This window comes from Anser brachyrhynchus, assembly GCF_964034855.1.
Source record: "Anser brachyrhynchus genome assembly, chromosome: 9".
In the NCBI taxonomy this organism is placed as follows: Eukaryota; Metazoa; Chordata; class Aves; order Anseriformes; family Anatidae; genus Anser; species Anser brachyrhynchus.
This window is the reverse complement of record NC_137703.1, coordinates 19,449,892-19,594,070: the sequence shown is the minus strand read 5'-3', so window position 1 is coordinate 19,594,070 and position 144,179 is coordinate 19,449,892. Positions and strand designations below refer to the sequence as shown.

The following is a 144,179-nucleotide window of genomic DNA, read 5'->3' as shown; positions in this document are numbered from 1 at the left end:
AATCCAGGATTTCTTGCTAGATACCAAAATATTTTGCATGCACTAAAGAATACAAATCAAATTCCATTATATAAAGAGGTATCTTTAATATTAAGTAATATTATGAAATTAATGTTAATTAATTAATAGTGAAATACCTTTAATGTCCTACAGCATTTCATCTTCAGATATGTTCTTTAGTGACATGTATGCAGAACACCAACTTTTGTGCTATGACTAAGATTATACCACAATGTTTTCCTAGTCTTTACTGATCTGTGACTCAAGCCAGAAGATGCTATCTTTATTTAATAGTCTTCACCATAATTTTCTTTCATAAAAATCTCAAGTCATTTTGGGGATCAATGTAAACATTTAACAAACACCACATCCTGTCAGCTGTTGAAGAAACATCTCTTTTTGTTTGCTTGAACCTGCCGCCTTCTATTACCATGTAATTCCTCCTAATTCTTGTACTGCAAGAAACATCACACAGTCATTCCCTATTTTCTCCATGCCACTCAGATTTTCTTTACCCCAAGCATCTTGCTAAGACAAGTGTTTTAACAGAATCAGAGTCACTAGGCTGATTCCAGTGTTTCAACTTGAATGCTTTATTCCTAGAGGCTTTTGTTTAAAGCACCAGAAGACCACAGTGCTCCCATTTCAATCCAAAACATTGAAACACTCCATGGAAACACATGTAAGAGCACCTCTTACAGTCTAATACATGTACACAGCTCTGGAAAACCAAACGGAAATATGAGTTAGGGCTGCAGTCTACATTTATGCTACTGTGAAAGATGGGAAGGAATTGCTTAGTGTGATCTATGTAACATTTTGATTTTTTAATAAGCATGAGCTGGCTGAACGGCAAATACCCTATAACAAGAAAGTGCATTAGATTCCTAAAGAGTCTCTTATGAGACTGAGTCATAGAGGGTCACTGTCTACTAGCATGGCGTGAATGATGTGCTCCAGTCGATACATCCACTTTCATCAATGCCAACCATTTGATTGACTCCACTATATTAAATGTGCTAAGTGGACAGTAAAGCATAAGAGTTCTTCAGTACTACATAAAACTTTCCTAGCATGTATCATATTGTATTGTATTGTTTCTTGGACAGTCTCATCTGTAACCACATAAAAGATTCATGGCCATTCATTCTCTATTAGTAAAACATTTCATCTTGGTATAGTACCTATATGCTACTCTGTTTGTATTTTAAGAAAATTTTCAACCTCAAAGCAAATGTTTATTTTAGTAATTTACTCCTGTCTGGCAAAAATGCATACAACAGTAGAATCCCTTCAATACCCTGTAGTTTATTACCAAGACCCACACTCTTCTCTATATTAGCAGTTAATAAGAAGTATCCACACAGAACACTTAAGCAGAACAGCTTTTCAGTTCTTTGCCAGTCCTTTCAACAGGACTGCTAGAAGATTAAGTTTCTACACCATAGAGGCAGGATGAAATTCCCTCTTTCAAGAGCCATGTTCTTATTAAAGGAGGGAAGGAAAGAAGGAAGAAAAAAGCCTGTGGTTATTGACTCAACAGTAATTTACATAACTGGAGACCATTTATCTCATTGTGCCAATTAGTACAACACTGTTCTAATGCTGAGACAATTAAAAGGTCAATATTGTGATAAGAGCATTTCAAATTTAAAATACTTTATTTAAATGTTCAACTAATTGAGAGTTCAAGATTGGAGCAGAAGCATGAGCAGTCAGCTATGGGGGCACAATCATTATAGAGTAGCTAACATTTAGAACTTGTTGTGCCTGTGCAGAAATACGTACAGCATGATTATCAGCAGTAGGTGCAGTTCTTAAAAATGCTTTTCTCTACATTGTGGAATCACTTTAACAGCTTTTGTGCAACAGTTTCACTTCCTTTCTTTCCCCCCTCTCTCCCCCCTCCCCCCCCCACCCCCAAATCAGCTACACAAAGCCACACTACAGAAGTGCAGCGATAAAATACAAGAAAAGGAGAGAGGTAATGCAAGATTGTACTAGAATTTAAAATGAAAAGTCCCTCTCTCTCCTGATGTTCCCACCCAATTTTTCTCAATTGCGATTCAGTGCCCTTATTGTAAAAAGGAGATGCTTAAAATGCTATGCAGGGCTTGTTAGGGTTCAGAGCCAATGCATATAGGACGAGCTTACTGAAATTTAACATTAAATCAAGTGCAACAAGACTCACAGCAGTTCATTGCTCCCCTTCTCTAATTTTAAATAAGCATGATTGAATTTATCTTTTCTTACCAAGACGCCGATGCTTACTATCCATAACCATTACAACTTCCAACGCTTCTCTCCAGCTGGGCATGTTAAGGGCAAGCAGAAGTTAACACATTTCAGTAATACTTCTGTGAAGTGACTGTGATCTTCCACTCATCCTGTCAAGAAAGACACTGCCATTCTTGATGCTGACATTTCCAAGTTTATTTTTGGAGAGGAAAAGGGAAGAAAAGCACCTTTATATATATGTTACAGTAACACAGCTAGTATTCAAACACTACCAAGCAGCTCCTGGAGACACCCATATTCAGGCACAACTACGTAACTCACTGCAATGTATTCAGTCCTCTCCACTGTATTGATGATACCCATGTTCATTAGAGACACTTAATTACTCAGGACAATCCTTAAGGGACAGCTGTGGTGTAAAATACCACTAGCTAGAAAGCTAGTCATCACTAGTCCTCTGTTCCAACACATATGTTCCATTATTTTAGATATAAACACAGAGACTTCCTCAGCTTCTAAAAGCTACTCACAGATTATTCTGAAAGAATTCTGCAAGATTAACTGATAAGTTTTAGACCTATTATACCTAAGAAATAGCAGAAAGCACAAAACACACTTTCACAACACTGCAGCAGTAGCACATCATACCAACTCTGCGAAGAGCGGCTTCAACCAATCTCAGACACGGGGGCCGACAGGAGCTAGACAAACAAGATCTGTAAACTAGATTTCACACTGTCCTAAATGATGCAAAAACACATGACTCATTCCCTATCAATCAAAACAGAAAATAAGAAGAACAGCAGAGTTCTCTAGGAAAATAGTCTCCAAACTGTGTGGTTCCAGTTCTTGAATAACCATCAAAAAAAAAAAAAAAAGTTATCCTTGTCAACTTTTGGGCAAAGCAAAGCAAGGGAAATGTCTCCCAAAAACACACATACAGGATTATTTCACAGAAAGTTTTTCTGCAACACAAGTATGATCCGTTATCATGTATTTTTCTCACACAGCAAGTTTGCCTCATAAACATCAGAAGCATCTCATTACACAACATTCCATTTCTGTTTCCAGCTCCCAACATGGTGGTAGATATTTTTTACTGTATTTCCAACTGTATTTTGGTGACTAAAGAAAGACAAATATGCTTAACCTGCTGAAGGTCACTCAAAAACCCCGCCAGGTGCTTAACTATTAGTTGAGGTTAACAGGCAATAAATACCTATTTGTTTGAAAATCATGTGGCCTTTTTAGGACAACCTTGTTCCCTCTTCAGCCACAAAAATGCTTTGAATATCTGGCCCAGTGTCATGCAGCACTTCCCACGCCTGTTTGTGTAACTTCAGGAACAGCAGCTAACTGCCTTTTCATACACTTATTCCCCCAAAGTAAGTGAATGGTTTTCAGTTAAAAAACAAAAACAAACAAACCAACAAAAAACAGTTGTTAGGGTTAGGCATTCTCTCACCAGACATGAAAGACTTGAAGGAGGAATGCCTAAATCTTTGTGGAGGCAAATGAAAAGTATGTCCTGAACTGGAACAAGTCCCCCACTTCATAATGAAGAAAAAAGCCCCACCACAACAAAATAATTAATAGCAAAATAAAATTTTATCATTCTTTAGAATAGCTTTCAGTGACAGAGCTGACCAAAGGTTCTCTACAGTTCTCCTCTGAAGGATAAAGGCTCAAGACACTGAATTATGTGCCTAACAAGGAGGGATTATAACATGAGACAGCTGTTACTTAGAAGCAGCCTTTAGCAAGGTTCCTTCATATTCCTTTCCTTTCTGGTAGAAGTGCTCTCTTTTTAGAAGATTCAACCATGTAACACTGTAGCCATGGGCCATTTCAGGACTTATTTGCTGATATTTTATCTCTTTGCAGTGAAAGTACTTGCTGAAATAATAACTTTTTTTTTTTTTTTCCATTCTTTTTTTCCTTGAAAGGGCATCAAAACTACCTATAATTGCGCTGAGGTTGTCAAAAGTAGATATCTGCATGTTCATGTTTAATGCAAATGCTTTCACTTGTTGTAATTAGATACCTAAATTCAATGTACTGTCCACATCACAAATGCGCTTGAATGGGATTCTGCAAGGTACTGAGCTCTCTACCTTGATATAAAACACAATGCTACCTACTGATCGAAAGAAAAAAAGTTACGTAGATGTGTTAGCTAGACAAAAGGTAGATTGCTCAGCAGCCTGCATGGTCAGACAGTAATGAAAAATGTATCAATGGTGGGAAGAAGAACAGTTTTGGACAGCTTTTGTTAAATCTGAACTTTCAAAGCATCCTATTACAGACTCCATTTAGTGAGTGTTTGTTTAACTGACACCATATAAAAGGTTGTAACAATGGTATGTTTTCTTTGAAACTGCAGATATCTCTGAGTGCCACGCAGTAATATAACCTTTACTCACATGAGTGAAGGATATGTTGTTGAAAAGAGATAGCAAATCAGCTTTCAAAGGCAATGAGCATATTCCAGTAGAATGGTAGGCATAAAGCAATTTACAACTGCCCATTAGTGGGGCCTTCCAACCACTTTGTACTTTGCCACCATCTCCGTTACAGCACAGTGCTATTTGAATCCTTGGCACTGCTGGCTGAAGATGAAGTTATATAATTAGTAACAAGGAGGAAAGGGGATTTTTTTCCTCCTTTCAAGCTGAATATTGTTATAACAGGCATTTGGTTTTCTACCTTTAAATGCCCCCCTTAATTATTTGCAATGTAGTAGCAGAGTTAAGATAGCAGAGTTAATTCACGCAGCAGCCCTGTCCCCCACAATGTTCACCCTTTGATTGGGAACTGATGGAGCAAAATCCCCTGACAACCAATACACTCCTTTCCTTGGCAGGGTTGTCTTTTGCTAGCAACAAAAGCAATTATAAACATCTTTTGACAGATATATAGCTTACCACAAAGTCCTTTATGTACACTTAGCAAGTTACAAAAACCTAACCAGATATACATTTTTACAAGTAACACATTTAATTTTAACAAAGGACTTTGTTCTCTCATAGCTGTGAAGAGAGACTCCTCAGAAGGAGTGTAACAGTCCTGAGGAAATACTTCTCAGCTCACGCTCTTTTATTTCTGTGTTGCCGTCACAGCGGCCAAAACTTGACACTTCACTTACTCCACTTTCACACATTCTGCATCTATGATCGTAAAAAAAGACATACTTGTTCCCGTAGTGGCACTTCTTTGATCAAATCTCAGTTCATCTGGAAATTCCCATTAGGTATAGAACAAGAGTGAAGCCAAACAACTAATAACGATAGCTACAAATACAGTCTGAAAGGGGCAAGCGGATCAAATCTTTAAAGACTGGGAAGAGGTTAAAAAAGGTTTAACCTCTTTAAAGTTTTCCTCTTCTTTAAAGAGGGAGATATGGTTATTCTGTCTTTTTCACTCATCTTCCTAAATCTATCTTTTTGGCAACATTCTAGGCAAGCTGTTGTACTTATTGTATAATGAATGTCAGATAAAAATAAACTGTTATGTCCATCAATAAGGACTCTCTTTTTCTTTCTTTCTTTTTCTTTCTTTCTTTCTTTCTTTCTTTCTTTTGCTTTCTCTCTTTCCTTCCTTCCTTCCTTCCTTCCTTCCTTCCTTCCTTCCTTCCTTCCTTCCTTCCTTCCTTCCTTCCTTCCTTCCTTCCTTCCTTCCTCCTTTCTTTTTCTTTCTTTCTTTCTTTCTATAAAATTTCTTCTAAAATACACATTTTAAGAAAGTTTATTTTCATTTGTATTATATTGTACATGAAATGTACTTGGTAGTTTTCACTTAAAATCTGAAACCTCCATATTTATTAATTCCCTGTTTCAATGTAGACATCCAGTGGCAATGTCAATAACTAGTTAGATACAAATGAACCTTACCCCTGCTTCACATGCTTGTACACGTATATGCACCCAGTTCCTGGAACTACATGGCATCACTGCTATTACAGCGCTGTCACATCGGATGTCTGGTACAAATCTTAACTTCAGCAATGTATCCTGAGTTATATTCTGTGGCTTACCGTCAATGATCTTTAGTTGCTTATACACATGCTTACATATCCATTTGCAGTGTCAAGTTGCATTTTAGTATCAAGGAATATATGGATTCATTTAATTACATCAGACAATATTTGGATTTTTCAAATTACATTTTTTTTTGCATATGACTATAAATTTCCATCTTAAATGCTATTTCTATTAAATATCTGCAAACATATAGATGGAAAGTCATCACAAGGACAGGCAGACATCTAAACACCTCTGCTACTACAGGGGATTATCTTCAAATAAATTCCAGGATTCATCAGGGAATTAAACACTGGTTTCATTTCTTGAGCAGGGTATGTTAGAATGAAGCCAGAGCCTTTGGCACCACAGCAAGAGTGCTACTGTGGAGCTAGAGATGCAGGCAGAAAAGAGTAACTACACAGCACTGTGAAAAAAAGAAAAAAAAAAAAAAAAAAAAGAGCTTTACAACACAGAATATCCCTTAATCAACAGGAAAAATAAAATCATGCCAAAGTTCTCAAAGAGATGCAACAACACAGGATCAAAACATTGAGTTCCCTAGAAGAGAATTTGCCTTCAGGGTTACTGGGCTAGAATATTTTTTTTCTAGCTGAAGTTTTAAAACTGATTTATGGCAATGATCTTTCAGAAAACATTTAGGAAACAGGTACACTCAGCTACCTAGTAATTTTTTTTTTAGGACTAGTATAACAGTTCTGTAAATGCCCTATTCTGGTAGCACCACAATGAAAGAAAACAAACTGGAAGAATTTTATTGTGTATTTTTATCAATATACCTGGGCCTAATTTACAGTCTTTCTGGGACAGTGCTTTTATGTCCTGATGATTATGACAAGAATGGTTTTAATCTTTTTTTAAATGGCTACAGTGAATTCTAAATTGTATATTAATTACAGCAGATGATATGGCTTTATCTGTTCATCTAGATTCTAGAACTTTAAGCAAAATGGGATTACATACTACAAATCTTTCCATCATCAAATTATACCACTTAGGAGATCCGTGAGAACTTGATGTCTAAGGTATTTGAAAGTACGCTTTTAAAGTGTTCTCCAGATGAGGCAAAAGAACTATTTCTGTTTGGTAAAATGGATTCTTTAAAATGTTATTCTAATGGATGAGACCCTGCATTAAAATGAACGTGATAAAGGAGATGCACATTTTCTTAGCTAAATTATGCTTGTCATAGAAGCATCAAAGAAAAATAAAACACACTGCTTTCTATAGATTTCTTTAATTCAAAAACTATCAATCAGTATTCCAGTTCAATGTCTGAGTAATACAACCTTTTTCTGATGATGATAAGAAGTGGCAGTTGCAATTACAAAACTTTGCCATGGAATAAATACAATTAAGTTATAGATTACAGTTACAGATATTAATGCATAGCTCATGCATGGAATTCAGATCTTGAAGAAATCTTTGGAGAGAAGATTTAAGCAGCCTTAATGTCAATGACAAAGCACTTAAACTGGGCTCAGGTTTTCAATCAACATTATAGTCAGCCCAGAAAGAAGTATGCTTTAATGGATAAAATAAAGGATTGTACTCTACAACTTGCTCTAACTAGTGGTTTATTTCATGACCTTGACAAAACCTAAGTTTTTCCAATTTTTCAGAAGTTAAATTTTTACCCGCTTCCTTGAAATCTATGGGTAGACAGCACAGAAAAACTCCCAAGCAGAATTAAGTAAATAATAAATTCAGTGTTGTCAATTTATTTTAAAAATCAAGGTCAGTTTTATAATTAGCTATTATGTATCTTCAATATACTTTTTCAAAATACAAATCACTTCTATTAAAGTAAGTTTTCAATCCAGTAGCATCCACTAGATGATTTCTTCCTAAAATAAAACTTAGTGACAAGTTCACGAGTACATTATGAAGTCTCTAATACTGAGCCAAAGCCCTCAGTAAGAGAGAAGGAAGGCTTCTAATTAATAAAGAGCATAATACCTGTATTTTAAACAAACAAGATCAGATGAAGTAGAAGAGAAGAGACTGAATGAAGACAATCATTGATCAAAAAACAGAAAAAAATATCCAATGTCAGAAAGCCTATTATTTTATTTCTAGAAGATTGATTAGAAACAGATTTCTGTGTTTCTTTGTTTAAAATGAATCTAGACACTGATGAAACATACCAAAATGTCATAATTTCAAGCTATGTGCATGTCCTCACCCTACCAGAGCATTTGCAACCAGTCATTATTGTTTTGTCAACAGATGTCAGACATGTTCCTCTACTGAGATGCGAATGCTGTTCCTCCTACCTTTTTTTTGGTGTCAACAACCCTTTTGTTGCTTCAGATTTCTGCTTTGGCATGATCAGCTAAGAATTTACATTAAATAATAAGTGTTTAGTCAACAATCATATGTGCAACTGGTCAAACTTCCTAATCTTCTCTGTAGGGTCCACACCTGAACAGACAAGCAAACTTAGAAGTAGAAACCAAGACTCTAATTAAGCCTGAGAAGGTGAGGCACGCTTGATTATACCTGGTTGTATCAAACCTGGCAAGAAAGCTTGTGAGCTAGGATTATCCAAGGTAGTTTAGTGCCCTTTGATATTGGGCGACAGCAACCATTAATAACTGGGCAACCCGTTGCTGTTTGCTGAGCTCATTTTGCATATGATGCCTTTAATTTGGTCCTCTTCTGCTGTACTTCTCTCTCCAACTGCTCCTGCCATTTCTTAGTAAATTTTCTGCCCCATAGCTCATGCCTGTCGTAATCCAGCTGAATCCCCAAGGCCTGCTAGGCATTTTGCATACTGACAAGAAGTGGATTGCCTCCCTCCAAGTTACTTTTAGTTGTCATAATGTGACCACTCGTGTTTGTGCTAAAGAGAGCCCCAAGCCTGGTGAGATAGCACCTCTGACAGTTTTTGCAGTAGCAGCCATCACTGAATACATTTCAAGCAATTAATTTTCATAAAAATGAAAATAAACATGAGTCCACATGTGTTAACAAGTTTAAAATAATAATAGGTGTCTATGACCATGCTCCTTCTGTCTGAATCTTTCAGGGGAATTCAATTGCTGAGAACAACTTTAGCAGCTTGCCATATTTCTACGTGCTAAAGAGCAACCAAATAACCATAGGCAAAAGTCCCTGCTGGTAAGCATGTGGAGCGTGGGGCCTGATCAGTGGAGTATGAGGCATTCTTTCTCCTGTGATACATATACATATTAGATAGTTTTAAAGGAAAATGAAAGTGAGTAAGGACAAAGTGGAAAACATACTACTGTCTCTTCGAAACGACATGCCCAGAAGTTGACAGAAAAAAAATCTGTTTTACCAGTAGCCTCTGTTCCTTCCACAGTTCTCTTAAAAGTGTCTTGCTGCATAAGCTTTCTCAAGGACAGTGCACCACAAGCTCTTTCAGCTAGCAAGAGGGCTGAACACTTTCAGACACCCTTATAGGATTTTTCATCCGGGCAGGAACTGGATACCATGAGAGGAACTGGAGGCAAGTGTTTGAAGTGTCTTTCATGACTGCTGACTCATTCCACAGAAACAAGGCTTGGGCCTCACATCTCAGTCCTGTCAGTTCAGGCTTTTTTATGAGATGTTCTTTTTCAAACTGCCGCTAATCAATATTGATTTGTAGGACAAAGGCAAGAAAAGCCATCTTCATTTCTTCACACACAACTAAAGACTGTCAAAGTTACTCAGGCTTTAACAATGTACAGTCTTCTGTCTTTTCATTACATTGTTTTATTTCCAAGGTCTTATTATTTGGCCATAAAACTTTTCCCTGGTTGAAACCTGACACACAAGCTGTGAGCCCAGAGCCTTTGTTTTTCACATACATATGGGAAAACATGAAAAAATACACCTAATTCCTCCCTTTCCCAAGATTCTGTACATGCCATACATGGCATGCCAACTGAGTTTACTGGTGATCTTGCCAGGAATGGGTGCTGACAACATGATTATCATGACAAGGAAAAGAAGACACTTTTTCTTCATTTCCGTAAATGCATACTCATGACATAGGAATGAAATGTTGTTTTGCTATTTGTGAGTTTTTCTCTATGTATGTGCTGCATAAACAATAAACACAGAGCAAATAGAATAATTCTTAAGATTTGAAGTTGATAATATGTCAGAATTTTAAAGCTAAAATGCAACGAGAGGCAGGCCAGTATAACTGGCAAGGCACAGTCGCAAAAGAACACTGTCAATACAGTGGGTCAGTGATCTGCAGACTTAAAATTATCCACACGGGGCTTTTATAAATTTGTGTTAACAACATCTGCACTGTCTATTAGCTCCGTATGATTTAGGCAGGCATTTAAATGTGGTAGAAGTTTTATTGCCTATCAAGATATTGATTCGTAAACTAAAAATTCTCTTTGTGGATCTTAACACAATGCTCTTTAAAAGCTCATGAAGCATCACAGAACTCTGTCAAGTCAATAATTCATGTTTTATTAATTCCCAACTTAGATGTTTCCTTGATTGGTTAAATTTAGTGTCTGTAAGCCAGTTGCTTATTTACCTGAAAGGCTCACAAGAGCTATTTCCATTCCGTTGAATAAACCTGTGCTTAGAGAGGTCCTAACAGGGAGTTTACAAAATACACACATAGAAAAAAAAAGTTATTTAAAAATAAAATAGTAAGGGATGGACACAAACAAAGCAGAATTGTGAAAACCTGTACAATTATATGTATATGCTATTAATTAATTAAGGCCTTATATGTACAGGATGATCTTATCTCATAATTTGTGTTCTCTGAATGGGGCTAGCTTTGCATATCTACAGTAATGGAACCATCTATTTCTTTAGTAGCTCATAATATATGTTAATTATTGATAATCACATCACATGATACAGTTTCAGTCACTTCCGCATCTTATCAAAATGACTGTTATACAGAAAGCAAACTACCTCAGAGCTAAAATCAATAAGCATATAAAAACTGTCACCGTGAGCTTCTAGCATATGCTCTGATTTTAGAAGGTGAATGTACACATTCAGTTTGATTCATTCCTTCTTATACATCCACCGCTAGGCATTTGGAGATATACTGAGTAGCTGCTTATAAATTGATCATCCCTGTAGTGCACTGAAGGAGGGAATAACTTCCAGTTGGAAAAACAGTGTGATAACGCTCTTAGAGATTATTATGCGTGTGCACAAGGCAACTGAAGTGATGTTGCTTATACAGCTGATTTTGAGTGTTTGTGAGTGGCTGACTTGGGAGTAATAACATTTTCTTTTCCTTGTTTTAAAAGAATCTTTCACTATCTACATAAAATGCATAAATAATGGGACTGTATTTATGCATATTGATGTAATGTGTAGACTAAGAAAGAAAGTACACAGAGACAGGTAAAGTCAAGCCTATTGCACAAATATTACATAATATCATGGTAGAACAATGCTTAAGAACAGAGCATTTCAAATTTGACTTTCTGCATAGCATCATTCATAGTGTTTCATCTCAAAATTCTTACAATGGAAGCAAATACATATGTGTTCAGCCCAGTAACTTGAGCTTGAAATGAGGCATATGTTTTAGAAAGTAACCTTCTGCACTGATCTCAAACAGTGATTAGTTTACCAATTTCCATTGGCAAACTGGTCTGTAGACAAACTATATGGTTACGAATGCAGATATCGTCCTATGCGCATTCATGCAGGAATTCTTCAGCTTTCAATCACTTCAGTTTCCTAACCCTCTGTCTGATTGAAAGCCCTCTTAATATCTTCTGTAAGTAGGGATCAAGATACTTCTCCCTCTCTTAAACAAGCTCTTTAAGTATCACTCAAAGGTATTTTAAGCACTGAACTCCCAGCAACTCTTAACTTTTACAGTTTTTCTTTTTTAACCTCTGTACAAATTTTCAGCCTCTGTGGAGTCCTAAAGTGCCTTCTGTGGAGAATTACATTTTAACAAAGTAAAAGCATACAGAAGACATTGTAAGAACAGTAACTTTTGAATTTCCTTATTTCTGGGTTGGAGTTCTAGATCTTTATATTTTTCTAGCAAAAGTTTTAATAATATCCCTGTTAAAAAATAAGTAAATAAAAAAGAGAGAAGAAAGAGAGAAGAAAAAGCAGGGAGCACTGGACTCCTGATCACTTCAATTGTTCCATTTGTACAGCTGTCTATAAGTTACCTTGATTAATTAAAGCCAAAGAATTTAAAGCCTTAGCTCATATTAAGTTGCTTTTAGTGCTTACTTTAATCTCCTATAAAGTTCTACTGCACGTTCAAAGTCTCTGTTCAGACACATTCTGAAAGTGCTTATTTGCACAACTTACATCTGTGCTTTTCCCCACAATAATGTAGTGCTGCTGGATGAAAAATACCTTCCTAACACAAACTGCTATGTTTCAGAGTAATTAAAAGCAATTAATAGGGTAGGATTGAGACTAATTATGATTTACTTTGATTTATTGTACATTTGCTAAACTTGCTGCAGAGTAGCCAATGATTTTGTTAAATCAAAGTTGGTGTAAGCACAGCTCTTGGTATATAAATATTTGAAAATCAAAGGAAAGCAAATATATTTTCAACAGAAATACTTCCTTTTCTGTCCTATCTTGCATTTTTTACACTTTCAAGACTTCCACCAATTTTAAATGGGAGTTCTGGGTCTGTCAGCTCTGTAAGGTTGGTTCTTCACAGGGAAATGTCACACCTAGAAGGAACTGAAAAAAAGAATTCACCTTGGGAACTTTAACTGTGCTGTACAATTTGCCACTGTGTTCAATATATCTTGAAGGTATCCCACAATAGCTAGTAGTTCTTTACAAAGGTCACTGTAAAATCATATCCTGTATTACTACGTATTTCAGAAGTGATCCTTGTCTGCCAGCTGTTCAACTGAACTTTGTTAATGAAGGCGAAGTTTTCTAGGGTTATCACTCTGACCCTTAAACTGTATTATTTAGAAAACCATAAAAAAAAAAAAAAAAAAAAGATATGAGAAGGTTTATAAAACGCTCTCCTAACAGGTCCTGTTTCCAGCTTCACCTTTTCATCTGAAGTTGGTTTTAAGCTCTTGCCACCATGCCTGCTGATTACAATGGGACGTGGGAAATGGAATCCAATGAAAACTTTGAAGGCTACATGGTTGCTTTAGGTAAAATAAAAAATATTAACTATATAGATATATAGATAAAATGCTTTTGTTATATGTAAAATCTTTCTAAAAATTAATGGAAAAAAATTTATTTCTGTATTGTGCCTTGTGGCATAAGGGTTTCTGTCAATCACATTGAAAATGAAGTAATTGAAATGTACTTGCAATTATAGTGATCTGTAATTTTCAGAGAAAATTTGTAGCCAAAGATATCACTCTGTATTTAGATATTTTATTTTCATGCTTACAGTGGACAGCCCTCACGGGCCCAGTTGTGCCTACGCACTTCTCATTCCCAGCTGTTGTCTCATTGTTTTCTATCTAATGGTCATTGATATATATCTTCTGTTGAGCATTTGATCTTCATCTTGCTCTGACTTTTTACAGTAGCAGATGCCACTCTAAGAGTTATAATGATAAAAAAGATTTTTCAAGTCAAAGTACATTGTACTTTTCATCCAAAGTCAAGATCAGATTTGTGGCTTCCTTGAGCTTTGTCCAAAAGTTTTTGATTCAAGTTACTGGAGAGCTAGAGAACTTGTTTGCTCAGATGCAAAAATAGCTACTTATGTAGATTATAAAAACAATTCAGTGGTTCAAAATCAGTAATATACTGTGTAGCCATCTTCCACAAGTTAAGATAATGTATTTGTTAGGAAGAACAGTCTAATACACCAGGTAATCAGGTAATGATATCTAAATCCAACAATCCTAAATGCCTACACTAGTGATTGACTTGGGGATAAATACCAGAAAATGCTTGACTGAGATGAAAAAAATGATGCTTTAGCTGAATTTTTACTAGTTTTAGTCCCATCAAAGAGTCCGTGTCTTAATTTATTTATCTGTTTAGACGGACAGAGAAGAAATACATGAAAACTCATAAAAATAAACTCTCATGATTTACCAACAGCTACTGAAAGTATTTATTATTTCCTCAAAGCTTCAGCTTATATAAGAAAGAAAGGCAGGTTTCCCTATTCTGAGTTTTTAGCTTTTATATTTACAGAGAAAATCCTGATGACTTCAGGAAAGTCTGTAAGTACTATACACAAACACCTTAGAGGTATATTTATATATATATATATATAACTATATAACTATATATATATAAATAATAATAGTTAAGATAATATCATGAATTTCAGGAGAAAGATACACACTAATTGATGTCATATGAGAGAGCTGGGATTTGACAGTTACTTGTAAAGATATGCATCTTAACAGCATCCTTAAAACCATTTCAGTCAGTGGATAAATTATCACTTTGTTGTTATTAAATAAAATAAAATAAATTATTAAATTAAATAAAAAGTGTATTTTTTATCCCCTTCTGATCTTGTATTTCCCAATGGAAACGGGAAGAAAAATGGGTGGATTCAGCCTACAATGGAGTCTGGACTACAGACATCTGATACTGAGAAGGCTGCTTAAAAAAAGAAGTAACAGTTCACAAGAATAAAAGCACTTGACCCACTCAGTAGCCTAAGATAAAGGAGAAATAATGTGTTAGAATAAGGAATGCAATATAGATTTATTCTTCCTGGGAAATACTTTGATTCATTACCTACCCTGGGCACACTCTAATGGAGACGTACTCACTGAACTTTCTGACATTTTCAAACTACTTTCCCAATAACAACATCAGCAACTGGTTGGGATGAAGGAGTTGTTTGCACTAGTACATCATGATTTTTTGTGCATACATGCATATATGAGTTATACATCACAGTAGTGACAAACTGCCACTAAATTAGTGGGGAAAAAATTAAAAAAAGAAAAAAGAAAAAAGAAAAAAATAAATAAAAAATAAAGATCCATATGACTATAGGTTATTTGCAGACTACATTCTTCATTAACTTGTGATCGGTGAAAGGAAATGAATTGGAAAAGGTGAAAAGATATTCTTCTGCTGTGTTTCTCCCAAATTTGCCTGTGGTTGATATTTAAGTATTAAAATCCTCAGGTTCAAAGCACTCTGAGGCATTTTTTTTTAAATTCATCCATCGTTATAATTAATAAATATGTATTTCTATACTTCAATTAAAGAATAGTTTTGCCCTTTAAGCCAGAAACTTTGGTTTTATCGTAAACATGTTACAAAGTATTTTAATCTGCTATAATAGAACAATATATCATCTTTATTGCTTGTATTGTTCAACATGCAGTTATGAAAACCATGCTTTAATAAAACCTCCCAATTTTTCTCCAGGAGCTACAAGACTAATATATTAGTCAGAAATAGCATTTCTTTAGAAGTCTAGACAGTTTTTTTCCTCAGAGAGACCTAAATTTTATGTTACCTGGTTATAAATCAGACCTAGAGATACTTTTAATCCAACATAGTAGATAAAATATACCCAAGAAGTCTTGAATATAAATACTGAACAAGAACATTATTCCCCATGTTAAAAAATTCTCCTCAAGCCAATGCTCTCACTCAACTCGATTAGTACTTCACAAGTAGTATAATGAATCTACCAAAACAGAAAGGACTCCATTAGTATGTGGCATTGCTGAGTTGACAATGATTAATTCATATGCAAAACTACTAAAGGATGGCTAAAAAGCCACAACCATTTTTCAATCTCTTGCAGAAACATGTGAGATTATTTAATTTGCATATAGCACCTTATTAAGATTCATTGCCAGCTGTTCAGAAATATTTATTGCAGCTGGCAATGCAGCTGGCAATAGGTGGATTGTCTGGGGCAAACTGTCATGATGGTAATATATATTCTCCTTTCGATAACTTTCAATGTATTCAGTTGCAAGCAGTTGTTTACATTATGACGTTAGCCTTCATCATGAACAAAATAAGGATGTTAAGGAGATGAGCACTGCATAAAATGCAGACAGAACATTAAAGATGAATTGCCAAATGCTGTAGTTTGATACTTTTTCAATTTTTTACTTTGAATCATTATTCCTTTAACATCTAACTACAATTTATTTCTGTCTCTGCTTTTTAACTATAATAGATATCAGTTATGGGATTGTTTCTCTTTCATTCATTAGTAAAACTTCTGCAATTTTTTAATTAATTAATTAACTTCTTGTATACTCCCACATATTATAGGTTCCACTTAAGAGTAACATGGCAAAATCACATTGATTATATAGTCATTTTAACATGCTTATTTTCTGAAAAGAAATATTATTCTGAGGACCTCGTGTTGGGAGTGGCCAACATTTGTAACCCTGCAGGACGCATATCAGTATCTTCATATGCCTAAGAGCTACTTGATTTATACTGCACGCTTGGAAGAGGGAAAGGCTCTCAGGCACAGCATGATAATAGCACTCCTGGCATCCCACGGCTTCATGCATGAGTGAGGCCAAAAAAGAAATGTAGGTCTTGTTATTTCACTTCCAAAAAAATCTGGAGATTCAGATAATTTAAGAAGCCAGCACGTATTAACTGCTGGTTGCATGTTGTAGCTCTGCTCATTATATTCCCACAGATACCCACTTAATAAGAAAATGCACAATTGGTGGAAGCTTTTCAAGTTGAAAGCCTTGCAAACACAAGTTGTTATTTTTAAAAGTTCTTTTTCTCTGTGAAATATTGCAGGTAAAGAGGTTATTTGAGAAATTAATTTATCATTAAGTAAAGTGTCATTTTTATGATGTGTAAATGTAAACGATGACTGGTGACTTTTTTATTTTTAGTAACAAATGTTGGAATTTTGTGTGATACTCTCTTTTCTGTTTTTTTGGCAGATATTGATTTTGCAACTCGTAAGGTTGCAAAACACCTGAAACAAACAAAGGAGATTATTCAAGATGGAGACAACTTTAAAACAAAAACAATCAGTACTCTCAGAAACTACGAACTGAACTACACTGTGGGAGTGGAGTTTGAAGAACATACCAAAGGACTCGATAACCGAGTGGTTAAGGTATAAATGTAGCATCTGATTCATCTTTACACCACAATCAGCACCAGCAGTTCCAAAAAACAGCTGAATAAATGATAAAATTAATTGCCAGAACTTTACAGACATTAGTGGATTTTTATAAAGCACAAATAATTTGCATTTTGAGACAGTTTTCTTTCCTGCTACAAGCATTTATAATAAATACAAATTAGGATGCATACTCAGATACATGAGGACAATCATTAATAAAATATTTTTCTGATGGGGGATTTTTTCAGCTTTTCTATGATATGCCTTAATTTAGAAAGTAACAAAAGCAGTTTATTATTACCTATGTAACTTCCTTAAAGAAATTCTAAATTTATCATTTTGATTTTAGGATACTCTCTGTGTCAATATAAATTTTCAGCTCTGAATGGCTAGGTTCATATTGGACTTGTAGTCTGAGCCTGCTCAACCTCAGTTGGACAGTTTAACAGTTGGACACTGTTTAAAATCAGGTGCACTCAGCTATTAAATTTAGGTTAGTTTGGGAAAGGGACAAGAAGAAAACGTGAGCCAAGTTACCCTTGGTACAGGTGCAAATGCAGGCCTGCAGGCAGTGACAGGCAAGAAGGCCTTGCAATGCATGCTTTGATCTTTCAAGGATTGGAGGAGTAACCCAAGCTCAGAGTTCCTGTGGGAAACTATGGGCATACCTTCAGACACCTTTCAGTGAGCTGTGTGGACAAGGAATGTTTGGATCAAGGACCTTATTGTGTGTTAGCACATCCCCATCTGCTACAGCAGAATCAGCTAGTAAGTCTTGTGAGGCATTCAAACCAGTCCATGTCAGGGAAGTCAGTAAGGAAAACAGATATGACTGTCAGTTAAATTCACTTATTGAATTCAGCTCCATGCTTCTGTTTAATTTCTGTTCTCACACCTAAAATACTTAAGCAAGATTTTTGAAGGTAGAAAGGGTGATAGATCTTAAATTTCCATTGACTGTCCCCTTCAGGGTTTTGAAAATCTCCTTGCACCACCTGCCTGTCTTGGCCATCATTCACTGAATTTACCCCTATCAACTCTTCTGACAATTACCACATCTTCCACTCAGCAATCAGCTCTCCTGTTCTTCTCCAGGCTGTCTTCTGCACCATTACCACTATTATCTTCCCAATAAACACAGTTTCAGACCTTGTTGCCAAACTCTCAGTAGCTCAGATCAAAACTCACCGCCAACAAGGCCCATCTTGCTTTGGCAATTGCCACAGGAAAGCGGCAGCATAAATAACATGTTCATGTTTGAACTCACACAATCCTTCACTGGAGCGGCACAGATTTAACAGAGTGCATTGCTTATTCACTGTGGATCGCTTTTCATTCTTAAATCAGTTTTGTGCAGTGTAATTCCTATGACTTCTATGACTTCTTCCAAATTATTTCTCGGTCACAGCACTGCAAGCCATCAAATAATAAGACCCATTTTCCAGTATCAAATATCCCTATGTCTATTTTTTTCCTATCACTTTCTCCAGTGAGCACTGGGTGGGACATACTCCTGTGATGGGGTTTGTGCTTTAAACCTTTGCCCCCACAACTCTTTAGATCAGTTGAAGGCACTACTAAGGATCTAAGGAATCATCAGTTACACCAGTCCTTAAATCCTTAAATCTTTGCCACTGTCAAAGCCATTTTCTCTCTGTCTGGGCAAAATCACTTCACTTGCAGACTTACTGATTTCCTCTTCATTACCAATTATTTGGAAGGAAGGAAGCACAGCTTGTACAGTTGTTACCCTACCTGGTTTAATCACTTTTGTCTAATATTCTTTTCTGAACAAATTATATTATTTGTTTCCTAACAAGAGGAGGAGGAAAGAGGAAACACATCATGCCGTTGATCTCTGGACTGCTCTAAAATAATTTTCTGGTCATTTTATTAACAAAACAATGCCTCAAACACACTGAAGTTAGATAAAGGTAATAAAACTGCTAGACAACATGTAAATATAAAGAGGGCATAGATAATTTAAAGACCGTGTAGCTTAAAAATACTGTAAGTATGAAAGAAGTTAACTGAAATGGAATGAGTTTTGTCTTGTTATTAATAGAAAGCTCCCTCATAAGCGAAATAAATCAACCAGCACTGAACCAGAATATGAATTAAGCTCCCAATACTCTTGGAGATTTTTAATAACTGAACGTCCACTGACTGCAACTGGTCTGATGAGGATTTGCCTATGATACATGGTTAAATGTCTCCCTAATTTACAATGGTTCAAATCTAGAGCAATTCAAAGGAAGTTCCTCTGAATTTACTGTAGCATATCTAAGTAGAGAATTCATCCTGTAAAGAGAACTTTTCATTGCAGATATGATCCTCCTGCTCCTGGACAAGAATCAGTGTATCCAATACCCTATTAGTGACAGACTCTGAATCACACAGAACCACTGAATGGTTAAGGATGGAAGGGACTTCCTGAGGTCACGTAGTCCAACCCATCCACTCCAGCAGGGTCAGCCGGGGCACATAGCTCAGTGCTGGGGCCAGTCAGGAATTGACTGCCTCTACAGATGGAGACTCCAGAAACTCCCTGTGCAACCCCTGCCAATGTTTGACCACCCGCATGGTTAAAAAGCAATCTCTTGTGTTCAGATGGGATTTCATGTCTTTTAATTTGTGTCCGTTGTCTCTTATCCTGTCAGTGAGAACTACTGAGAAGAGTCTGGCTCCCTCATCTTCATTCTCTTCCATTAGGTATTTACACACGTTGATGAGATTCCACTCTGAGCTGTCTCTTCTCAAGGCTGAACACTCCCAGATCTCTCAGCCTCTCTTCTTACAAAAGATGTTCCAGAACGATTCCCCCATAGGGGAAATAATCCCCCATAAAGGAAATAAGACACCCCCATAAAGGAATAATCAAAAGATGAATTAACCGCATAGTGCTCCTAGAATTTTTGGATACCAGAACTTCCAGTGAGTATTTTCCCAATAGCTGGAATTTGTTCTGATAGATAGCACGAGCATTAACAAGATCCTTTAGGTCAAATAAGCCTTTGTATGGGATAGTATATTTGAGGAAGCTACTGTTGACCTCTTTGAAGGGAGAAATTCAAGTATGACCTCTATAACGCAGAGCAAGAAGTAGTTTAAACTTTTTTCACTGTAGGTCTAAATCCTTCAACTTCATGTTGCCCACAAAGTTGCAGCAATCTTATGAATCTGTACACTTTGGCAAATCACATTCTCCAGATTCTTGTGGAGACTAGGGGACTAGTCTCCGAAACTACTGACCTCCTGTTTTATTTATTTATCATCTCTGAGCACTAATACTGTTATGTCTTTCTGACCACATATGAGCTTGTTCAACAGCTGAGCGGTGCTGTGCCATCCACATGCACAGTTAGAATGGAGGTTAAGTCACACAGTCGCTCCTGCATCTATCACTGTTCCACCTGGAGCTCACATCCAGACCCCTGTCCTTCACCTTCGATGCACCAGTGACTCAACTAAAATTCCTCTGTAAAAGTTTCTTTCTCTCTTTGGCTCATGATATCTCCGTTTAAAGCCCTCTTGTGAAAGTGCAGGAAAGATGATATAAAGTAAATAAATGTATTGTACAAGATTATATTAACATATACTTCCTCTTGTTATTTTATGCAGAGCTATAAGAAGTGCTAGCGCAGCACTATCTGGTATAAACCCGCAGATCTTCACTCATGAAACCTTATGATCTTTTTATTAGTGACTTTAAACAGCAAGAAAAAAAAATCACTTTCATAAAGAAAAAAAAAAAGCTCAGCAATTCACTAGGTGATATGAATGCTACCTTAGTGTATGTGAAGAAATACATGGAAATTCACTACAAAATACTGTAAAAGCTTGACATCGAAACAGTGATGTCATCTTGAAAGCATTCAGGGTTTTGGGTGACTGGTTGATTTATGTTTTCTTAGGAGGAAAATGGGGAACGGTGGGAAGAAACTGTAATTGTTTCTTCTCATTGTTTGATTGGATGAACTTATTTTCATGTATTTGTAAGTTTCTTGTTAACATATCTCAGCTAATTACTTGATTCATGCAGACACTAGTGACCTGGGATGGTGACAAACTGGTATGTGTTCAGAAAGGTGAAAAGAAAAACCGAGGCTGGAAGCACTGGATTGAAGGAGACCAGTTGCATCTGGTAAGGGCTGATATACAGACACATAGCGCAGAACAGACTGCAACAAAGTTCAGTTGTTCAATTTCAAAGGTTTTGTTACTTATTCTAGTTAGAAAGGTCTTTATTTAGACAGCTCTGATCTCTGAACTCTAAGGAAATCCCCCCTCTGCTACATCTCAGGAATGCTCAATTTCTTTCCAACTGCTCCCAATTAAGACAAAATCCTGCAGTGCCTTTTTTGCTCCAGTCCGCTGCCCTCTGGCTATTAACCCTTCTTGTTACATTGCACCTCTAACGTCTTCTCATTCTCCTTTAATCACTGGCAAAAAAGGAAAAAAAAGGAAAAAAAAAAAAGGAAAATGAAAAGAAAAGAAAAAAAGGTATAGGTAAAAGATAGCAAGAAAAATGTTACTTTTGTCCTGAAAGAATGAAAGAAGTACTATGCAGGAACTATGCAGTGATCCAGATCAGAAATCACTCTCTGGATACTCAAGAGGATCCTGCAAGCAACCTACATTGCAATTATCTTGTGTTAGTACAATAAAAAGATAAAACATTCAGACATCTGAGATGGTAAACTGGGGCCCAAAGACAAACACAGTGAGCCCCAGAGAGGCCAGAAGGGCCATGCAGGAAATGAGCAGTCACTGGAGTATGGAAAGATTTCAAAATAACAGAGAATATAAATAATATGATTCCAGAGTTTCTTGGGAGAACAATCAAGAAATGGGCAAGACAATGTTGGATGGTGCAGTAGGTGGGTGCAGAAAGATTATGGAAAAGCATGTATTAATTTCTATCTCATTATATGCATCTAGATATCTACGCCTTGACAAGTTTACGCTGCAGGTAGTTGGTATGGCTAGACACATTGCCTGAAGTCTGTATGCTTGAAAGGTCGAGGCAATGAATTATAAAAACCATCTGTCACCTAACTGAAAGTCAACTGTCCAGAGCACTTTTTCAAACCTATTTCAATACATATTCACATATTCAAAAGCTGACCTAACAAAGATGCTACATGCTGGCTCCAGCATTCAGCCTAAGACTGGGGGAAGCAGAGAGACCAAGCAGATTCTCACAAGAGTCTTCAGAAACTCCATGGCAGGTCAGGGCCACTTCTGGTCAAAAGGCCAGCTTCAGTTCACCTTCGAGTCGTATCTGGTACAGTCAGAAGACTAACCCAGCTGAGTGCATTGCAATGTGCAGGTGTGCGCACCGTGTGCCACACTTCAAGAGATCAGCTGCAATACTGGGCAAAAATCCTGTATTGATCTGGCCACTGAAATACAGCTGGGCATATCTCTGAAGCAAATGTCCCCATCCTTTTGAAGTATCCTCCTTTTTTCTGTTTGTTTGGTTTAAATTTCCCTGTTTCAGTACTTCTCATGAAATATGAGGTAACGTGAAATATAAACTATTACAGTATGTTGTTTTAATAATTGAACATGAAAAAGCCTTGCATTAAAGAGCAATTTTTATGCATTTTTCAAGTTCATTCTTTGTAGAGCTCAATTCACATGTCAAAATCTAATTACTGCAATGTGTGGTGCATGCCTCCTGATTGGTCACATACAATTCACTATTCTTCCTTGTGTTCTCTTTTTCATAAGCATATCTTTGTAATGCAGTGGCACGGTTGTAGTAATTTCTGGGGAGAGCTGCTGGGTACGCAACTTGTAACACTATATTCTTACCAATTGTTTTAATACTGCAGGAATTGACATGTGAAGACCAGGTATGCCATCAGATATTTAAGAAGAAAAAATAAAACTGACCAGGAAACGAACAAAGATCTTCATCACACTATTGTGCTCTTATGTTTTGTTTAAAAAACAAGCAAACAAACCAGATTTGCAATAATTCTTTGACATTGCTGTTTGAATGCATTTTTGTGCATGTTTAAGGAGAGAAGCACTTTTTATGGAAATAACATCAAACTCTTATAAACATTATTTTTCTTTTTTTTTTTTTCTTTTTCTTTTTTCTTTGTTTATCAGTCTGGAGTTAAATAAAACTAATTGTCTTTCAAATAATGCTTTTCTACAATCCCTGTGATTCTTTCCAGAGGAACATCCTTTGGCAACAAGGCTGAAAATTAACAGTCACAATGATCTCAACTACGGTATATCCCTCCACAGTGTTGTAATATCATAATATATTTGGATGATTGAGTAAAATTGGACATTCATTGGATTGTTTTTATTTAATTTAGTCCTGGATCTCTAAGTCCACAGTTTCAGGCAACAGGATGATGCACTGAACAAGACACACAGCCTTCCACATAAAGGTTATTCATATTAATTTGGCCCAGATCTATGGCTGCTAGACCTCATAAATGTCTCATGGCCAACGTGAAATGTGATCTGGTCCTAACAGATCATTGACACGGTGCTGACCTCCAGTTAGAACTGGGATCCTACTAATAATCCCAGTGAAGAAGTCAGCTGTTTGAAGCACACTCCCTTTTCAAGAGTTGCTCCATGAAGTTAATACTAAGGTGTACATATGGCTGTCAGAGGAAGACTGCAGAGTTTACATGGACTGCATGAGGAGTATCCAGCATACTGCAGTCTTTACCTTGTAGCTAGCTTTTAAAGACTAAAAAGAAAAGTCATTTCCATGCAACTCTCTTCAGTTTTATTTGGGGTTTTTCAAAAGACTTCATGCTCTTTGCTATAGGCAAGTTTAAATTAACCATGGATGGTGAGAACTACTTCAGTAGATGGAAACTAAAATTATTCAACAAAATGTGTATGCATGATACACAGAACTGAAGAAGGGTTCGTATGCCCCAAGCTCATCTGTTTTTTCCAACTGTATCTATCATTTGCAAAGTCCAAAGCTGATTAATTCCTCACTAATACTTACATGGCCATGTGCATATGTGTAAATGTGTATGCAGAGACATTTTTATGAACTAGACTTTGCTTCTCCTGAAATAAATTTGATACCAACCTGGTATCAAACTTGTTGTACACTTCCATTGAGCATTGCTCTAATGGTAGTTTACAGTGCAGAAGCTGCACTTGGAGTTAGTAAATTCCTTCTTCTTTTTCTTTTTTTCTTTTTTTCCTCATTCAGCCTTAACCTGGACTTTCCGATAGAAATAGACTTGATTCCTACTTCTAAGTCTCTACTAGTTACTAGGCTTAGGAGGACTGCAGTTAGTTAAGCATTCAAAATGTTACCACAACTAAGTAATCACCACCAAAAAAAAACATGCGCATGTTGTAATCAGTGATATTACTCACATTTGGTTCTAACCAGGAGAAAGACTGCACAGTGCAGGGTTTCGTAACTTCATGCAAATCACAAAACAAAGGAAAATTTCTCATATATTATGAAGAATTGTCATAAACATAGAAATGCTGAGTTTGAAGATGGAAAATGAGCATTCTTCATTCATTATGGCATTTACAAGTTCTGTCTAGTGGATATGGATGGGAAGTAAATGAAGTAGGCAACTGGGCACTTGAGTAGACTTTGAATAGGGAGAAAACTGCATCTGACCTTATTCTTTCACAAACTTAGAGAACGAAAATTCTAGGCTTTTTAACAGGGAGAGGGAAAATGTTAAAGGTGGTTTATGCTCCAAAACAAAATTTTCTTCCTGAACATACTGATATGCAAGACCTACAGCATTCTTTAGAAATGTACACAGAACTAGAGACAGAGGAAATATTCATTACATTGCATTATAGTTACTTCCAAAGTTACACTCAATTGCATCTTATTTGCGATGTTAGGTTGGTCTCTAAGCTGTACAAAGTCCCTTATCTCCTTGTCAGCAGATTAAATACTTGCACTGAAAGAACAGACCTCGCTGGTAAATCACAGAATGCTCATTCACATTTTTTTAGCCCTCTGGCATGCAGTACTGTCTCAGCTGTTTTGAAGGATTACCATTTGCATTGATTCTTCTCTTCATACTGAATATTACTCAAATGTAGCTAACAGGAAGGGAATTTACCAGGGGCCTTCTGATCCAGAGAGCAGAAAAGCCTGTATTATAACAAAAGCACTTCCTAGTGAGTACTGCACTGTGCAGAGTCAATACCATTGCTTGTCACTGGACTCTTCAAATGACAACGAAACAGGTGTGTGTAGGAAATGTTTATGATGAGATTTCTAAAAATTCTCTGCATCAAGCCAGTTTTGGTCCCTCAAAGCCAACTGGTTAAAAGACAGTGCTGCTGTAGGATAATGTTGTAAATGCTCCCACCGGTAATGCTCTGTGGTTACTCTGCAAGATGCTATCTTTCTGTTAAGCTCTGAAACTTCATGTAGGTAGCATGTGCACAGAATGGCTTTCAAGTTTTCCATGAATAAACTACCCACTCTGCTGATTTGCTGCATATGAAATATATCTATTCCACTGCCATCTGTCAAAAAGTCTGAGGTTTCTAAATCAGCATTACTTTAACATCTGACAAAGACAAATAGAATTAAAAAAAAAAAAAGTAATTACATTTGTTTGTGTTCTTTTTAACCAGGCGTACGTATTTTGCTTTAGTGGGGAAAGATTAATAGAAAGGATGGAAGCATTCAGATTTATTCTGAAGATTTTTTTCCACTAGAGCACATTCTTTTCAGGTTTAATTCCTGATTGATTGGAAGGGCAGAGGTTGCAGATATTTTAATTTCAGCTTGCTGATTACACATGTTATGCAGATGGTGAAGATTAGAAGAAATCATTTTGTCTATCTGATCAGTTGTGTTTTTTTTTTCAAAATTTGCTCATCTCTTTCCACATGTGCAGGGAAAAAGAACTGTAACAACTGAAGAATAAGTATGTTTTTCCTGGAGGTACACTAAAACTAGAGATTGCTTAAATTTGCAGCGTGACCAGACTGAGGCAGTGTTCTTCCAAGACACTTTCCAACGCAGTTGTTCTAAAACCCAGCTGAATACCTAAATACATCTTTTCAACAAACTGATTGAAAAATATTTTTTACTCCACTTAGAACATATTCTAGCTTGATCAGAGAAAGTCTATTGAGCTTTAGTCACAAAAGCAGGTAAAGTCTTTGTAAAATTCAGTTGGTGTGACAACTGAGCCAAGCATATACTCTCGCATATAAAATATAATTTTATATTTTCTGTATGTTTTTCCTAACTAAATTTCAACTTTTGAAATAGCTATATGGGCATCAAACTGTAGATTGGAGTGTCATTTCACCAGGAGTTCTACTTGAGTCAGAGCACTTCTGTAGAGTCATTCATTCCTTTCAGTCAGATCAGGTCCTGAAATCAGGTCATGCACATCTACCGATAATACAGACTATAGAGACTCTGAAGCTGCAGGATTTAATGCATTTGGAGTTCAAAGTATCAGTGTCACAAAAATGTGCATTACCATTCACTGTCAATGGTATCTGCTTCAAAGATTCTATAGGGAAAGACTGCAATAAACTTCATGGAGATTTTAGGAGCAAGGTTTTTAAACCAAACATTTCTCTTTACACTAAGATGCTCAAAGCACACAACAGAAAATATTAGCATGTTTCATATGGGATTTTTTTCTGTTATGCTATATTTTTTCTATCCAAAAATATTTGAGATCTGACATTTATATAGATATATACCATGCTGTATTTTTCTAAATATATTACCAGCAACTTGATCTAAATTTGACTCTCATTTGCTAAACATTTTTGAGAAGCCAATATCAGTAAACTAGTCAGGAATAACACCTGGAAGATAAGCTTTACTGGGTAGGGGATTAAGGCAGAATTGAATGACTCCCTTTCTGAAAAAACAGCCTTGGTTCTCTAAAAACACAGATTGCTGTTTGCTACTAATGGGTGCCTTGAGTAGCATTACAGCAAATTGCTTTCCTTGATGGCATAAACTGAATACACAGCAAACATGAACACTTAGTTAAAATGTTAGCACATCAAAAGTCACTAAAGGAAAATAAGTGTTTTCCAGAGAAGGGCTTTGTATGATCATAATTGAACTATTTCTGTTTTAGAGAACTTGTGCCATTTAAAATGGGAAGCAGAACCAGATTTTCCACTGCCATGATAACTGCATAGTCATTCTGCAGCCGTGAAAAATGAATGTAACTGCAACCAAATCACAATGGTAGGAATACATTAACTGTTGGCCACCAGGCCGCAGGATCCAGTGTGGTCCCCAAGGAATGTCTGGACAGCTCCAGTCCTTGTCCCAGTTTGGAATCCTAGATACAACACCCAATTACAGCATCAGGCTTATCAACCTGCTGCAGTGACGTCTTCCTACCTGACTCACCTTGATTAGCTTGTGTTATACTGAAACATCCCTGCACTACGAAATTCCACAGGGGCACTACAGAATTACAAGAAGGTAATGTATATCAGTAAATGATGTTATAACTGGCTGAAATTTTTGAATGGAACAAGTTAACTCAAAGGAATTGCAGAACATATTTTAGTAGAGTAGTTTAGCCCTCTGTAATGCTCTACTTGCACAACACGAAGTAAGTGCAAGGCAATGAAGATTCAGATGGCCTTGAGTTCAGACTTGGCCATGCTTCATAAACTGTTTTCGTTTTGTTTTGTTTTGTTTTTCCCATAAGGAAAAAATCTGTTTATTCTGTTGATACAGATTAGGTTTCTTTTTGATCCAAAGCCATAAAAAAACAAACAACAACAGCAAAAAAAAACCAACAAAAAACTGTTCAGTTTACTCTAGATCTCAATATAGACAAACCATAAACTAGACTGTGCATGAATACATTATAATAGCTTCACGTATGTGTCATTATTTACAAAGTATCTGACAGAACTCTGCAGCTGTCCCAGTGCAAGAAATTAATATAAAAGGAGACATAGAACACATAAGGAATATGTTTCAGCTGGAAAGCAGAACACGTTTTGACACCTTGGAATTGGGATTAAAAAAAGGTCCAAATAATCCACTTCTCACTGCAAATTTGTTTGTTAATACAAGTGGACACTGATTAAAATTCTTTTGTAGTATAAATCACTATTGCTGTACTAGATGTAACAACAGTGCCACAACTTACTGAAGAATCTGGTATTCTGCAGCCATGTATTTGTACAGATTCACTCAGAGCAGTCACTTTCACCTTAATCAGCTTACAAACTAAAAGACTTTCTTAAATATTAGACCAATGCTAGAGCACTTGGGCTGCATGTTTTAGTTGTTTTAGTTGTTATCTGGATTTGACTTGGACTAAAGAACAAAATATGGAAATTTTTCAATCAATTGGTCTCAGATTGTTAGAAGATTGCAACTCACCCTTCTTCCCCTGACCACAGGTTTTGGTAATGAAAACCATTACTGCTTCTACCCTTTCCTGACAGCTGCATCAACTGCAATTCATCTCTACTGACCAAAGGCAAAAATGTAGCCTGGTGTTTTTATCACATTTTTTTCTTTTTCTTTTTTTTTTTTTCCCCTCCCACATTAAGAAGATGCCAAAGAACATCTTTAGGTAGGAGAAGATTCAATCTGTGAACTTCTGTACCTAGTTCAATGCCGGTTCATATTAACTGGCAGTTTTAATCACAGAGAGAATGAAAACAAAACCAAAAGCAAACAAACAAAAAGCCCCTTGTTTTATGTAGCTCTCCTGAATGTAAGATTACATTTAGCCACCTCCAGTATAGTGAAATAAGCAGCAAAGTATAGTATGCCTGTCCTAATGCTTGCTATAGGAAAGTTTTCTTAAATACTTATTACTAACAGGCTCCATGGTCCTTCAGAGGCTATTAAGTCAATGGTTTGTGAAGCCACAGAAAAATCTGAAGTATCCACTCTGAAGACAAATGTTTTAATTCAGTGATTTTTTTGCACACTTAGGACTAAGTTATGAGGGGTGAAAACTCTGTATTGTGTCCTCTACATCTTTCATGGTCAACGCCTCATGTAACTGTCCATTTCTGATTACAAAGCAGAAAGCGTTACAAGCTTTGGAGTTGGTTGTTCCTACACGTTCTGTTCAAAGCACTTAAAGATTTACTATCTTCCAAGGAAACCACATAGGGTAATTTAATAAATAACAATGCTTTTAGAAAGGTAATAAGGGAGAGTTATAAAACATGTTTTAATAATAGAGGAGAAATTAATTAGTGTTGGTTTTGTGTTTTGGTTTATTTTTAAATGAGCCATACACTGAGTTTTTTTCTATACTATCTTGTTCAGCATAGAAATTTCTCAAAAGACTGGCTTACACTACAAGGGCTTATTGCCAGATATTTCCTCTTATCACTAAAGGTATACATACAAATCTGATGTAAGCTAGTAAAGTCCAGTTTTTGTCTTGTCCAAACCAAATCTAGTTTCCCAAAAGAGAATTCTCTCAGCCAACACTCAGGCACCAATAAAAACACCACTGATAAAACAACCCTGGCAGCTACAAGCTCCCAGCTTCTATTTGCAGTCAGAGCCAGTCTTCCAAGTCCCATCTCTGAGAAGCTCCTCACACATCTCCATCGCTCAGTTCTTTTACATTTAACATAAAAATATTCCTCAGTTACCATGAAATGGTTTACATATAAAAATCAGATAATATTTTTGTCAAAGTCGATATTTAAATAATTTAAAATTTCCAAATTATCACAGATTAGAACAGGTCTGTATGTTGTAATTGCTACAGGTGGATATCTCTTGCAGATACAAAGTCATCTAATGAGGCTGGATTTTATCAGCAAAATGGTTTAATAGCAGTGTCATATCATACAAGATCTGGTAGAGGAAGTTGGTTTTTTTGGTTTTGTTTGTTTGTTTGTTTGTTTTTGTTTTGTTTTGTTTTAAGAATGGCCCAATGCAGCCCTTTCACACACACCAAATATATCATAAAGTAAATAGTTCCCAATGGTCAGCTTCATGCCAGTAACTGCTTCCCTGCAGATGTCTACACTGAAATACAAAGAGGCAATTCCCTGCCTTTCATTCAATGGGAGGCTGTTGTGATTTTCCTTAGGCAAGAAACTGCCAGGCAGAAGCATGCACACAGTTTACTGTCGTCAACTGTCCCATGGTAATTTTTCCTACTACAGTAACTTGTTTGTGTACCACAGACTTTGGACCTGACGGTAATTAGTGCAGAGACTGATGAATGAGGAACAGGAGCTACAACACTTGCCTTGCCACAGTGACTGATCTGTGATCAAACAAGATTTCAGTCACTCTCTAGGCTGGTCCACACAGGAATTATTTATGGGTATAAATATGTCAATACCAGGATGAGTGATATTTTTTTTTTTTACAAAAGTATGAGTACTCATCAAAAAATGGATACAGTTATGCCTGTATTAAAATGTGTTACAGATCTATAGCTTATTCCCTCCCTGCCCTCCTGGGAAGGGAAAAAAAAAAAAAAAAGCTGAACCAAATGAAGCACATTTATACAGGCAATTATTTTTTAGCCTTTTTTTTTTTTTGTCCAACACAAGCAATTATTTAAATTAAAACTTACTTACAACATTATTTTTAATTAATAATTATTATTGTTATTATTACAAATAATTATTTACTCGAGCAATTATTTAAATTAAAAGCAATTAAATATTCCACTAAAATGGAATAAGAAAATCCGATGACAAACAAATAAACACAATACTGGATTTAAAAGCAGCAGTGAACACTATATTCAAATAATTTTATGTAATTCAGTAAAACGCCTTAAAGACTAACATTTAAAAATAAGCGACCATCTTAAGCGTTCTTCCCCAGCAGGATTTACTAAAGAAGCAGTTTCAGGAGCCCAGGAGCAGGCAGCAGGCGGGAGAGAAGTGCGCGATGAGCAGGATGCAGGCGCCACCTCGTGGCTCATCGCTCCTGAGCACGCAGCTAAGGGGGCAGCCTGCGGGTTGTGGGCTGAGCACAGGGCTGAGCACCTGTCAGGGCAGGTATTCACCTAACCCACAGAAAGATACTTCAGGGAGCTAAAATGAATTTGTCAAAAAATGAACAGTTTCTAAAAAGTTTCTGGGTTTTGTTACCTAAGTCTACTCACTACAGAATCAGACATGCATCACTGCCACAGGGTAAAAGAAATAGTAAGATTAAGCTGCAAGATGAATCATTCCTTACAGTAATAAACTGTCTGGAAACGAACTCAAGAATTTGAAAGTATTTAATTGTTAGCCTTCCCAACAAGACAATGCTTATAAGACTAATAGAAAGAAAAATCATTCCGAAAATTAAAGCAGGCATCGTATGGTTATCTTTTGCCTGCTAGAAGACGTCACATAAAAGCAGTTTACCAATTTAATGATTAAAATTATCTACATTACTTTTAAATTCTCACTTTTAACAAGAGTTTTGTATTACTGCATGTTTTTTACTATATGGCATATTCAAGATAATTTATAACAAGAACAACACAAGAGGGTTTGTGATTGGATTGCTATATGGATATTTAAGATCCAATTCATTTCACTTACTCCATGTCAGTGAATTTCTTGATACTAAAGGTTAAAAAGGGACATGTTTTCAACATACCATGAACATAAAGAAATGTCTTATTACACTCAAAATGGAAGGACTGCATTGAACCTCCATTCTTCAAAATGTTCATTCAAATGTATGTATCATCTAACTCCTGGTGTTAATAAGCATCTTGCCTTACCCCGACTACATACACCCTAGGATGTTGCATAAACCCATGATGACTTAAAAAACAAAACAAAACAAAAAAACTCTGGTTATCCTAGCAACTGTTGCTGCCAACATAGAGAAAAATTCCTGGGACTTCTGCAGGAAAGGAACAGAATCTGTGAAACAGCTCAGCTGAACTCATTTAATAATTTTTAGTAAACCTTTCCAACTGGCATTCAAGGTCCTTCTTAAGCCTAAAGCTTAATCAGTCATCTTTCACACACCTACCAATCCTTCTGCCTGTTTAGACCTAGATTTCTCATTGATATCAAGGCTAGTGGCTTTGACTGCTAACCAAATTGCAGAACAATGCTTGAGACAACAGGTTTTAAAGGTAGATTGAACCACTACTTTTTTTTTTTACAAAGACCAAAAAAGTTATTTACAGAAAATCAAATGCAGGCTTTCCTATCACCTTGAGCCGCTCACAGTGTTGCCCACCTTTGATGTGAATAATATACTTTGTTTCCTCCATTAGCTCAATTATCAGCTTACCTTCAAACGTTTCTACTAGCTGTGGAGCAAAGCTGAGGCAAAAGCAATCAGTATGAAAACCATCTTTCAACAGCAGATGAGGCAAAGCCATGACTGGGCATGGGAAGCATTGAGTCACAGGTTTTTGCTCAGCATTAGAGCAAACAAAAGTGACATAAGGAGAGAATTAAAAGCCTAAACTTTCTTAGCCTGAACTAAGACTTTATATTGATCCTCACTCCTCAACAGATTATATACCTCATCTTTGCAAGTGAATTTGTCCAGAAGATCTGAAGCCTGGGAATCCCACACACCAGGTTCCTTTTATGTAATGTATTGCCAAAGGACTGAAAAAGAGATGGCAAAAGCTAAAAGCATGAATTGATACAGTCTGACTTAAAAACCCTGGACATGAATGGTTGTGATAGCTTGCACTCCTCAGAGTAGATGAAGAGGGTACGTAGCACAGACTGCTGTTATTGAAGTACATACATGGCTGTATCTCTGTCCATGGAGAAGTTTAACAATTCATGTTCTACCACAAATGGGAAAACAAAAGAAACAGAGCTTGTGTTGGACTTATATATATAACTACATTTTTACATTTGCCTCCGGCAATATGTTATTTATGTGCGATTATTATAAAAGAGTGAGGATAAAATCTAATACAGCTTTCATCACTGCCTGCTGTCATACATAAATAACTTGTTACTGCACTTTTGTGAAGAAAAAAACTTCCAATGCAAAGACATACATTCAGTGCTACAGAAATGCTATGAAGCTCTGTGATTGCTGACTGTTTGAATTACAATGCAAACTGAGAAAACGTCTAACTAGGCAGCTCAATCCATAAAGATGGAGAGGTCTTAACACTTCTTGAAATAAATAAATAAATAAATCCATATTACAACTAATGGGAAAAAATATATATAAAAAAAAAAAAACAACCTTCCCAAACTGTTGACAGAGCCACTTTTCATTTGGCAGGTATATCTTAAGAGTATGGCTGGGGATGGTGGTCGCATTCTGGGTTTCTAAAAGCTTCTCCCGACACTCTGTGTAAATCAGCCTCACCTGAAAACAAAACCTAGTAGCAGGGTTTGAGTTTCATGTGCCTAGCCCACCACAAGCCAGATCTGCATTTGAGCCTGTGATGAAACACCAGCTATCAAGAGGTAAAACAAAAGACTGTAGTAGAGCATTAGGCCACATGGGATGAGTGCTGAGGCAATAGGATCTCAGCAGTGAGAATGACAGTTACTCTTTAACCTCAATTTCCTTCCCTTTGCTTGTTGAGAAAATACAGAGCTGAAAGACTTCTTGCTGTCTTTTTTTTTTATTTCTTGCTGTCCACAGTCCCTTCAAAGTGGTTTGACATCATTACCAGTCCTTTGAAGTAGATAATAAAGTAGGATATTTAAGACATTAATACAGTCTGGTTCATTTTAGCCAAATAAAAATGTGGTCTGAGAGTTTGATTTTGTATCATCATGTACATTGCACACCCAGATGTTACATCAGGGACTGAGACCTTATCTCTGTGACTGGAAAACACAAAACTGCCTGATGTGGAGAAAGCAAAAAACTTGGTTCATTCAAAGGCTGAAGTCGATTACCAAAATGTCCATAGTGCTGTTCTTAAATTTTCTTTTATTCACGCTTTATATCTGCATAAGATACAACTCTGCGTCAATCTTGTCTAGCATTAATAGAAAGCAAATGTGATATTTTCCACTTTCCAGAGGGCTGCTGCAACAGATCATTCTGATGACTGGTAATATCATTCAATAAATATTCTGTGCAACCTTATGGAAAACCCTATGCTGAAACATCTCCTGAGCACATTCCATCTCTGTGGTCACCAGTCATAAAGTAATACTATATAACAGCAATTAAAAGTGAGGACAAATTGGTATTTTTGTCCTGAATTCATGAATATCACTTAAATTTTAAAGTAGGCTGAAGTAGGCTGAAATTTTTAAGTAGCTATTGGACTGATACTCCTCCAAGGAGAAAATTTTGTCATTGTTTTAGATTATGTTATCTCAAGACTATATTCAGGGCAAGCTAAACTGCTCACTGAATCAGATCTTTGAAACAGTTTGACAAATAGGTATAAAGAACAGCAGTGAAAATGGAATACGTTTATCTGAAGCCTCAAAACTCAATAGAAGAACATTAATACCAACATTCAGCTATAGTGGAAGGCATTGTGAATCTGATAAAAAAAAAAAAAAAGAAATGATATGCTCTAAACTTGGAATACCCAGGAGGATATATACTGCTGCAGTCTGCTTCTGTGATTTCAAGGCCTGCCCTTTTGCCACTGATTTTAATGGAAGTGGAATCATGCCAAAATTGTGACTATGGCCTCCACAATATAAAATGTGAAGAAGCAAGTGTTAATAAATCAGAAGCACTAGCGGGTCAATCAAGATCATTCCCGCTAAGTGATTACATAAATGACATAGAGATAGCATTTATCTAATGAATCAAATGCACTCAAAGAAGCTGTAGCACAAAAGGGTAGGCACTTGTGTCTGTATATTATGTACCAGGGTTCCGTTTACTCTCAGTTACAACCTATATTTCTGTCAGTGTTCCTTGTTTACGGACATCTCTCTCCACATTATTACCATGTGAGTAGCTTTGCCATCACTATTAATTCTTTACATTATATTTTCTGTTTAAATTCAGTCTGCTTAAATTCTGCCTAAATATCAGATGCTGCTAAAAATATTGATGATTATCCTGTTGCTGACTTAAGGAAGATGTCATTTTGAGCTCCCTTAATACCTTTTAAAAATGACTGAATGTTTCTACTGAAACCTGAAAATACACCTGGCATAAGTGCCTTGTTCAGATGAAGATATCCAATACAAAAAAAAATCTAAACTCACATGGCTGAACTTTGGCAGAATTGTAAATTGAAAAGGCAGGCCTGTAATGAAAGTGTCAGGTGATATTAATTTAGGAGACTTCAGACACAAAACTTCCAATCCCTTCTTTACATACTGCAATATCTATTTTCTTTGCATACACCGCATACATTGTTGCATTTGAAATAACTATTTTTTGAAACTACCAGTTTATGCACCATAAGGCTGCTACTGAGAGGCAGCAGGTTTTGGAAAGGATAATTTTTTTCTAACATGAACACTACACTCATGACAGTTCTGCTAAAGTTCTGATTTCTTTACAGTATTTTAATTCCTCATTACCTTAGTGAATGTACTAATCTGACGTCTGTACATGAGACAGGATTGCATACACCGGTAGCGTGTTTCCAAGAGCGAGAAGAGACACAGGCTGGACACGTTAGACTAAAAGAGACAAACTCATTCCACAATGATGTAGCCTTGACCTGCAACAAACTGAAGCAGTATAGTTTCTGGGAAGCTTTTAATTCAGATTTACAGTGGACTTTGTCTCACAGCTCTGCCACCTACATGTTAATAACACCATTTCTTTAAACCCACTGTGTTCCATCAGTCTTTACTATCTTCCCAGTTAAGGCTGCAATGAGTTTTACTTCAGCTCACTGCACTGCAACTATTAACTCCTGGCAATGAACGGGATTTCACATTTATTTTGTATATGAAATAGACACTTTAAAATACGATGGAGTTGCTCTAAATATATAAAAGATATATTCGAAAAGAAAGGATCTAGTCAGAATAATACAGTGATGTAGGTTACAAAATAACTCACAGAATACTTAGAGAATTACTAAATGATCCATCAAGAATACCTCAAGATAACAGAATTAGTCAAGTTGAGGCATGCCAGAAAACTGAGTTGCAAAGTGAAAGGCAGTGATTCTGGGAGATGCTAAACAACCCCACGGAGAAAATAAGCAACGGTTGAAATCTGGAGAAACAGAGGAGAATTTATATAACAATGGTGGTGTCCTGGGGCAGAACAATCAAGGCAAAGAAATACCAAACCCTCCTCTGGACAGAGCCGCCACCTGTGACAAGTATCAGCATGCGCTCTATTCATTAAGCCAGATTTGGATCTCGCTACGAACACCTGTTAAATTTTCACCTGAATACGAATTTCCAAGCATATAAAATGAGCCACATGGCTCTGTTTCCAGACCTCTAGTCTTTTTCTGAGAGAAAAAGAAAGTGGACTGGTGTTTTATTGTTAGCCTTCCCCCTTCTTATGTTAAAAAACATTTGGTACGCTGAGGATAAAGGATAGGTGTTTGTGATCAGTATTCCAAAATACTTTGATCTTTTTCTTTGGAAGTTCAATAATGCAACATTTTATATCTTAAAATAGTCTATCCTGTTCCCAGAAAACTTTTTTATTTATTTATTTAGTTTTTAACCATAGAAATTCAACACTTGCCAATAATTTCATAGCCAAAAGGATGTAAACTGAAATATCTGAAAAGTGAGGTTGAACAGACTGGGTATGCTGAGCAGCAAGAGCCCTCTAAGGAAGAAATTACCAGTAGGCTAAGACAATACCATAGCTGCTTCCTTCTTACGACAGCTGTATCTCTTGGTGCAATTCCATTATAGCTGCAGTGTTTTTAACTAAATCATCTATAATAAAATTGGGGAAAATTCCACTGTTACAGAACCCCAGCACATTTTTTTTTTAATTTTACAGAATTTAATGTGTCAGAATGCAATTGCTTCAACTACCAGCACTTAGCTGGCTGTACTAGAGAAAATATCTTTTCTTTAAATATGAAAAACCAACCAAACAAAAAAACAACAAAACAAACAAACAAAAACCTTTTTAATGCTTTGTGCTGAGACTGTCAAGAAATTTCAAAGTAGTTTTGCAAATACAGAATGTGCCCTGCAATGCCATCTTACCGGTTCCTTTATTACACACTTCATTACCCACACATATCCGCACTTACAGAAATGTTCTTTGTGCTTCTAACAAGAAGACAGTTGTAGAATGGCACTAGACACTGCATTGTAAATATTCCTGTACAGCTTTATTCTGGTTTCTTAAGGAAGCAAGGCCTATTATTGCACCCTACAGATCTGTAACAATTTCATCATCTGCCATACATCATTCCTCCTCCTCTTCCCTGACCGTGGTCCTAAAGATGCCAAATAGCCACAAAAATAACGGCAGACAGAAAAACCCAAGTTTGTGCCCTTCCTCCAAGATAAAGAAAATGCTGAACTATTTTTTTTCAGGCCTGGGAGGAAACAGCCAAGTGCCCAGTACACGTTTGTGTTGCTCCAAGTAAACTGCAGCATTATTGCATAGCCAAGCAGGCAGAGCTATGAAAGGGGCAACAAGGAACTTCAGAAGGGGGCAATATGCACAAGAAGCAAAATTTTCTCTGTTCTGTTACTCTGGAAGAAAATATTTAGCTTTTTTTTTTTTTTTCCATCAAGAATCCCTCTCAGTAAATTGGCAATCAAAATAGCTGTTGGCTTGCATAAAAGAACACAACGAAGAGATTTGGGGTTTATTTAATGTCTTTGCATTGAACATCTTTCTAAAGATACCCTACGGTTCCAGCTACATTGTATAGATTGTATACATTGTATATATTGAAATAGTGCTTCCTACCGGATATATAGCAAAGAATACGAAAGGAAAACACATCCATGATAGTATTTTCTCTGTATACCCATTTAATTTCCAGCAATTTGTGGGTAATTTTCTTCTTGATTCAGAAGTGGTACCCTTGTGTCTAAAAGCTGTGAGAGATATTTCTTATTCTTAATATACCAAATTATTTGTTTGTTTGGGTTTTATTTCATTGCTTCTCTCCTGCTGCAAGGTCAGCCCTGGCTTATACCCCATGTCTCTTTTCTGCACTTTGCTTTTTATGTTATTACAATTTCCCTGGGGATGCTAACAGCAAACTAATTTCTTCCTTTCCCTGCTGTTGTTTTCTTGACTAACTAGCTCTTCATCTTTCACATATTTTCCTTGTTATCTTTGATTCCCCTGTAATACCTATATCTCTATTTGGGCAGGACCTCGTTGAGTTTTTCGGGGAAAAATACACAATGTGTTGTTCATCCCCCACTACCTGCATTCTCTAATAGGGGTATCTTTACCCTGCCTTTCTTCTCTCAGTGTTCCAACTTGTTTCAAACACCTCAGCTGTATAAAAATCATGAATTAGATTCACATACCTCAAATTTTACTCAAATCATTACATTTAAGCAAGCTTATCCAGATTCTGCATCCTGAAGTTCTGTGCTCATAGGTTTTAAGCATTATTTCGCAATCATTAGTATAACAAAACTAAAGTGAAAAGAAAGCCTTAGATGAAAGCTGAAAGTCTAAACTCACCCATAATAGTTGACAACATTGTGTCCCTCTTTTTGCTTCAGGCATTTCCTTTTTCACTTTTTTTTCATTAGGCTTGTATTTTTCTAATTTTAAGTATCTGTCTGTCTTTGCTCTCTTGGAGTGAAAGTAACAAGAGTTGAAGCAATCTTTCTGTCATCCTTTTGTTTGTTTACGTCCTTCAAACTGTAAACACTCCAGGGCAATGTAATCCTTCTTACTGTTTTGTTACATTGGGGCTCCTAATTGCCAGGTGAACACATATCAAAAGAAGTATTTTCTTTATCCGAATCCCAATAAATATAAATATCCTTCGTGCTACTTCTCTCCTTTATGGAATTAAATTTGGGGTTGCAATTTTTAATTAAAGTTGGGACTTTTTTTCTGGCAGCAATGCCAGGAGTTTTCTCAACGGTGATTGCTTGTGTTTTGATGCTTCCTGAAATCTCACATTCACCATGGTGTTTCTATTAAACTTTCGTAGACTGCTCAAAATGAGTCAACAAGGTGTCCTGGTGGCCAAAAGGGACAGCTGTATCCTGGGGTGCATTAAGCGCAGCACAGCTGATTGAAAGAAGTGCTTGTCCCAACATATCCAGCACTGGTGCAGCCTCACCTTGAGTAGTATGCAGTTTTGAGCTCCACAATATAAAAGGATATAAAAATGCTAAATAGGATGTTTCCAAAGGAGGCCAACAAAGGTGGTGAAACTTATGAGAAGCTGAGGACACTTGGTTTGTCCAGCTCAGATATAACTGGGGGGAGGCCTCATGGCGGCCTGCAGCTCCCTCACGAGGAGAGCGGAGGGGTAGGCGCTGAGCTCTGCTCTCGGGGAACGGCATGGGGCTGGGACAGGGGAGGGTCAGGCTGGGTGTCAGGGGAAGGTTCTGCACCGAGGGGTGGTTAGGCACTGAACAGGCTTCCCAGGGCAGTGGTCACGGCACCGAGCTGCCAGAGTTCAAGAAGCATTTGACAAGGCTCTCGAACACAGGTTCTGATTTTTGGGTAGTTCTGTGTGGAGATGGGGGTTGGATTTGTGTCCTTGTGGGTCCATTCTGACCTGGGATATTCTATGGTTCTGTGATTCACGTGGAGCTTGCATTACCCGTAGCATTAGCAGACAAAAAAAGATTATGAAGAGGGGAGATGTGTCCCACAGTTGCTCACACCCACAAGCTATGTGGGACCGACCAGGACCCGTCGTTCAGATCTCCAAAGAAGAATGGGCTCCTCTTGGGCGCCCGGTGGTGAGCCTGACAGGGCCCCAGCTCCTCTGGCCAAGGCTGCCGTTACGTGCCCGGAGAGCCCACAGAGAGCAGGCGGCGGGGACCTGAGGGATCTTCGCCACCCCTCGCAGCTGGGCAGAGCCCGGCAGCTTCCCCGCACAGTCATCTAAGCCTGAGGTCCCGGGGCACACCGAAGGGCGTCGCTGGGGGCGGTGAGGAACCCGTCCCAGCTCCTGCACGGCCGTGCCAGCAGCCCCCGTCACCGCCGTTACGGCCGTTACAGCCTTACAGCCGTTATAGCCGTTACCGCCGCCCTGAGGTGACAGTGCGCGCGCTCCCTCCCCCGGCTGACTACAACTCCCAGCGTGCCCCGCGACGCCCAGCCGACGCGTCCCCGACTACACGTCCCGACACCGCCCGCGATCCTCCGACCTGCTCTCGCGAGACCCGGGGCGGGCGGCGCTCAGTTCTCGCGAGAGCGCCGGGCCCGGAAGCTCCACGTCGGAGGGCTCGGGGCCGATCGGGCCGGGGCCGGGGCCGGGACTCGTCGGGCGTCGGCGGTGCCGCGCGGGGCCATGGTGAGGCCGCGGCGGGGTCGCGGGGACCGGGGGGAGGCGGGAGGCGGGAAGGGAGAGAGGGAGGGAGGGAGGCCTGAGGGTGCCTTGGGGCTCCCAGGCCGCCGCCGCCGCCTCCCCGTCAGTTAGGCGGCGGCGGCGGCGGCGGCGGGGACGTGGCGGTCTCGCCCTGCGCCCGGAGCTTTGGGTGCGGGCCGGCGGGACGCGCGGGGACCCAGCGCTGCGCAGCCGCTGGGGCAGCCGTGTTGGGGCAGCCCTGGCCTGCTCCTGGCTGCCCGGAGCCTGGAGCGGTGCAGCAGCAGAAATCACCCGCGGTTCTGTGCCCTGGGTGTCCCGTCCGTGGGGTGCAGGCGCTGCACGAGAGCTGCGTGCCTTGTTCTCAGCGTCCGACCTGAGCGGTTTGCTCTAATTAGGGCTGGTTCGCTACTCTGCTGCCACACACACGCAGCACCCTGTGGTCACAGATTACCCCCTCAGTTCTCCGGGATAAAAGGCTGTTCAGCAGCATTAAGAAAACCCAACGGCCTCTTAGTGTCTGAACAAATCTGTAATGCCTGAAACGTTTCAGAAAATCACGCTGTGGTACTTCTTGTCTCTGAAATACCCAGGCTTTAGGTTGCCAGTGATGAAAGCAGAGAGTCAAAGCCTGCTTTGTAATGGAAACAGCTAAACTCTTCCCTCCTCCCAGTTTTTACAACATTGTGTTCCAGTCTAAGACTTAGTGTTGGAATTGTGAATGGAAATAAATTTGTAATGCACAGGTGTTTTCTGTTGTGACAACTGTCGTCTTTACCTGATTTTTTAAAGTGAAATAAAAGGATTCATTTTCTGTTGTTTCACTTTACTTCAGTAGTTCAGGCACCAGGGAAGTGTGCGTGGAGATGGGTACCACATCTTTTCCTCTGTCTGTGCTGGAGATGGTATTTATAAATATAAGCATATAAATATCGTTAATTTCACTGAAGTAGATTAAACAAGCCTGCTGCAATTGGTAGAGATGTGCTGTTACCAGAAATTCCTACACACACACGCACAAAAAAGCAGATGAATAGAAAAGAGTAGTCTTCTGTCTGCCTGAAGAGCAGAATTGACTCCATTTATTTCAAGGTTTAATTTCAGGTTTCCTTCCTCCATCGTTTCCTTAGGCAATTGTATGTTGAATAATTTACCATTCTCATTTTTTTTTTTCATCTCTAGCCTCTCCGACTTGATATCAAGCGAAAGCTAACAGCCCGGTCTGACCGGGTGAAAAGCGTAGACTTGCATCCCACAGAGCCATGGATGTTGGCTAGCCTTTACAATGGCAGCGTCTGCGTTTGGAACCATGAAACACAGGTGATGACTTTGGTTTTCATTTACTATGATTTTTTTGTAACTGACAGGTATATTAATTCTGTTTCAACACCGTACATACAAGAAAAATCTTAAATACTGCTACTGGGTGACTGTACTCTTCCCCGACTTATACACAAAAGTCCTTTTAATAATGGATAAATAATATCTTGAGCAGCAGCAGTAATGACACTTCATTTCCTACGTATTTATTTTTAAGAATGAATCCTTTGTGGATTCCTTGCAAACTAATGCCTTTTCCTTCTGAGAGATTAGAGGATTCTCTCTTGTACTTGACATCTGTATTTTTGAAGATTGAAGAATTAGACCTTTGCTTCTCTGTCAAGTATAGTTGAAATTGGGCAGCAGCTTTAAAAATTATTTGGGAGGAGAGGGAGGTGTCTGGGAAGAAGGGAGGGAAGACATAAAGGTGAACAAACAGGCAAGTATCTTCTTTCTTGAACCAGGTATCCTGCTTTAAAAAAAGTGTGGATGTAGTGTTGCAAGATTCTTTGGAGTATTTTGAATGACAACGTTTTGGACAGTATTAAGAAAAGCTGATTTCAAAACTGTTATTTTCTCCAGTGCTGTAAAAATATTTATTTTTTTTTTTATTTTTAGACCCTGGTGAAGACTTTTGAAGTATGTGACCTGCCAGTGAGAGCTGCCAAATTTGTGGCGAGGAAGAACTGGGTTGTTACAGGAGCTGTAAGCTGTCATCTTCTTGTGATTTCCATATGCAGTACTAGGTTCTCTAATTTCGTTTTCATGCCATTCCTTTTTATATCACCTAAAAATGTGATTTGATACGAGTTTGCAGAAGACAGAGGAATGCTTTACTACAGTTCCCCAAGAACTTTCTCCTTTAAATAAACTTAGAAACTTAAACTTTTCATTTCAAAGTAAAGTAACCTAGTATTGTGGCTAGTGCAAGGTAGGTCTGGATTCAACGTTTACTGTCAACTGGAGTGTGTCCAGCACCCGATTTCAACTACACTAGTAGTGCTGCTTTAGCTAAGCTGAAACTAATGATTTTTGAAGGTAAAATGACTTAAAAGTTGCTTTCTACTTTTGTTCCCGGCTATATTCAAAGCACAATTTTTTAAGTTTTGTTCACCTCTGGAAAAATACTCAGGTTTTATTCAGTGAGTCTGCTTTGAGAGGAATTGTTTTATTCTAATCTTGCTCACATTTTATTCTTGATGGAGTGAACGTTGATCAGTTCTTAATCTGGTGTCCAAATTATTGCTGAATTATTATTATAGCAAATTAGAGTAGAAGATATGTATAAAAACATGAACAGTGTGTTAATGCAGTAACTTCTTGCTGAAGGGCTCTGCTATCTGTCTATGAATCAGCTTTCAGATTAGACATTAAAAAGTTGTACATGGAAAGTATGGGTAATCCGTTGAAAAGTCAGATTTCTCTCAATGTTTTTTTTTTTTTAATTTAAACTGATATCTAATGCCTTAAATTTTTTGTCACGTGTTTTTTCTTTCTAGTCTAGTCATTCTACTGTCTAAAGCTGCCACGACATATTTAGTTCAAGTGATTGTAAGTCAGGGCTGTTTCCCCAGAAGTAGAACACTACTTCTCTGCCAGCACAAGAGTTCAGACAGATGCATGGGAACTGGATTAGGAACTGATGAAATTTAAAATCTATTTTTATCAGTTTAATTTCACCTGGATCAATTCCTCAATCTGATTCACTGTGCAGCTGTATCAGCCTTACATTTCACAAGGGAGGCTACAGTGCAGTGGCAAGGAAGTGATGAGGAAAAAGCAAGACAGCTGCTTTTAGCAACTGGACCAAGTCTTTATCAGCATGGATATGAAAATGTGACGTGAGCCCTTGCATATTGTTTGTGTTGCATATGCATTGTGCTGAGTGCCTTGTTTCAAAGGAGCTCCTGTTTTTTTTCTGCCATTCTGTAGGTTTTCTGTAGGTGTTTCTTAAACAGGCGTGTGTGTGAAAGAGGAGAAGGGTAGAAAAGAAAATACTTTGGATAAAGGAAGTAATATAGAATTTATCAAAACGCCAGTTTCGTTTACTCAAGATCTTGTATGTCACAGTCACTAGTGAAAGTTCTACAGTATGCCTTATTCCTTGTCAGACAGTTCTTCAGAATTTTTTTTATAAAAGGGTTTGGGAATATTGCTTTTAGGAATACTGAATCTGAAAAATCAAGATTTTTTTTTATATTTTTTGACCCACCCCTGCCATTCAAATGAAAAGCAAGTTTTCAAATCACTTTTCCATTTGTTTTAGTGTTACAGTTTATTTCCTCCTGGCCCAACAACATTAACATTATTGTAAAGTTGATGTTGGAGAACCTTGCTTTTAATTTTCATATTTGTGTTGATTTTCAAAGCATTTTTCCACTTTGCTTAATTTTAAATCAAAAGACCATTTAAAATACCTCTTTTTAAAATGAAATCTTAATTGAAGTTTTCTTTATTGGAAGTGCCTTGGAATAGAATTGGGTAACTTACAGACTTCTGAACAAAATTTTAATTTGTCTTGTGAAATAGGTATAGAAAAATTTTCTTAAACTTATTGTTATTAGAGACTTTTTAATAGCGGAGTGTTTCGTCTAGCTACCTTGCATTGAATAGGAAGTGTATTATACAAAGAGCCCTGTTTTAATTGTTGCTTTTCATCTCTTTCAAAGGATGACATGCAAATTAGAGTTTTTAATTACAACACCTTGGAAAGGGTTCACATGTTTGAAGCGCACTCAGATTACATTCGTTGTATTGCTGTGCATCCCACACAACCTTTCATACTGACAAGCAGTGGTAAGACTTCTTTGGTATATTTTGATATTTTTTTAATCATCTGTTTTGAGGCTTCTGTTCTATGCCTAGTAAGGAATTGCACATTTTTTCCAGTTTCTGATGAAACAGGAATCCTTGAACAAGTAGCCAACACATCAGTTTTTATTTCTTTGCCAGATATATTCAAGTTATTTTTTTCTAATGGAATATCTTCTACTTACAATTTCAAATATTACAGCTTATGTTCTTTTCAGAGGAGACCTAATAACCTTGTTGCTGAATAACTGCACAATGTAAAGTTTGTGTACCCGCTAATTATCTGCTATTTGAGAGTTTGCCACACTTAAGTTCCATTTTTTAAAAAATATTTGTATAACAGCTTGGGGTATGTTTTCAGTTGGCAATCTGAATTGAAGCAACAGGTAACTTACATCTGTTTTCCCAACGTACATCAGAGTTCTGTTATTTGAGACAATCTATTTTACTTCAGAATGAAAAACAGTATTCCAGCAAATCTTGCCAAGAACATGTACTACATCGTGGTCCTTAGTCCTTTCCACTCCTGGAAATCTTACTAATGCAGTCAGAGCTCTACAGAGTCAGAGAATACAAAGAGTGTTTTGTGTCAGAAGCACTGTAGTTATTTCTTTGTATTTTGCTGTTGAAACTAACATACCTACACTTGAAGTAAAGATACCAGAAAGCCAGGTTGGTCGCTTCTGCTTCCTTTTCCTTAATGATCATCACAGTTGATGCTGCAGAAGGCAGCACAGGTCCAATTCTTCAATGTGATCTGAAAAGAAACGGTATATATAGATGAGCTGGGCAGACTCCTTTTTTAGTTTTATAACCATTTTACCAGAGAATCTTTTAGATGAACCTGTATTCCCTTTTATTTACAGATTTAAAAATATTTATCTTGAGTATTAGCAGTACCTCCTTTCAAGGAGAAGGGATGAATGAACTTCAGAATATGTTAAACTAACTGAAGCTTTTTTTTTTTTAGATGACATGCTTATTAAACTCTGGGACTGGGATAAAAAATGGTCTTGTTCTCAGGTGTTTGAAGGACACACACATTATGTCATGCAGATTGTCATAAACCCGAAAGACAATAATCAGTTTGCCAGTGCCTCCTTGGATAGGACAATCAAGGTAAAGAATTATTTTGGTTTTTTCACTCATTCGTTATCAGACAGAGCACACAATAATACAATCGGACAGTGGGGTTAGAATCCTTAAAAGCAGGTGCAATAATAGATTTTTTTGCTTGTACAAAGACCTGTACATTGATCGAGTTACTATGCATGTACTAAGTCACTCAGTAAATTTACAAGATTACCTGTCACCTGTAATCACTGAAATATGGTTCTCTAAACTATATTATCAGTATAAAATTTATATATAAACAATCAATAATAAATATACATAAATTATCAGCATATTGGCTGTAAAAATGCCGATTTTGATTTCATACATCTTCAGATGCTGAGATTAGATGTGTATAAATGTTGATGTGATAGTCGTGGGAAAATATCAATGTAGCTACAACTTGATTTGATTCATTTTGAGCCCTCATTTAGAATGAGATTTGTCATTTAATGTAACTGGAAAAAAATAAAATTGGGCGCAAATGTGGAGCTATTGTATGCACAAAAATTAGATTGCTTTTTCTTGGTCTTCTAGTTGGTTTCATAAACAGATATTTCTGCCTGTGAACATTGTCTTATTTGGTTGTATGTCCTAAAAGAAAACGCTGAAAGAAACCAATTCTATTGCTTTGAGGTGCGAGGCCAAAGTCTGCAACTCAGCATGTTTTTTCTGTTTATTTTCTTGGGGATTGGTAGTTTGATAAGCAGTTGTTCATCTTCTTCGCCTAAGAGCAACAACCGTATCTTTGGAATTCTAAATTCCAAACATTAGAATACGTATTCTGTTTGCAAAGTTGACGAGAGAACCTTGATGAGAAAAGATCAATAAATCCATGTGGTTGTGTTTTGTTTTATTTTTTGTCTCTCTGGGAAGGTGTGGCAGCTTGGTTCTTCTTCACCCAATTTTACTCTGGAAGGCCATGAGAAAGGGGTGAACTGCATCGACTATTACAGTGGAGGAGACAAGCCGTATCTCATCTCAGGTGCAGATGACCGGTTGGTTAAGATTTGGGACTACCAGGTATGTGTTCAGCTTTCCATGAACTCTTGTACAGACTTTGCCATAGCAAAATCACGAATGAAGAAATAGGGAAGTGGACTTAAAAACATCAGCACGTTTTTCTCGTCCTTCCTTGGAAAGAAGGAATTGGGGGCAGTATTTCATGGTACCTTTTCCAGATCTTGTTAACCCTTTAGAAAATATGCTGTGAATTCTTCAAATTAACTTAGAGATTATTTTAAATAAATTTTGACATTATGGTGTTGTAATTAGTGTTAGCTTTGTTCCCCTCCCACTCTTTTTGTATGCACACGTGCTTGTATTGACAGTTCACAGGGATCATCAAGTGAGTCATTGCATTATTGCCTCATTCGAATGCTCTGCAGGAAAGAAACAGATTGAATCCAGGGACAATTGCTGGAACCTAGAGCTCATAAGTACTTCTGTGTACAAATGCATAAATGGCCAGAAGGGCAAGGTAAAAATCGTGAGATAGGAATCTCAGGTTGTTGAAGTGTAGTGTCCTAGAGTAAATCCAAGCTCAGAAGTTAAAGCAAGCAATGTTGATTAAACTACACATTGTAGTAATGACTGTTAGCTAACCATGCTCAAAATTTTGCCACCCTGTACAGCTGTATACATTATGTAGGCTACTCCTCGTTGCCTGGAGCAGAGTAGACTTTTCTTTCACAAGTGTGAGTGAACATCCTTAACACAGATGGATCTTTCTTCATCTGTAATTAAATTCAGATACACATTTTGCTCTGATTAAGTGAACTCAGATCTTTCTTGCTTTGATCTATTGTGCTACTGAGCTCTGAGAAAGTGCATTTTTTTAAGAAGAAACCCATCTAAAAATAGAGAGAAACAACAATGTCAAGGGAAATAAATATTTTCTTTTGGAGAAGAGAAATTAACTCAGCATGATCATAGTTTTGTAATATATGTCTAATGCTGGTGCTTTACCATCTTGGAAATGTTACTGGAAGAAATGCAGAAAAAATGTTTTCAGGGAGATTTCGAATGTTTTTCTTTAACAAATGAATGTTTAAGTGTAGCAACGTGTTTATTATCTGTACCTGTCATTGTGACTTTTTGCAGAATAAAACATGCGTACAGACACTGGAAGGACATGCTCAGAATGTGTCATGTGTCAGCTTCCATCCTGAGTTGCCTATCATAATCACAGGCTCGGAAGACGGTAATTGGGTATTTCCTGGTATATAAAGGAAAGGGGAAGAACTTGTGGGAAACTTTTCTTGTGGTGTGCTACACATCTCCTGCCCTTGGGTTGAGAGAAGAGATAAAATACATGTATTTCTTTATTTTTTCTCTAGGAACTGTACGTATTTGGCATTCAAGCACCTACCGGCTGGAAAGTACACTCAACTATGGTATGGAGAGAGTGTGGTGTGTGGCCAGTTTAAGAGGATCCAATAATGTGGCTTTGGGCTATGATGAAGGCAGCATTATTGTTAAGGTACCATTAATTTTTCGAAATGAGTAATGATGATTCATCAATGTCCTAGGTACAGATAAACTTATTTTCTGATTCTTTGATAATAGCTAAAAATATTAAACATAGCGTTTTAATTGGCATTTTTAGATAGAGACAGGGTATTTCACTAGATATGTTGAACTGAAAAGAAAATAAAAATTCTATTTTATCCATCTGCTAAGTTGTTATCCTACACTTCCTAGCTTGGTCGTGAAGAACCTGCCATGTCCATGGATGCAAATGGAAAAATTATTTGGGCTAAACATTCAGAAGTGCAACAGGCTAACTTGAAAGCTATGGGAGATGCTGAAATTAAAGATGGAGAAAGATTGCCGCTGGCTGTAAAGGATATGGGGAGCTGTGAAATCTATCCTCAAACAATTCAGCACAACCCTAATGGACGGTAATTAATTTTAGGAGAAAAATAACTTAAACGTTTCTGACTTCTCCTTTCATTATTTTTTTCTTTTATACTGGAAAACTTTGCATGTGCCTTGGTCAAAGATGAGAGCATAAGGAGATCAGGTTTCTCAGAGCCAGGACTCGGAAAATCAGAGTAGTAGATGGCCCTCACCTGTAAGAGCTCACAGCTTAAGTAGTGAAGTTGGACATTGTAGACAGGAGAAGGAATATTTAAAAAAAAAAAAAGGCAGTAGTAGGAAACTATGTTGTTCTATCACTTTTTTGAATTGCTTTTTGTTAACAGATAAAGGGATACAAGGTAAGAACAGCAGCAAAGTGGAGACCAGAAGCAAGAAATGATAGCAAGTAGCTAGCAACATGAAGCAGGGAAATCCAGCTGTGATATTTTGGAATATACAAAGCTTTTTTTCTGTCTGCATTTGTAGTGATTATATTATCACATATCATCATTAGTTAAGAGACTTAACACCTTTTCAGATAATTTGTGTGCTTCATCTATTGAACCAAACACATCTCTGACAACTTACATCTTTCTCTTGCTCTAGGTTTGTAGTAGTGTGTGGTGATGGTGAATATATCATTTACACAGCGATGGCTTTGAGAAACAAGAGTTTTGGTTCTGCCCAGGAGTTTGTATGGGCACACGATTCTTCAGAGTAAGTGTTCGAAATTTTTCCTTTGTATTAACTTAAATTTATTGCTGCTAGGTTTCAATCGGTGCACACAATAAGTTGAGCTGGAGACCAAAAAACAGTTTGATTAATGAACTCTTAATATCTGTACTACTTAAAGGTTTTCTGTTTGTCATACTCCAGTAACTCTTGAAAATAAAATGCAAGGTGTTTTTTTTTGTAGCAGCTTATTTTAGTAGTTTGCTACTTTAACAGGCGAATAATTTTTTTTTTACAATGCAATCTCTAGATACGCAATCAGGGAGAGCAACAGTGTTGTAAAGATATTTAAAAATTTCAAAGAGAAGAAATCATTCAAACCTGATTTTGGAGCAGAAGGTGGGTATTTACTTTCAGAATACACGTTAATGCTTTTTTTTTTTTTTTTGCACAATGCAGATTTGTTTCACCTCTGTTTTCTTGCAGGTATCTATGGTGGCTTCCTGTTGGGGGTCAGATCTGTTAATGGATTGGCATTCTATGACTGGGAGAACACAGAATTGGTTCGCAGAATTGAAATTCAGCCCAAACACGTATGTTATGAGAGGGAACTGAAGATATTTCCATGTCCATGTTTACTGAGTTTTGACTGGACTACTGATTTTCTTTAAAGAAGCCAAGCTGTTAATCATAAAAATTTCTTAAGTTTATCTCTGTCTTGTAGCAAAAGGGAAAAAAAAATCCTATATATGTGTTGATTTATCAGTTTCTAAAGCTGCTATGAGAGTTTGTACAAATTAAAGTTTGTACTTTTTCCCTTCTTAACTTGGGGGTCTCTAAAATAGTGCCATTATTGATTCTGATTTCTGATTTGAATACAGATTTTCTGGTCCGACTCAGGTGAACTTGTCTGCATTGCTACGGAAGAGTCATTCTTCATCCTGAAGTATCTGTCAGAAAAAGTTGCAGCAGCCCAAGAAACACATGAAGGAGTCACTGAAGATGGAATTGAAGATGCTTTTGAGGTACCTCCATTTAAAAATTTAATGTGACTGAGATTAGAGATTGCTGAAGCAACTCTTTCCTGAAGATCACTGTTAAATCATTTTATTTGGGATGCTTTGGGTTATCCCTGGGGAAAGTAGTTGTCTGAAACCCAGTGTTGACATGTCTTGATGCCTAGATTTTTCTTCAGTCATCTGTTAGCTATTTGCATAGTTAAAGAGGTTATTTTTAAAATAACCTCTTGGGTATTATGTTCATGTAGTTTAAACTCTTTTTGCAAATTTTTATGTTTTGAAATGTGATTGAAGTTTAAGTTCAAAAAAAACAACCACCACTTTCTGTGAAATGTCAGAAACAAATTTCATGAGGAAACTTGTCTTTGAGTATCTTGCTTAACGCTTTGTTTGGTACTTCTTTCCTGGATTTGTATTTTGGTTAAGTATTAAGGTAGAGATTTCTTACCTCACAACATTTTTTAGAAAACTAGACTTATTACTACGATTATTCCAATCTGTAGCCAGAGTTTTTTGCAATTTGCCCAACTATCTGTTGAACTATAGAATATTACCTTTAATTTGAAAACACAATGGTTTCACTGCTATGTAAAAGCAGTTTTTTTATATATCTAATTAAATCAAACTTAATTTGCAGGTTCTTGGTGAGATTCAGGAGATTGTGAAGACAGGCTTGTGGGTAGGCGACTGCTTTATTTACACCAGTTCTGTGAACAGACTCAACTACTATGTTGGAGGAGAAATTGTGACTATTGCCCATTTAGACAGGTAAGTTACTGCGTTAGGTTGTAAGCAAGCTTTACATCTTTTTTTTTTCCAGAAGAACTAGGTCATGGTGAACCTTATCACCCACTTGTCCTGCAGTGTTACTTTTTATTACACATCATGCTCATAATGTATGTTCTGAGGCAGTTAATATGATCTTGTAGAGAATAAACAGTATTATGTGAAAGTGTGGAAATATAGTAAAAGTTGAATTTTTCATGTGCATATTCTTGTTGCTGTAAGACCTATTGGATTTTTTTTTTTCTGTTGTATTTGGTAGTGGACCTATTCAAGATGAATGTTCTTTGTTTCGTTTCAGGACGATGTATCTTTTGGGGTATATACCTAAGGACAACCGACTTTATTTGGGTGATAAAGAGCTAAACATTGTTAGCTACTCTTTGCTGGTCTCAGTGCTTGAATATCAAACTGCTGTGATGAGAAGAGACTTCAGTATGGCTGACAAAGTTCTTCCCACAATTCCAAAAGAACAGAGAACCAGAGTTGCACATTTTCTTGAAAAACAGGCAAGAGAACTACATTTACTTTAGTCATCAAAAATGTAATCAGCTTATTCACATTTCTAATCGAATTTGTTAATCAAAAACAAATACATTTTTTCTGTAAACTTGTTAATCCTCCATTTTTTTTATTTGATATATTTATATTTGATAATACTGTAATTTTTGATTTAGAGGGCTTTTGTTAAAACATTTACGATGCTATTTGACCAGACAGGTCGGAGTTTTACTTGTGGACTTTTATTTTAGGGCTTCAAACAACAAGCCCTTGCAGTATCTATGGATCCAGAGCACCGCTTTGAACTTGCTCTTCAGCTTGGAGAATTAAAAATTGCTTATCAGCTTGCCGTAGAAGCAGAGGTAAGCATACAATTTTTTGTGGTTCATACTAATTCTGAATATCAGTGAAGTGAAGAGGGCCTGTAAGAAAAAGCAATGTGAGGCTGCGGTACAGCTCTCTGAACAGTGTATGTATGTCCCCAACTTCCTCCCTGGAGTTCTGCCTGTAATTCAAAGGCATCTGAGCTGTGGGATGCTGAAGAATGTTGTTTGCTCAGAGAGATACAGAAACTCCTCCTGGAGACTTCAGATGCTTGACCAAGAACAAAGCCTTAATCTTTAGTATTGAACAGAGAGAGGAAGAATGGCAGGACTGAAGCCTCTGGGCCTTTGTTCCAGCCTTAGCAAACTGGGATCATTTCTGATGTCCTAGGAAGGCTGACAGGCAGTGATTTGTCCTATAGCTGCTATTAATGTTCCTTTTGCAAAATAATTGAGTAAATGGTAAAGAATTAGTTACAGACACAATGCCTTTCTTACATATTGATGGTTAATTTGGGAGCATTCATTAAGAGATTATTACTGTCTAATTTTCCAGACATTTCTACATTTAATGTTTGTCATCAAACATGGAGGGAGAAGGTAGAAAGTTACGGTTGTATAATGATCTGCATGTAACAGTGTCATGCTGTGAAGGTGCAGTATTCATTGTATCTTAATGGGAAGACAAGTGTAATGATAGAGTACAGTACCTTAACAGGTAAATTTGAATGCTTTAATCTTCAAATGCTGTTCAAAAATGTGAGCTTTTATTTTTCTTTACCTCCCTCCCTCCTTTCTGCCATTAGTCAGAACAGAAATGGAAGCAACTTGCTGAACTTGCCATTAGTAAATGCCAGTTTGGCTTAGCCCAGGAGTGTCTCCACCATGCACAAGACTACGGAGGACTACTGCTCCTGGCTACAGCTTCAGGAAACGCTAACATGGTGAATAAGCTGGCTGAAGGAGCAGAAAAAGATGGCAAGAACAATGTTGCATTTATGAGCTACTTCCTGCAGGGAAAGTAAGTAGCATGCAAGAGTTGTCATTGGGCTTTCTCCAAATGCCTGACTACGGCTGACTCACTATACGTGCAAAGATAGTGGCACGTACCTTTTCATAAAGGCTAATTCTATTTTATGATGCCTACTTCTTTTAAAATCTGAAATGAAAGCACATTAGCTGTTTTATTCTATGACATTAATAAATCTAACGTAATGCAGAAGTCAGTCTTCTAAGCTTATTGATTAAAATCACATTTTAAACTCTTATAGGCTTGACTCATGTTTGGAACTCCTGATTAAAACTGGGCGTCTCCCAGAAGCTGCATTTCTTGCACGGACGTATTTGCCAAGCCAGGTTTCAAGGTAACAGAAAATCACACGCAGAGTATGAATAGTATTGTCAAAACTAGCTGTGTGCAAAAAATATGACTTGCATTTCCAGGGTTGTTAAGTTGTGGCGGGAGAATCTCTCTAAAGTTAACCAAAAAGCTGCTGAGTCCCTTGCTGATCCTACAGAATATGAAAATCTTTTCCCTGGATTAAAAGAAGCTTTTGTTGTTGAAGAATATGTTAAACAAAGTCTCGCTGACCTGCGGCCAGCCACAGAATACCCCCTTGTCACTGTAAGTAAGAAATGGGAGTTCTTCTCAAGAAAGAAGTATTTGACGTTGGGTAAATTCAACTTCAGTCAGATTAGTTAAACCACTTAAAAATTTCATGAATGCGTTTCTTTTTTTTCTTTCTTTTAGCCAAATGAAGAGAGAAACTTACTTGAAGAAGCAAAAGGCTTTGAGCCTTCTGGAATAATGGCATCTCAGGTCAGTGTTACTATTAAATGATGAAGTCTAAGAGGCAACTCTGTTGTACAGTACTATCTACCCTGGAGAATATTTCACCATAATGGACAAGGTATTGCTCTTGCTAACTAGACTGCAAGCGCTGCAACCCAGTTCCATGTTCTTTTCCCTCAGATTTGACTACAGAAGTAGATTAAGAAAAGCCATCAGTAGTTACAGAATGAACTCTTCCATGTGGCTGCTTACCTTGGTTTATCTTCTGTTAGAACTTTGTGATAACTTGCAATGTTATTTCTGAATGTGAGTGATCTGTAACATGTTAAGTTAGAATTGTCTTGCATTAGAAGCTGGAAACATGGCCACCCGTGTTCTTCAGGTGGGCTTCAGTTCTTGAAATTAACTGACACTTACTGGAGACTGTTTTTGTTGTATCAATTCTATCATCAACTGCTTTGAAGTAATGGAGGGGGAAAAAAAGTGGTAGGTTCCAGTGATGATTAGAGCAGTTGGTAGCCTCAAGATGCGAGTCTAGGATTATGGAGGGAAACTGTAGAAGATAACCAAGGCTTAGAGGAGGTGCATATGGGGGATTAGGGGTCTGCTGTTATTTACCTGCTTTTGTCAAAAGAATTTAAATTCAGAAGAACTTAAAGGATCTCATTTTCATTAGAAAAAGGCTGAAGAACCAGTTCCATCTCCTAAACCAGAAGTGATGAATACAGTACTGCAGAATTCCGATCTACTTCCAACAAAAGATCAAAAGGTACTGCACTATGGTTTAGTAAGGGAAGGAATGTTGTGGCCTAAAGAGTAATAATGTCACTTTCTAGCTTGATACGAAGCAGACTCCTGAGGTCTAACACAGGGTGTGGATCCTTTCCTCTTGTGCACGGAAACTACACAGCAGTGTAGACCCATCCCTACAGCTTTGTGGGCTTACAAGCAAACAAGTGGAGTAAAAACACAGTTGGTCAGAACACAGTAACAAGCAGCAGCACTGAAAGCTGCTTTCTTACCAAAGGTGCCAGCTTTTTTATTTTAGTATTTATGCATCGGCTACATTGCCTCAGGCTTGGTGTTTTGCATAATGTTCCAGTACCTCATATAGAAACATACAGAATACAGCTCCTGCTATTAGCTGCCTAACACCTAACTATGTAAATATCCCTGTAACCTGGACTTTCTTCCTAGACGCTTCTGGACTTGGAAGATGACCTCGATAACTTGGACCTGGAGGATATTGATACCACAGATATCAATTTGGATGAAGAGATCTTAGATGAGTGAATACACTTTTTAAATGACCAAATCAACTACTTACTCCAGATAAAGGAATGAAGTTCTATGGACTGCATCCTCCACGTTAACTTGATTTTTATACACAAGATGGACCATGTTTTAGGGAGAGGGGAAGACCTAGCACCTGTACAAAAAATCAGTTTTCAGGGTGGTGAAATTCAAGATGTAGGTCTGCTCTTAATGCATATTCAAAATGTTTTCATTTCCGAAGCAATTCAATAAACCCTTTTAAATACTCTATTCACATTTTCCAGTATTTCAAAAAGTAAAGTGAATTATAGGCAACTTTTTAGCTTCGAGGTACATCAGTACAGGAATTCAACTCAGGCTGTGTTACCAAGTTCAAGAGAGTGACTATTGTGAGTTTCACTTACTGTATGTTTGAAACTAGCAAGCTTCTGTAACGATTCCTATTATGGTTTGGTACAGATTTTTCTGGAACACAATTGTCTAAGGTATTTATTGTGGAATCCTGTACAGAGAAGGTTTGTAAACAGCTTAAACTAATGAACTATAGTTTATTTCAGGAACCTGTAGAAGTAGCCATTGCTTCCTCGTAAGCCTGGAGGGCCAACTGTATATAGCCTTCTTTTTGTGATTCAGTTTTCGCAAAGACCTAGAAACAGGATAGAACAGATTAAGGTAAAGAGCATAGTTGCACAAAGACTTCATTTCCCATACTCCATCCACCAGCTGTAACTGAAATCATGGTGCACTTACATATTTAAAAAAAAACACAGAATAGTTCTAGTTAAATAAGGGGGGAAAAAAATAACCTTACTAAGCTGCTGGTGTTTAAAAGCCTTTTCTGTAGTTAAATAGGCTTGAAGTAGAAAAACATACCTTGATCAGATCAACTCCCTGAAGCTTCCTTTCTTCAGCTTCTTTTGCTGACTGACATTCTGGATGAAGCATATGATACAGCGTGATTAAACTTGTAGCATCATCTAGCCTAAAACAAATAAAGGCTTGTTTGTAGCGATTACTTTATTTAAATACTTTTAGTTCGTTTGCACACCCACAGGTGTTCATACACTTTCACCTAGTGTAGAGTCATTACAATATAGAGCTAAACAGGCACCCCATAATTTAATGTAATAGCAACCTGTTCATGAGAAGACCTGAAGCACATGAACACTAACCTGTTCTAGGCAAGGTACATAAACTAATTCATACTGTGGTTTAATCCTGACACACTGTTCAGTGGTAAGAAAGCTGTTTATGTAAACCAGAACGAACTAACCCGTAACAGGTGTTTAGCAGAACAACTCTGCCAAGGAGAAGTCTTTTAACAGTGCAGTAACTGGCATTACTGCAGTATTAGAAATCTTGTCACACCTAGCCTGTGATTAATTTAAAACTGGAAAAGGGGATTTACTTGCATAAACCTAAACAGAAAAGATTATGGCAGATAAAGATGCTCCAAGGTCTGGTAGCTTAAGTCCAGATATTTGAATTTTCTCTACAATTTCAACTGGAACTTCCCTGTATTTCTTCATATCCTGAGGTTTTAAAGTAGTATCTAACAGTTAGAAGTTTCTAACTTCAACAGTAGGTAATGAATGCTATGATCTTTCTCAATTTTGAGTTCTAATTTTAGAAGTTTCTCCTGGCTTTAGAGCCATTTTGAACTGCTAAATAAAACTTGTTTCACTGAGCTTTAAGTGAGCTTATCAGCTGTTAATGAAAAACCATCCATTTAAAATGAAAGTGTGTCTATCAGCTACTGTTGTCTCACCTAGCAGTTGCAGTCAAGAAGAAAAACTACTTAAAAATTGCTCCAAAATCCAGACCAGTCTTAAAAGCCAAAACTGATAGCAGTAGCATGTGGTTATAAGATTTTAAGATCAGTAGTGTCCAGAAGTGGAAGTGTACTGCAAATCACAGCAGAAAAAGAAAAAACTCAGCAACTGTAAAAGGCTGATTTCTGTGGAAACTGACAGCTTTGCTTATACTGTAGTTGGTGTTTCAGAATCTATATAGATAAAATTACAGCTAGCCTAGCATTTCATGCAAATGGAACTTTTATACATCTTAAAGAAGTACTATTTTTCCTTTCAAACAATGGACCTTAGTGTTTTCCATTTGTTTAGATAAACAGAATTAATAACTAACAAACACCACTTACAAGTCTCTGTGGATCATATCTATTAGTAAGCCATCTGTTTTCTTTCTGTTGACTAGGTACCAAACCATGCCTCCAAAGTGCCTTGTTGAACGGAGCAGATCATATTTGGCATGTTTCTCAATGTCGTCATATGTCCGATGATGAATCTAGATAGAGAAAAGGTTCCAGTGTCAATAGCATACACAGAGCTTAATGACAGTTTCTCCCTTATACCCCTTAGGAGTATTTTTTTTTTTAAATTCATTTTCAGGCCTCTCTAAACTGTGGCAGTAAGCCACAGGCTCAACCATGTTACTTTAAAGCTTTATGCATGTCATAATCTGGAGTAACACTGGGATAACCCAGTTCTTAGTACTCATGTATAGATGTTTGTTGACAGAAAGCTAAATATTAGCTATGTACTCGCAATCTGGGGAGAGGAGGAACATAACCTCTGAACTTTCATTCAACTGCCCTCAAGTTATAATCCATTCTTTAGGGAAAAAGACAGTGGTCTTTTAATTATGATTTAAGCAGGTCCCTTTTCTGGGGGAGTTAAGAAAAGCTCATTGCAAAGATAACAGGTAATCTCTATGAGGAAAAAAAAAAAGCACACACCTTAACAACTTTGATCCCCAGATAACACTTATGCTTACAAAAATCAACCTCTGAAGTTCTTCACTAATGTTATTTTATTAGAAAAATAGAACGTGAACTTACTCTGATATAGTCAGCTGAATCTGGCTCAAACTGAGCAATGCACATGTTAAGGATATCCTCATGACGGTCTTGCTGAAACACAGTCTAAAACAACAGTTCAACTTCAGAATAGATTTTGTATCACACCATTCCAACTATCTAAAATTAAAATGGCAAAAAAAAAAAATTCTCTTCTGGACAACACAGCAAGCATCCCCTTAGTCACATGACAAAATAGCAGAAAGTGCAGTAACTGCCTTCATGACATGAATAAAATTTTTCCTCAATTTTTGTTTGTGGAACACCAGTTCACGTTTTCAGATTAATCATACAATTCCATCGATGCATAACAATTAATGTGGATTTCCAGTATTACAATATTTACAACTACCCTTGATGTATCTGGTTGCAACCTGGAATTTTATTGCAAGTATTTTAAGTAAGTAACACTGGTAAGTTCAAACATCAATGATTCAAGTACCTTGAAACATACAAACCAACTGGCTTATTCAGAGCTGCTACTCTGTTCAAACAGCACAGCTTCACTGTCACAGCACAATCAAATACATAAAAACGATCAGTTTTCAGCAGGATGACCTTACCACAAGGTGTTCATCCTTGAATACTGCTTGGGGAATAACTCTGCGCCCTTCTTTTGGGAAGAATATCTGTATCATTCGGTCTCTTTCTTCCCAGGTTGCTTTGCGTAATACACCATTTGGTTCTCTAACTACAATGAAACGTTCCTTAAAAAAGAAAAAAGAACGTTATTTCTCCTGAAGCGTTCTCAGCATAATCAGAACCATTTTAAGTAAGATTCTTGTTTGACAAAGTGCTTCAATACCTAGATGACACTAGTAATAACAGCATCTTTTCAATTGCTAGCATGTGTTAAATTAATCATTTTTCCCCTTTGTACCTTATACATCTACACCTTAACTTTCCTGTATGACACCAACTGCGTATGCACTTACACTAAAAGATACAGCTCTGCAAAGTTTAACAGACAATGTAACTAATACTCGGAAAAAGCATTTAGTTTTGTTTCTGTCCTGATTTTACACATTTAATAATGCATACTAAATTGACAATGCAAGTGCTTTTGTACTTTTTCAACTTCATTTCAGAAATAGAGGCCAGAATTATGTAAGGGCAACTTCAAAACAAAAATAATGCACCAAATAAAACAGTATACTCAGATCCACCCACAACTATATCTGATTTAGGACTGCAGACAAGTAAGAGTCTGTTGGGATGAAGTTTTCAATACATTAAGGCAGAGGAATTAACAGCAGGTTTCTTGAGAGAGCTCTCAGATGGAGTAATAGATAGGAGACTTGGCAATTCATTTCCAAGGATCATCCATGGTTGAACCAGGCAGACTTCCTAAAATCATAACTATTTGTTGAGTACCTATCTAGACTCTTCTTACTAGTACTTATGACAAGGTAGATGTTTCATTATACAAACCAAATGAAAGGAAATCTAATTGTCTTCATCCCTATACTCCACAGTTCTACTTTACAACTGTTTCTTCACAGCTTTCACATTAATTCATTTATCTCTTCTCTTGTTTTTCCACCAGATCCTGTCAATCATGAAGTAGCCCTGTCTTTTGGTCTATATGCTTACACCTTAAGTAATTCAAGTCCACAGAAAGCTTCTAGGAAGTTTGAATAAACTCAGCACTCCCAGCAAATCATAAGTACCTGCTTTTCACCCCCCTCCAAAAACAATCAAACAAACAGAACACCTGTTTTTGAGTACTGGCATGTAATTTATCATCAGTTAGAAGTAAACATTTTGGAATATGTGTCTTTGTATTGCCTTGTATACAAGACTGAGTTTACAACTCCTCGTCCTTTTTGCAGACCGTTATAGATGTTTTAATAAAATCTAAAGCTAATTCTGAAATTAAGAACGAAAAGCTCTTAAAATAAGTTAATGGATTTTTACTTACACGATGTGGAATCGAGTAAGTTAAATCTGTAAATATATATTTCGTAGTTTCAATTCCGTCAAGGATTTTGTCTTCTGCTAACACATCATCAATTGGCTCTCGTTCATCCAAAACAGGGGGCATTGTCAGCTTTTCTTTAGCTTCCTTGATAGCATTTTTTGTAGCCTTTAAAACAAAAAAGTAGTTTAATTAATTTTACAGTTTAAAAAAGAAAATCGCCATATTGGAAAGGTAACACACAATTTGGGGTCAAATGTTTTCATTCAGAGAGAAATTTAAAGTTGTTTTTTTCTTTTTTTCCTGCAGTTATGGGAAAAGTGAGACACGGATTCAATCCCTATGTAGAGGGATCACATAAAAAACAATGTACCATTATCATAACTTAGGCACACTGCTGGAAGAAGTTCTAAAATTCAAATCTGTGTATACCACTGCAGACGCCAAATCATTTTTTCAAGTCACATTTCAGGTATTTTCCACGGTAAATTTCCACCAAAGTATAAACAACAGTGAAGTGTTTATATAGTACCTGTAGTTACTGAAAATCTGACTTGAGTGAGGCGAGGCCCCTTTGTCATCTGGACCATGGTCAGGCGACAGGAAAAAAGGGCAGTCAAGTGTTCCCAAGACTGCAATTTAAACCTCAGATAAACACACTTTACACAATTAGGTAACGTAAGGAAAAGCGATCATAAAGACATCCTGTCACTCAAATAATATATATATATATATGTATATATCTGCTTCCCTTGTCCAAGGAAAATAGGATCACTAGAGCCGACCATTTAACACCAGGACACACTGCCTGACACCTGGCAGATGCCCTGAGCGAGGCAGCGCGCCGGGAGCCAGAGCCTTCCCCACCTCTTCCAGCTGCGCTTCCGTCAGCAGCTTGTACTTGGGCGGCTTCAGCTCCTGCTTCACCGGCCTGAACACCTTCTGCAAGTCCAGCCCCGTCATTTTGTAGAGTAAATTCTGAACCGCTTCGTCCGTGAAAGAAGGCTTGGCGTCCTTTTTTTCTGCCAGAGGATTTTACACACGCAATTAACCGGGTGCAGGGGGCAGTGGCGTGGGTACGGGGGGGGGGGGGGCGAAGGGACCCTCCGCGCCGCCTCCCACAGCCCCTTTCCCACCTCCTCGGCCGCCCCCGGGGGGCAGCCCGCAGCCGTGAGGCGCAGGAGCGGGGCTCCCCTCACGTACCGGCCGCGCTCCCCGCGTCCTGGCCGAGCGCCCGCTGCGGCCGCCGCCAGCCCCACAGCGCCCGCGCCGCGCCCCACAGCCGCCCGCGCTGCACCGCCGTGCCCCACGCGCCGAGCGCCGCCATTTTGTGCCCGCCCCTCGCCCCGCCGCCGCCGGGCGCGCCGCGTCGCCTCTGGAGCACGTCGGGAAATGGAGTCCGCCGCCGCCCGCTGTCCCCGGGTGAGAGCCCGCCTGAGTGACAAAGACACGCTGTTCCCACCTCCCCCCGTTTACCGCCTCAGTGACAAAAAGGCGCTGTCCCCACCCGACCCGGCCGCCCGGGGAGAAAGCAAAAAGCGCTCCTGGTGCGTTTGTGTTGTTAGAACGCCGCTGAGGCGGAGGTGGGAGCCCGCTCCTGTCAGGAGGCGGCAGCGGGCGGAGCAGAGGGGAGCCCCGGCTCCCTCAGGCGGAACGGGGACAGAGCGGGGCTCCAGGCTGGCGGCTTTCCCCGCTCGGCGGGGAGACAAAGTGGTAGAAAAAGGACCTGCGACCACCTTGCACACTGCCGCCACCACACCGGCGATAAAGCGCAGCCGCTCCGCTGAGGGGGGTGGGTGCGCCCCGTCAGCAGCGGTCTGCTCTGACCCGCCTCAGCGCGAAAGAGGCCTGGTGGTGATTTACACAAAACTAACCCCCCTGAGGCTCTCTTTGCGACTGTGGCACTTTTGGGGTGACGGAAAGGATAGGCTGGTGGCAGATTTTCCCTCTGACCGATAGCCCAGGGGACGCAGCGAGCAACCCGCGCGTATTACTGTCCGCCAGCACTAGCTGAGGTGGCGCTGTTCGGGCTTTGCTTTACCGTTCTGGTAAAGAAGGGAAAATAAATAACCATATTCAAGCATCAGACCAAAGTAAAGCTTTGTATCCAATAGATACAGCAGATAAGATCTAATGGCTGTGAAGAAGGGGCCACACGATTAAAACCAGTATATTATTTCATTAACACAATAGCTGACAAGCTATAACTGAGCATATTTCAATAGGTGTTACTTGAAGTTTATTTTTGCTGGCTGATCTCTATCTTCTGTTGTGTATTTCAGTCTTATGGGCAGCAGTTAGGGGCGTGTGAAACAGAAAGAAAATCTATCACTAGAAGGCAAGCATCTCTTGAGAGGCCCTGAATGCTTCAGATTTTAAAATGTTCAAAGCCACACGTTGATGCTAAGTGTCTGGTGACTCCCTGTCAAAATAGGAAATATTTCATCTCCAGGAGGGAAGATACGGAAACACAAGTAATATGCTTAAATTCTGGAGATTTTCAATTGTTTTAAAGTTTAGTAGGTTGCCCATTGCTATGTCAAATCAACATCTAAATTCTATTTCATTTGAATATGGAAAACAAAATCCTGGAGACTGAAGTCTTGGGGGAAAAGCAGACTTTATAGCATATGTTGATTTTAGTCAGAATAAGGTTAAACATCAGCTGAAATATATATTTGTTTATAATAATAGATCTTCATTGTATTGGGAAGTATTCTTATTTTACTTAGCCTTATTCAATACACAAACATGTGCTGAGTTGAATTTTGTACTCAAGTTTTATCTTTCAATATCCTGGCCTTTGCATTGTCAGAAAGGCTGCAGGAGGGCATATTCTTCTCATATTTGTATTGGTACAATTAAGTTGAAGTCATTGAGAACTAAAGAGTGCAAATGAACCCCTAATATTATTTTAATGTAATTTTGTGCTTAATTTATTTAAATAATGCCAAGAAAATTAAAAATAATTTTGAGGTAATGGAGAAGATGTTGTTTTTCAGTTCTTGCTTGGAAGATCTCTGGAGTGAGAGCTATACCCTATAAGGGAATTGGGAAGTTATTTGGCGACTTGCCTAAAAGCCACTTCAGACCTGTTCATGAATTTGGATGGCAAGCCAACGTCCATTTTAATTCACAGAAGTGCTTAGAAAAACAAGAGAATTTATTAGGCTACATCCAAGAGAGGTTAAATTCACATTCATTCTGTACTGGAGTAGTAACAGCTGCTGTGAGGATTAGCCTTTTGGCTGGTGGGATGAAAGGCAATATTAACTAACTGTACTGTGGATAGAAGTATATCAGGTTTATATAATTTCTCAAATAATATAAATTTATGTTGGATAGGTTGGTTATATTTTATTTATAGTTTATTGCTTTACTGAAAGAACAACTTTAAGTAGGATGTTTTATATTGGTATACTTAAAAATACAACACCATGTTGAAGAATAAGTGGTGTAAAGATTTATAATGAAATAAAGAATCTCTCTTAGCTTTAGTTACTATTTCGAATACATCCCAGGACAGTTGCTGTCAGAAAATTACAACCATCTGATGATGGGTGGATGTCCCCTGTGAAACACATTGGTGGTCTGAGTCTGGATTCTATTGGAAATGTGTCAATACAAAATCACCTCCACAGTTGGCATTAATTTCCTTTTTGTTGGTAGTTTCAGGAGAGCAAAAGGATCAGATGGCAAACAAGAGTGAACCAGTTTGGTTAAGATCTCAGGGAAAAAGAAGGCAATGGGGAGCCTAGGAGCTTGCATCGTTGCTTTGCCTATTTAATAAATAATATAAGGGACTGTTTGCCAGCTTTTCTGAATAGTAAATATGGCAAAATTGTGGTAGGACACTGATAGGAAGAAAGAATTTTCTTGGAAAAATACGATGAAAAATACAAAATGTAAGGTTTGGTAACTGTGCACCCAGTTGCTGTAAGAAGAGACAAACGGAGCCCAGTCAGCCTGTCTGCATGTCCACAGTTGATGACATGACCTTTTTAAAATTAATGGTCAGCTCTCTGGTTCCTGATAAGAAAGAATCTGGCAATCCTGTAGAACATTTTTCCAAGTGACACAATGGACAGGGCTGGAAGCTGGTTTCACTAAATCTGTGTGGATTAAACTGAAGAGAAAATATTTTTTTGATAGAGAAAGCAGGGAGTGCTGAAGTAAGAGAAATGACACAAACCTTATTATACTGTTAGGTAAATCATTAAAGGAATAACATTACACATGGTTGGTTTCGGTTCTCTCTCCCTAGGTGGAGTGGCTTTTTTTTTTTTTCTCTAAAATTATTGGGGTTATTGTGTGTAACATTTTAAAATGTTGTTTGCAGTTGTCTATTTTCAGGCATGCTACCTGTAAGCATCTTATTTGCCAGTGTCTTTTCTTTAAGGTACCGAGTATTACTTTCTCTGGAATTGTCTTTCAAGCTCTGTAGCCATGGATTTGCGTTGCCAACCAGAGCCCTTGGTAGCTGTCCCCCTGCAACTTCCACCAGAATCCAATACTATTATTTTGATGGTGACAATGAAGGTGATGATGCACGAGCCTTTGCTAATACACCAAAGCGGTCATTTTCCATCTTAATGACCATAGGGTTATACAGATATCTGAAGCTGTTTTATTTTCAAATTTCATTTTGATACTTGGCAGCAGGGACAAAAGATGGTGGCTGTAGAACTCAGTCCGGGGCCACAAGGTCAAACCTGCCTCCAAGGGCAGAGCTGTGGGTAGTTCTGCTGGGCAAAGCACAGCTTTACAAATAACAACTGAGATGCCCGCAGAAATTGAGCTCACCTGTAGCCATTATCATCCTACATGAACAGCTGGCTTCTGCCTCCTATGTGAATATCCTTAGTGAGAGGCAGTGGGTGAAACTTTATGAGTGCAAAAGTCTACCAAGATTTTTTCTTCAGTACTGTTAATTTAAAAAATGATAATAGTGTATATATGTGGAAGAGCAAGTATCCTGTGCTTTATTTGTGCTTTGACTACTTGTCATTTATATTTTAAATTTGAAGGAAAAATTACAAAACTAAAAAGTAGTTTTGGTTATGCATCTTCTTTATTTTTAATTTCCAGTTTAGTTTCAGGGAAATTTATGCTACTCCTTATGTACTATATTTTTCTGGGCCACAAGGGGGCACGATTGAGTTTTTAAACATCAAGAATGACAGAACCCGAGTAATTATAGTGGTTAATGTAAACGAACTGTTTTCAGTAATGACCCAGATTTGCCTGTCTCACATAAAGCTGCCATAATCTCACTTTAATAATGATAAATTAGATATATACAAATACTGCCTCCAGTAATTGAGATTACATACATTATTTATAGTAGGGATATAAATCCCACTTCAGTTTGTATTGTTTTCTTTGCTACACTATAAGGGCTTGAGCCAAAGCCCATTAAAACCACTGGAAGTCCTTCTCTGACTTCAGTGAGCTCAGAATTAAGTCCATATTTTTCAATAAATCTTATTCTTCCTTTCTGCTCTTGTAATGCTTATCTTTAAAAATAAAAATTGTCAGGGGGGAAAATAGTAAATATTCAGTATTATTCGAAGTAAAAATTTGAGTAATTGTTGTTTCCCCCCTTCTTAATCAATATTTAACCTCTTTCTCATTCCATTTCTATTTAAAGTTCTGTTCATTTGAATTCAAGCACTCACCAGGGCATCGTGAACTAAAGCTGGTGTCCAGCACGAACTGTTATGTATCCTCCTGGTTATAAGCTGTCCTAGTACCTCTTCAATGATAACTGCAATGTTTTTTTTCTTCCATCCTTTTCTAGTAATAGCAAAGTTTATTAGCCAACACAACCACTTCATTCTTCAATTCTTTCAGAAGTAGGTGAATACCATTTTCTGCCAATGATGTGTTATTGTTAAATAGGTTAATTTCTCCCAAGACTGATTTGTTCTGTCATAATTTTCTGCTTGCTCATTTTTTTTTCCAGTTAAAAGAACAGTTATCTCACAACAGGCCTTCTTATTGCTTAGTAATGCCAAAAACCCACTCTTGACTCCATGCCATTCCCTTTTTGCGTTCTTTTTGCCTCTGATACTCCATCTGTCTCTGGAGTTCTTTCACAAGTTGCCTTCTTCTGCTATATGCAATTATTTTTCTTTAAATCTCCTAATTTGTCTTCATATTGGCCCTAAATCTTCCTGTTTTCATCTTATATTGCTTTGAATTCAACTGAATTTCTTAGGATTTGTTTTGTCACCTTGTTTTCTCCTTCCTATTTCCCAAAATTAATCATTCATGGAAATGAGCTTTGGTACTTTGCTACTTATTAATATGCAACTTTCAATTTATTTTCATCTTGTTGTTTTCAGGAGCAAAATATGCCTTTGGCTCACTATTATATGTTTAAATAGCCTCCATGATGGGACCAGCTTTTTTTAACCACACCAGATTAAAGGGCTATTACACTATTTAAAATAAAACACCCTGTCTTCTAAAGGTGTTGTTGGAGTTGTTTTTTTTTTCTGTTTTTTTTTTCTCCTTTCCTTTGGATTCAGAATTTAATACAAATTAACTTTGCTTAGGCAAACCCACTGTGCAATCTGTGCAGTTAAGAAAGTCATTATAGAGACAGGATCCTGAGGGTCTGACAGAAAAGCTAAAACAGCTGTGCTCTCCAGTACAAACAACACATAAATCTACAGTATCTTCTCTTCATGATCAAATAAATGAAAGAAAAGGCTCAGAAAGTAAATGATATTTTTATCTCAGATTAAAAAATAAAATAAAATAAATCTTCAGCAAATCTAAAAGAACCTAGCATCAGTTTAAATCTCAGCTATTTCTGCATTGGTCAGTTAAAATCTATCATTTTCTCATTTTTTTTTAAGCAAAAGTATTTTGACTTGGCAGCCAAACAACTCCACCCACCTGATTGGTATGAAGGTTGTCTTTAGGCACAGGATTAAATGGTTATTTAGCTGCTTAGTGAAGAATATATCTCACAAGAACAGTTTCCAGTTGTGTTTATTCTTGTTACTTTCTTTCTAACCAAGCAAATATATAAACTTCTAAAAAATAAAAATAGGCATAGAATTAATATAGTCCAATATTTATTGGACTGTTTTCACCATTTATTTCCAAGTAAACCTCTTGACATTTATTAGGTTGCCCACTAACATTAAAGGGAAGACAACATCCATTTTTGGACAAACACTCAGAGTAGAGTACCAGAGGTCACTAGCTGATTTCCAGAGCAGCACGGAGAAAATTCAGTGGGTGCTATACCTGCTAAATCTGGGGAAAAATACCTACGTTCCTTTGTTCTTTTCTTTACAGATTGTTTTAAAACTGTGTGGTGAATAAGTTACTTTACTTCTTCTTCTTTTTTTTTTTTTTTGGGGGGGGGGGTCAGAGGGTATTTATGTGGGCAGAAACTTGTACACTTTTTTGGCTAATCTGTTCATTTACTGATTTGTTACCACGGCTCCTTCTCCCATGTATTCATAATCCTTGTATGCTTATCCATGCCGTTCTATGGTACATGATATGATCATTAACATATGTCAATGTTTGTACATTTGGACTGGAATAGATAGCTTAGATCTTCATGAAGGTGCATATTACATACCTAAATAATCTGGAGAGATCTGGTAGTGTCTTTATAAAATGTTTCAAGGAAGAAAAGAAAAATGGAAAAAAAAAAAAAACAAATAAAAAAAAACCAACAGCATGCTAGGAGAAATATTAGTGGCAGAAACCTATGAAACACCAACCTAACTGCCCCACGCACTGTATGCAGCAAGCCCCTGTTTGTCAAAGGGATGAGTGTACAAAACACAAAGTACGGAATTCTTTTCCTCACTGGGGAAGAGGATAAAGAACAACCTTAAAGCAAGCACGTAGATCAAAAAATAAGAGTACTGAAAGTACTCAAATATTTGTGTCTAATTAGGTTTGCGGTTTTTTTCCCCAGCAGCACAACAAAAGGGGAATGCCATGGGCTTCCCTTCTATTTATCCTATTCTGGGCTGCCTGATTCTGATTCTGTTCTTTGCACCCCATCCCCCCCCAGCACATATCATATCTTTTTCATAAACCCTTTTAGCTTATCATGCAAGCAGAAACAATGAATAATTTTCTTTCAGGTTATTGAGCTGAATGAAGTCACAGAGGGGTCTAATGAATGCCAGAGCCTCTGAGGAGAAAAGAATAGAAGCAGGATCTTCTCATTTCATTAGCAGCAAGCCTCCAGATTGTGTCACAGTGTTTCAGGTAACTATAGCCTCAAGATACAGTTTTACAACTGGCAAAAACTGATCTAAGACCATTCTACACCTTCTGTTCAAGCCCTCACTTGGGTTGTTTTGCTTACTGGAAACATTTTATTCTTCATGAGAGCCACTAAAGCAGACTCAATGATTTTCTTCTGAATTTTGAATAAAAGTACAGTAGTTCGGACCACATACAAATTTAGGATCTGACTCTGAAAGGTAGCTTATATGCAGCATGATAAAGCAAACCAGAATCTGTTCCATTTGTGTCTCTGCAACAGTATGAAGCTTTCCTAAACCTTACAAGGTATTATTGAGATGCAGCCAGTCCACATGGTATTTTATAACAGAATGCTGCAGCACTGAGATCACTTTGTTTTCCTGTCTGTTCCAATGCAGCAGAATTAATTCCAACCCAAGTACCATTTAATTTGTAAGTAAGCAGTGGAATTCTTGATTGATACTTACAAATCAAGTAGGCTATTGCTTGGATGGTTTTGTTTAGATCCAGAACCAAGAAGAACAATCTGAGTGCTGAGGCTACAGAAAATGAGTTCCGATCATGTGAGCAACAGAGCAATATGGGATCAGTATAATATAGTTTTGGAAATTCTGTCCAAAATTAACTTTGCAGTTACTTTGCATTTTTGAATGCTAAGGGTGGAATATTTGCCATTACAGTAAGGCATCTTTTTAATTAATTGTTCACTTCTCCCTCTCATCTCATGTCTCTTTTTATGATCTAATTTCTAAATGCTGGTACAATGTGTGGTTCTGTGCAATATGCTGTAAATATGAATATATATCCCAATTATGACAGAAAAAATGATGCTTACTTTACAGTCAAACATTCTTTTTCTTTCTCCTAATAATTTCCTCAATGACACTCAAAAAAAAAAAAAAGAGGTCAGATTAGTATCTTCATTGTCAACTATTAGATGTGATTGTTTTATCATGTAGTACCTTATTTCTGAAAATCAGAACTAAACAGAGTTTATTATTGTGAAATAATTTGGAATATCCTGTCGAAGTTCTCAACGTTATTCCCTGTGCGGCCACAGAACACTAGATGGCACTGTGCGGCTTTGCGTCAAACACAGGAATGACAGTAGCAAAAGTCTCAGTGCATGAAAGAATCTCCATCTTTCAAAAATATTTGTAATATTTTGTCCTTTTATTATGAAAACAATTAAAAAGTGTAAATTCTCGATTTTTTCACTCTGAAACCGTTGCATGCCTTCTTTTTCCTGCACCATGATTACATGGGGAACATTTCTTAATGTTAGATTGGTGAGTACATTTGCTCATTTTTTCATCTACTGTAAAGTTCTCCAGTTGATTACTTAAATCAAAAGGGAAAATTTTCAGTCCCTGATATCATCAGCAGGCTCCTTACTATAGATCAAGAAAGAAGGAAGGATAGTTAACATGCTACCCTTCTCTATCTCCTCTAATAACCTTTAACTCCAGTCTCATGGCATTGATGAGATTGGACTTTTTTACTATTAAATAACAGCAGAAGGTGTTAGGTAGCAACAACAACCTTATATCTTTATTTTTAGCTGAAGAAACATCTTGTAGACAACCAGGGTAACAGTTGTTACTTTTTCAGTATTTAATTGGTTTTGGGTTACTCCAAAATAAATGTTTTTTAAAAAGCTTATCTTACAAAAGTAACATATTACTCAGAGCCCGATCCTGCTAGGGTCTGTAAGAAAAAATACTGAGTGTGTTGTGGCAATGTAGCTAAGTTACCTGTAGTGTGTTATTTTCTGGGTCGTATCCTACCTCTCCCACTGCTTTGGGTCTCTCTCTTCCACAGTCTGCGTGGGTCATTTCTTAACAAGATAAAAGCAATTCCTAGCTAGGAGCTGTGTTCTGTTAATAACTGCCACAGACATCTTGGTGACTCTAAATCAGTCACTTTCCCATTTTGTGTTTCTTAATTCCCTTTGCTTTAAAATACAGATTGATTGGTTGGATAGGAAAAAATAAGTATTATATTTACTCTTACTGTCATTTTCGTTAGGACTAACAAAATCCATAAACATAAAAATTATTCAAGTGTTTCATGAGTTGCTGCCATGTTAGGCAGACTTTTGACAAAGCATTATTATGATTTCTAGCAGAATCTTGTATTAACCTCACAACGCCCTTTTAATTTTCTCCAAATAGCCCTATTTTTTAAAATGCTTCCTCTTTATCTGGCATCATTCTGTCCTATACCTGTAAAATTAATTATCTCACCTTACAGAGATGGAGGCAGAAATAATCTTTAGATAAATGAGATGATGACAGAACTTTAATGTGCCTCTGTATGATTTTGCACACAGGTTATTATTGCTCTACATACAAGAGGGAGATTTTTAATGGTGAGGATTCTTCAATAGTATTATAGATGGAAATTATGCCTAAAGCAGCAGAGAATGTTCAATTCCCTCTGTCCACTGGTGTTTTCTTGGTAGGGCAGGAAGGCTGTGTATCTGCCTTGGCCCCTTGGGGTAGGAGAATTTAAAGCCTGTTTCATATCCTGTTTCAGTGAAACTGATTGAAGAACTGTCTGTGGCTTGTAGCTTCTGTTGGATCATAGGACTCAGTAGAGTCGGATGAATGCATTGCGAATTCTTTCTCTTGCTATCGGCAATGCTGCTTTCCATACTGAAAAGGAGAGGCGTAACAAGACCAGGCTTCTTTTTTCCAGTTCCTACCTATTGCCTTTTCCATCCCCCTAGAGCATCCAATGCTGTCTTATGACAAACACCAACAGCCTTTCCATTTTGGAAACATGTCTAACTGAGGAGGGAAGAGTAATGTATTCTGCATGGGAAGAATAAGGTGTTTAAGACCTATATTAATGACCCTTCTCCACCCTCAGTTTCTTTTTCACTATTCAGTTTTCCATGTTCCCCACTGGTGCTTTATTTTGACATTTTTGATTTCTCATGGGCATCCCTTTTTCCACCCAATGTCTCTTTCTCTCCCCTTTTTATTTTTTTTTTTTCCTAGTAAAATGGCATACCCTTCTGGCATTTAGTTTTGTTCAGTTGGGTCAACACCTGTCTCCATGGAGAATACTTTCTTTGAGTACTTTTAAGCACTGAGTGTAAGTGTGAACTGTTACCTCTGGAGACCATAATCCTTTATTTCCAAATAAGGAATAAAAACAAGGAAAGCCTTTGCTCAGTGGAAATGGGATATGGGACTTTTTACAGTTTGAAGGCTTATCAACTGTAAAATTTAAACTGAACGTTTTGGAAAGCAGCGCTAAGTAAGACAAATATTACCAATCAATCATGAAAGAGGTTTGAACTCATTGTTTGCCTTTCAATAATTTAAAATAAAATTAAAGTCCAATTGAGCCACAGAGCTGCCTCCATCCTCTTACAAAACAACCAATCTCTTAAAACAAGAAAATATAGATTATAAAATGATGCTAATCCCAAATGATGTCTCTGTACTTTAGAAGCCAAGGACCCCTGTTTCTTCCCTCTGAGAGGGGAGAGCAGCATGCATATCCCTTGCTGGGTCAGAAGCTGATGAGGTCCACCTGCTCTGACCAGCTAGGTCACTCAGAAGCACCACTGCTTTCTGCAGCTGGCTGGGCCAGGGGCAGAACTCCAGCCCATCCACTCTGCTGGAATGCCACTGACAGGAACCCCTAGAACCTGGCTAGGTAGCATTAGGGTTTGGACTGAGACAACCAGGGGCTCAGATATTGCTTGGGAACAGCAGATGTATTTTGAGATTATGTCAATGACCAGAATGTATCCTTTCCTACAGAACTAATTGTTTCTCATTGACAGCAACAGGAAAGAGGATACGAAACTAAAAGTGCTGTGTCTGAGGAGGTGTCCATATCTCAGAAGTCTCAGCTGCTGGGGAAAAAACCTTCAAAAAAACCTTTCCAAATCAGATTGTTTTGGAATAAGTACCAAGATTAAATGCTTTCCAGTCTTCTACCTATATTTTCAATGTTAAAATGGCCAAGCAATATCCAAAGCCCCTCACAGAAACAGGACATCCTGCGCTGTGGCAGATGGACTTCCTTTACAAAATTTTAATGAAAGTTTTCAACAATAGCTCTATGTATATATATAGGGGTTGAGCATGTGTGCTCATGCACACACATAATGTGAAATGCTACACAAACTTTTTAAAGTAACATATACTATGGGATGTGCATGTTTTGCTGGAAAAAAGAAAAGTATTTTGTAAACTAAATAATAATAATAATAATGTTATTTGCTCTGTTATGGTGTAAGTTAGGATTAGATAGGGAGAAAATTTCAGGTTGTGGGTGGCCACAGTTGAAGGTCTTACAGTAAGTGTTTGGTAAAATATCCTTGGAGCATAACATTAAAATAAATGAAGAATTAACTTAACCAATGTATTAGTGAATGTAAACAAATCTTGACACTAAGCAAGTATTCTGAGGAAGCCAAAAGGTAATAATTAGAAAGGAATACTTAAGGCTTCTCTCTTCCTAGAAGAAACAGATAAGATTTTTTTGTTTTTTATTTTTTAGTTTCATAATTACATAGCAAAAATAGCTAGTGTAAGATGCTAGTGAAAGACAAATTCCTTTGAAGTTTATGATATACAGTAATTTAATGTGGCTGAAGGCCTGTTTCATGATAATAAATATAAAGAAGTTAAAAATATTTTTAAAGTTTTATCTACTTAAAATGTTTGGGAAATGTCATATTTAATAAAGCAAGACAGTGACTATACTGTAATTTAGACAGCAATAGTGGGAAAGCATATTATCCAAATATTGATCAAGTCAAATAAATTGCAATGGATTGTCTTTAGCTCACAACTTTTCACACAACAACAATGTGTTGTGAAATGCAAGGGGGAAACATAACTCATTAATGCAGCTTTTCAACAGTTTTTATTTGTGTCTTATATCTGGGATTCAGCTCAGGCATCATTTGCTGGCTGTGCCTGGCCCTCTTTGCCATAGAAGGTCAGAAAGCCCTGTGGCTGAGACAAGTGAGCTCTCCTGGGCCATTTAGTCAGCTTTTGTAGCAAAAGTAGGGCTGCTGAAACAACCAACACATCTGAGCATCTGGACTTGTGTCACTAGATAATCAAACTGGTGCTTAACCTACTTGTTATTATATATTCTAGTACCTTTCCTCAGCTCTCTCTCTCTTTTTTTTTTTTTTTTTCATCAAAGAAATGGTACAAGTCAGTGAATAAATGTAAATGAGAGCAATATGTTAAGGGCAATGCATACCACCTTTTATATATAGAGGGTAAATGCTAATAGGAAAGAGGACTTTTAGTAATTGACACAGAAGCTTAAAAGCATTCAGGGATTGAAAAAACAAGATTTCTTTTATTCCATCCTTCACACAGTTCCAGGTAATCTGACTATGTCATGTTTCACATGGAGTAGTCACAGTTCAAACTGAGTATCTTCAGCAGCAACCTTTAGGATCAGCACTTTTGGCTGAGTGTGGCTTTTGGTTACTGACCTGGCTCTGAGACAAAGCGATTGGCAGCCACATCCCTGTGCATAATATTTTGCCATAACTCAATTTTGATTGTAAGGAATTCATCATGGTTCATCTCTGGATAAAGTTTTTCAGAACTGGTAAAGGTGAATACTAAAGAAATGAAAAATGTTGTTAAGATCAGGTCATACAGGAAAGATGTTTAAGTGTTGTTCATCCAACCACACATGTGCTTATTATATGTCAGTTCTTATTGGAACAGTCAAACTGACAATACCCTACTCAGGTCTGGCTTCTTTTTAGTGCTTAGAGTAATAAAGCACCAATAAGTAAATCATATCAATGAGATCAGCATGTTTATCATGTTCATTTTGCATTACTGTGAACACATAAGAGGTTGACGTGATCAGAATCTCTTGATCCTTTTAGGGTAAGTGTAATCATTTTATTTTGCCTAGTAGTATTTCAGAATGCCTTACAAACATATACAAAGTCTCCTCTGTTTAGTATGTAGACTCCCAGGAATTACTTTTGCTTTTGCACATAACCTTGTCAGAGAATCCTATGTTCAACTGCAGTTAAGAGAAGAGAATCCAAAAAGGCAAAGTGTAATTACCACAACTGGAATTTGGCCAGAATCTACACCATTATAACCAAACCTCATTTCCTTATATTAAGATCATTCTGCAACCATACCCACCCCAAATCAATATGAAAGACAAGACTGTGAGTTGAACACATCAGATGAGAAACAGGCACTGCTAAATAGTTGTCCTGAGGATTCCAGGAATCAGATTTGCACATAGAGCAATAGTATGTTTGGTTGTTTTTTTGTTTTTGTTTTTTTTTTTTAACATTCATGATCATTGATTTTAGTTTATTTCTGAGGTGTCAGTTTTCTAGGATGGACAGCAGATGGACAATATTCTGATGTCAGTTTTCTGTTACAACTCTGTGGAATTCAACAGAGTTTGGCTTTTCAAGGGATGTTGTGAGATAATAAACCATTCTTATGATATTTTAACATAATGATATTGTTGTCAAAATCCACTAACAGCATGGAAAAATATTTATTAAAAACTTCTTGCATTTTTTACTTATATGGTAAACAATCTGGGTTTCTAATCCCTTGTGGATGAGTTTAGGTTCATGTCTGTGCTTTGAATACCCCAGTCACAACCACAGTGGCACCTTCCTCCTCTCTGTTTTTTCATTTTTGTACTGTATTCACAGAAATCTGTGTCAGAACTAGAGGCCCACTGTGCTGTATGTTTTACAAAAGCATATTCAAAAAAGATGTGTCCTAAATTTGACTACTAGTATAATTAAGACAGATTCTTCTTGTTCCTTTTTTTCACAATGTATAGAAGCCTTCCCAAGATGCCTTAGACAGGATGATTAAAGCCAACAAAGGACGGCACTGAAAAGAATGTTTGATTAAGAATTTTTGTGTCGTTATTGAAACTACAGTAAAGACCTTTTATTTCTGTTCTTAAATGAAGATGTGAAAAATCTTTCTCATTTTATATGTGCAAACTGGAACCTGGTTTGATATTCCTGGGAGATGGTGAAATGGGCAGGAAATGTTCTCTCCTGAGAAGAGACACAGTGGTACACCACATCAACCTGAATCCCTAAGCCCAGCAGCTATAAAACTGGACAAATTCCACTTATTGTAGGCCAATAAGACCAACCACAGGTAGGATAAAATTGCGTGTCATAGACAATGAAGTAAAGTAAAATGGAGAAGTAACAGTGCTAGTTCTAGAATACATGAATATATGTGAATAATATTTGTGTAAAGATAGATGGATTTGAATTCTTGAAAACAGAAAATAAAAACATAAAATGCATAACATACAGAAGAAATATTTCATAATCTTTTACTTATGAGGTGTTTTTTTTTTTAGAGATTTGACTGACTTGCATCCTACATTCTGCAAAACAAAACAAACCAAAAAAAATCAACTATCTGGGAAGATTCATAAAAATTAGTACACAGCACCAGAGGAAAAAAATAATTGGAACAATAAATGGCAGTCAGACACATTTTAGTGGAAGAGACTATTTAGTGGAAGAGACTGTTACATGATCCTGTGGGCCCCTTCCAGCTCAGGATATTCTATGATTCTACGATTCTATGATCAATGTTATACCCATCAGCAATAGAACTTATGCTGGAAACATCAGAAAGTTGTTGGTTTTATGCCTCGGGTCTGAAATCTGTTTACTGTTGACCTTTTTAGAGTTACTATGCATTAAAAAAGAAAAATTATGTCCAGAACATTTTTGTTAGAGTGTCCTTGGAGCCCATATGAAATCTGTTAAGGAGTCTGTAGATACCACGCAGTCCAGAGACAATATACCAGAGTGCCCAGCAGTTATCCCTGTTCTCCAATCCCTGTGCTTGTCATTTGGGCCAGAGAAAGGAAGAAAAAACACATTGCCAGTTATTATGCTGTGTTATAATGCTGTAGCTTTTTGGGGTCAGTGGAATGTTTAATGTCATCTGATGGATAATTAGACCTGAGTCATTACTGGAAATGTCCCAGTAGGTATACTTAGGAGCTAGTTAAGAGGAAGAGGGCTGAATGCTGAGCCCAAAGCAGAGGGTGGTTCTTTGGTATGGCATGGTGTTGGGATCTGTGTGGTGACTGGCACCTGGAGACTGGCTGAGCTCTGGGAGGATCAGTTTGCACGTGTGGCTGAGGAAGAAGGCAGGATGAGTGTGAGCAACAGATCCACCCCCTGCAATGCAGTGAAGGAATTTGTAGGGATGTGTTTTGCTTCCACATCAGAAGGAGAAGACTTATAGTGGACAAAAGGAGCGTATGGCCCTGTATCCTGAACTTCCTGTTATGTTTTAAAGCTTTGATTTTGAGGTTTGCGTTTACATCTCTACTCAAATCTGATTTCAGTCCTGAGCCTGAAGCTCAGGACACAAGCTGTTATCTTGCTTCCTGGTGTTTTTTCTTTCCTTTTTTTTTTCTTTTTTTTTTTTTCTTTTTTTTTTTTTTTCCTGGAGTTTGCTGCTTATGGGCTGGAAGAGAACTAGCATTCACTTGTTCCGCCTAGGACTTTCAGTGAGATGTCTGTTTTCTCAAAATTGCCCAGCAGGTCCAATTGAGATCAATGCTGGGAGAAGGACAGCAGCTGAATATCTCTGAGAAACCACGTGCTTCAGTTACTGTGCTTAAATGTGGTTTCAGGTCTCCTAGAAATTTAATTATGGCTTATAAAGACAGTTTGTTAACAAATGTTGTGATACAGGGATACATGCATACACTCATATGTTGTCACGTGTTTCATTTTTTAAGATAGTTTAGGAGATTGAGATGTATTTATGTTAGGACACTACAGTCTGATTCCTGTCTTCTCTTTCTCTGAAAGTTTGAGCAAGTCAATCTTCAGTTTAAGATTTGGAGCACATGCTAAAGTAAATCATTTTCTTCTCTTCTTGAAAAGTTTGGAAAAACCTTCTTCACATAAATCAAATCAAAAATAATGTTTTTCTAGACTGCATTTTTTGTTGTCCAATATATCTGTTTTAGTTGTTTATTGTCTACTAATAACCAAAAGTTGTATATGCATTAAGTGCTCTCTTAGCATCTGAGCATCTACTAGCATCACTGAAACAAATAAAAATAGTTATTTTAGATACTTTGATTCAATATCATTGGTTGGCACATGGAAAATTCTATTGAGTAAAGCCTTGTTAAGGATGTTTCAGTGAAGCTGAGGACATCATTGAGCCATCTTGTTGAAATTGTATTTCCCTCATAGGTAGAAAGTAAATAGCTCAGAGCATAATAGATAAAACCAAGTGACCTAAAACACAGGATGGTTTTTTGTTGTGGCTTAGTTATGTTAATGTTGCACTAGTCCTGAGAGTATGGGTGGAACCCTTTCTGTAGCCAAAAGAACCCCAAAGGATATGAGCTCACGATAGCAACATGTAGTACTTATTCCATTTTGCTCAAATCTGAGACATTAAGCTACCCAGGCCTGCTGAAATGACTCTACCATATTTACTTTGTGTAACCAAAAACCGTGCTAATTTTGTAAAGTATGGGGAGATATCTTATAGAAGAATGAGTATCTCAGATTCACACCACTGGAAGCTAGATTTTGTAAGGAGAATGTGCTGTGTGTGAACACTGCAAAGGAGGTGTGTTTTAAGAAATGGTAAGTCCTATATTTTCCCCTTTGTTTTTCCTCTTGAAAGGAAGCATGAATAAGGAGTGTTGGCTTCCAGTTAAAATAAATTGCTTCTTCCTGATTACACCTGTATAGCACCTGTCTAACTACTGACTGGCACAGTTCGTTGCCCTTCCCCTTAGCTTCTGGGAGGGGGTATGTTGTCTGCCTTAATATTTGTACTTTTATTGCCTACCCTTCTGCTTTTGATCATATTGTTTCACCTGTAGAGTTTGACTTTGCTTTTGTCTATGTACACAAGTTGCACTGGTAACATCTCACCTTTTGTGTTGATTAGCTCACACTATAGAGCTATTGTCAAGATATAGGTACAAGCTGCTCTTAGAGGAAAGAAAGCCTCAGATGGCTGAAGTTAACCTCACAGGACTTTTTCAAAGCCACACAGGAAATCTGTGACAGATCCCAGAATAAATCCCAGATTTCCTGTCTCCTCCATTTGTGCTATAACTACAAGGCCAATAATTTCTTAGCTGAAGAAAGTGTTGACTAATATTATCTTTTTCTGGTATTCTCTTGCTTCAGTTTACTACACTCGTTGCTGCCATGTGTTACGCTATGGCAGCTCAGACCTACAACTGTTTCTTTATTGTATTTTGTGGAGTATGCATGCATATTGTACAGTGAACAGTACTAATGCTGAATGCCAATACTGTTCAGCATTGAGAAAATAAAAGCTCAATGAAAGAAGGCATTATATATTAACCAAAGGCTATTTACAGACAGAGATAATTTATTGTATGATTCCCTCTTCAAAATTACCTGTTCATGCTTCTTCAAATCTAAATAGCTTTCAGAGAAGCAGTTTTGGTATGGATCATCAGAAAGCTGCGTGTGCTAAAATAATACATCTTTATAGAGTTAAATTATTTGAATAAAGTAATTTTCATATTTCAATTTACATATGCAAAATGATGCATTTCCCGTCAACTGCCATTCTTAAGAACCAGTAGTCTTTAATGAATTACAAGTTAATAGACACAGCTTTTTCAAAGGAAAGTAATTCTTTGTGAATCTGTGACTGCATAAGATTCTATTAAGATTTTATTTACTTTTACCATGGCTTGATAAATGGAAATTAGAGGAATTTGGAGAGCATATTAGGTATCTTAGATGTGCATGTATTCGTATGTACTGCTGAATGTCTAATCTTTATTTAAGTACTTTGCCGCTAGGTTAAACTTTAATAGTTTTCATTCTGTGCTGCTCAATTTGCCCTCATATGGTTCTTCTTTAGATAACATTACTTGTACAAATTCCAACTGAAGCAGAATAAGTAATCTTCAGCCAGTCTTGACAGCATTTCTAATGCAGTGCAGCTATGGAATTTCATTCTATCTTCTTGCTTTCTAAATTATATCTAAATAACTGAGCAGAAACGGGAACAAATGGGCTTTGCTAAACACCCTTTTCTTTATTTAAAGTATGAAATTTAGAGCACTTGTTAAATGTCTATTCATTTTGAATGTGAAACCTTTGTAGACTTCAGTAGGAAATTCCACAAGCAATGGGATTGCTTTACAGATGTTTAAAAGTGAAAAATAACTCCAGAATATTTCTAGGTGTAAGCATTATCTCTTTCTTTCTAAAAATACAATGAAATAAAATAATTCCATGTCAGACATTGTCACATGCAGAGTCTGTCGTCTATCTTTAGAAGAAGATTTAAAATTTTCATTTTGCCCAGTGATGTCAGTTTTCTTAATGAATTTGATGAGAGTAAGGCCAGGTTCTGGAGACTTCATCTTACCAAGTTTCTTAGGTATGCAGAGCACTTGTAGCATATGTGTAGTCCACTTGAAGTGATAATATGGTACACAATATAAAAGTTGCACATCTGTCCAGGTCACAATCAACAGATACTTAACACAAAGCTGTCTGTAAAAACATTCTGGGGGAAAAACATTGAGTTTAAACTAAGTAGAAACATGGAACAGCTGTAGTTTCTAAACCAATTTATTGCTGATATCTTTCTTGCCTTTTATCAGGATTGCAAGTCTGTTGCAATGTGAAGTAATAGTGACATGGTATTAGTATTAAAACTTAGAATGCATAGGTGAGAACAGCGTCACCCAGCTGCTGGATTCCAGTGATCAGTGGGATATTGAAGGCTTGACAACTCTCAGTAGAGTTGAGCTAACGTCAGCAAAACTGGGCACTAAGGAAAGGTTTCAGTGGCATGTGTAAACAGACTAAAAGTGACTCGAGATGGTAGTTAGAACATGATTTTCAAAGAGGACAGAGACTATCTCAGAATAAGCTGCAGTTTGGCAATTCATTCCTATAGCCATCTTTGAATATCCTACTCAAGATGTTTAGTCTGCTAAGTCATTCATTAAACACACTTAAGAGTAAAAACACCTTGAGTCTATTAGGCAGAAAATCTGAACTTAGAAGTTTTCATATGCTTCTGTAAAAATCTGTGGGCAAGGGTGTTTGTTTGTTTGTTTCAGATTACTATAAATAGAGAAGTAGAAGAGTGCAAAGTTAGCTAGGCCTTTGCAGAACACACAACCTATGTCATGCTGATCAGGGGTCCAGAAGAAGTGTAGCTGTACTTGCACAACATACAGAGTTATCAAGCTGTGCAAACTGGAGCTGGCTTTGTACAGAGCCACTCTCAGCACTCTTTCTGGAACAGTCAGCCCTGTGAAGAGCCAAAATGCTCTATGTGCTTTGCAGAAATCCTAGGGGACCATGAGTTTGTTATGCCCACCTATGCCAGGCTTACGTTGGCTTCTGGTGCCAGGGAAACTTGAGCAGCTGTCAGGGACTGATCTGAGAGCATTCAGCACTGAAGATTCAGCAGTGCTAAACCAGTGCATATAATAAGCAGTGCAAAGTCTGATGCAGATCTCTGCAGCTATTCTAAGCATAAGCTAGCTATTGCTGTGCCAGGGAGACAGCCAAGGAGAGCTGCCTGGGTATCTGTGCACTGTCCCCAGTATTATGGGTTCCAGAAAGCTTGCTCATGAAGCAGACATGAGGCCACAGGGGGCTGGTGCTCTGCCACATCCACTGGTTCCTTCCACCAGGAGCACTGTGCACTGTTGTGCAGAGAGACTCTTTCCTCTGCTGGAATCATTTCAAACCCAGAGGCACCTCCAATTCATCATTATGTCTGTTGGATCTAAACTGGATCCAAACAGCTGTTTCTGCACCTGGCAGTCGGGTAACCATTTTACCCATGTTTTTTTCCATGGCTTTTACTGTCATAGCTCTCCATTGCAGTATATAATGGAGAATCAGCTATATTGCAGATGTTTTAATGTAAGACTGGTTACTTTTTGGGGTGGTAAGAGGGCTTGTTTCACCTGTGGTGGCAACACATGCACTGATCCTGAATTTACTGCCTTGCAAAATAAAACATAAGATATTAAATCAAGGAATGACACTCCTCAATTGAGCCCATTACAGAGGCAGAAGGATAATGAAGAGTTGGAGGACAGTGGTGTGCATTTCTTGCTCCATGAAGAGCTCTGATGAACATGAAAATGAAGTGGCACAGATACCGATATTGAACTCTAGCTTAAATCAGAATCAAGTTGAATGCTTCTAAGCTGTGTGGTTATCAAATTATTAGGCTGTAGCAAAGCATTAAGAGAGTTATCACACAAAAGATAAAACTTTAGCCTGAATATGCTTTTGCAAAAGGATACAGTATTTCTAAATTAATTTTTAATTGTATGAGATAGAAATCTGTAGACATCCTACCTGTTGTTTCCTGACTGGTTCTTTATATTGATCTCAGTATTTGCTATTCATGATGTATAAAGAGTTCACAGCAGGCTCCAAATAAGGTGTGTGTGAACTGGCACCCCGTCTTTGAAACATTTTTCCATATCTGCTTCATTTCTGAACTGCGGATCCTAGACTACACGAGCTACACCACGCTAAATCCTAATGGGCATGGAAATAATCATGTTATTCTTTCAGTCATTCTTATTAGGGTATATATGAAATCAATTCTGAATAAGTGCACAGTGCACAAATGCTGAGTAGATGGTTCTGTCTGCTGAAGAGCTTGCAGCCTGTATCTTCATAGTGGTTATAGGTGGGAAAGAGCTGCCACTCCTCACGCTGCAACGGTACATTACCCCACAAAGTCATGCCAACTTCTGATAAGACCCTGTAATCTAATAATGAATAACAGGGAATAACCTGCTCATGGCTGCTCATAGGTAATCTTAAGCGGATAAATACGTTTCAGGGATGCAAAAGATTTTCACTGACATATATCTGAATCACTCTGTGTCCATTTGACCCTCTAATCTCCGTTGTATTTTTGTAGTTTAAAAATACATATATAGCTCTGTAGTTGCAGAATTATTCTTAAAATTGTTGTACTTTATAAATCAAGAGTAATATCTATAGTGATATGCTTAGCATTTAACATTATTTTGATTACTATTAAAACAAGTTAAAGATCATATAAAACAGCCTTCATTAGAATTTTACATCTTTTAAGTTAAGTATTCCACATTTAATCTAGTTGTTTACAACAGTTCTGTCTGGTTAATGAAAATGCATGCAACAGTGGTGCTACCATAAACCATTAGGTCTTTTCCTTCTGTTGTTTTTAGTAAGTCATATTTCTTTGTGAAGAGCAGCTGTTATGTACTTGGACTATCTGAGTTCAAAGACATAATCAAAAAAAAAAAAACTCATAGATCTGTAGTCAAGAAAGCCGTTTAGTTCTGTGAGACATTTTTACTGATTACAGAATTGGACGTATCCCTGATGACAGCTGGGGACATCTGGAGAGTTACACAGCCACATTTTCTTTCTTCATGACAGTAGTTTGTTTTTATCTTTTTAATTTCTTCCCAAATTGATATAACAGTGATGCAAATAATTTTTTACATTTCAATTTAATTTCCTAAATGAAACTTGACTAAGATGCTTTTCAGGAATAAGGATAGAAATATAAACATCATGTAGCCATACACACTTTGCAAAAGGAAACTCAAATATTATTTATTTTGGATAGGTGTATGGAGGTATATACATAAAGCATTAAAAATACATATCAAATTAGTAACAATTAAGACAGCAAGGTTTAACATAGGCAAAGGCATTTGCTTTTACATGTGCAGTGAGGGATGTACAGCTTACATAAGTAGTATAACAGTCACTTCCAAAATTACTGTACCATGTAGCTAGCATACACAGTCACAACCATTGTCCTTCTAGTGCATTCAGTCATATGGATGCCTATTTCACAGATTAAGTTATACTCTTGTTTTTTATACTTTGCAAACCTCCCTGATTTGCAGAGACATTTCTGCTGGGCATGATGGAGCTGGCTTGATAATGTGTTTCTGCAATAAAAATAAATTAGTTCATAAGCTGTAGCAGGTGATCTCCTGAGGAGCTGTAAAACCAGACTTGTATCTGCTTTACAAATAGAGCAGGGGGCTAGAGAATCACCTCTAAAAAGACCATTCCACTTTGACAAGACATACTTTTCCTATGTGAAGGTAAGGATCCTAGGTAAAGTTTCTGTCTTCTGCAGGTGGGTGCAATCACTGAGCTGATGAATGTATTTGGCAGCAAAGAGGGAGGCAGGATTTGAGGCAGTGCAGCTGCAGTGTTTTATCAAAAAGCCTGATAGTCTACCTATTGGTCGAGTTTACTAGTTTGTGGATTTGTTCGTATGTCAGCAGCCCTTACAGTTAAGGATTCTTCAAGTCCTTAACAGCATAAACTGTATGGAATCACACTAATTCCACATCCCCCACCACCTCCCCAGAAAAAAATACACTCAGTTCTGTGATCTCTGTAAAGCAATCACCTGAAGCTGGCAGGTAGGATCTCTTTTCCTCGAATGAATATATCTTAATTAAATGCTAATATGTGGCCAAGTCCTTTAATTGCTGATCGTTTTTCTTTATTTTGCCTAATAACAATGTGTAAAACTAAGCTTTTAGTCCTAGCATTTATCATTAAGCCATATGTTTGATGCTTTAATGTATGCTGATAATCATGAACGTAGGATTTGTTGAAAAGGAAAATAAATCACTTTCTTTCTAGAGAATTTTTATTGTGCTACTTTGTGAAAGGAGTTAACTAAATTATTTTCCCAGAAGGTAAGGAAAGATGAATGTAAAATCCCTTTTCAGAAGTAATGCAAGAGTTACTTTTCAGTAAGTAAATGAAGAACTGCTCAGTTTACCAGCTGTATCCTAAAGTACTTCAGATAGACAACAGATGACTGCTTTGTTTGCAGAAATTTTGGCCTAACCTCTTGACAGAGAGAGATAGAAGCAGGAGCCCTTATATTTATTTGAAATAGGTAAGAAGTACTCTGTTTTTCTTCCTCTTTGTGGCTTAAACCAACCAAACAAAAACAACCAAAAAAATCCTACTGTTGCTTGACTAGATGCTTTGGAATCACAAAAGGCATTTTTAGTTTCATTCCAGTGGATGTTTTATTTTGGCAAGGATTGTTGCTTCTAGCTGACTGAGCCCTTATAAAAGTCTTCCTGGAATGTTCTTGATGTAGAATTGGAGTTCAGCATTTGTGCTCACTTAGAAATCAGTGTTCACAGGGAGCACACCCAGCCATGACAGCAACATAAGTAATTTCCAAAAGACTATCCCTTAATGGGAAGGATCAGCCCTCAATTCTCTTTTTGTGCCCCTTCATGCTGTCGTTAGTATCTCAGTATGAGTGAGAAACCAGATGAGAAGCAAGGTAACAAAGCTACTAAAAAGCTTTTTTGGAAGATATTCTTCCCTCTGAATCCACCATTCTTGTTTACTAAAGGAGAAACTACTTTATACAGCATCCCCTTTCTCTAAACTTATTAAAATGATAATGGAAAAAGCAGGGCATATCTGCTGAGTCAGCTGCTGCTTTATTATAAAACCAACTGGGGGGGTGGGGGGGGGAGGAGGGAAGTAAAAATATCATGATGTAGAGAGTTCATTGCAGAGTCAGTTCAATAAAACTTGCGCTTCCCAGTTCTGGCAAAGCTTTTGGACATTTCAAAGGGCTTGATAAAAAGCAATAGCCTTGTCTCCCACACATTAAAGCTTCATCAACGACATTATATGAGAAGAAGAAAAACCTGGCAGAACAGTAAAGCAAAGGGTAAGGTGTTCCTTAGATGGGTCAAGGTGCTCTAAGTTCCTCTTGCTTCACTGAAATAACAGCATTTTTTCTGGCAGCAGAACATCTGTAACCTCCGTCTGTGTCGAAGAAGCACATCTGTTCACAGTTATGGGTCAGTACCCATACAGGAAGCATAGTTGTACTGCACTCAGAGATGCTGGATCATAGCTTACAAAAAGCGTTTTTAAACTCTTTAATTAGTGAAGGGACAGATCCATGAAACTTAAAAACCCAGACAAATGCTTTCAACCTGATGAACATCTAGATGGATGAGGCAACAATAGCAAGGTTTTCTTTCAATCTTATATCTTTTAAAATGATTTACTTCAAAGCTCTGATTCTGGAAAAAAAAACAACCAAGGAATAAAATTTGTGTCAATAAAGCAGCAAAGCACATGATAAGCATGGTAGGCTATCTGATCATATGGAGTTTATAGCAAGACGTTTTCTGGAGTCATTTCTAACCTGTCAGCCCACAGTTGTCAACTTTTCCCCTCTCTTGTCAGTTAGCTTCTTGTGACTATGTTAACTTAAGAAGTAATAATGAAGCATACAGCACACAGTTTACAATAACATCAAAATCAGTTTACTGTTCCTACAGTAGGCCTCATAAAGATCACATTTATTTCTTTCGGTTCTCTTAGCTCTTTAAAAGTATTTTAAGACAATTAATTTGTATATTCAATCCTAAATATGCAGTCTTATGTAAATACAGTTGTCTAATTGTAGTATTTGCCTAGAATAAAGTTATTCTCAGTCTGCGTAAATTGAACAGTGCAAATATTTCAGAAGAATAGCAGCATCAAAATTTTTTTCCTGTGGCAGGGAAGACACAGGAAAAGACAATTTTAAAAGCTAAAATTTAAAATAACTTTGTATTTCATGACAATTATTGACTTGGTTCCAAAGAAGTAATGGACTTTGTTTGAAACTTATGAATATTAATCTAAAGTAGACAGAGCTGATGTTTTCCCTTGGAATAGTTTTGCTTCTTGGTAACTGAAGTTGATCTTTTCCACTTTAAACCCATTTAATTTAGATTTACTGCTGTAAGAAAAAATATCAGCTGTTAACATCAAATTATGACTATAAAATGTCACACTACCCAGATGTTGGAAGTACTGTGTTAATCTCTCATTAGAAAGTGAATTTTATGTCCATTTTCCCCTGTTTTCTCTAACCATAAGGATTTCAGCATTTAGAAGCAATTTGATAGTGTCTTTTTGTGTACTCTAAATTCCATTGTGAAACCCTTAAAGAAAGGTCACTGCTGTAGAAAAACAGTTTCTAACACATCAAACCTTGCAGTTGCTGGAGCAAATTGATCTAGTGACTGATCCTTCATTCTTAATTGATAATGGTAACTCATGCAATGTCATGTTGAGTGTTTTTTGTTAAATATTAATTTGTGTGGACAGGAAGCACTGTATAACATTAAGGACTAATTTATAAAATATTACTAGGATGTGAAAATGTCTGATATTTACATAAACCCATGTGGCAGTTTTAGGTACTCATTCCTGTGTTAACTTTCTTCTTTTCTAATTGAGGTTAACAAAATCTCTTTCCCACCCAACAATCCAGGGGCAATAACGTTCTTGCAGATTAAATTATAGCTGAATTTCTGTTGAAGAGTTAGGTAATACACCTAACTCTTGAGAGTTCGGTAATACACTGTGCTGCAATGAAAACTTTGTTTTTTTCTAAGTTGTAGCAATTTTGTCTGAAACGTCTGTACACTGTCCAATTGCCTACTAGATATTAGAGTGTCACTACATGGCATTATACAAATGCCTGCTCTGACATAATAGAATTTTGGGATTCCCTAACCCATTTAAGTAGTCAAAGCAAAATTACATATTTGAGGCGGTTTACTCAGCCATCATGTTATAATTTTATGCTGATCTTGTGGTCGTAGTTTATTAATGACAAGTTAGTAAATATAAACATCAGTCTCTCTATCTAAACGTTAACCCTACACATTCAAAGACAAGCCAGTACTCTGAGTCTTCTACTTTATTTTTTTAATGTATAATTATATACTATTTGTGATGCCTTCCTCTCCATCTAGTTCTACAAAAACTTGAGCAGTTTTATTTATGCAGTTAGGAATGGAGAAATTTTTCACATTTCTGAACTGCACAACTCAGTCCTTATAAGATGCTTGAGTATCAGCATTTTTTCCTGGGTAAAGTTCTGGATATATTCAAAGTGAATAAGTAACAGAAAGCTAACTTTGGTTATCGCAGTGAGACACAGTATAAAAGCAGGAAAAAAAAATAAAAAAAAGTTACAGATAGTATTTATTTGTAAAAGTAGAGAACAGTTTATTTACAAGCATTTGAACAATAATTTTAAGGTTTCAACTGTTGATAAAACTCTAAACACAGAACAATGGAATGAGAGGGAAGAGTCTTCAGCATGTGTTCTGTTGAGTTGCGTGTATTCTGTTTCAGAAAAATCTTCAGAATTTTGTCAGTGAAAACCGGCTTCAAACATCACTTTCCAAAGATCTTAGTGCACAAGCCTGCAGATCCTATATATGGGTTGCTAGCTTCCCCTGAAATACATGCTCCTGCGTCTCTACTATTTGATACAACACACCATTTTTTGAATCTCAGGCATGTGGTGCAGGCATTTTTCGGCATGCTTAGTTGTACATGCGTTGCTGAAGTCACAAGGCTTTCAGCTGTTAAAGCTAACCTAGGGTTAGGCATTGGGAAAAAGTAGGTTGAATCAGTCCACTTTTCCCCAGCTCTCTTCAAACAAACTAAGATACAGAAGGATGTTTTGAAAGTGGACACAATCACAATTCTCTACTTCCCAGTGTTGCTTTGAAGGTAACTACATTAAGACTGCATAGAGAACCAGAGAAATAGAGGCTATACAAAGAAAAATGTCATATACTTACGTGCTGGGCATGGTCTAGAGAACAATTGCCATGACAGGTAATTTTGGTTTTCAGACAAGTTGCAGAAGCACAAGCATAACAAATGTTTTATTGTATTTGTTTCTTATGACAAAGGTAAGGTTGCATTACAGTAGTAATTGCAAAGTTACAGAAGAGTTCTACTATTTTTTTCTGTCCTCTTCAAGTTGAGGGGTAGATGAGACTAGCAGTGATCACAATAGGAGTAAAGCCTACTGTCTATTAACAAGCTACTGACCAGTTACTGACAGACATATAACACAATGGTGTGGATACCATTATAGGAGTATTAGGCAAAGACATTCAGACAATAGGATCATAAAGTTTCACATGGTGAAATATATGCCCATATGGCTTGTATGTGGTTGATGCTTCCTGATCAAATACATTAAGTAAGCTGTAAAGACTACTGCAGCAGACATGGCAGTGCACAGAAAAGAAATCTGGCAGAAGTGTTAAGAACAGTTAAAAACACTGTAGGCTAGGGTTTGTGTTGATGTTTAAGGCTGGAGGGAAGCATATGATTGTTCTACTGAATGTTAGAAGGAGTTTTCCCAGAGAAATTTTGCTGTTTTTCTTGATAAGTGGACAGCTGACCAGTTGCTTTTCTCTCTAGCAAATTATTGTGTTGATTGATAGCTCAGTTAATTTCAGAAGTAGCCTTCTCACTGCAGACACAGCTGTGAATTCTAATCAACTAAAGCAATTAACTGCTATCTCTGTGGTTGCAGAGGAGCCAACTGCAGAACCAAATGTACTGAAAATGGTCAGTTGCAGATAACTGGGAAGACTGAATTCATGCCTAACTTTTACTCCCTGCAACATTCCATCAGGTTCCCTAAAGTTCCAATATTTAGTAACTGATTTGTCTCTGTTTTATTAGGTCAAACTTTCTATTTTCACTATATTTAGTTGTACTTATCTTAGCAACAGGTAAATGGGATTAAGAAGGAAAACATCATGTTTTGATTAAGCAAAATCAAAGGCTTTAACATTAACAGACTGGATACAGTCTAAGTAATCCATCCTGTGTCCTGATGGAGTTCGAAGGAGAGTCTGCAACAGGCTTCATTGAGAATAAACTTGGTACTAGAAAAAGGTAGAGTAGTTAGTAACAAAGAGAGAAAGGAGCAGAGAAACACATGTTTTAATGTTTTTGTTTTCAGTGAGGAGGGGAACAGAGTGTCTGACCACATGTGGTCACTATATAGCCCCTGGCATTTTTTATATTTTTTTTTTGAAGCATAAGGGTGTTAAACCTAGTGTCCATCTTGGTTAAATATAACTTGCCAATGTTAAATTCCCTTGTAGTTTCAGCTGGTTACAATATTTTGTTGTTGTTTTTATTCCCCGTCCTAGGCCTTTAAACTGCAGCCATGCAGTTTTTCTTTTTCAATTCAAAGTAAAAAGAAGTGATCAGCTTCAGGATTCTTTATGATTTATTTTAATAGAAATTTTAATGGTCAGAGATCTTAATAGGCCTTCACATCTTGAGAATGATTTTAGATCATCTGGTAATTCCCTGGTTTTTGAAAGGTTTTTTAAATGTGTTATGAAGCCCAATGTAGATATATCAAGCCATACTAGAGTAAAAAAATTTCAGCATTAAGAGTTTATTATTTGGTGTTCTGATACAGAGGTAAAAGTTCTTCACAAGTTGTAGCTGCTGATACAGAAACTCGCATGAATAGGTAATTATCTGCAGAGCAAGAACAAGGGAGAGACAAAATAGAAAAACTTCAACATAAAAATAATACCACTGGGTAGACCATTTATCCTGGCTTATGATACTCTACTGCACAGGATTTTTCACATCAATACTAAGTGGTTATTGAATTTTATAATTTTTTTTAATAGTCAAGGAGAATTTTAGGAAGTATTCAGGTATTTTTTTGGGACACAATTTAAGAATATATGCAAATATATTCACCGACATGCTTATAGATAATGATGTTTAGTGTTTTACTATAATTGTTTCTCAAATACTTGTTAGATTATTTTGCCTTTTTTTCAGAGTAGTGCAGAGTTAAGTTTAATAGGGGTATTTCTACATGCTAAATGAACACTATCACTTGGATATGTGGAGCTAAAGTTGCCTTTGGAATAGAATTGAGAAGAAATGGTTGTGATCTAAACATTACTTTTGTATAAAATAAAACATACGTTTAGGTGATTAGGATGTACCTCCTAATATAAATCTAGTTTAGGATTGCTTTAATGCAAACAAAGAATTAAAGAACTTCCACTGCTAGACACAGCTTTGTACAAAATGTAATCTTTCAAGGTTTTAACCTGCATGGAGCTAACCACTTTGATCCAACCAGGAACTGGGCTATGCACATTCTTCATTAAAGTCAGGGGGTTCCTGCACATCTTTAGCTTCAAGAATTCAAATGAGTAATTTCCTGGATCATGTATAGCTATTCCCTTTCAAAATATCTTAAATCTCAGCTTGTTCATGATACATGATGGTGAACATGATGATTCCATGTAGTTCACAGTTCCTGTCAGGGTCCTGAGGGCACTGGTAGGCATTAATGTCCCTGACAACCTCCCCTGGGGCCTCCAACTACACCCCTCACCCATGGGACAAAGTGCCCCATTCCAGTTCAGTTATATAGAGGAAAGCAGGCAGCATGGGAAAAGACAGGCATTGAAAGGTTGGTAATTTTAGTCTTCATTTATCTGAAGATAAAATTAACCGTTGTTGGATCAATACTACATTATTTGTACAGGTTGTTTCTCTGTTTTCAGCTTTTAAAAATCAAGACAGCTTTCCAAGGGTTGACTGATATATGCATCCAGCTCTTTAATTTACTCCTCCTTGGAAAAGCTTATGCAGGATAGACTCAGAATTATACAGCCAAACTTATGCTGGGAAGTTCCACCAAGGGCAAGAAATTTCCCTTGGTGCACATTTGACCTAACATTGGGACTGTCCCTTTATAGATGGCTTTCTGTATGCAAGCCCTCTAGCAGGTTTATTGCTGACAACCACCACAAAAATGGCCTTTCCATATGATTACTTATAAGTGAAGAAAACACTAATTTTTTTAAGACTCATAGAAACTGGTAATGTTTACGAGAAATTTTGCTGCCTTCTTGCTGTGACTGATGTTTATTTTATTGTTTGTTTGCTTAAAAAAAGGAAAACATCTCCTTTTTTTCTCCCTAAATCTATTAAGTATTATTTACTACCAATGGCATAGAAAAACTTTCAAGAGTGTAGAATATTTCAGGGTAACAGAAATGCCACTTTTTTTTCTTTTTTTTTTAATTTCATCCAACTAAAAGAAGACTATTTTAACTTCAGAATATTTGGTCAAGATGTACTGCTATACCCCACTAGAATTCTCTGTGTTTGCCAAGAGAAAAAAATGTAGAAGAGAAAATTTGGAATGAATAAAAAAGTCAGATAGGAGTAGATACTATCAGAACTGCTTTGCTTTTTTTTTTTTCCCCCTTGAAAAGAGCATGAAAAACCCCTTGTAGTGTTCATATTAAACTCTGAGAGGACACTAGCCACTCAGAAAAGTCTTCCTGTTTGTAACATAGGTATGCATTGCTATTGACTCCCAAAGTGAAACAGGCTGTGATCACTGTCAAATGTTACTGTGCTTTTATGATTTATGGGAAAATTTTGTGATACTAAGTATGCATGGAGACAAACAAATCTTGAGTTGTAATCTTGAAAACATGTTCCTTTTCCCTTTAGATACTTCTTTAAAATGATCACCTGTTTGGAAAGTAATTATGTCAGTCCTTCACAGATTAGATTGAGACACTTTATAATTATCACTAAATTAAGTTTCCTAACATCTCTCTGAACTAGAGGACTGTTATCCTAATTCTAGATGGATAAACTGAAGCACAGACAGTTAAATGGATTGTCTGAAACAACTCCAACAGGAAGAACCTAGGTCTCAATCTTAGTTACAATCTAATGCCTAAACCACAACATTGTTCTTCATCTTTTTCAGAGGTACATCCTAGCAATTAATAATTTTAAATATATACATCATGAATCCTGGGTTTGGAAAAATACATTTTAATAAAAAACTCTAAAATTAAAACCAAAATATTGCTTAAAATACAAACTATACAAAGCCAGGTTATTTTTGTTTCACAACAAGCTGCAGGTAGATGCCAAGATTAACTGAGCTCTTTACTAAAAGCAGAAGCACATTTGGAACTGTGTTTCTGATGTAAAGACAGTATAACACTCAAAAAATATAATCACTCCTTCTTTCAGGCACATTGTGTAGCCCCTCTTCATTCTTTTAGATTGCTCTTGTCAGAACACAATTCAAGTACAGCTCAGAACCTACCCCAGACTCTGCTTTGCTTGATTTTTCTCTAAGAGAATTCATTTTGGTGGTGGCCTGGAGCAATTCTCTCCGGGTCTCACATCTGTTCCAAGCCTCACTGATCATGAAGAAATGAGATATGCATGATAATAAATAGGAGGAAACCTACAGAATTTGCAAGTTTAGGTCTGAGCAGAATAAATCCAGTTAGGATAACTAACCCAGATTCATTCTGAATCCTGAAACACTAATTTGGAATTTAGCTGTTCTAACTGAACACATTAATATATAACATAAATGACAGCTCTACCCAAGTAACCAACATGGAACCAAATCTCTTCATTCTACGGAAAGGATAAATCTCCTTTCTTTGCTTGAACTTATTTTATCTATTTATTTCTTTAAGCCCAAGTTGAATTTTGTGTCAGAGTTGTCATTGGAGGCTGTAACAGATTATTAGGGTGGGTATCTTCAATTTAATTTTACTACGTGACAGTTCAATAGACAACTACGTTCACATGCAGTTACTACTGTTTTCTAGTGCAGCACTTTGTAAAAAGTGTGTTTAACATTTCATGTTCACTTTTGATACAGAATTCTGTGACATATTCTGTATTGCTTCATTTTTTTCTGTTCTTTCTGATGTCCTCTGTATTTCTCATATACTTATTCTTTTGAAGTATTCTATGTTTAATAATGTTTGGTTAGGTATATGTGTCATACATTACTGTTGTATGTCAAATGTAAAACGGTAGTTTCAGTAGACGATATTGGTTTTGCCCTGTATAATTTTTATTCCTAACATAATTAATACCAAAGCCTGAGTTCTAATATCTTTCTTGCAAGCACTGTAACTGAAAGTAGAGTTTTTTAAAAATTAAGAATTTGATTGTCTAAGCCTTACTTCCCCTTCAGGTCAGTGAAGTTGTTTATACAAGATCATTCACAACCACCTATTGACAGGAGGCAGTCTGTACACAGACGATCCTTGCCCCTGTCCTTCTGGTCGGTAAATACTTCTGCTTTATTTTGCTCTGTCTGTATGTTACAGTAAAGGAAAACATAGCATTCTAGTTTTAACCTACCATCTTAATTTTTTTTAGCTTAAAAAGTGGGGGACATATTTTGGACTTGATTCAAATAGGTAGTTAAGTTTAAAATGTCTTATATGGAGCCCAGTAAATTCATTGCTTGGTCCAGCTGAGGCAGCTGGAATCAGAATTTTGGTTGTTCTATTGTTCTCAATACTCTTTCTTCTCTAAAGATAAATCTCTCTGTTTTTTGTTCTTTAGAGAAAAAAATCTGATATTCTGATTAGAAAAAAGAGCAATCACAGGGTAAATTTTTTGCTCAGATGGTTGCTGTAATTCTTCTGTGCTTGTTATTCATCCAGTTTCTTCACTGAAATTAAGCACTTAGACATGCTCAGTAAATAATACAATCCTGCTGTGGTGCTAGAAGGCGCCTCCAGAGTTACAGAGTCCAGTCATCTTCTATGACAAGTCTTTCAATCTGTCATAAACCAGCCCTGTTTTGCTCTGTCTTAAATGTAATTTGTTTTGTTCCTTTCTCTGTTACTTCTTTAGAAACCTACTTTCATCTGAAACATATTCACAGCTATTTATATGCAGATATTCTTGAACTGAGATTGTCTTGTGATTGTCTTGTGCTTTATACTGTCAACTTTCTAAGCTGCTTATGAAGTTCTGTAATATCCCTTTTACCTTCTTCTTAGCTTCCTTTTGAAAATAGGCTTGCCTTCAGTTGATTGTTCCACCTTCTAGATTTCTTTCAGATGGAAATCATCTTTCTTTCTTACACATAACTGCAGCTGCTCACTTCATTCCAGATACAGTCTTCCCAAGGACATGTCTGATAACAGTCTTACCTTCTCTAGAGTAGTCTCCTGATACATTGCAGTAAAATCACTCAGGTGACTGCATTATACTGTACCCACTGGACTACTACCGTTTCTTTTTATCTTACCTTCTTATTTTCATCATTTTCTACCGCTGATCTCCCAATTCATAGCAGAAAGTCTCTGCATGGTAATCATAACTTTTATGTTTATTTCTAGTATAGCCACACAATGCTTGTGTAATAACCTATTTCTTGCATCAGTGAAAGCCAGATTTCATCGGCACCTTTTGAGCTAAGGAATTAATGAAACTACTGAAATCAGTTCTGACAGTGATCCTTAAAGGACTTCAGTGGTAACTTTGCTCCACCTTAATGCTTCTCCATTCAAAGTTATTATGTCCCCTTAAAATTATTATGTCCATTATTATGTCCCCTTAAGCTATGTTCTTACCCACCATACAGTTTTTCTAGCACTCCCTATTTTCTACAGTGGTAACAAACTCCCATGTTCTGCCACTAGGCTTTTCTCAGATTTCTGTTCACAAGTAACATTTTTCATTTTTTAACAGTTCTTTTAAATTCAGCAGCTCTTAATGAGTTCAGCTACTTTATGTGCAAAAGTAATGAATATATTCTAAAAAGCAGAATGCATTGATAGAGTGGACTCAGCCTTTGAGGGAAATTATATTTAAGGCAAAATTTCTGCTACAAAGAAATCTATAAAAGAAAGCAACACTTTCAGAGGCACAATAAGAATCGCGAGAAAAGTATCTTTTTCTATTAAGTATAATAAAGCTCTTCAGGATAATGCGATGTTCCTTAGACCTTGTGATCGTTAATACCACTATTTATCTCTTTAAAGGGTATAGCCCAGATGTCATATGATGACATTCTAGGTGTATTTAGCAACTCGGATGTAAGTGGAGGCTAGTTTCCATTTCAGGATATGTCTTTCCTGACTCCATGTTTTCTGTGAAAGTAACAGAGTCAGTGATAAACATTTTAAAATCCTCTTCTATGCCTATTTAGTCTTTCATTTCTCAGTTTACTGGACTGATTGTGAATTCAAGGCTATGACTATCAAACAGGAAAATTTTGGAATTGGACTTTACTTTTTTTTTTTTTTGGCCTTTTCCATACCAATATAACTGATGATTGTTTATACTTTTTAAAAAACAGGTGTTTGCATAATCAGGGATTTTAAAACCTATAGCAGTGGCTCAGTCATGCACCGTCTCTGTCAATCAGTGCTGCCGCTGAAAGGTCCTCTTACCCTTTCAGTCCCAGCAGCTGGCTCCGTGCCTCAATGACTGCTCCCTCAGTTGTCACAAAGGGCACAGCCAAGCTATCGCTGGTGCCAAAGGACTGTGTTTAGGATACACACACATTATTCTGATTTTAAAAATGGCTCTTGAAGCCCCATCTCTCTTTAGCCTCTTCTTTCTAGACATCTGGATCTGGAGCACTACCTATATTTTCTGTGGTTGAAGACCTGTTAACAGATATGTAAAAACTCTGTAACTTAGCTTCTAATGTTCTGAGTTAGATTCTTTTTTAATAATGACAGGCTTTTACATGTTCTGAATGAATATTGACATCTGTTTTGACAGTATTTGTTCAGTGTTTTCATAGTAATTATTTTTGAAAAAGGAAAAAACAGTTTGAAATGCTACTCTAGGCTGAGTTCCAATGAGGATAGTTACATGCTACCTCCTACTAATCCCCTTCCAGCATTGCTGCTTATAATATTCCTTGGCTGTTGTCTTTAAACTATCGCTCACTGCTGCTCAGCAGAAGCCACCCTTCCTTTCAGAGGTGGGTATGATTCATCACTGAGTGACAAAGTCTTTGTGTATTGTGGAAATGAAGTTGTCCTGGAATTTCAAAACTGCTCGCTTTCCGTCTATATCCCTTCAATCAGATCACAAATGATCTAGAGTAGGTCTGCTTTCAAAGTTGGGTTTTCATTTTTCTAGAGGTGAGAAGAAACTGGAGTATGCTCTTCAAGCTTTATTGAAGCAGTCCAGATATTTCATCCATTAGCAGTGGGCACTTTATGTAATTTGAAGACCTGTGAGCCTGATTTTCCCTGACTGTGCTGTCCAAGAAGCAAGAAGCAAGACCAACTGCTAATACCTAACAACATCACTGAATGGAGACAGGTGATACAGTGTGATCAGAGAACTGATTTATTTTGCCTAGTCAAAAAAAATCAGTAGCTCTCGCATTCTTCATGAGTCTGGCCTACGCATGAAATTGTCTCTTCTTACCACACTAAAAAATAACAGATTTTGAAGAGTTGCCATATTAATCTTAACTACAAATTTATAATAGTTCCCATAGAATTGATGTTTCCTTTAAAGAAAAAAAGAAAAAAAGTTATTTGAATTTTTGATCCATGAAGAGTGCAGAAAAAAAATGAAGCATCTTTCTTTCCCTGACTATGATTTGCCCTCTGTATCAGTAAATGGTCCTCCAGAAACTACAACATCCTTGGTTCTGTGGCACCTCCCATTTGTTTCATGGTTGAGATGAGAGTCTTGTAGCTATCTCAGAGTGGGAAAGGCTGTTTTGTTTTCCTTAGCCAAATCAGTAGCCTTGTTTTCAGAACACAATGTCACTGATGGGAATAACAGTTCTTTTTGGTGAGAACTGAACTGGTTCACAGTGTAACGATTATGATAAATGTCGCCTCTGTGGTTTGACTGAACCAAAACAGCTTGGCATTTCCAAGCAATTAAAATGTAAGCGATGAAGATTACATGGTTAGAAGGAAAAAAAAAAAAGATGAAAAAGAATAAAAAGAAATGAATGTGGATAACTGAATTGCAGCTGGGGCAGGTCAGATTCACAGCATAAAACCTGGGCCAAAGTCCCATGTGAATCTAGAAGGGATGGGCTAGCAATTGATAATGTAGAGAAAAAAGGGACACAATCTTCCTCTTTGGAATTTTGGTCCCACTGATGTGGCATGGGCTCGCCTCCTTGTCTCTTCCCGAAAGCTTGATCACTTTGATGTCTTTTTACCCTTGCTGTTTACAGAAGGCAAGAGAGAACAGAACAGACTTGTGAATAGTATAGCAAATGATGTGTCAGAATGTGGAGGATTTGCTGTTTGAGCTAGCAATATTTAATTCCTCTGTAAATACGCAGTGAGTTTAGACAAAAAAAAAAACAGTTTGTCAATACTATACATTTTTACTGTCTTTTAAACCCTTTATTGTACTTGCTGGCATCCTACAAGTTTGCGAAATCACTTGATGAGGCTCTGCTACATCTGCCACAATAATCAGCATTATAAGGTTCTGTTTCATCTTTCTCCCTCTATTTCCACTAGTTTTTGCTGGGATAAGGTCTCACATAGATTGCACTATAAAGGTGGGAATGTAAGTTTAAACATTTTTATGTTCCAGTGGCTTCTCTGCAGTTATGCTGCTTTTTATGTTGGTGGAGAGCCTGGTCCACAAAGGTGGTAGACACTGAAGGATGCAGGATAATAATCCAAGATTTTAAGGGGCGGAGGAAAAAGAAAAATGGTAAGGAACATGGAAATAGTAGTTCACTGCATTTTAAGCATAGTTGATTGAAGAACCACGTCTGGTGATATTGAGAAGGGAATTTAATATGCTCAAAAATTACCAGTGAAAAAGTCTAACCACATCAGTGGGCAGATTGCTGGGCTGTGTAATAAAATGAGAGTTTTGCAGAAAATGTGCTGTCAACAGAGAGGAGAAACTAGCATGGACTAGGAGACAAGTACAGTTCTTCAAATGAATGCCAAAATACAAAAATTCCTTGGAGAAAAAGATTAAAAATATTACAAAAACATAATACATGTGACAGAGAAAACTGTCAGGGTAATAATGCTCTCTATCAATTAAATGAGTGTGTGATGACTGATTTGATAGCTGTGAAGTTAGTGACATAATCTAGTAGTAATAAAGCCTTTAGCAAGTTCCTGGTATATTTATGTTTGCTGTATTTTAATACATTAGTTTGATGTGTAATTTAATTCTGCTTTACTTCTATCTAATTTAAGATGTTAACAAGCCCCAACAGAAATTATGCAGAGAATGCAAAATGAGATTTTTGTTAGTTCCAATTGTAATGACTCATATGTAAACAAGCAGAAAGGCTTAGAGAAATACATACATAGATTTAATATCAATGGTAAAGTTCTTCGGGATTTGAATATACTTATTCTTTAACCACTCAGTTTATGTAGACTCAGAACTCTAACTTGCGATTTTCAGCCAGGACTTTACACGAAGTGTTTTAACAAAAGGTAAAGTCAGGAGAATTTCTGTTTAAGTACAGTGCGTTTTATATGAAAGGCATTATAATCTTCATTACAAAATGCGCAGTTTCCCAGACATTGGTACTGAATGTTGTTCATCAAAAAAAAAAAAACTTTTTTTGCTTCTAATTCATGGAGATGTTCATGTGTTTGAAATCTGGGTGAACCAGACCAAAATTAGCATCAACACACTAACATGCACATGTATCTACCTACACATATCTAAAATAATTAATTGAAAATTTGCAGCCTTCCATAGATTTCATGAAAGTAATTTTGATACACAGAATTGGTGAAACAGTTTGATTTTTTTTTTAATTAAAAAAAACATCAGTACAGAACATCTTTTCCATTGCAAGTAGGTTTGCTTTTCAAATTAAAAAAAAAAAAAGCAATAGATTATTTTGGTGTTTTCTAAACCACTGTCATTCTTTTTAAGTTGCTGTTATAGCTAATGATTCTATTAAAATTATTTAATATCTGTAAAGAAACACCCAAATTTTTATCCTAAATTCACACGGGAATATTTTTCTCAAAATTCAAGTATGGTCTGATGATAAAATGAATTTTCCTACCTACCTTTAGTGTCTGTTTTGAAATCATGAAATGCCATGTGATGTGTTGCCCTGTTTGGCTATAATAAGACTTTCACAACAATTCCTTTAATTTCAGTGTTATGGGAGATAAGTCACTTAGATGTAAGTCCTTAGTAAGAGTATAATATCCATGATCTATCTGGTGAAGTAAAATCAAGTATCACTAGTACATCTTCTAATAGGAAAACAAAATCAAGATACCAGAAATAAGATTATGAATTGTTCCTTTATATTACCATCTTCAGAACAGAAGCCCTTTTACCTGCATCCGATATATTTTATTCTCTGCAGAAAACACATGCAAACTCTTCTAGTCATCAGAATACTGCAAATACGGTGAGCAGTACCGGACTAATTTGAAAAGGGAATAGATTAACTGATTTGTTCCCTCCCATAAATTGACCGGGTGACAATGATGAACTTTTATCTTGTTAATCCTGATATTTTACCCTTCTTGTTATATATATCTATGTATGTAGCAAGGAAATGGTACCCTAAGAACAATAATAAGTAGGTAATCATAAGAAGCAAATGTAATTCCTACAAGAGTTCTCAACTGGAAAACGACTAAAAAGATGTACAAACTAAAGATAATTTCCTTTTTTTTTTTTCAGTTCTTTTTGTTAAATAAAAGATCTCCATGCAGGATGCCAAGCAATAACTAAACTAAAAAAATCTTGCATTATATAAAAGAGAGAAAAAATCTAATTTGACTGTTTCTGGAGTCCTATATCAGCAGCCCTTAGCTTGTATGGGATATCAGCTATTTACACAATTATAATCTGTATGGGACAGTCCCAATCCCAGTGTAGACTAGAGTTTTGCTTTTGATTTCCTTGAGGTGATTTCAGGGAACCTCTACTGATTTAAATCATCTACAATCTTATTTATTACAGGCTTTATAAAATATTTACCGTTGGTAGCATTCAGTGCTACGTATTCCAGAAAATACTGGTATAGCCTGGGAATATATGACTAGGTTCCTGGTGTCTCCAAAACTTTTTTGTGAAACCACTGTGAAGACTTGGAATGCAATAGCTGGCCAATTCATTTCCATGGTACTGTCCTAATTTTTCAAGTACAAATAGTACTTTTGGTTGCATGACTTGAAATAAATGCAGTTTTCAGCAAATACCAAGGAGCAGCATTGTGCTATAGATAAACCAAGAGAAATTGTACTAATCCCACAACCCATTTGGCAGGCCCATCATATCCGAAAGGTCTATTGCTTTCTGTATGATTTGAGCCACTGACTTGAGAACTGAAAGAAGTCATTGTAAAGCCCAGAAAAAGGGACCTAATATTAACACTGTGAGTTTGGGGAGATGTGATTTTGTTTTTGTTTCTTTGGTTTGTTTTTGTTTGGTTGGTTTGCTTTTTGTTTTTTAATCTTAGGGTGTTTTAATAAAATATGAAATATGTAAGAAAAAAAAAATCTAAAGGTGAGTTTTTGAGGCCTCCTGGGTAGTTTATTTCTGATCAGATAAATCTTCCATATGAAAATAAACTGACATTTATCTAATATCAGTTATCCACAATTTCCGGTATTTTTCTAGCAGCTTTTTTCCTTTGTGATTACTTATATTATTTTTTTTTTTACAGATACCATTGTTATTGAAAAGATGGAGAAGCATTGACTTTGGCTTATTTTGGGGGGTTAGCACACAACAGTCACACTGTAGATGGGAATAGGATGTCCCAGGTGTGCTATTCCCAGTAACTGTTACTGTTGATCCTGAAAGGTAGTACCAGGAGAATTTGATATCCAGTGTGCCAACCCATTCTGGAACTCTGGAGGTAGCAATTTTCTGGTGAAATACTGATGTTAGTGAATAGACATTGACCAGTAGAGACAGATGGATAAGCAGAATGCACAGAAGGTACCAGAACAACTATTTAGAAAAGATGCCAGCTATAAATAAATATAACACATTGAAAGTTGCTTTACAGCATTCAGCCTGTCCATCCCACTTTTCTGTCTGGGACCTATGTTAACATTGTACACTTAAGACATTATATCATTATTCTTGTTTTAGTGCATTTCATGCCTATAGATTTAATATAAACAGAGGTGCTGACAGGAGCTTCAGTTTAAACAGGTTTAAATGTGAATTTGACTTTATGATTTTCATCAGGGAAAAAGACTAAACAGTTTAAGTTGATTAAATTTTCTTAAAGCTGTAGCTAAATATAATGAAAGCCATTTGTGCTTTTTTTTTTTTGTAGGAAAAATGAGTGTCTCAATGTTAGTGACTGACAGCTTCATGCAATGAATTCTTTTCCTGTGAAACAAAGTCAAAACACTTTCCATTTTTCATAAACTTTTTCAAGGAAGTTTCAGTTTTCTGCTTTTTAGAGGAAGCAAAGCTTTCCCATTTAAGTGCTAGCTTACTAGAGCAAACTGTATATGTCAAATTACTAAAAATACAGATCATTCTAAATATTCTTCAAACATCATGTTTTCCCATACTAGGGACATCATGGTGATCTTTTCTTTCCCTTTTTCATTAAATTTCTCCTCTATTTTTGTTATTTATGAAAAGCTCTATGAAGGCAAAACCCAGAGCTCTGATTTAGTCTAAGTACCTGTTTAAGCATGGACCAGCTTCCAAGAACACAGTCACATGGAAAAAAAGCTGTTTTAGTTTTGAACTTAGAAATAAGTAAGTCAGGTCCTTAAAGTTAAGTGTTTGCCAGAGGTATTCTTTCATGCAAGAAATGGAAGGTCCTGGGAGCTTTGATTAGAAAGTGAAAAACACTTCTCTGACACACTGAGATGAATCTTGGAAAACATCTTCTCAAATTTTCAAGTATGTATGGACTAATTTTCTTAAGTGCAATACTTCAAACACTGCATTGTTCTGCCTATGGCCAATGCTCATCCTCATATGTTTTGTGAGCAGAATAGATTAAGAGTGGCTCTTTTATATTTTTAATTTTACCTTAAACCACCAATGTTTTGGGAAGTCATCTGAGAAATCATAGGTGCACACTTTTCCTCCCGAGTCTTAAAGCAGTCTAGGATTTTCTGATAGAGAAATACAAAGCAATTTAGTTAAACACATAAGGGGCTCTAGGGAAGAGCTAAATGGAAGAAGCTGTTGCAAGCTGTTGTAAAGCTGCCTTTGAACTTCTCCAAGAGTTCTGCAGCACCTCTCTGTGAAAGACAATGATATTGTGATATAGAGAATTCCTTTCTGCAAAGATAACATGGGCTGATGTTACCTGAAACAAATACTGATTTTTATCCATTTATGCCTTGATGTTTGATCTCCTTTTGCCTAAAGGCTTCATTTTCAGGGAGTAGTACTTACCTACACATCAAAACCGAGAACCATTCAGAAAATGAAATATTGATTTTAGTGCCAACTTGACCAAGAAGCTGAGGTATTGAAGGGAAGTTTCTCCAGATATTTGACCTGTCCCATGGAACATAGGTTTACATTACTATGTGATCGATAGCAAAAAAAAAAAAAAAAATTAATTTGATAAAAGCAGAAGTTCAGTGCTCATATAAATAAGACTTAGAAAGAAATATTGTTAATACTAAGGCTTTCTGACTAGCAATGTGCAGCTGATAATATCTATCATAGCTATCGCAAGGAAGTGAAGTCTGGGATTATTGAAAGTTTGAGATGGATACTGTAAATTAGGGGTACAGATCTCTGAAAACTAAGCCTGAACTTTGTATAGATTTGCCTAAAGGAGTCTTAGAAAGATGTTCTGATGTCAAAATAAGAAAACTAGTGCACAATATGTCAATGACTAAAGTCAAAGAAAATATTTTGACAAGAAGCAATTTTGCTTGTAGTTTTTGAGTGTAAGTATCTTCAAGTAAAATGTACCCATCCATTACATGATGCTTTCCTTGACCATGGTTTGTGAATGGGTCTAGGAACCTTTAGGTTTGAATATGCACTGGTGATTAGAGCAGATTTATAGTACTGCAGATTGTCACTGACAGTAAACTGCAAAGAATAATCATTTAAAACGTCATTGCAATATATTTAAAACTAAGGTTTTTGTGTCTTGAGTGTCTTCAGTGTTAGATAACCTGTAAGGTCTGTGAACTGCAACTAAGCAATTCAAACTATATTCAAGGGGAGTACTGTATCCAAATGCAGACTTTTTTGTCAGCTTGTCACTGAAATGGTTGTTTGGGATGCTTTTTGTGGTAGAAGAATTTTGAATGTCATTGCTTTCAGAGTCATTGCTTGCCACTGAGTGGAAATAGTACTTTCAGTATTCACAGTTGTGCAAAATTATCTTATTGTTAATAACTTCCTCATTACAGTGAGAGGACACCAGCTCTGAACAGAGGTAATTTGGGGACAAAAAATGAGATATATCTGTTCAGTATATACCTGGGATGGATAAGTGCCAATTGGGCAAGTCCAACAGATCCTAGACAGCATCCAACCAACACAGGTCAATTTTCTTAGAAAAGCAAAGCTAGGAAAGCTTCAGCTTTATTTTGATTCCTAAAGTGATTAATCCTCTTCCTGTTCTAGCAAGTTATAGAAATATGCTTACTCAAAAAAATAAATCCTTTTTGATATGTTTTAGGAATTATTTAATAATCCTGGCTCCAGTGTGATATTCCATGGGACAGAAACTCAGAGACAAATGCTGTGTGTCAGTGCAAGGTTGTTTTTTGAAGTTGCCTGAAAAAATCAGATTAGACATCATAGACTGTGTCACTTTTCAGTGCACATTGTCAAACTTGCACATTTTTTGTTGCAAGCTTATTTGGCATTTTCTGTGCTGTTGTTTTTAGAAGTCATGCACTTCACTGATGGTAACTTTGAAGAAAAAAATTTTCCATAATAAATAAGTTTAAATTATAATCCAAGTTATTTCTTCTGCATTTTAAGTGATAACTTGGATAGCTGGTGGGTTTGAATAGTTGGCCATTTATTCCCTCTGGCATCATGAGAAGTGGCATAGCTGCGACGTGCCTCAGGTACCATTCACCTCCCCATGAACTGATTATGCAAATCTTGTGTTTAAAGCAAGTTTAGAAACTTAGAAAAGCAAAATAGGCTTGTATTGAGTGTATACGTATCAGCTGTTAAAATTAAATTCTTCTAAAGTTAGAGTATGTAGAAAATGAGAGAGAGCGTGATTTCCATATCTTGTGTGTCACACTTACATCTGTTACCAAGAGTCTGTATAGAGGTGGACACTGACAATTCTTTCAGGCATGTTTTTCAATTTTCCCCCCTTTTTTTCATTTTTCCCCTCCTCAGCTACTTCACTGAGCTACTTCTCAGCTGGTTTTGTTTGTTTGTTTGTTTTTAACCAGATTAAAAACTTATGATTAGCTCTGTCATCCTCTAATATTTTAGGCCATATTTTTTGGCACCATTTCCTTCACTTCTTGGACATTTTTTGAGCATTAAATAAGATTATTGCAGCTTTCATACTTGCCAGGCCTGCCATAGGAACAATCCTTGGGGATAACTGTCTTGCAGTATTTGGAAACATATCCCTCTTGTGTCGCTAGATTGCAAGTTTCCAAGGATATCTTTGGATAGCTCCACTATTAGATTTGTTCAGAAAGTCAGAGAGGTCAGTGAGTGCATGGGAAAGAGGATCAGTAGAGGCAGCAAAGGCAACCATCTGTAATGATTCATTCCAGTAAGAGATTTCATCCTAATAAAAATTTTTCTGGAACCAGTGCTTGGACTGTTGCCATACAACTCTTTCAGGTATTAGAACCACATAACTAACAAAGCTTCTTGATCCCACTATGTATCTAATGCAATATCCACCTTATTTTACTGAAATTGGTGCATTTGATAAACTGGCTTGGAGGAAAGATTCTCCTGGAAGCATCAGGTCCTGAGCTGTCCCGGTGTTTGGTTGGGTGGCATATAGGCTGCAGGGCTACAAGGAGCAGGCAAGTGCAGATTGCCTTCCCTGCTGCTTTGCTTGAGAGTTGCCATGAGACTTATGGTCAAATATTCTGAGACATTGTCTAATATGCACCAGTACAATAGTAATGTGCTTTCTGCTGGAGGATGGAGGTGATAAATATTTATATTTAAGACAAGACTTATTGTTTAGTAATAGGATTGGCTTATAAGTTTGGTTATTACTGGAGACAGTGTGAAAAATCTGGCAAAGTAACTTAAGTGGTAAGTGGATTTTCTCTTGCATAAAATGACCATCTCTCTGTCAGCTATCAAAACTGTGAAAGCATGCTTGGAGACGCACCAAATATAACATTGCTATTAACTTCCTCTTAACTTAGCCATAATTGCTTCATGATCTGGAATGTACAACTCAGATTGGCTTACTGAGGGAACAAAAATCTTCTGTTCTTGCCATGTAGAATAAAATAATAGGGAGTAAATAACAGAAACGTTTCTAATTATTAGGAAGTTCCTCTTTCTGTGAAGACTTTCCAGTGGAAAGTAATAGATGCAGGTTTAAAACAAAAAAAAAAAAAAGAGATCACCAGTGTCCTGTGACAAGACACTTAGAAAAAATTGTTGTTTGAATCCAATCCACCCACTCATCCGTAAAACATGCAGTTAACTAGATCTTAAACAAAAGGCCAATAGCTGGACACTTAACGATTAGCAATAAAATTGGTCATGAATACTTTTTTCCCATTGTGTGGAAATTTATTTTTATTGTGAAACAGAATCAGAGGAGCTTTGTTTGTTTGTTTGTTTTGTTTTCAATGTGCATTTTTAAAATGCATTCATAGGAACATGCTACACAAAAATGCTTTGGGCTGCATCATTGCATCTGCAGTACCTTCCGTGATAAGCAAAGGCCATAAATACTGTTCTGGGGTATGGAGCCTTTGTTTCTAGATTTTTTTTTCCTTCTTTGAAATTGTATTGTGGGTCTTTGGGTCTTATTTTTAAACCTGTGATATACATGGTATATCAGGTGTAAGATTAGAAGGACTGCAGAGGGCATGGATTTTCAAATGACTTAAAGCTCTCGTGCTCATGGATTTTTTATTTGTACGTTAGTACATAAAAAGTACAAAAACAATTTTGAAATATCTTGGATGTTTTTGCTTGTGTTCCCTATAAAGTCCCATGGCAATTAATACAAAGACTCCTAAAAACTTCAGCAGAACTGTATCTTCACAGTTGAACTTCAGCAGAACTGTCCTTCACAGATGGGGAACAGTTTTATGTACCTGTAGTACTTAGCAAATGATGGATATTTGAACTAATCTCAGGCTTCACCACAATTTAGAAGTCCCATGCCCTCTGCCTAAGCCAGGGCAGATGTTCTATACCCAGGAAGATTTTCAGAATCCCAAAGGACTTTTCTACTATAATGTGTAAATGGACACTACAGGTTGCTTTCCCCTAATCTTTCTATGACCTCAGAGCACTTGCTAAGTTCCACATACATGTCACCACAAAATTAGCCATCCCAAACAAAGGTAGTTAGTGTCTACACAAGGTGGGATTCATCTAAACTGTGTTTGAATGTAGAAGGTGTGCATGTGGATGTCTGAGGCATTCGTCTGTGTTTCCTTTACAGTCAATGGAGAGAAATAGGGGAGCAGTTCATCTGTTTCAGATGTCTAACTCACTTTGAGAGGGATCGTGACCTAAAAATGTCTGATTATACTTGTTTTTCTTCCAAGCATTCTCTTTCTGAGGAGTAAGATGGGGTTTTGTTTTTGTTTTTTTGTTTGCTTGTTTTAAATGACAAAAGAAAGAGAAGGACGATGGGACAAAAAATTAGATTTCTGATCAAGAAATATATCTCAGTGTATTGATACACAGCACTCCCTAATCCAGCAATGAAAGCTGCACAGGTATGCAACTGTGATAATAACGTTATGATGACAGCAGAAGTGTTACAAACATTATATAACTGAACTTCAAGACCTTCCATTACTATGTGGCCATGAGTCCATAATAGTATTTTAAAAAAATAAAAAATAGGAGGGAACAATGAAAACAGTTTAATAAAAGTGTTCATATTTATGCCTAAACTGGCATCAGAGGTACAGTTTATCACAAACTTCAGGCAAGAAACCTTATAAAAACTGCAAGCTCATATACAGGCATGTAATGCTAGTAACCATAGGGCTTTATTTTATAAGCATTCACTTAACCACTGCACAACAAAAATGTAACACTCCACTATTGCTATTCTCGCATTTCATAACAGCGCACAGAGAATTCCATTATGATGTTCTCCAGAATTTATGCAATGTCTACATTTAAGAGAATATACAATGCAGTCTTCCGCTGGCATGAAGTAAATTGTCACTTTCATGTTTATTGGACTCGGAAACAACTTTCTTGAAAGGGATCCCACGTTAACACTTGTGCTGAGTAGAGACTGTATCAGGAAATATGCTGTTACATCTTGGCTTGAAAAGAGAAAGCATGTGCATTTCTGGATCTGCTTTTTCCTGCCAGCAGTATTTGGTGTGAGATTTTCTAATGTCCTTTTAAAGTGAGAAAACAATCCTATTGTAATCCTTTCTTATTGACTTAATGCCAGCGTACACCTCAGCTCCCCCACCTTCATGGGTATGGTGAAGATTAGGAGTCATCTTCTCTCATCCACAGGGTATGATAATGTGGGATTTCGAGAGGTTTAAACTCTTTTCATCTACATAGGCATCCCATACCTTCCATACCACAAACCACCAAAAGTTTAAATTCTCAGGCATGTGGCAATCTCTAATCAGATAATTACATTTTGTTGTTTATAAAGCCCTCTTAAAAGTTTGCCCTTTTATAAAGATTGTTTTCAAAATAAGCTACTTAGATTTCAATCATAAACTTTGATTCAGCCAGACACGATTAGCTGCTCATCAACCGTTAGTTCTTACTGAACTACATTTCTCAGCACTGTTGGGAGCCAACCTTCCTGTCCATGTAGACAACTACAAGTGGTTCAAAGACTTAAAGTGTCTTCTTAAGTTTGACTTATGCTAAACATAACAAGAGTTTTCTTGCTTCGAGTGTCTACTGAAATGGTTGCCTGTACTTTTAATCAAACTCTACATTCATTTAGGTTACTTTCAATAATAATACTTATCTAAGTTTTTAGCAGTTTTTTTATTATTATTATTTTATAATTACAAAGGCTTTTAAGCATACCTGTCAAGCTAAATTCTGTAAATTCTTTACAGCTAAACTTCTTGTTCACAAATTAAACTGAGAAAAAAAAGGGCATAAGCATACTTCTCATTCTGGTCTTCTCTGCATTGTAACTCTGCAGTCTAGAATTCCCTTACAAAATAGAATCCTAGAATCATTATGGTTGGGAAAGACCTCCAAGATCATGTGGTCCAGCCATCACCCTACTACCAGTGTCACACACTAAACCATGTCCCTAAGCACCAAGTCCAACCTCTCCTGAGCACCCCCAGTGACAGTGATGCCACCACTTCCCTGGTCAACTCATTCCAACGCCTGACTGCTCTTCTCTGGACACATTCCAGGACCTCGATGTCCTTCTTGTACTGAGGGGCCCAAAACTGAACACAGGACTCAAGGTGCAGCCTCACCAGAGCAGACGACAAGGGGACGATCACCTCCCTGGTTCTGCTGGCTACACTATTCCTGATACAAGCCAGGATGTCGTTGGCCTTCTAGGCCACCTGGGCACACTGCCGGCTCACGTTCAGGCAAGCATCAATCGGCACCCCAAGATAAACATATATCAACAATTTACTAAACATGTAAACAGCCTGTTATGGTATATGTAGTTAATTTTAATCACAGAAGCAATTCTGCATAAAATTCATTTAGGCATATAAGCCTAAATTCAGAGAAAAATATCCTTTTATGCTTATGTTAAATTTCCTAAATGAAATCCTATGAGTGTTATATCACTGGAAGTGCAAGTATTAGGTCACTTCATATATTAGATTGTGAAAACATTCCCTTATTCCTACATGTCTGATCTGAATACTAATTTAGCAGTGTTATAAATATTGATTGCCTCTCTAAAAAATTGTATATGGTAAAATGTGCATAATTATGACTTTCATTAGGTCTGTGGGAGCTAGCGTGAGTTTAAGTATCTCCTAGATGGAGAGCAGATCAGTAGAGTCATTTGTTATAGAGGTTTCTAGGACTTTCTTAGCTTATACACAAAGCTGAGTTGAAAATAGTATGGGAGGAAACTACCAGAGAATCTAGATACATTCAACCACAATGAGTAAAAAAAGACTTTGCAAGCTGAAAGTGTAAGTGTACTTCAGTATGTTTGAGTACACCTGTTTGTTACCCGCAGGTCTTCCTAAATACAATGGGCTTCTTTGTAGGTAAATCCTTTTTGAGGATCAAAGCTTAAATAACTTGGAATGTTCATATTCGTTCTACTAAATAATACATTAAAATGCTTTCTTACCAGAGTGGAATGCAGTGTAGCACAGCCTTTGATGAACAGCAGAAGGTTGTTCAACACCACCATTAAAGAGCTTCTAGCATAACATCTTGTGCCTACATAAGCAAACAATTTGTCAAGCAGGAAAGAAGAATTTTGGTTCTGTGCCATCTGCCTGTTTGAAATCTTGTCCCACTTGCAGCACAAAAGGCTTAATTCTGCACTTAACAGGGCAGGAGAAATTGTTGCCAAAATTGCTATCTCAGTTGCCACATTATTTGTTTTTATTACCATAGTTCTGCAAGGAGGTTTTACAGCTTTACACTCTCCAGAAAAAAAATATATATGTAGATATAAATGCAGGCTGCCACAATAAAGCAGGCCCAAGAAATTTGAGAAGACTGAGGCAAAGCTGTTCTCATTTGCATATTCTTATTCTGAAAATCTGCATTTCCCTTGTTTAATATAAAATACCAGTGGGGAGGGATGTGTGGACAGTTATCTGTGGGGTCTTCAAACAGAAGCACAGAGAGAGACTGAAGAGAGATAGAGAGAGGGGTTTTGTTGCAGTCAATAGAAAATCTCCCATTTATAAAAATTAATGATCATTAATTTTATGACCATACCATTCCGTGGTCCATTGATCAGGACCACTGTGTGAAGCAATGTATGAACAGAGCATAAGATGTTCCTGGTCCCAAGGAGCTTTCATTTAAAGTGTAAAAGAAACAGAGGAGTTAAAAAAGATGAGAACATGAGTAAAATCTGCTGAGTCAATATGGCGTGCAATTTACTTAAAAAATATATTTGAAAATTCAATGAGCAGCTGAAGTAGCCCAGTGTGCTCAGCAGATCAAAAAAAATTGTTACTGTTAAGACATTAATCAGGAGTAATCTCAAGTTACAAGAACCTCTTGATGTCAGACTGTCCATGTCCATCCACTGGAAAAAGGTATGCAGTCCCTGCGCTATAGGAAACAGCACGAGTCTGTTAACAGCCAGCTTTGTATCATCTTCTTTTCACTCCTTGACCCATAAGTATGGTTAAAAAAACATACTCACCGAAGTTGTTTCTCAGGGTCATATTCATCAGTTGTTCCCTCCCTTGAAAATTTTTCTTGCTAAAACTGCTCAGTGATCATCTTTCTCTTGCTCTCCATTGCTTACTTTCCTGATCTGTTCATATTTCCCTACCCTCCTTTCTTATTTCTTTTCAGCAAGCAAAAAGCAGTGGGCAGTGATTGAGCCAAACATTTTTGCAAATGGCTGACCCCTTCCTCAGCACTCAGCTCACAGAAGAAATTGAAAAGACCTCCCAGACTGTGAAACAGGGAGACAGTAGAGAGACCCCTGGACTTCGTTATGGAAGAGTTTGACTATAGTCTGATTGTAATGAAATAAAGTAATGATTCTTGGAGGCAGGGTAGTGTATTGATCAGGTGCTGGTTTTCTTAGCTTGTACAGTTACTGCACTGCAGGGAATGCAACATTCTTCTCTCTCTTGAATGCTTTTTAACAGAAAGTACTGCAGACAATTCTCATAGACTATACACACTTCAAAGAAGTCTGTAGCACCCCTTATTCCACAGCACTTCAGCAACTCTTCTAACTTAGACTTGGCCTTGGAACACACTTGCAGCATAAGAGCCTTTTACAGCTCTGGCGCTTTGATACTACATAGCCTTACTGAACCACAACTGCTACCTTAGCAAGGAGGTCACACATTATCCTTTTGCCTGGTAAAACACAGGAGCTTGTGCATATATTGAGACTGCCCTCCTGATTCAAGGAACAAGTATTCTGCTCTTCTAATTGAGGACCACCTGTGAACTGTCTCATGTTGCAGAAGGATGCCAGGGCTGCACAATGGTTATCTGGTTTGAGAAGGACAAGTCCCAGAATGTGGTTTTGTCTTATTATTGTGACTCTATGAAGGGAGCAAAATTGATTTAAACTTCAGGCACTTAAGAGGTTTACACTTCGCTAATATTCTAATCAAGGTTTGACTCCATTTTATTTCTTTTCGGCAAGCAACTCATACTTTTCTGGTGCTGGTAATGCTGACATCTTTGGACCTTTACAGTCTTTTGTTCCATCTTTAGAGATCTATTACTTTTTCCTGTGGTATGCATATGATTTGAAAGTCAAAAGTGATGAGAGAAACTCTGAAACAGACAAGGGCTCTAACTTAAACCAGCAAAAAAATACTTGTTAACAGTATTAAAAAGATCCAGCATTTAGAAGTCCTCAGTTAGGTACTTAAAAAATGGGAAGAGGCTTAACAACTGGGGCAGTTTAAAAAGTAGTATTTTGTATTTATTTGACTGTTTTGAATTCCTTGAGTACATAGGTGTCATACCATTAAGATTTTTTTCCCTACAGCTATGAGTGTAAGCAATTTTATTTATTTTTTTAACCAAAAGTGTATAGGACTTGTTAAATTGCATACTTTCACAAGCTGAAAATATTAAATATTGTGCAACTCAAAGTAAAATACTGGGAATTTACAAAGTTGAAATTAAGATCAAACTCTTCAGCTCAGCATTGGCATGGATGGAATCATTGAAAAACAAATTTGACTGTGTGTATGGGATATCTCTATTCATTTACAATTTGACTACAGTTTATTGCACATCAGCTTTCTGGAACAATCTGTATTCACTCCGCTGTTCTAGTAGCCTGATCATGATACCTTAGTAGCAAAGATCCCTCTGGCAGATTCCTTGTGGTGCTTCTTGCCTTTAACAAGGAGGAAACTTTATGCCAAAAATTGTGAATTTATATGTATATTGATGACATTTCCTCTTTGAGAGAATTCTGCCAAATTTCTATGGGAGAAGGCAGTAAGAGCTTTTCTGGAAGAAGCCTCATTGCTTGACAAAGGGACTGGAAGAAGAATCTTCATGTCTTATAAAATAAATGGCTACTGCCAAGACTCAAGCCAGCTATTTTTACTCAGACGAAGGATTCTGTCAGTTAAGTTAAAAAATTAAAATTATTTTTTAATACAGAGCTGAACTTCAACTCTCAATCTGTCAGAGCTCAGTCCATTTGAATTGGAAGCGAAGCTGCAGCACATACATTAATCATCTTCTCCAATACGTTGTTTATTCATTTTCATTCTGCCACTGCTGGGTAAGAGATTTTGGCAAGAAGCTACTATGTTTGGCAAAAAGCATTCTTCCACGTTTTTTTCATGTTACATGTAACATACATGCAACAGTCTGCATAAACGCTTTAAATTGAGTCAGTCAGAAGCAGTTTAGTGCTTCTGGTAATTTATAAAAAAAGTAAAATTTTCAAGTGAGCTCAGCATTCAGCAGTTCCCAGTGAAATGTTTGCTAAAGGTGCTAATGGTAATTAAGTCTTGCCACTGTTGTTGCAATCTAGACATTAACATTGCAGTAAAGCGGGGATATAGCTTTACAAAAACAAACAAAAAGCTCAATACCTGCACTTCTCTACTTTTTTTTTCTCCTTTTATTTGTAATTTTAGTTTTCTTCAAATACTTTGGACCAGAGTTTTCAGAGTTTCCTCTGAATGTTTGCATAATGCAGGATAGCACCAAAGGCCCAAATTTGCATGTTTTACTTTGACAAAATACCCATTCAGAGGGAACATTAATATTATTTTTTCAGACTAGCATTTTACAGTATTTCTGCTATTGTATTTCTTTTTAACGCGTGGCCCGTTAGAAGTACCCTGTGGCCATATTTGTGACGTGAAGCAGAACAAGTAGATTTGGTTGCGTGTTTTGTAACTGAAGCTAGACTGATTTCTACCTTGTTGCTTATGGAGTAACATGATGTTTAATTTGACTAATTTAATTTCAACCTTTAAAAAAAAAAACAAACCTGGGGAAAATGCAGTAATTGACAAAACATAAATGATTATTTCCCTGAAGCCAAAGTGTCACTATGTAAAAATTAAGTTATTCTTTGATTAGAGATTCCAAGATTAGGTTTCTATTTCTATCTTCTGTATTTGTTCTTTTGTTAATTTTTGCTCTTTTGTAATTTTGAGGAAAATGTCTCTATGTATATATTGAATTTGTTTCTTTACAAACACAAACAAAAACTGTTTCATTAGAAATAAAATAGGAGACCTCTTAAATTTTGTGGGGCTTTTTCTGTACATTTTCTGCAAAACATATTATTCAGGCAGTTCTTTCTGTTCGAGATATAGCCAAGCAAGAAAATAAAGATATATTGTAAGTTCTCTCATTTGCAGTGGACAAAATTTGTAGAAAAGAAATTAGTTTTTCTTTAGAGAATCTTTGTACTTTTTCTTCTCTACCGACTCTGCTGTGTATCTCTTTTTAAACAATTAACAAAGAGTACCGAAGCCTCCCTCTTCAAAATCAAAATATCCCTGTCTAAACCAAACATGTACAAATACTTGGTGTAAAGCCTTCAGTTCTTAAAACATCATCAACAAACAAAAATATTTACCTTTGGGGCTGGAATAGGAGATACAGAACTGCGCCACGGAGTTCTTCACAACTTTCTCAAGAAATCTTAACATTTTGCCTTTTACTTTTTAGTGGTTGCGTTTGAAGCCTTTTTTTTTTTTTTTCCCACCACTGTGCAGATTAAAGGCTTCCTTCAAAAAATGAAAACTGAAATTCTCAGGTAGGACCCTGACTCCTAAACCTGGGAATTTAAAGAATAAAATATTTGGCAACACTGCTATGGCTAATCACTCAGATGAAGGAAATTGTGTTTTCATTGATTTTTAGTCAGGAAGATAGCTCCTAAACTATCCTTGCTGTACATTAAGGGACAAAGCTGCAAGTGACCGCTTTGCTTTTTAACTTTTAAGACTGATTACAGCACCTGATCTTTTCTTCTCTGACATGATACACCTGTGGCTAGTTTGAAGCGTACTTACACTACGTAGTGGCTGAGGGACTTGTCATGGGATGTCAGTGTCACAGTTTGTATTAAAATAAATGCATGTTTGTGGGAAGTGAGAGACCTTGGCCTGTTCCCATTTCTGTCACTGATGGCTTGGTGACCTTGGGCAAGTCACAGACTCTAGGCTTCCGCTCGGCTTCTCTGTGCAATGCTGTCTGAGTACCTTGCGTTCGGGGATACTTGTACAAGGTCAGATTATTCTTTGGGAGTATTCTGGAAGTTAGTTTTCTACTCCCCTTTGTCCTGATGTCCATGCACTCCCTCCCGAGATTAAACAAACCAAAATACCCACACGAATTATCTGAATATGTACAATTTCAGTATCTCTTCAACAACTACAGGGAATAGATGTGCTACCAACAACCAGAATCTAAATAATCACAGGAAAATCTTTGCTTGAAATGCAAAATAGACGTTAGGTGCATGAGGGAAGAGAGCAAGAAATGTTGAAAGGCACAAATGCTAGTTAAGCGTCTGCCTTTCTTTCATAGTCACTGTCTTCTATTTAAAAGACAACTGGTAAAAGTTTCCATGGTTCCTGTCCTTTCTGTGCTACATTCTCTGCCCGGAGACATTTTTTTCTGTTATAGGCATGCATGTTTGGATGTGGAAAGCTCCAATAAGGAATGAATATGCACAGCAATGCCACAGGCAATGACAGAGGCTGCAACAGTGATTTAACTTTAGGCTGTAGTAGAAGATTCAGAATTAATTTTTCAGTCAGACTAACAGTTGGATTGAATTTCATTTTACCAGACTGCCCTTCTGAATTAATGTTTGTTTTTCTGTCTTTAAAAGGAGGAACTGAGGTTCATCCTCTATAAATAAGAGGTGCATGAAACTCTCAGGGTTTCACAGAGTTTATCTTTAAAAAAAACTCAAGGTAGACAGCTGAGAAAAGGCTTAGAAGATGATATGGCTCTCTTAGAAATCTTTCTACAACTGATTGGTGGTGCTGAATGTTCCTGCCTGCCTGCTATCTAACCCTCTGCCTCTGGAGCAGTGGAGGTCTTGCCAGGGCTATAGCACAGTGCTGAGAGGGAATGTGGTTTTGTTCCCGGGGGCTGCTCAGTACAAACCCTGCTCAAGGAGGGGAGAGGCCTTCTGCATGTAACGGAGAGGTAAACAGAGGTAGAACAGGAAGGATGGTCTCTGACAGGAAGACTTTGGAGCTGGAAAGACTGAGCTTCAGCGTTAGCCTTTCAGTTTCTGTTACTAACAACTTCTCACCTAACTTCAGCAGTCACTTAGTACAGAATTCAGTTGCATGTCCCTAAAATGAAGCTAATATACAGAAGCATTGAAGAGGAAGCTGTCCATGTGACGTTTACATCAAAACTAATAGATAAATGCAGAGATAAGTAGCTCTAATAAGAAAAATGGTTGTGAAGTCTACATAGACATCTGAATCCTGCATTTTCTCCCTTTGATGTTATCAGCTTAGTGGGACATAACCATATAGCTAGCTATCAGGAAGGTCATTTAAAAGAATCATTATTCACATGTCTATTATACATTGCATCAAGAAGTCTTTGTTATTACATCAGAACTATAAATGGCTGCATGTATAAGCAAATTAATTATTCTCTCATGAAGCTTATCTGTGTAAACATATAAATGAAAGCCAAACATACATATATACATCCACAATTTCTAATATTAAATTGAGACTCTCTGTGTACATATGTTACATCCTATCTGTGTTCCTGGTACTTAATTCAGCCATCACAATACTATAACCATGTATAGCACATCGCAACGGGCAACTGTAAACCTTTGGTAAGAATTTTGTTCTGCATCATTTGGGGCTGTATCCTATAATTGAGTTATAACTGAATTCTCGCTAAGGTTTGGCTGATTTTTATAGCCTGTTGTGTTGGCAACAGAAGTATTGTGGAGGTTCTTCAGGCCAGTGGTGCCTTCTACTGTTTATTCTTATTCCAAAATTTCTACTAAGGCTGAGGACTTTCCTTTGCATATTTCACAACAGTGAACACCTATAACAGTGGCATTTCATTATGTCAAATGTAAAAAAGGTCTGTGATGTTTGTCTCTGATGTATTTTTTTTATGCTACAGGCACACTTTGCAGCTTACTGTGTTTACCAGGGATCCTTCTATCTCCCTATGTGCAAAGTTGAATAAGTTCAGACTTTCTTTTAACACAGTTCATATTCAAGGACTGCACAGTCTGTGAGAACTCAAATTATCTGTTACTTGGGAAAGATCTATTTGTTTAACTCATGGTGGCACTGAAATCAAGAAATGTTTTGTGCTTCAAAAAATTGGAAAGTAATTATTTAAAGTAATATATATATATATAATGGAGCTATAGCTTTAAAATAAAACAGTCTCCCCCAAAATAACCAAAAAAGGAACTTAAAAACTTTGCTCATTGGAATAAAATGTAATGATCTCTTGGATCTTGCAGTAAATTGATATTATTCCAATTTTTTTTTAATCTGACACACGTTCATAGAAACCTATTCTTTCAGTATAGCCCCCTGACATAGAGTTAATTTAGAGAAGATTTGAGACTATGATGCAATATCAGCTGCGTTTGCATAACTCATCACTGTTTTCATTTGAAATCTCTCATTAGGACTCATATTACTGTTTGGAAAGTTACTCTGTTCTTTCCTTTTCAATGTCTGAGTCAATTTGGTAAACTTCTAAGTATATTCAATATGCTGGCTATAAAAAATAAGCTCAAGAACATACTGGATATAAAATCATAACTTAATTCATATCAAAATGAGGACTTCAGGCTAGGATGCTAACTGCAAATTCTAAGTTTACAAGTAAACAAAAATAGATTTTTGTACACAAACAAATAAGAACTTAGTGTCCAAATTCTCTTCTGATACATTTTTCAGGGATTCAATTTTCATGAATTCTTTCTTAATTTTTTTGAACAAAAATCTCAACAATTAATTGAGCTATGCCTTTAAATGCCACCTAGAATGTGTTTGATTGTCAATTCTGTGTTTTAAAATGTGTATGTTTTACAATATCAGAGAAAAGCCTGAAAAAAATCACTCACAAAAGAAAATTAATTTTTTGCAGTGTTTTATTTAAAAAAGCTCATGTGTCATTCCCAGATTGTCTGCAACTAGTTTTGTAGTTGAATTTGCTTCCATACATTATTACATTAAATTTTATTCTAGTTAAAGCATAAACCACCCACTTGTTTCCTATTAAAGCTATTGTACAGAGAAAAATGATGTAAATTAAATCATCCTTTTATGCTTTTTCTCCTTAAATCTATTCAGTAAGTCATTTTAAAATCAATATAATCCTGAAACTCAACAAACATTTCCCAAAATGTTATTTAGATTCTTAAAATATGTTTTCTTACCGTTTACAGTAGTTGAAATGATTCGGTTACACTTAAAATATTTTTAAAGGTCCCACAGAATTCCATATGAAGTATTATTTAGATCTGTCAACATTATATATCGACTTCATAAAATACTACAAACCCAAACTGAAGACACGAGGATTACATTGCACTTGTTCTCTTTATATATTAAAAAAAAAAAAAATGTTAAATGACCATGCATCCAAGGAAAAAAAATTGAACTACAGCATATGCAATTAAGAATTTCTTGTAGTTACCAAACTTGCTGACTGCTAAAACTGAGTCAATAGAGTTCATATTAATTGAAATTTGGCAGTGTCTAGGGCAAATGTTAAGTTGAAATAGACAGTATTTTAAATCTGTTTTGCCATTCAGATGCATATAATCCACTGAGTTCTGACAAACGTGGGCCTTGTAGACCTTACAGATTCAGCCCAGGGTTCGACCAGTCAGGTTAAATTTCCTGACCCACTTCTGCTACTCTGATTGTGACCATTGCTCAGAAGAAAAAGAAAAAAAAAAGAAAAAAGAAAAAAGTAAAAAAAGGAAGAAAAACCCTACACATACACACACACATAGACCTCCAAAAGAATCATCATGGAAGTTTAGTGAATTTAATTTCTTCAGTGACAATTCTTATTCAACCTGTTAATAGAGCAAATCATTAAAAAAAAAAGAAAAAAAAAGAAAGAAAACCTGAACCATGTCTTCAAGGTTGATTTTAAAAAAAATAATAATAAAAATAAAGAATGGAGGTGTTGAGAATGAAATCCTCCTTAATTAGGTAACAGTACTGAATTTTGTTTGCATTGATATAGATTTGATAGTTTTCTTCTTTGACCAGAATTATTGGCTTACGTTTTTTCATATGAAGCAAGAGAAAAGCAGTGATAAAACATCAAGTTAGTTTTCAGAGCAGAGAAGTTATAGAAATCTGTGTAAAAAATAGAAATGTGTGCCAGCATGAATGCATGTGTCGTGAGCGACCAGTGAAACAGGTCTGTGTCACTTCAGCAGTGTTCCCAAAGGACTGTGCTTGGGGTACCAGTCAGCGGTCCTCTCCAAACGTCCCGCTGTTGCAACAGGGAAAATGTGCTGTGGTCCAGATAACCTTACTGCGTGAGATTCTGCAGGTTACTTACATCAGCCCAAAAGGAAATAAAATCTACTTAATATTTTCCTGGGGAAAAAAAAAAAAAAAAAAGAAAGAAAAAAAGAAAAAAAAAGCTAATCTCATATGAAACTTCCATATTTCTTCACCTGACTGTTTTTAAATACATGTAACATACATATGGGATACCTTTGTTTTGACCATCTGTTGTGAGATTAAAATAAGATCTTAATTTTTGGTATGCTATTGATGTTCAAAAAATGTAAGGATAGAAAGCATTATTAGCTATCTGCTGGTTGACAAGAGGGCAGGATTAGGTTTCTTTAAGGGAATTACACTTTTGATGACCCCGCTACATATAAAACATGTTAGCTAATGGGGGTGCAGAGGGGGCAGATTTAAGTGTTTGATCAGGAAATCCTGCATGAGCATATTGGATGGAAATTTGATTAGTAACCTTAGTGACAAGGGGATCAGATCCACTCTCTACATACAATCAGATCTGGCAGTACATGCTTTTTTGTCTCTTTGAAGGAAGGGAACATTTGTACAGAATCAAGACAGCGTATTGGATAATTTAGAAAGCTGTTACATATTGAAACCTGGAAAATCACCTTTTTTATTTTATTTTGGAAATATGCTCGCAGTTATCCTGGTGTGTTTTTTCTTTAGGAGGAAAAAAAAAAAGACAGAGAGAGAGAGACAGAAGAAGAAAAAGAAAAGAATAAAGCTTTATAATTTACAAGAAATAGTTTTCTGAAAAATAGGCTTTTTCTAAAAGCTATTTTTTTGCCTCACTGTTGTAAAGAATATTGGAAAAGGAACAGGATGAGAAAAACAATAATTTTATCTATATTTAATTCTATATTTAATTTATATTTGTGCAACAGTATCTTTGTGCTTTTATACTAGTTGTAGGTATTACATCTATCAAGAAAGTTGGTTTAGTTTTGAAAGTCTGTTTATTTTTTTAGATCATTACAGAAGGCTATCATGTTTTTAACTAACATGTTAAAAATAAATATTTCCATGTTTTGATAGCAAAGCTCTTTTATTTGTGTTTGATTTTTGAGGGGAGCTCAAACTAGAAATCAAAAGACCTCCCTTTTTCTTTGGTGAGAAGTGTAAATTGAGGATGATAATTTGGCAACACTGGTTCGCACTAGCCAAGCATCTGGACCCAACTGTTTGTTTTATAATGAGAGAGAGAAAAACAAACTACCTCCTGCTCTCAAATACCTTGTGCGTGAAAAAGACCAATATTGCATATAGCTGCACAGCAACTTTTAGTGTAGAAGTAGCATGGTCGTATTGTGCTTTCCCTGCTGCCTGTACACGTGGAGAATAAAGCGGTTCAGTGAATCCATTTAGGATCCTTAGCTGTGCAGAGCTGAGTCTGAGGGAAGAGGCGGTGAGGTCTGATGGAGCATTGGCACGCGAGGGAGGAAGTCTTGCTGACTGTGGGCCGCCATACAGAAGAACCAGGTTCAAATGCTGGCTCTGCTACTGACCTCAAATAAGTCATTTCCTATGTCTTTGCTCCCTCTTCCGCTGACCTACTCTGTTGTGATTTCCAGTTATTGAGGGTTGGGATGAGGGCTGGGAGCATCTACCACATGTCAGTACAGCACTTAGCATCAGCGGCTCTCAGGCTGTGTTTGAGCGTCAGGATGCTACTGTATTATAAATAAGATTCAGTTATCACAGGAAATCCTGGCACCTGGCAAGGCAGGCTGTTCCTGTGCTTAAAACTGGGTGTAGACTTCAGCTCTCAATTACTGGGGGTTTTCATATTTTTAAGGACAATACTATGGAAGTTCAGGATGTAGAATCAGCTTTTGAGTTTGAAAAGGAAAAACACGTCAAATTTTCCAGTGTGTTGTGGAAAAAAGTACTCAGAGTAACCTTTTTATACAAAAGTCCACTGCTATAAGTAATTAAGTAATAACATCTGATGACACAAGGACTGTCATCTGTTTAAACTCAAAAAACTGGAAAGCTCGAGGAGCCTAGATATCAGATAACAGGAGTGCCTGCGTTGTAGAGCTCCTTAGCGACTCCAGACTTGGGGTGGTTGAAAATTAACGATTGAAAATACTAATTTTTAAAAAAGCCATGCATTCAGGAACAAATAGGCAAAAGGCATGGGAATGGTTCTTAGCAGCCTCAGATCTTTAACCAGCTTTGCTCCGCTGATGGCAGTGGGACATCTTTTTCTTTGTACTTACATAAACTACAGGAGAGCCAGGCCCTGGGTGTATTATCTGAACCCAGATGTAAAACAGTCTTGGGACATGCTGAAGAATTTGCAATTTATTTTCTAAAAGTAGTTAAATGAGTATTAGCCTTTCCAATCAGTCTGATAAAAGTATTTTTACATTTTGTTTATACAATAGTCTCACAAGAACACCAATAACTTTCATTGTAATTAATTCTTCTAATAGTTAAAAATAACACACCCAGGAGTTTAAGGCCTTAGGATATGGTAAATGTTTGGGGTTGTGGTTTTTTTACATTTTACTACTTGATGTCAAAATACTTAGAATTGTTTTCTCCTTATAGCTATTTTTTTTCTCTCTTTTTAATATTATGGTCCTAATTGCAGAGAGTTATAAAAGAATGACAAAATATAGTGGGAAAAAAGAATCTGATCAGATTATAAAGGCTAACAACTAACCAGCAAAGTAGAACTTTTTTTTAACACCATCCAATGATGTCACCAGTTTGAGGTTTCTCTGGGACTTTATTAAAATGTTTGTGACAGAGCCAATGTAAACCATCCTAAATCTAACACAGAGCTGAAAGGACTGATTTTAGGGAATGCAAAGATATGGATCATTGGGTCTGTCGAAGCGGCATCTTGAGCCAATTATTGGTGTCATCTTGAGCCAATTTAATCAATCCAAGGGGGACTCAAAGGGGGTGGGGGTGCAGGGTTGCAAGTGTTGGTCAAACATTCTGGCAAAAGTGCATTTGTTGTAACAGCAGCCAACCTCCAGTGTGTTGATTTACTTCCTATGTATCTTGTTTTGCACATACTGTAAATAACTGATCGATCATTGGAACTTCTTTTAAGTTTTTAATTGCTGGGTATTTTTTAACATAATGTGATTGTACGTGTAAATATGTGAGCTTAAATTTATTTAAGACACTTCTAAAGTGGAGGTAATTTACTGTAAAAGAACCTGAAATACCAGTGTTATTTTCAAAATAGTAAAAGAATACAAACTTATTTCTAAATAGTAACATCTACTGACATTATCTGAGCCTACTCTAGTACACAAGTAAGCCTATGGCTTGTAATTAATATAATATGAACTACTCATGCAGTGTAAAGGCTACTCAGTTGAGTAAAGCTAACCCACACCACAATTATTAGTAAAACAGAATGTGAGGATTGCCATTCTTAAAGATTAATATTGTAACTTTGCTTTATCTTGACAGATCTGTATCAAGTCTGCAATCAGAAAATATATGTGAAAAATAATTTAATTGAAATTATACTCAAAGCCTCTTTTAAAGGGTTTTGTTTTGCTTCTTTTTTGCTTTAGAATAACATAACACTGTTGTATGATTAAGAGTTTTATATGAGTTAAAACCCTGCAGACTCTCCCTTTTCATCATTCAGATTTTTCACCCGGATGAGTATTTGCAAGTCAGTCTTTGCAAGTTATTGTACATATTCTCCGGTATTATTTATATGTAGTTTCAATTTATAATACATTGGTGCTTGGATATTGAAATTTTAGGTCAAAAATTTTTCCTGATAATTCTACAATGTGTGTCTAGCATTATTTAAAGATAGAAACATGGTTAACTTCTACAAATACATATAGGTAACAATAACAGACAGTAGAAACAGCATACAAATCCATGCATATTAGGATTAAAGATACATTTCTTACATGTGATAAATGTAGTATGTGTATTTTAAGTATGTCTCATAAAGATTATCTACAAATATTCAAACTAAATTAGTGAGAAAGGGATATTTGTTTTGGATAAGATGTCTTGGAAAAGCAATTCACATGTTTTGGAACTGTTAACACTGCACCAAGTTATGTCACACTGCAGCACAGAAACGACAATGCAATGAGATGGAATGCGAGATGAGACGATAAAATTAAAGCTAAAATTTAAAGAAGTACACACTCAACTTTACTATTGCATCTTTGCCGTTTTAAAAAAATGACTATTTGCTTTGAGATATCCCAGCAGATGAAGAAAAGAACACTTAGGTAAGTGTCCAAAAACAATCTCTTCTATTTTACTGCATTCCCTCATTGGGCCTGTTTTCCCTTCAAGACATCTTTCTTTCTTCTAAATGCACATGGCAAAAATAACAACAAATACACTGAAGAACATTCACAGTGCGTTTACTTATCTCTACACCTATGCTAATTCTTTGCATGCCCACTGTTGTAAGTGCATATTTCTCTTCAGTATAAAGAATGAAAATCTTCACATGGGTAGACAGGCAAAAGGCCAGCTACTCCACAATGTTGAGGGTGTTTCAGAATAGGTACTCAAACCTCTGCAGCAGGATCTGCTTCTTGCAGTAGAGCAAGAAAATGTATGACAGTAGAGCAGCAATCTTAATGGGGGAGAAAACATAAGGTGAATCAGAACTGCAGTACTTAAGTAATTTGAAATTTGATTTTTCAAATAATTATCTTCTGAAAAAGTATTAGTTTGTTTGACAGTGAATTAGTTCTGTATTTCAGCAGCAGAAAGAAGTTGATTTTTAAATTTAAGATGCAAGGCATGGCAGCTTACAAGGATTACATAAATTCCTGTTCCTCATTGCATTCACAGCTCTGAAAATTTTATTAGTGTTTAATTTGTCGGTAAAAGAACATTTTTATTATATTTATAAGTGGTAGTATACTTTTTAATCACTCCAATTCAGTATACATTTTCATCTTAGACTTAGCAATATATTTATGATGGGTCAACTTCAGTTATAATCTGCTGGCTCTAGGTCTGTAATTTATTATTTGCTCTAAAGGATCAGGTCCAGAGTTTAAATGTCCCTTGCTGAAAGTTTATACCAGTCAGGACAGAAAATTATTCTCTATGCCTAGGTTGAAGTACATTACTTCTTTATTGAATTAATTATGATAAGGATCATAACTTTAAACTAGGGGTGAGGTGCTGGCTTTCTACTAGGATTGCTTGAAGCAATTTTCATCTGAACATTTTTGTAGAGTTATTGAGTCTGGCAGGTCTGAACTTTACGAGTGAGTAACTTTCTCCACAACTTAAAAGAGGTTGGACATTGATCCAGGCAAAGGTTTACCATATCCCATGTCTGTAGCCAGAAAAATTTGCACTGCATACTGAACAAATAACTACAGAACCAAATTAAACACATCTTATGAGCTTTTAAAATAAAAGCAATGCTGGCCCTTTCCCTGAGGGATTGATCAGGGAACTGAATTAATAAGACAGCTTTACTTCTTTTTTGTTTGTTTGAAATAAAAGTCTAAAATGATTTTTGGTCAAGAAAGAATTAGTCTACTATGTCTGTTTAATCATATGTATTTAGACACTAATTTTATATCTCTATCAGATTGAAGAAAGTTGGACTTCAAAAGCAGGTAAAGATGTTAATCCTACCATTACTGTTCCTTCCCAATTAGACTAAAAGGCCTATGAACAATGGAAGTAAATTACTGATCTTTGAAAAATTAAAAATCACTTAGGAAAGAAGAAAAACAATCAATTTCAGAAAAGCAGGTTCCAAACACTGTTCTGTTGTCTTGAGTCAAACACTCAGATTTCATGCAAGACCATAAACAAGAGACCCTCTGGAAGAATTGTGGTTTAAGTGACTTACAGAGTATCACGTAAGAATTGTGTAGCTCAGATTGGATTAAGAATCCTTTCTTTTGGGTAAAAGGTCACTATTTTTCATCCACTTTGTGCTGCTTTACCTATATTACACCTACTTTTTCTTAGTAAGTGAGACAGCAGGCTCATCTAACAACCTCATTCAGATAACTGCTCGGGAAAAAATAACAACTCAGTAAAACACTTTGAAATTTCAGAGCTGTGTCTATTAAAAGGCTGAAATTCAACTGAACTTTTTTAGGGGTTAGTTTGTAATAACTCCCTTTCAATCCTATAGGCTTACTGAGTCTTATGCTGCATTATAAATATAAGTCAATTTTTTTTGATATATTTATTTTTACCTTGTGTAAATCAGTAAATGTTTTAGTTCTGCCCATTTACCATTATTCACTTCCTGTTCAAAATAAGGGCAATGCAAATGCAAAACCTGTGTTCCATAGGGTAGTGTATCCCATAAACTACACTGGCATATGGAAGATGATCTCCTGTCCTAAAACAAAAGAACTGAAAACATTAAATGGTTGCTGTGCAGATTAAAGAAAGAAAGAAGAAAAGAACATTAATGCCACCCCTATTTGGGGGTCTTTCTGCCAATTTTTCAAATCCTTAAATTTAATGGAATACCCTGAAAATGTAAGCTCACTGCTAGCTGGAATAGGAAAGACATCTATAATACTAAGCAAGGAACTGATGACACACAAAAAGGAAGAGAGAGAGAGAGAGAGAAAAGAGAGAGAAAGAGAGAGAGAGAAAGAGGGAGAGAGATTTTACTTTTGTGATATGGTCACTTCTTAAACAGTGCATACAGGTTTGGTCATCACAGCTTGAAATTGCATAGCAGATCCAGATAAGAAGTGCAATGGAGCAACAATTAAAATGAAAAGCATAACACATGTTCCATCAAGGGAGATAAGCAGAGTAGGATTCTATCCTGAAAGAAGTGTTTAGTCAGGACACGTAGAATAGGACAGAGATCAATATAGAATTTGGAAGTGTTAAATAAATGCTATGAAGAGAGTCAGAAATGTTTCTTCACTGTTTTTCCCCAAATGGAACTTACAGACTGTCCACTGAATTTGTCAAGCAATAGATTTAAAACATTTTTTTGTGTGTGTGAATAACTAGACTATGAAATTTGCAGCCATCAGATGTTTGAGGGTAAAAAAGGGTCTTAAAAAGAAGTTACACAAGTTTTAGGAGTATAGTCATCAATGGCTACTAATCAAAGTAGCAAGGGTTCAAACTTCATTTCTGGAAGGCCCTCATGCACTCATTACTAGATGCTGGGCAGTTATACGAAAGAACAGACTGGTCGCAGGTTCTGTTTTTCTTCAAGACCATGCTACTGGCAGCTATGAAAGACTGGAGGCCAGGCAGTCCAGTCATGGATGTTTGTAGCTCCTGCCACTAGTAGTAGCCACTGCCATTATCTTTCCTCCAATACCAGCTATACTTTGGGGGGGTCAGATGAGTTTGATCTTGACTATATTTTCTAAACGTCTTTTTTATTCTGCATCTTGTTCCTGTTGACTGTGCAGCCTGCCTGGCTTTTCTGCATGGTAAACCCAGACTGTAATGGCACTGTGTCCAGTACCACATTCAATGCCAATATATATACTATTAATAATACAAGATAGAATGAAAAATATTTACAGTTTTTAAGAGTGTTCATTTATTATTGGAGATGCCCTGAACAATTATTCAGACAAGAGTTTCTTTGGAACATCAGCACTAACAAGCTGTAAGTCCTGTCGATCTGGTTGTTTCATGTCCTCATGCCCTGTTATCTCAACCTTTTGAGTTTGTTTCCTGCCTAAAGCCAGTAGGAAAAAGGCCAGGGGCACCATGCTTGGTGCCCCCTTTAATCTTGTCTCTTTTGGCATCTGCACAAGTGATTTTTTCCTCCATTGTAGTTGCTCTTCAGGACTAATAAATGTATATGAGCAAACTCTTAGGCTAACATCACCATTTGTAACCAGTTTTCCACCATAGGGAAATGGAGCATCATTTATAAAAGACAGTGGAGCATCTCAGAATCCCAAATCACAATTACGATTTCTATTTATTTCCTCATTATTTATGGGTTGGCAGTCCTTTGTGATTTTTGCATCTCTTACATACATGGTGCCATTTTGATTTTTGCTTTTCTTCCTAAACAGTGCTAATTGGTTTTTGCTCTTCTTCCTAAACAAAGCATGTATAGGTAAAAAGCAATATTGGGCTGATGTTACTTATGATGATATGACCATATCCAGCTATCATCTGATCTTCAGTGTTCTGTTTAAGAAATTAGTAGTTTTGACAGTGTTTCCTACCAACCCTACACAAAAGAGACAACTGGTCTCATATTTCTATTTCTGCCCCATGGGTTAAAGTATAACTATATATTAGGCCTTTTAAATTTATAGTATATTTTAAGAGTGTCATTTCTGGTACTGAACATAACCAAAATAACATCAAAAGCATATGATGTCTTCCAAAGAGAAGACTGACTGTACACAAATGGAAGCATCAGATGTTACTTATTTATACTTGTTTATATTATATCTAAAAACATGTAACATCTTATTTATTTATATTCTTTATATTTATTTATTCTTGCATTATTTATTCTTTGATGAAACATACCTGTAAACTCTAATAACTAGTCAAATGGAAATAGTGTTTTTCATGCTTTTCTGTTGCTTTCTCAATCATTGCCTACAATAATGTTGTTCATTACTCAAAAAAAAAAAAGTTTGCTTTTCTCCTTTCTGCCTAAGTAGTGCACCTTGTACTGCTTCTGAGAAGCTTTTCCAAAATAATGTAATCTACCGAATTTCTTCCACCTTTTTTCCTGCAGCCTTAGTTTGAGATGATTGCTGCAATGCTGTTGATCTGTTTGGGTTAGTTTTGGTGAACTCTGTATTCTCCCTTTTTTCTTACAGTATTTTGAATTCTGTTTAAAATATACTGTATCAGAGCTGGCTGCTTCCATAAACTCCATTCTTGAACAGGATGGCTTTCTTTATTTGGCAAAAGTTCATTTCTGGTTTTTTTTTGTGTCTCTTTCCAAGAGTTTTGCTCTGACTTCCAATAATTATTATATCTTTTGTCAGGGACCCATCCCTTCCCCATAAGCTTCTTAGCCAGCATGATTTATGCTGCGAATCTTATGAGTAGCAAAGTCTTGTAGCACCACCTTTTTCTATTTGCTTAGCATATTTTTCTTTGGTTTTCTACATATCCATCAGCTTAGGTCTTCTCATGCTTCTTTAATGCAATTAGTTAATAGCTAGCTTGATTAACTCAAGCACCTTAAAGCACTTACTATCAGAAATACAGATCAGTTCTGCCTGTTCTCCCTGTGGCTATAGCCCAGGGTTTGCAGATTCTGAGCACGTCTGTGGGAATATGTGCAGGGTGATTGCTCTGCCTGTGCTCCATGCTAGTCAGGGGCTGTGTCGTAGCATGGAGCTGGACCTGAAGTAGGAAGCCCTGTTGAAACTGAACCATACCTTCAGTCCATGTTTCTGGCCTTTCCAAAACCAATTCATTGTTTTATGAGAGTGATTAAAACAACAACAACTTCTATAAAACTGTTTTGTCCATCAATCACTTGTCAAGATTTGTCTTCTGTTAAGTATTTAGACATATAGGGTGACTTTTTGAGAACTTAAGGAAGCAATTGAGTTTGATGAAAACATTGTTTTTGATAATAACAGTAATAATGATAATGTGAGGTGTAGCTATGGTAGCAAACATTTCCCATGAAAGGGAAGTCCAATTCTTCTGTTTCTCCATGCTCAACAAGGGGTGCATCTGGCCAGATGGAGAAAGCTCAGGGCTCCGCATGTTGCTGAACAGCCCTGAACATCCAGCCTCCAAGTTTTGATGACAGAAATGGAGTTGCCCTAGTTGCCAATTCTGATCATTACTGAAAACCAGGCCCCTTTAATTCTGCTTGCTAAAGACAGCCAGAGGCTTCCCCCACAGCAAATTTTCCTCAAAACATTTTGCTGAGGATTTTCCTTCCCCTTATGCCTGGGCAACTTGTCCAGTGCATATGCTGAAGGGAGAGGAGATTAAATCAGGACACTACCTCTTGCACTCCAATAATAAGTCTGCTTCCTTGGGCCTCTGAAATAAAGGCAGAAAAAAAAATGATTTTTCATGTATATTTCCTTAAGGTAATAAATGCAAAGGAATAACTAAAGCAGTGAAGAGGAGAGAGCTGGTTTCTGTTTTTGTTGTTGTTGTAGTTTTGTTTTGTTTTGTTTTCCCTCTACAGTGAGGAATTGATTTATTATAAATGAGACACTGCACAAGCTGCCCAGAGAAGCTGTGGCTGCCCCATCCCCAGCAGTGCTCAAGGCCAGGCTGGATGGGGCTTTGGGCAGCCTGGGCTGGTGGGAGGGGGCCCTGCCCAGGGCAGGGATTTGGAGCTAGAGGATCATTAAGGTCTCTTCCAACCCAAGCAATCCTATGGTTCCATGATTCTATTGTTTTGTAACAAATCCTTTCCATCATACCAAAACATAAGTTTTCTTCTAAGGCAGTTGGAATGCTTTTCTCACAGACAGAACAGCAGCTCAGTCCTAATGTGCAAAACACTTCAAAGCCTTGCAAATTCTGAATTTTGCAAGTTTCATTATTGCATCATATTCTTTTCACATAAAATAGACAAAAAGTATTTTGAAAAGTTTTTTAGCACCTTACATGAACACTTTTGGTGAAAGTGATGAATATGCATTGGCTCTGATAATCAACCTCGTTTTATGCAGGGCTTTAACATTTACCTTATTTTGATTGTCCATAGTTAACTTTGCCAATAAGGGTTTTCTCCTAGCACCACCATCTATTTTGTACAGAGTGCAGAAATGCTAGTTCTTCTTTTAACATATTTGTTTATATTTATACACTTTATAATATACTAATATTATGTTATTGATATTTTTAAGACTTTTTCATGTTTGGAAGTTGTCACTGCATTTCATTTTTTCTTTGTTGTGGTTTTTACACTCTATTATAGATTAATGAAGTGTTCAAAAGAGATAGCAACCTACTTTAATGACAATGTTAAGCCTCAGGCCAGATTAATTACAGCACAATAACATTTTTTTTTGCCATAGTAACAGCTGAAGAAGGTTGTGTCAACAGGATGGAATTTGACTCAGGTTGTAGCACCCCTTTTTGGGACTGCATGTAAATTATGGGTACATAGAACATGTGGACAGTGAGTGTATATTACTGTGAATTTGACTTTGGATGGAAAACATCTGCATTATTAATAATCTTTTGAGAGACAACCGTCCAAAAATATGCCTTTGGAGATCAGCATTCTTGATTTCTTGAATTAGCCAAGGTAATTAGTCTGTGACAAGCTGATTTCTAGTCAGCGCAGAACATCGTCAGGATGGCCTTGCGTCTGCTTGCAAAACATGATGGAAACATATTCCACCTTTCACAGCATCTCTCAGTATCATATCTCAGGCTTTCACTCCCAAGAAAGCAAGTACTATTTATTTAATCAAATCTCAGTGATCAATCTTTGAATATTATTGTTTCTTGTTATCCTTTAATAGGTAAAAATAAGATTAAATATCAGTGACCCTAAAGTCCAATTTAAACCAGCTTTCATAATCAATAATAGGTTTCATTCAAAACAGCAAAGCATGGAGAGAAAATACTTGTGACTTACCAACAATGTAAATCCCTGGCACCCTATCTATCACTGTTAACAGAAGATCCTGTTCGAGGACATTGCAAAATGATCCTACTTGTTTACATTTCTTGTTAAAAACAACTGATAGAATGAGTTTGAAATTTATCTTGCATGCTAAGGACAAGCCTCAACAATGTCAGCATGTTCTCACATTTAAAGTCTTGTGAAAAAATAGTTAGAAAACAATATGAACTTCTAATACATCAAGTATTTTAGCTTTCATATCCAGATCAAATTCTTCTTGATATCAATTGTAAGGCTGCAGTGCGTACTTAATGGCAGTTAGTCAGACACAATTTGCTTGGTGTCAGTGAGATTTTTCGAGTACATGGAAAAAGGCTGTAGTCCATCGGAACTCATGCTTAACTTAGCACTGAACTGACTGCTCAATGCTAAATGCATGTTTAGATGCTCTGCTGTGGGCAAGCACTGAGCAGAAACCTGTGCTGCTGTAGAATTTGGTAAATAATGAACTTTTGCACCAGACTAGAGATTTTCTTCATAAAGCCAAAGCCTGTTCAATGCTGTCACAGTTTTCACACTTTGCTCTGTAGATAGATACTTCTACTATCCCACTTCTGATGGCAAAGCATAATATTGCTGAGAATGCTAAAATAGCTGCTTTCAAACACAGATTATAATATTGTAGTGGTGGACATTGTAAAGAAACAGAAGTTAAAGAGGAAGGTCAAGGCTGAGGCTGTCCTGTGAGAACAGCTGATCTTACAAAATGGTTTTACTAACATGGCTCCGAATCTCATGAGAACAACACATAGGTAAATTCTAAATTAATAAGGAACTGATTATTCTTAAGATATAAGTAAAATCTGTTCAGGGCTTATAGAAGTCTGAGGAGAAGCTGTGCCTCTCGCTTGTAGTACCAATTGCAGGGAGGGTCTGAGACAGCTCTCTTTTAATCCATGATTTTAGTGGAAGGTAACAGTGAACAATTCGAAGAGCGCATAGATTTTGATGGTGTCTGAACAGCTTCTGTGCCAGTTGCATACTAAAGGCCAAGCCCTCTCGTGGTACAAACTGACAAAGCTTTACTCAGGTCCCTCTAGCTCTAATTTAACATTTGCTTCAGCAGGAGCATTAAAACTGGGCTTTATTTACTAGAGCTGAGTGCCCAAGGAAAGAGCCTGTGGATCAGATAAAACCAGCATATCTATTTGAGATCCCTGTTTCTTTTAAATAGAAAAGGCACTTTGGGAAGATGTAAAAATAAAGACAGAATAAAAGACCCTCAGATTCAAAATCCAAAATCTTGCTCTCAGCCACAGAGAAGGAAACCTGTCCCTGTGTTTTTATTTTCAGTATCAGAGTGTGAAACAATTCAGTGGTTATTTGAGGCGGAGCCAGTATAACTTTGTTAGATACCTGAGAATAAACCAGGCCCAGGTTTTCTGCAGGAGTGCTCCAAGTGAGTGATGGGAACACATGGCTGTAACCCTAAACAGCATTGTGGAGGCCTTTATCCAGAAGCCAAGTTTACAGATTTTCCAAAGACATTAAACAAACACTGTAACTTTTAACATAAACACAATTAACTAACATAAATATTTATGCAATTTTCTCTTCATTTCACTCAATGCATATGCCACACATGATTAAGAGTTTCTCCATAAGCAGTTGGCTTTACGATATTACTATCATTCTTATCAATAGTTCAGCTCTTCTGCAGCCAATGATTTCCTTGCTTAAAGACATCTCCTGAAGTTAGTACTTGCTCCAGAGGATTTCAGGATTCATTCGTCTTCACAGACCAATGATCTGTTAGGTACAGACAGCTTCCTTCAAGGTTCAGATATACAAGAATGTTTTTTTTTTTTTGACTGTGCTGAATATCCAAATGTTCCAACAGAACATTAGAAATCTTGCCACATGAAAGTAAGGACTGAGTAATGGATGTAGAAATGTCTTTCTTCAACCAGCATACAGCATTACTATAATAGCATCAGTGTAGCATTGCTATAATCCCTGTAGTTTATAGTAAGAGGTCTTGCTGTGAGAAGCAGCATAGTTGTACAATCGGCTAGAGGCATTGTACAGATAGAGCCCTTTTTGTATACACACTCTAAACACAATACGTGACCAAAGTAACTGCTAGTGTCCCAGCAATCTGGAGTCGAAGAAAAACAATTTCTGACACCACTGAATTCGATAAAAACTTTCCAGTTGCATATCACTCCTACATGAGACTCACCAAGGTTGCAGAGCTGGAACTGAGCCTTGTAAAGATTTATCTGCAGATCTCCCTCAGAAGAAGATACCTTACCTGGTAAACCTTTTTGAATTTAGTTTAACAAAAAACAAAATGTTCCCTTAATGAATGTAGAAATTAGGGCACAGACCATACAAGTCAGTCAGTCCCATAAAACACCACCAGTTAATAATCACAGTGCCTTTTGTATGGTGTTTTTTTGTTGTTTTTTGTTTGTTTGCTTTGTTTTTTGTATCCTATCAGCATGATGAGAAGAAATCTAAAATTGGAGCATATCAGGAATTCATCTCTTTATTCCACACCTACCAGAGGTGTCCTTTTTTTCCCCTGTTTTCCTTACCCTGCCAGGCAAAGTGGCTATTTCATTTACTTTTATCATGGAAAGACTCCTTTTTTTATTTTTACATACTATCTGGTTATTGAATGTCTGTGAGCATTCTAGGATATTATGGCTTTGCCTTCATCAGAAGAAGGCTCACTGCTGAGGAATGACAGAGAAAGAATAGAAGTCACTGGCAAAACATAAAAAACAATCCAGCATCCTACCCAGTGTGTCCTTACATGGATCTAGTAGCCAGCTGTCCTTAAATAGCACTATACATGGAGAGTTTCAAAAGTTTTCAAATCCATAGCTAAGTAGCCCTCAAACTGATTCAACAGAGAGGGGTATGATCTCTTCATGATGATCATGTGTAAACACAGTGATAGTCATTTCTTATGAGAGTTAAATCAGATAATTTACAGGTTGTCTGCATTCAGATCACTCCAAAATTGACTGATGAAGCTGAGGAGATGACATTCAGCTTTTGCAGCTGTTCATAAGCTGTCTTTATTCAGTTGTATTTTCAATCACATATTATCAAGGAACTGAACACCTTTATTAAACACACACACACAAAAAGCAGAGTTAGAAGAATGGGTTTTTGTTTGTTTTGTTTGTTTGTTTGTTTGTTTTATTCTAGAATTAGTTAGAAAATGCCAGGAAATTATCCTTCTTCATATACACATTGTTTATACTATTTTAAATTACCTGATTTCATGCTGCTTTTCCCACAGCACCCTTACGTTGTTCAGCAGCAATCTTGGACCTGTGTGGGATGGCTCAGGTTGATGAATGTAGTCTCTAGGCTCTCTTTGTTACAGCAGCTGGAGGACATGTAGTGAATGATGATGATAAGAGAAATCAGATAATAAAGAATCTGGAACTGTTAGTATGTATCATCGTATTAACACCAACAAGGGTCATCAACAGACTATAAAATAAATTCAGGCAAGCCAGAAATTGTTTTTTATGGAGATCAATATTTAAAGCTTAACTTTACCCCAACTCATTTTTGTGACTGCATCAGCAACTTCAAAAATATTTTCTAACTATGGAAAACTAAAAAATTGTCCAACCTCTGTAAACTTTACAGTGCTTATATGACTCAGTCTTATTTACATATGTACACAAGCGTCTTTTTTGCCCCACATGACACATGTGACTTTTCAGGCTGATAAGAGTATTTGATGGAGTTTCTCGGACGATTGTGGTCTGGATATTAATCAGCTTAGGATAAGAAACTCTCTTTCTTCTTAGGTATGTATATGGCCTACATTGTAATGGCAGCTGAGGCTTTGTTTTATATTTCCTTGCAATCCTAAAGAAATGAACATCACCCTCATTTTACAAGTCTATAAATGACTCTTACAAGTTCACCCTGGAAGTCAATGACAGACCAAAATCTGGAGCTCGAGTCTTCCAGGTGGCAATGTCACAAAACCCATTTTTCCAGGAATCGTATTACAGGAAATCCGTGAAAAGTGTCCCCAGTTATTATAGCTTGTTTAGCCTCCCAAGTGAAACATAAGATCAACTGTATTGGGTTGGGTGAGATGAAAAGTCGAGTTTGCCCACATTTCTATCTTAAATTCTAGAGAAATTCAGAGGAAAAGGATGAGAACACAGCATTTCTATTTTGTAATACTTCTGCAAGATACATTTCCAAACAAAGGCATACAATATCAAGGGGAGTGTGGCTGATTCAACCTCTTCCCCCTGATCTGAGCAGATTTTGATTAAGCTGGAATGTATGTACCCAGTCCACTGACGGAATTAATCCCTTGTGCATAAAGCATTTAAAGTTTATACAAGTAATACAGATGTCCAAGCCCATTCCTCAACTTCATTAATTGGCAGTATTATTGTACAGCCTTTAACATTCATATACATAGTTTGCAGTGATAATCTCCAGGATTTAAGCTATGGTTGCATGAGTCTACCCATGCGGTATCTTGTGTCTTTTCAAAATTATCAAAATATATTTCATACAGAAGCCTCACGAAACATTCAGCTGAAGTCAGTAGCGATATGTGGTGTTATAATGGTTGACACAGATGCAAAGACTGGGTAGGAAAAGGGTGATCAATGAGGAAGCTGTTTTGAAAAAAAAATAAAAAAAATAAAAAGAAAATAAATGGAAACAACTTTTGTGGTTACAATGGTTCTCTTGTTTTTTGAGACATTGATGAATGAAATTTGAAGATGCTCAGAGCTTAAAAAAAGTCTTTAGGAGCTTGTAAAAAGCCTACCCTTTCTTTAAGTGACTAAGTATGGACATGAGTTCTTAACCAGAGGATAAACATTCTCTTTTAATATATGTGTCTACTTATTCATTCCAGTGAATTGTTTGGTGAAAGATACAAAGAAAATGTGTACTTCTTCTGTACCAATAATATCAAGCAGTGACTTAGGAAAAAACAGCATACAAAGCCAATTAAGTAGTAGAAGTTTTTCTATTGGTTTCAAATAATACTAGATCAGGTGTATAGAGCAGTAATGAGGAATTATACTAGAAATAGAATTAAATCAGATTATACACACTCAAAAAGAGTCTGTTTACTGTCCATGAGGATCTTTGAAGAGTTCTAATATAGACACTATTAACTTTGCTTTATCTTTGTAACCTATTATGTTTAAACAGGTTATTTTTGTTACAGAAGTACATTTGAATAGTCTGTGCAGTTGACTGGAAAATAAATTATTTAAGAAACATATTTGAAATGCTGGAAACATACAAAATCCCTTAACTGGTGTTGGCTTCTGGTATCTTACTACAACTTTAAAGACAGGATCTGACTGGATTCATTTTGACTAGGTGAAAATCAGGAAATAAAACTTTCTGGTGTCACTTAAGTTTCAGATGTAAAACATAGATGTGAATTTGATCTATCAATCTACCTGTAGCCTGCTGCACATCAATTTTTTGTACATCAATTTTTTAAGACAGTTTATTAATCTATGAGATTGTGTGCAATACTTAGCTGGACTACAAACCTGAGATGTACATACATACAATACATACAAGAGATATATTTACAGTAGTAATCATTTGAAGCTACCATCAATAATTTGGGTAAATTTTGCAATGCAAATTTAAATTATTAAACTGATATACCCATTTTATAGACCAAAATATCATATGTTCTTTCCAAGCATCTGCAGATGCTGTGAAATACATATGCTTTAATCTACTTCTACTGCATTTCCTTGTTCTCTCCAAATAGGCCAGACTTATTGCATCCTATCTGTGAAGGCTTATTTTTACTTATTATTAAAGAAATTTACCCACACTGTCACAAGGTGTTACAGTCACTAGGCAGTATGTTTAGAATCAGAAGAATGAATGATAAACAATGTAGAGGATGAGAAATATACGGAGTATCTACTTTTAAAAGCTAAAATATGTGTATTTAATTGCACTGTTTCAATCTTGTGCAATACATAGTCCCTCCAAACATGAAAAAAACCATGCTGGAGTACATTTAAATGTGGTGAATGGTGTGAATGTTTTAGGCAACTAACATCTACCCTTATGATTACTTTCCATTCTCCCATGCCATTTAATATTGCAGGGAGCAAAACGGTTCTGTGTAGCTGTAGTCTATCCAATATCAGCATGTTACTGGGAAGTTAAAATCTCATCTAAGCCAGAAATGTAAAGCTGCCAGACCTCCCAAGAACAATAAAAGCTTTTTTTTCCTACTTCTGTTCTTTAAAGGGTGGACGAGATAATATCACTTCTATCTGGGACATCAGTCTTTCTGCTTATTCGTAAAAAGTTGTTCCTCTTTCAGCTCCTCCTTCAAAGCACAGTTGTTTTTCTGGACCCTTCTGATTCCTTGTGATTTATCCTGTCATAGCTGTATAAAAAAGTAAGGTGTGCAGACACAGAAATCATGTCGGATCCTGTTTGATAGGATCATTTTATATGAAGTCTTTTAAAAAGTTGTATTCAGCTAGTGACGTTTTAAATTACATTTATTAGTGAGAAAATGAAAATGTCTGAAGCTTTGGGGTTTTGTTCATTCATTTTTTTTAGTAAATAACAAATGCACCTCAGTTTACCCAGGTGATGTTACTCTGTGTAGCTTTACAGAGTTAAATTAAGAAAGACTGGGAAGGAGAAATCAAAGCATGGCAATGAAAAGACCACATCATAAAGCACGCCTCCATGCTTTGGTAACCTGTGTCTAACCAAGCTAGCAAGACTTGTGACACACAGAATGGAGTCTTTGAGCAAAGAAAATGCAAAAGCTTTAAAGCTACTGTCCTAGGAAACACAAGGAATAAAGAACATCCCAAAGGAATGCCAGGAGCATGCAACATTAAAATAGTTTGCATCTTCACAGAAGCTTTAGCATAGGTGCTGTAGCTTATCAAGCAATGCAAAGAAAGATTAAGGTCTAGCTTAACACATTCTGCATGCATACTTGTGTTGTTTTAGTCTGATCCTATGTATATTTGGGTGAATAAACAAGGTGAATAAATAGTGAAGAAGTTATTTCTCAGTCATTTTAATAGGCCTCCAATTACAGAGTGCCTGCAGAGCTTACAGCTGTGTGCATCAGGTAGAGGCTCACTGCAGAACAGATAAGCCCCTTGGTAAAAGCTACAGATAACATCTTCAGAAGATGCACTTGAGAGACTATGGAGGAAATGTGAAGCTTACTGTGGTGGCTGAACTAATCTTGGCCAGCAAAGATCTCTCCAAGAAAAATGATAAAACTTCTTGGTGATATGTATCATTTCTTTGTATCTCTTTAGAGAAAATTTCAGCTTGCATATGGACAGCCACAGCATTAAGGTGCCTGAGTAAACTCAAAGAGGAGATCTCTCAAGGTATTAGGAAGAAAAAGACCAGCTTTCTCCCAAGAACATGGGGTCGAGTTTCTCAAGTAAATTCTGATTCAAGGCATAAACTGTCTCTGAGCATGCAGTGATTCATTACTGCTACCTTTTGGAAGAGCAGACTGCATGGGCATGGGGCTTGCCAGTGTAATCACTGTGTTTAATGCTGTGGTTCTCTGAACCAGTGGGCAAATTAACATATTCTGTGATAATGCCATTGCAGGCTTGTTTTTTGATAAATAACGGGAGGCAAAGGTCATCATCCCTTGGGAACTTTGAGCTATTTTGCTTGTGACTTCTGTATTTAACTTTACTGTTAGGATACTACAGACATTGCATTTTCTTTGCTTCAAGTTTTGCTCTTTTTCCACTGCTTCTTGAAAATATCTCAGTTATTTCTTGTAAAGAATTTAATACAGAGAACTATCTAATATATCTTCACCCAATCAGCAAGTATTATGGAGAAAATATGAACTGGAGTAAAAACTCTTTGAGTCCTTTACATGTTTTATGTAGTGGGAATGTTTAATATAAAGACACTCCTTAGAGCTCGAGGGTTACCTAAGTCAATACCGTTGGTGAGAACTTGGGGATTGTGTGCATTTAAATAATTATGAGAAATCTGTGTTGTAGAAATATCACTTAAAACCTGTCATTTGAGTATTTTATTCATTGTTCACAAAATATAAGTAACTAATTTTCTTTTACAATGGTGATTGCTGGTCTTCAGAATGCGGGCGCTAGTTATTTGCTGAGAGTTGGGGTAGTTCTGAGGTAATTCCTGCGACTTACCTCTACTTGTAGAAGTGGGTCCTTTCCCAGGGGGCTGTTCTGACAAAGCCTTAGTCTGGCTGGAGGCCATGTGATTTAAGGTGATATTTCCGTATACCATGGTATATATTTATTTGATGGCTAATCTGCCAGCAGAAAACATGCTTGACAGCAGAGTGCTAAAAATCTGTTATGAGGTGAAATTTTATTTGAATGTGTGATCCCAGGAAAACATAATACCCCTGCTTAACAGTGCAGTGTGGACAAACAGAAAAAACAGTTTGTTGATATGGAAATACAGCACTTTATTCACAGCATTGAAAAAGTTTCAAGGAAAGGGTTTTTATAACGGTATAAGTTGCAACTCCTTAAGGGTGCAAATGCATTTTCTTCTTGAAGTCACGCTGTTCTGTTTGGGGCTAGCATTAGGGAATTGTGGCAGGGCAGGGAGTTGGCTGGAGTTGCTCCCTTTAACTCTGACTTTAAAGGCAAGAACCTGTGTGTCTCAAGCTGAGGAGGGTGATCGTGGCTCCTGCTGAGGTAGCACAGCTCTTGGGATGAGGATAGGGAAGCACAGCAGGTCCATGTTAGGCAGCCGGGGATCTGCTTGCAGGAACCAACTGCCATTTTAACAACTTCAAACTACATGAGACTGTATGCAGCACAGCCCTGTCCCTGGGGACTGGCCAGGACAGTTTTAGCCCTTTTAAGAACAAAGAAAGCAGAGCCCTTACTGCTAGATCTCAATGCCCTTTCACAAAGTTCCTAGCACAGACACGACTTTTTATTTATTTATTTTATGTCTTCAGCTCCGCTTTGATGAAAGGTGCCTTAACTCTTCTGTAAAGGCTAAGTTTCCTGTCTGAGATAATATTTAAGATGAAGACCGACTCTTTCTCCTGTTTCCTTCCTACAGACCAAAAGGAGGTCCTTTCAAATATACAGCCTTTAATCTGGAGGCAAATATATGTCCAGTTTGTAGCCCTCGTCCCTTCTACAATGACTAGTGTTGCTGCTTACAAGTAACAGTTTTTGAACTCATTTAAACCTTTTCACCCCCTTCCTTCACTTGTATTATGCCACAGATGAATTACACTTTTTATTTTATCCTTGCTTCTGCTTACATGTCATTGTGCCATTGTGGATAACTAAACACACATTTAAGCCAATACATTCCCATTACTTCTGCAATGCCTTCATTTAGTCAGTTCAGCAGCAGTCTTATAGCTTTTTCCTTTTTAAATGGAAGGGTGTTTCAGTACCAACCTTTATATGTACAGAATCAAATTCCACACATATAAGATTTTGTTTTACTTTATTATTATATTATTTCTAATACTACTACTAGTGATAATAATAATGATACCCCTATTCACCCAACGTGAATCTCAAGGTATATGTCACTAGAGAATTATTTCACTAAAGAAAAATAATTCAGTGATTATTGCAACTAGTGGAAAAGATGTTTAATACTTCAAAGGATGCTGGACTAAGCCTTTATTGGTCATATTATTTGCATTAACCAGCTGTGAAATAAGACATTCTCTAACAGAATGATTTGCATGTGAGAAGTTTTATATGATGAATAATCGCTATCATTGTGTTTATTGCCCAAATATTAGATTGATAATCCATAATTAAGTAAGAACAGAGAAAATAAAAACCAGTATTTTAATATATCCTTTTTCCTCCTGCATGCTGAATAACCCGTTGTTCACTGGCTTATTTAAAACAGTGTTTTCCCCTCCCATGTGATTTTAGTTTTTCTATTCTGGTGATTTCTTTGTTTGTCTTAAAGTTGTGAAAGCTGAGAGTTTATTTATATGCATTAGTCTCATGGTGAATTATACCTGCCAACTTTATAACTTTGGAATTACTTGGTACGTTATTTAAACTTTTTAAAAATTGTTCTCCTTCACCTGTAATCTTAGTAAAATACACAGATGTTTTGAACAAGTGTATTTTACTGTCTCTTCTGCCCTCTTATGGAATTGTTCATACACATTAAAGACTTAATCCAGTTCCCATTAAGTGGGACATTTGCCACTGATTTCAGTAGCAGCTGGATCGGGCTCATCATTTGTAGAAAATGAATGATCAGTGCCTCGTAAATAAATGTTTTGAACAAGTGAATAGGGTATAAGCAAGTGAGTGGAAGAATAGGAGTGGCCAGCTGTTATTCTTGCACCTGAATAAGAACAAACAAGTACAATTTACACATGCATGATCACAGGTAGATGCATTAGGCTGCTTCATGATTGGTATTATTTCTACATATTCCCAGCTGGTTTTTTTTAATTTAATTTTTGTCAAGTTGCTGTACATTTCTCTGACTGTCTTGGCTTATGGAAACAGATGTTTCTTTGTGTCACTGTTTATGAAATTTTGGTCATAGAGCTCAGGTCACACATATCTGCCAGTTTCGTAAGTGCTAAAAGCATCAGTATTTTTTCTTTTGCTTATTGTTCTATGAAATATGCTTCCCTTCCTCCTCAGTCCCAATTTACAGAGTGAAAACTGAGTAAATCTGTTGCTGTTTGAGCAGCTGCTTCTGTTTAGATTCACCTGCTTGTTAGAAGATGGAGGTTGCAATGGTTAGCATTGCTTTCTAAAAATATGCAGGCTCCTGACGCTCAGACTGCCTCTTGCATGTTTTACATCTGCTTTCTTTCCAGCTATTTTCTCTTCCCTTCTACAACTTATCTGTGGCAAATCCATGGGGTAAGCCTTTAATCAGACAGGACACAAATACCTGAGAATCTCCAGTGGAAAAATAATGCAGTATACCAAAGAAACAATATTATTCATGAGGAGCTGGTGGAGAAAACATCCTGTTGGCATTTTCTCTCATGAATAATAATAATAATAATAAAATGCTCTTGTGAAATAGGTATTGCACAGCTGAACTTCTATTTTGAAAATGTTTTTTGTTTGCTTTGTTTTCCCTGAAGGACCTGTTCAATTGGAGAGTACCATTTTTAAGAAAAGTTGTGATGAAATATTGAGCAAAAACATATTTATCCTTTTTTGTTTACATATATTTGAAAGCTCATTGAAACCTAAAATCATGTCCTACTCATGACGGAATAAAATGAAAATCTAGCAGAAGTGTAGGTCAGCATCCCTGCAACATCCCATGGAGGAGGGAGGAAAGCCTGGTCTTAATCATGGGAAGAGAAAATGCTGTAGAATCTACAATAGATTAAAATATAAAAATTTATAGATACCCACAGAAGTAATGTTAAATATTTATAAATTATAATAGAGAGATGCTACTTTTCCAAAGCATGTTTTCTTCTAAGTGTCTCTTAGAATTGTGTTGCAGGGTTGGTATAAATTCTTAACGCTACAGAATGTCTTAAAGTGGATGTCTTAAAGTCTTCGTATTAGATTTCATCAGACTAGCACAGAATTGCTTACTGCTACACATTCATATTGTGTTGTCCAGAACAGAACATAGATGGTGATCTTTTTCTGAGCAGACATTTATAAATCATTAGATAGCTGCTTAACACTAGTCATGCAACTAGTTTGAGTTTAGCAGGACTGTTTATAAAAAGTGTTAAGCTAAGTATGTGCATAAGATTTTGCAAGATTAGCAACTAAGATTTTAATACTTCTGCATAGAGCCTGGTAATCTTAGAAAGTGGTCAGTAAAATTAGTTCTTTGAATACAGCTGTAAATCTGTGGTGGTTTCCTGTATATCATTTCACAATAGCTTTGATTAACCACAAATCCCTGCAATAACATTTTTGTTCAACCAAATCCTTGTCCCACCCAAATGCATGCGATCCATTATATTGAGGACATTTTCTGAACTGGATATTTTTCTTCCTGATTCCTCTGTCTATCTCCCTGGCTTGGTGCACTAGGATGTAGAGCTTATTGGAGTGACAAATGTAAAGATTTCTTTAAAAGGAAGGCATGTTCACTTCTTTTACATTCGGAGAGGCAAGAATATGATGATTTCTTTAATAAATAACGCTATATCAAAAAAACACCTGACTCCTGTCACTGATTTCTCATGCTCATGGCAACATCATCATGAGGCCTCACATAGTAGCTGTCAATGCAAACACAAGTAACAGGGTGCAACTAGGAGCAAGAGAAGAGATTTTTTCTGTAGTGAAATATATTGTTGATCCTTCTAGAATATCTTCAGTTTTTTTCTCTGTGCTTGTGATATAGAAAAAAGGAGCATGAAATGAATGTGTTCTGTTTGGAAAAGCTGAGGATTCTGTTTGATAAACAGGACTAAAGCATTCATACGACTTGAACATTTCCTTTTTGGGTCAACGCCTTGTCGTTTTCTTCCCTCAGGCTAAAATCTTACCATTCTCTCTGGCACTCAAATCATGACCTGAAATCACATAAGAATGAGAGGATGAGTTTGATAGTATGGTAATTCTGTTTCCTCTGTCTACATGTCTTTTTACACAGTTGTGTCTTCCACTTCCAAATGGTTGTCCTTCTGGCAAAAGACCAACACACATCAGGTTTTTTCTTCCCTTTCCTTCTCCTATGGGAAAACGAGATTAGTCCCCCCAAAGCTGTTGAGATTCATATTAAAACCCTAACTCCCATATTGGTTAAAGTTGTGGAAGCAAAAGCAGTCAAACAGATTGTCCTCATCCTTCCTTCCTTCCCACTAGCCTCCCTCTTCTTCATACTCATTCAAAACTTTTGGCAGTGGCCCTATCCAAATTTGGAGATCCAGAGAAGAAGGATGGAAAACAATGTCAGTTATTACAGGCATTTTATCCACTATGGATCTCTGGCTGCAGAACAGTCTGTGAAAAGGAGACAGGGCTTCAAATCCAAAGGGTAGGTCAGATTAAGGCACAGTGTTGTGTCCCCCTCCTCTACACTTCACACAACACAGCCCTGTGGGTTTCTGCTCCCTTTTGTGATAATGTTAAGTCCACCACTCCTTTAGGAGCAGTAGCCGAAGAAAGGCCCTTACCTGCAGCAGTAACTTTGTTTAGGGTAGGGATATGGGGTAGTAGCTGGAACTCATGCCTATTATTTTAAACTTCTCAGGAGAACCTAATTTGCAAGCACTTTTTCATGGAACCCACTGTTTTGGGGTTATTTTGATGTACATGGGATGGTCAACAGGCTGCCCAGACAGTGTAGTCTGGGACCTACCAAACTCAGTGGGAAGATAGTTTGAGCTCCTGCTTCGGTTTCTGCCACTTCCATCTGCAGTGATTAGTAGCGTACACAGACAGCAGTACTAGTGTCTTCCCGGGGCAATTTCTAAAATATCATCTTGTTCAGCATGAATAGAAAAGAGCTTCAATATTTGACCTTTAATTAATTGGAAGGAAGTGAGGTGAAGAGAGAAAGGGGAGAGAACTACAAATAACATCCATTAATGGACTCGAAGTAAAGATCTTCACTGAAGGAGATCTCTACCTCCTTTTTTCTCCTTCCCATAGCATAGAATTAGCAGTGAGATCCTAAACTGGTGAGCATCAGCAATAGGTCTTTAGTAACTGATGAAACTATGTGTCCATCAAGGCTGACTTGCATGATCTGAGTGTAGCTGTGATAAGTTTCCAAGCTTTGCAATAATCTGACATCAGCAGGGTGTCTTTATTACGGATATTTTATCTAGATGAAACTAAATTGGTACCTACTGAACGTAAACAAGTGCATAATATGAACAGCACATAATTTATATAATTAAAGATTGGTGCAGAATACTGTTAGAAACTTGTCATTTTCATTGATGCTCTTATCAGAGTGAAACTGAGCTGACCAATCTCCAAAATTTTACAGAAACTCACAAATTTGTTGTCATTTATGGACATTAAATTATGCA

General features: G+C 36.9%; 3 protein-coding genes and 1 long non-coding RNA gene across 7 annotated transcripts; 2 read left to right on the top strand and 2 right to left on the bottom strand.

Annotated features, from left to right (window-relative positions):
- Positions 1-12,982: 12,982 nt before the first annotated feature.
- On the top strand, positions 12,983-23,793 carry RBP2 (retinol binding protein 2). Of its 2 annotated transcripts, XM_080605244.1 has the most exons (4): positions 12,983-13,384; positions 17,108-17,286; positions 21,338-21,439; positions 23,136-23,793. In XM_080605244.1, the coding sequence occupies exons 1-4, from the start codon at positions 13,312-13,314 to the stop codon at positions 23,187-23,189; spliced, it is 408 nt and encodes a 135-aa protein (XP_080461370.1). In that variant the 5' UTR covers positions 12,983-13,311; the 3' UTR covers positions 23,190-23,793. The 2 variants fall into 2 exon arrangements, with proteins under 2 accessions (XP_080461370.1, XP_080461369.1); XM_080605243.1 differs by lacking the exon at positions 23,136-23,793 and having other exon boundaries at positions 21,338-22,733.
- A 16,645-nt stretch (positions 23,794-40,438) lies between these two features.
- Positions 40,439-55,351, top strand: COPB2 (COPI coat complex subunit beta 2). Its single transcript, XM_080605200.1, has 22 exons — positions 40,439-40,598; positions 41,793-41,930; positions 42,549-42,635; positions 44,600-44,726; positions 45,712-45,860; positions 46,731-46,877; positions 47,958-48,057; positions 48,194-48,336; positions 48,558-48,757; positions 49,323-49,433; positions 49,699-49,787; positions 49,875-49,981; positions 50,270-50,413; positions 51,045-51,175; positions 51,492-51,699; positions 51,943-52,053; positions 52,821-53,035; positions 53,286-53,378; positions 53,458-53,638; positions 53,765-53,833; positions 54,483-54,575; positions 55,004-55,351. The coding sequence occupies exons 1-22, from the start codon at positions 40,596-40,598 to the stop codon at positions 55,097-55,099; spliced, it is 2,742 nt and encodes a 913-aa protein (XP_080461326.1). The 5' UTR covers positions 40,439-40,595; the 3' UTR covers positions 55,100-55,351.
- Positions 55,352-55,541: 190 nt separating this feature from the next.
- On the bottom strand, positions 55,542-61,234 carry MRPS22 (mitochondrial ribosomal protein S22). Of its 2 annotated transcripts, none has more exons than XM_080605211.1 (8): positions 61,078-61,234; positions 60,742-60,896; positions 59,878-60,042; positions 58,520-58,663; positions 57,939-58,022; positions 57,240-57,385; positions 55,955-56,063; positions 55,542-55,727 (listed from the first exon to the last, which is right to left on the bottom strand). In XM_080605211.1, exons 1-8 carry the CDS (start codon positions 61,199-61,201, stop codon positions 55,635-55,637), a joined length of 1,020 nt encoding a protein of 339 aa, XP_080461337.1. In that variant the 5' UTR covers positions 61,202-61,234; the 3' UTR covers positions 55,542-55,634. The 2 variants fall into 2 exon arrangements, with proteins under 2 accessions (XP_080461337.1, XP_080461338.1); XM_080605212.1 differs by having other exon boundaries at positions 55,955-56,013.
- A 22,540-nt stretch (positions 61,235-83,774) lies between these two features.
- LOC308200107 lies at positions 83,775-139,526 on the bottom strand. Of its 2 annotated transcripts, none has more exons than XR_013955243.1 (3): positions 113,694-139,526; positions 109,266-109,357; positions 83,775-102,325 (listed from the first exon to the last, which is right to left on the bottom strand). It is a non-coding gene; the product is annotated as an uncharacterized lncRNA (long non-coding RNA). The 2 variants fall into 2 exon arrangements; XR_013955244.1 differs by lacking the exon at positions 83,775-102,325 and adding an exon at positions 102,338-107,582.
- Between the last annotated feature and the right edge of the window lie 4,653 nt (positions 139,527-144,179).

What these genes read in the sequence shown, in the direction of transcription:
- RBP2 (XM_080605243.1), top strand. Translation starts at nt 13,312, where the DNA reads ATGCCTGCTGATTACAATGGGACGTGGGAAATGGAATCCAATGAAAAC. An exon ending in AGGCTACATGGTTGCTTTAG is followed by an intron (nt 13,385 to 17,107) that starts GTAAAATAAAAA and finishes TTTTTTTGGCAG; the next exon opens with ATATTGATTTTGCAACTCGT. An exon ending in TCGATAACCGAGTGGTTAAG is followed by an intron (nt 17,287 to 21,337) that starts GTATAAATGTAG and finishes TGATTCATGCAG; the next exon opens with ACACTAGTGACCTGGGATGG.
- COPB2 (XM_080605200.1), top strand. An exon ending in TTTGGAACCATGAAACACAG is followed by an intron (nt 41,931 to 42,548) that starts GTGATGACTTTG and finishes TTTTATTTTTAG; the next exon opens with ACCCTGGTGAAGACTTTTGA. An exon ending in TTAAGATTTGGGACTACCAG is followed by an intron (nt 46,878 to 47,957) that starts GTATGTGTTCAG and finishes GACTTTTTGCAG; the next exon opens with AATAAAACATGCGTACAGAC.
- MRPS22 (XM_080605211.1), bottom strand. Translation starts at nt 61,201, where the DNA reads ATGGCGGCGCTCGGCGCGTGGGGCACGGCGGTGCAGCGCGGGCGGCTG. An exon ending in ATTCAGCTGACTATATCAGA is followed by an intron (nt 57,386 to 57,938) that starts GTAAGTTCACGT and finishes TTCTCTATCTAG; the next exon opens with ATTCATCATCGGACATATGA. An exon ending in AGGGAGTTGATCTGATCAAG is followed by an intron (nt 55,728 to 55,954) that starts GTATGTTTTTCT and finishes TCCTGTTTCTAG; the next exon opens with GTCTTTGCGAAAACTGAATC.